Source organism: Rhipicephalus microplus, unplaced genomic scaffold (assembly GCF_043290135.1).
Source record: "Rhipicephalus microplus isolate Deutch F79 unplaced genomic scaffold, USDA_Rmic scaffold_13, whole genome shotgun sequence".
NCBI lineage: Eukaryota > Metazoa > Arthropoda > Arachnida > Ixodida > Ixodidae > Rhipicephalus > Rhipicephalus microplus.
This window is the reverse complement of record NW_027464586.1, coordinates 11,079,110-11,223,288: the sequence shown is the minus strand read 5'-3', so window position 1 is coordinate 11,223,288 and position 144,179 is coordinate 11,079,110. Positions and strand designations below refer to the sequence as shown.

General features: G+C 45.5%; 1 protein-coding gene, 1 long non-coding RNA gene and 1 pseudogene across 5 annotated transcripts; 2 read left to right on the top strand and 1 right to left on the bottom strand.

Annotated features, from left to right (window-relative positions):
• Positions 1-18,555: 18,555 nt before the first annotated feature.
• Positions 18,556-24,710, top strand: LOC142784005 (uncharacterized). Of its 4 annotated transcripts, none has more exons than XR_012888553.1 (3): positions 18,556-18,638; positions 19,550-20,966; positions 21,264-24,710. It is a non-coding gene; the product is annotated as an uncharacterized LOC142784005 (long non-coding RNA). The 4 variants fall into 4 exon arrangements; XR_012888555.1 differs by lacking the exon at positions 18,556-18,638 and having other exon boundaries at positions 19,442-19,679; positions 19,809-20,966; XR_012888554.1 differs by lacking the exon at positions 18,556-18,638 and having other exon boundaries at positions 19,444-20,797; positions 20,853-20,966.
• A 2,855-nt stretch (positions 24,711-27,565) lies between these two features.
• mRpL32 (mitochondrial ribosomal protein L32) lies at positions 27,566-102,404 on the top strand. Its single transcript, XM_037414890.2, has 3 exons — positions 27,566-27,770; positions 70,823-71,014; positions 102,021-102,404. Exons 1-3 carry the CDS (start codon positions 27,677-27,679, stop codon positions 102,209-102,211), a joined length of 477 nt encoding a protein of 158 aa, XP_037270787.2. The 5' UTR covers positions 27,566-27,676; the 3' UTR covers positions 102,212-102,404.
• Positions 102,405-140,303: 37,899 nt separating this feature from the next.
• The window catches only part of LOC142783989 (uncharacterized), an 11,365-nt pseudogene continuing 7,489 nt past the window's right edge, over positions 140,304-144,179 (bottom strand).

Genomic DNA, 144,179 nt, shown 5'->3' with positions numbered 1-144,179 from the left:
GCGGCCTGCGCGACGCTAGTGTTCGTCGGCAGCTGTTGGCACAAGCGGAACTCACGCTGAGGGAGGCGGAAGAGGCAGCGCGTCCAGCAGAGATGACAGCGGCAAACGTGGACCACATGGCCAGCGCGCAAAACACGGACAATGTGCACGCTATGACGATGAAGCGCAGAGGCCAACCAACTAGGCATCCGTCACTACGGGAGTCGGCGAGCAGGGAAGACTGGCGGCACGAAGGGACGTGCCCATGCTGCGGCAAAAGTAGTCATACAGCGGAAAAATGCAAGTTCCGTTCTGTTAAATGCTTCACATATAAGAGGCAAGGACACCTAGCCCGTGTGTGCCAGCAGCACCAGTCCCGGCAAAACAAAGTATTCCACTGTGAAAGGCAGTGGTCTGATAATGACGACTACGAACAATTTCTGCTCAACTTGCAAGCGGCATCGGTGAACATGGTCCCGCCAATTTATCGCACCATGGAATGGGATGGCGTGGCTCTCCGAATGCAAGTAGACACCGTTTCCCCCGTGACAATCATCACATGGCCTACCTACACCAAATACCGTCACCTTTGGCCTCGGCTCCAGAAGACTACCTTGCAACTGACTTGTTTCCTCGGTCAACTTCCCGTCAAGGGTCAACTCAATATCTCGGTGACGTACGGCGGGACCACACTGGACGCTACCTTGGTGGTGCTGGGGTGCTGTGGACCGGATCTGTGTGGGCGGGACGTCATCAAAGCCCTCGAACAGCACGGAAAGCAGGTTCTCGCCGTCGGAATGAAGGCTGCCCCCGGTAAGCCATCCTCTACTAAGGACGATTTACAAGTGCAGCAGTTGTTAGACGAGTTTCAGGACTTGTTCTCGAAAGAGCTAGGTTTAATCAAAGGGCCACCCGTTGAGTTACGGTTGCGCGAAGGTGTCGTACCTCGTTTCTTTAAGGCACGTGCGGTGCCTTACGGGATGAGAGAAGCCGTTAGCCAAGAGATAGATCGTCTCGTTCAGACAGGAATCTTGACACCAGTTGCTTGCGCTGACTGGGCAACGCCTCTTGTTCCGGTAGTAAAAAAAAATGGGTCTATACGACTTTGCGGTGACTTCAAAGTAACAGTCAATGCTGCTTGCCACACGGAAAAATATCCGTTGCCCAAAATTCAAGACATCTTTGCTAGCTTAAGTGGAGGCGAAGTGTTCTCTACAATCGATCTAAAGGACGCTTACAGTCAGCTACCTCTAGATGAGAACGCAAAGCAGCTTCTAGTCGTTAACACGCAAAAAGGACTATTCTGCTTCAACCGGCTCCCTTTCGGTGTAGCGTCCGCCCCAGCAATTTTCCAGAGACGCATGGAAGCCATCCTTCAAGGAATACCGGGTGTTCAAGTTTACTTGGATGACGTGGTTGTGGCAGAGAAGCAAGACAACTGCGAAAAATTGCGCGAAGTCTTCCAGAGGTTACAAGACTACGGTGTGAAGCTTCACCCAAGCAAATGCAAAATACGGAAGAAAGAAGTTGAGTATCTTGGGCACCGCATATGCGCAGATGGCCTTTTGCCGAAAGCGGAGAACATTGAAGCAGTATCAGGAATGCCTAGGCCCACATGTGTGGCAGAGCTGCGGTCATTCATCGGCTTTGTGACGTATTACCATGCATTCCTTGGCAACTTGTCCACTGTTCTTGCACCGTTGTATGAACTGTTAATGAAAAACGCCCGTTGGCAGTGGGGAGCAAGACAAGAGGCCGCTTTCGAAGCAACGAAACGCCTCGTCAAAGGCGCCAAGTTCCTCACGCACTACGATCCGCAAAAGCCCCTCGTGTTAGAAACGGACGCGTCGTCTTACGGCATCGGGGCTGTTTTATACCACCGGGTCAACGGAGAAGCGAAGCCAGTTGGATTTCGGTCGCGCACTCTGACTGCCGCAGAGCGGAATTACGCACAAATTGAGCGTGAAGCGCTGGCAGTTGTCTTTGGGGTGACCAAATTTCGTGAGTACCTACTGGGTAATACTTTCACGCTAATTACAGATCACAAGCCACTTCTGCGACTGCTCAGCCCGGACAAGCCCGTACCTGCTCTGGCAGCGGCACGGATCCAACATTGGTCTTTATTACTCAGCGGCTACACGTACACGATCGAGTACAAGGCAGAAAAAACCCTTCCGGTAGCTGATGCCCTGAGCCGCCTACCAGGCAAGCTACCAGCACGATGCCAGTACCATGGAGTCCATCAATAACGACGCCCGTGAGTACGTACTTTTTGCTGAGCAACTAGACACCACCCTGATGTCGTCTAGTGATTTGGCCCGGGCGACAAAAGCAGATAGCACCCTCAAGCAAGTCGCTGTCTATATTCGCGACGGCTGGCCTAGGAAACTACCGAGATCAAAACCAGCCTTACGTCCATTCTTTTTCAAAAAACACGAACTTGTGTGCAGTAATAACATTGTCTACTGGGGCCACCGAGCGATAATTCCGGTCGCCGCCCGGAATTCCGTACTACGCATGCTGCACGAGACTCGTCAAGGGATGACGTCGATGAAGAAGTTGGCGCGCTCCATATTTTGGTATCCTGGGCTGGATCGGGACATTGAACGTGTGGTAAACACTTGCCCTGTATGTGTGCAGTGTAGCAGCATGCCACATGCCAAGGAGCCTGTGCCATGGCCGGAAACCAAGGAAAAGTTGTCAAGGGTGCACGTAGACTATGCCGGCCCGGTTGACGGACATATGTTGCTCATCGCGGTTGATTCGCACACAAAGTGGATAGAGGTGAGCCCAGTGAAGATAGCCAGCGCGGGACGGACTATCGAAGCCTTACAATCAATGTTTAGTAGGTTTGGCCTGCCCCGAACCGTGGTTTCCGATAACGGGCCACAGTTCACTAGCGCGCAGTTTCAGTCATTCATGAATGAAAAGGGAATTCGCCACTTTCGCACCGCGCCTTATCATCCGCAGTCCAACGGTTTAGCAGAGAGGGAAGTGCGAACGATTAAACTGGGACTGCGCAAGAACGCTAGAGGCACACTGCAAGGCCGATTAGACCAAATTCTGTTGCAGTATCGCCGCACCCCTCTGCCCAGCGGGAAAACGCCAGCGTTCATGCTGCTGTGTTTTGAGCCTCGATGCAAGTTGGATAACATCGTGTCATGTCGGCCATTTTCTCACGCAGATACGGAGCACCCCGGAACCACTCGCCAAGTTGGAGACTCTGTTTGGTACAGGAACCACGGGACAGGAGCCAGGTGGAAGGCTGGCGTCGTACAGACCCCCGAAGGCCACCGCATGGTTACCATCAAAACCGCAGACGGCGAACATCATCGCCGGCATTATGACCAGTTGAGAGGAAGAGAAACCGACAGCACGGGACTCGCTGCCGGTGAAGCAGAAGTCAAGCAAGGGCCCGGGGTTGAGGCACCGCAGACAGAAGCTGGCGAAACCGGTGCACCACTGACCTCAAGAGAACCCCAGAGCCCAGGTGCGCCAGACACAGACAGCCGACCAAATACGCACGACAACCAGGTTGGAAATGACGCCAGCGGCGCGCAATCTGATGGCAATAAAGAGTTCGATCCTGGCGAAACCATGTTACGCAGGTCCACCAGAAACCGACGCCCGCCGGATCGCTACCAGCCTTAAGGGGAAAGAAGGCTGATGCATCGTCATTTGCACATGTCACTGCCACTGCGCACGTTGTGTGCGCATACCCTTCAGAGGCTATAAAAAGCCTCGCTCCCAATAAACGTTGTTCACTGTTGTACATTCGTGTCTGTACGCTTCAGTGACCAAATAATATTACCGTATTCAAGTAATGATCGTACAAGGGAAGTGTATGCAAGCAGTTTTAGAGAAGGCGGGGCCTGGCGAAGCCGGTATCTGAGTGCAAACAAGCGGCGTAGTGCAGCTGAAGTAACGTAACTTATGTGTGAGTCCCATCTTAGATCTTCAGTTATAATAATTCCAAGATATTTATGCTGATTTACTCTAGTTATGGGAATGTCATTGATAGTGTAAAAATATTTGACCTAGTTTTTTTCGACTTACTGATAAAATTGTACACTTGTTTGCATTAAGTGACATCTGCCATTTACGGCACCAGCAGGAAACATCTTGTAAAGCACTATTTAAAGCTACATGGTCCTCCGTTGAGTTTATTTCTCGATATAGTACGCAGTCATCCGCGAATAATTTGATTTTTAGGGGCGAAGCTCCTTAGGGCGTGGGCTGTGCGTCCCCTGCAGCCTGTATGTAGCCACCTCTAGTTTAGTTCTTGCAGTGTTCACTAGATGGCGGTACCGTCTCCTGTATGTAGCCACCTCTCGTTTAGTGTTTACTAGATGGTGGTACTTGTAGCTGATGATGAAAAGATGCAAGATGTTATAAACTAGAAAGCGGTACTTGTAGTTGATGAAAGACGCGAGATCTTGTAAAATAGGAATGATGTCACATATGGCGCGTGTCATTGGTTGAAGGCAATCGTTCGATTTAGTGCGGCGACGTACGCTAGAGGGAGCGATGTAATAAAATCGAGTGGGCAAAATGTACAGAGGATTCATGGTTCACCAGGTTTACCTCCGGAGCTTCGCCCACTCATCATCATTCACTTCGTGGATATGGCGGAATTTTTTTCCTTAATATTTGTAGGCAAATCTATAATAAAGAGAAGAAACAAAATTGGCGCCAGCACACAGCCCTGCGGAACTCAAGATGTGACGGAGGTGGTAGCAGAGGTTTCATCGTTAAATTCCACATACTGTGTACGATCAGTAAGATAATTTTTGATCCAGTTAAGAACAGTAGAATTTCCTGAGGTGGCCTCAAGTTTTTGAAGTAGTTTCTTGTGTGATACCTTGTCGAATGCTTTGGCAAAGTCGAGGAAGATTGGATCAGTTTGTTTTTGGTTGTCAATACTCTGGGATACCTCATGTGTTAATTCCACTAATTGGGTTATGGTTGAAAGACCTCGGCGAAAGCCATGCTGATAGGGAGATAATATACGTTTTTTTCTAGGAAAACAGTTATTTGTTTAAGAATTATGTGCTCCAAGATTTTACAGATTGTACATGACAGGGATATAGGTCTAAAGTTAGATATATCATTTCCGCTTCCTCCTTTATGCACAGGAACAACTTTGGCCTTTTTCCACTCCACAGGTAAAGAGCACGTTGATAGTGATTTGTTAAACATTACGCACAGATATTTAGCTAGCAACTCTGCATATCTTACAAGAAAGATGTTAGGAATGTTGTCGGGCCCTGCTCCTTTTTTTGCGTCCAAGTTTAACAAGAGATTTATGACACCGGCCTCATTGATAATAATCGATTCCAGGGTACCTTCCGCACTAGAGTCGATGTCTGGAATGTTTCCGTCATCGACAGTGAATACAGACTTGAAATAGCTGTTCATTTTGTCTGCAGGGATCGGGTTATCTTTTTCCGGGGGTGTGTTGCTTTTGTTGTTTTTTGCAGGCTTTAGGTAGCTCCAAAACTTGCTGGGGGAATTTTTTAGAAAGTTTGGCAACGTTTTAGTGAAGTAGTTGCTCTTCGCTGTTTTGATTTTTGTTTTTAGGTCACTCACAGCAGCAGTCAAATTATTTACTGTTACTGCTCCGGGTATTTGTTTCATTCTCTTTCGTATTCGCTTTACTTTGCGTTTCGCATGTATTACCTCACGTGTTATCCACGGGTTGTGTTTCTTAATTTATTTCACTCTAATAGGTACAAAGGTATTAATACAGTGGTGCATAATTTCTTCTAACTGAGACCATATTATTTCGATGGTCGTGGAACTATCTTTCGACAATTCTTCGAAGGACGGAAACTTTATAATTAGATAATTTAGTATGCTAGTGTCGTCAGCATATTTAAAATCCGGGTAAGTAATTTTTATGTTCGTTGGTTCTATTTTATCACGAAAGGGGACAGTGCACAAAGTGAGCTTGTGATCAGATATGCCATCCATAACTTCAATCTTCGTTTCATTGGCTGGGAAGTGGTTACTCAAGAATATAAGGTCAAGAATATTTGAGGTTTCTCCCTGGACACGTGTTGGTTGGTTGACTACTTGGTGAAGATTAAATCGCAGAATTGTGTCGATAACGACATCTGAGCATGCGGAATGAAATTTCATGGATTGCCAGTCGATATCAGGAAGGTTAAAATCACCCAACAAGATGAATCTTGCGCTTTGTATGTTTTGTTCAATGTAGTTGTAGAGCGATTGCATGCTATCTTCGCCAGAAGTAGGACTGCAATAGCAGCAGCCCACAATTGTTGTGTGAAGGCTAAATTTTAGTTTCAAAAAGACAGCTTCTACGCCTTCAACCTCTGGCAGCACAGTGTATTGAATTTCGCGTTTTATTTTTCGCCTCGTGTCAGTCTGTCCTTCCGTATTATATTGTAGTTTGGGGGCGTTACTTCACTATCTAAAATGTCATTATTTAACAAGGTTTCGGTTAAAGCAACAAAGTCTGGCTCAAGGTCGAGAAGTAGGCATTCAAGGGATTCTAATTTGTTTAAGACGCTTCGGCAATTCACATTTATAAACCTCAACTGGGGCGGTTTCGAGTGCGAGACGCCGGCCCGTCGCTTGGCAGGTATTTTTTTTTCCAGTTGAGGGACTTTTTGCCTCGCCAATCATCACTTTATCGTTTACGGTGTCATCCCAGCGATAAAGAATACGGTCTATACTAATTTTGTCGTAGACAAGATGTACCTTTTGTCCGGATTCCTTATTTGGTTTCGCCGAGTCCCACAATTTTTTCCTTATATTACGCACACGCTGGGAAAAGTCTTCACTAATTGATATGTCGGTATCCTTTAGTTTATGACAGTTTTTCAAAATCTTTGTTTTGTCTTGATCATCAAGGAGTTTGAAAATTATTGGTCTAGTTTTGTTCGCGCTTGGTTTACTGAGCCGACGTATCCCTTCGATTGAAACAGGTTCAATTTTCAGAACACCTTTCGCAACTGTGTTGTTTATTACTTGCTCTAGTGATTCCTCATCTTCTTTTTCATCCTCAGGGATGCCATACACTATCAAGTTACTTCTTCTTGACCGGTTTTCTAAATCATCCAGCTTTATTTCTAGACCTGATACTACTTTTTCTAAGGCGGAAACTTTTGTGGTGTAGTCCAGTATTTTCTCATCTAAGACAGCCAGTTTTTCTAATTTGGACTCAATAGCGGTTAGTCGTTCTTCTTTAATTTCTTTAATATCACCAGCAATTTGCGTTAGTTGTTGAGAAATTTGTTTTAGGTCGGGCCCGGGGTTTGTCTCGACGTCACCTGCTAGTAATAACAGGTCCCTCAAATAGCAGGACAAGTTACACAAGGGATCACAAAGCAACCTTGGGCACGGCAGGACAATCAAGAAGAGGCAGTCAGAACGCATGCATTCGCCGTAGCGTTTTCTCACCTGTACGACATACAAGAATAGATTAGCGCTCTGCATGCTTCGGGTGCCGCCGTGCCCATTAATCGCCGTCGCTTGGGGGGCCGTATTTATGTCCAGGGTTGTCGACGTTGAGTGAGGTACCGAGGGGGCGCTGAAGATGGCGTCGGCGCAGTACGTCGCTGAACGCAACGGGTCCAATTTGTGGGGCCGACCATCCAGTCCAACCGGCGCGTGTTGCACGTGGCGGGCTTTATCGCGGCCTGGATTTGCTGTCCACGCTGTCGTCGGTTTGCCCGCTTCTTCATGCCCCGCCGGTATCAGCAGCAGGAAAGTGCCGATCTGTACGACATACAAGAAGGGATTAGCGCTCTGCATGCTTCGGGTGCCGCCGTGCCCATTGATTGCCGTCGCTTGGGGGGCCGTATTTATGTCCAGGGTTGTCGACGTTGAGTGAGGTACCGAGGGGGCGCTGAAGATGGCGTCGGCGCAGTACGTCGCTGAACCCAACGGGTCCAATTTGTGGGGCCGACCATCCAGTCCAACCGGCGCGTGTTGCACGTGGCGGGCTTTATCACGGCCTGGATTTGCTGTCCACGCTGTCGTCGGTTTGCGCGCTTGTTCATGCCTCGCCGGTATCAGCAGCAGGAAAGTGCCGATCTGTACGACATACAAGAAGGGATTAGCGCTCTGCATGCTTCGGGTGCCGCCGTGCCCATATGATGACCTCAGAAGTAACCATATGTGTGAAACAAAGTTCAGGCCATTTGGAATGGTAGTCAATGAGAGAAACAATGAACCGGGCATTTTGCGGAGCATTATGCAAAGGACCGATGATGTCCATGCTGAGTTTCTGCCAAGGCCGATCAGGCTACTGGATTGGCTGCAACGAAGAAAATGCAGGTTTGGCAGACTTGTCAGCTGCCTGACATATATGGCAGTTGTAAACTGCGTGCTCGACCTGCTTGTCTAAGGCTGGCCACCAGTGCCTGTCTAGGAGATTCTGTTTGGTGCGGACAATGCCTGGATGGGCCTCATGGGCAAGATGTATTAGCTTGTTACGGAAAGAAGCAGGGGGAATCACGCGTTCATCGCGGAAAAGCAAGTCCTCGACACAAGACAATTCCTGTCGGACTGCGAAGTAAGGCGAGAATTCAGAAGCAAGAGCACATTTGGAAGGCCATCCTTCACGTAAATATGTGAGAACTTGAGACAAAGTGGAATCTGCAGCTGTAGCTGCCTGAAGATCAGCTTTAGTAATGCAGGAAGTAACTAATGAAACATCTTCCTCATCCCACTCTTCAGTAACCGGTATCTGAAGAGGAAGGCGCGACAGTGCATCAGCAACCACGTTATTCATCATCATCATCAGCCTGACTACGACCACTGCAGGACAAAGGCCTCTCCCATGTTCCGCCAGTTAACCCGGTCCTGTGCTTGCTGCTGCCAATTTATACCCGCAAACTTCTTAATCTCATCTGCCCACCTAACCTTCTGTCTCCCCCTAACCCGCTTCCCTTCTCTGGGAATCCAGTCAGTTACCCTTAATGACCAGCGGTTATCCTGTCTACGCGCTACATGCCCTGCCCATGTCCATTTCTTCTTCTTGATTTCAGCTATGATATCCTTAACCCCCGTTTGTTCCCTAATCCACTCTGCTCTCTTCTTGTCTCTTAAGGTTACACCTGCCATTTTTCTTTCCATTGCTCGCTGCGTCGTCCTCAATTTAAGCTGAACCCTCTTTGTAAGTCTCCAGGTTTCTGCTCCGTAGCTAAGTACCGGCAAGATACAGCTGTTATATACCTTCCTCTTGAGGGATAGTGGCAATCTACCTGTCATAATTTGAGAGTGCTTGCCGAATATGCTCCACCCCATTCTTATTCTTCTAGTTACTTCAATCTCGTGGTTCGGCTCTGCGGTTATTACCTGCCCTAAGTACACATAGTCTTTTACAACTTCAAGTGCACTATTACCTATCTCGAAGCGCTGCTCCTTGCCGAGGTTGTTGTACATTACTTTCGTTTTCTGCAGATTAATTTTAAGACCCACCTTTCTGCTCTCCTTGTCTAACTCCGTAATCATGAGTTGCAATTCGTCCCCGAGTTACTCAGCAATGCAATGTCATCGGCGAAGCGCAGGTTACTAAGGTATTCTCCATTGACTCTTATCCCTAACTGTTCCCATTCTAGGCTTCTGAAAACCTCCTGTAAGCACGCGGTAAATAGCATTGGGGAAATTGTGTCCCCCTGTCTTACACCCTTCTTGATTGGTATTCTGTTGCTTTCTTTATGAAGCACTATGGTAGCAGTTGATCCCCTGTAGATTTCTTCCAGAATGTTGATATATACTTCATCTACGCCCTGATTCCGCAGTGTTTGCATGACGGCTGATATTTCTACTGAATCAAACGCCTTCTCGTAATCTATGAAGGCTATGTATAGGGGTTGGTTATACTCTGAGCATTTCTCTATTACCTGATTGATAGTATGAATGTGGTCAATTGTTGAGTGGCCTGTTCGAAATCCTGCTTGTTCCTTTGGTTGATTGAATTCTAATGTTTTCTTTACTCTGTTAGCAATTACCTTTGTAAATAGCTTGTATACTACAGAGAGCAAGCTGATTGGCCTGTAATTCTTCAAGTCCTTGTCATCTCCTTTCTTCTGTATTAAGACGATGTTAGCGTTCTTCCAAGATTCTGGTACTCTTCCCGTCAGGAGACACCTCGTAAACAGGGTGGCTAGTTTTTCTAACACAATCTGTCCTCCATCTTTCTGCACATGTGATGTTACCTGATCCTCACCAGCAACTTTGCCCCTTTGCATGCTCTCCAAAGCTTTTCTGACTTCTTCTATCATTACTGGTGGGGTGTAATCTGGGTTACTGCTAGTTCTTATAGTATTAGGGTCGTGGTTGTCTCGGCTACTGTACAGATCTCTGTAAAACTCTTCCGCTATTTTAACTATCCTATCCATATTGGTAGTTATTTTGCCTTCTTTGTCCCTTAGTGCATACATCCGACTTTTGCCTATCCCAAGTTTCCTCTTCAATGCTTTGACACTTCCTCCATTTTTCAGAGCGTGTTCAATTCTCTCCATGTTATACCTTCTTACATCGCATACCTTACGTCTATTAATCAACTTCGAAAGCTCTGCCAGTTCTATTTTGTCTGTTGTACTTGAGACTTTTATGATTTGACGCTTCTTAATTAGGTTCTTCGTTTCCTGGGAAAGCTTGCCAGTGTCCTGTCTAACTACCCTGCCTCCAACTTCCACTGCACACTCCGTAATGATACTCGTCAGATTATCATTCATTGTATCTACGCTAAGGTTGGTTTCCTCAGCGTAGATACAATGAATGATAATCTGACGAGTATCATTACGGAGTGTGCAGTGGAAGTTGGAGGCAGGGTAGTTAGACAGGACACTGGCAAGCTTTCCCAGGAAACGAAGAACCTAGTTAAGAAGCGTCAAATCATAAAAGTCTCAAGTACAACAGACAAAATAGAACCACGTTATTAGAACCTTTACAATATTGAACACTGAAATTATAATACATGAGTTTGGCACACCAACGGGAAATGCGAATGGGGCGGCGGCCTTCGGATCCTGCAGAAAGAAGAGCAACTTGTGCTTGGTGATCTGTACGTAATGTGAAGTGCCGGCCCCACAAGTAAACATGCCATTTTTCACAGGCAAAAATACACGCGAAAGCTTCATGCTCTCCTACTGAATATCTGCGTTCAGCAGGGGTCAATGTACGAGATGCAAAAGCGATAGTGATCAGCTGATCACCTCTGAGTTGTTGAAACACTGCTCCCAGTCCAACATCGGACGCATCCGTCGTGATGACAGTGGGAAGCTTCTCATTGAAAATACTAACAGCTGGCTTTGAGGCCAGTATTGACTTAACTCGAATGAAGCTCTGCTCAGCTTCAGCTGACCAGTTAAAAGGCTGTGCTTGGCGAAGTAGAGTACGAAGGGGTTCAACAATATCGGCATAGTGAGGAACAAACTTGGCATAATAACCAACAAGACCTAAAAAAGATTGCAAGGTTTTGGCATCAGTAGGCCGTGGGGCACTGACAATGGCCTGAACTTTAGACTCAACAGGTGTCATGCCACGGGAACTGACATTATGTCCTAGAAATTGTAACTCATTCACAGAAAAAATGCACTTGTTATTAAGTTTCATACCACATCTACTAATGCGGTTGAGAACAGTATGCAAGTTAGCATCGTGCTCTTCGCGGGTACGTCCCCACACCAAAATGTCATCCAAGTAACAAAGGGCACCATTACAACCCTTAAGAATAATTGACATCATTTTCTGAAACACTGCAGGGGCAGATGCAAGCCCACAACACACGCGGCGAAACCGAAACAAGCCTCCGTTCGATACAAATGTGGTAAAGTCTCTACTGCACTCAGAAAGTTCAACTTGGTGATAAGCGGACGCGAGGTCCAGCTTGGAGAAACATACCGCTCCGGAGAGCTGATGAAGCAGTTCTTCAATGTGAGGAAGTGGAAAACCATCTACGACGATCGCCTTGTTCGGTTCTCGTAAGTCGACGCATTGTCGAAGGGATCCATCTTTTTTCTTGACGACGACCAGTGGAGAAACCCAGTCGGAAGCAGAGACAGGCTCTATGATTCCGCTGGCTTGAAGGCGAGACAGTTACGCAGAGACTTGCTCACGGAGAAGAAGAGGAATGCGGCGCAGCTTGGCACGCACAGGGCACACACCTGGTCGACGCATCACTTTATGCACAAAACCGCGCACACAACCCAGTTCACGGGTGAACAGGTGGTGGAATTCAGAAGGCGCGTTGGCCGGAAGATCATCTTGGACGTCGACTTGAGCACACGTCATAGACGCACCGAGGGTGTTGATGGACAAAGCCCTGATGGTATCACGTCCCAAAAGCGAGCTGCCACTGGCAGTTACACAAAAAGCAATGGAAGCAGTGCGACTGCGATAGGAGACCTGAGCTGTAAAATGACCTAAATTATCAATTGTTTCCTTGAAAGATGTTTGTAGAACGACGGGTGAAGGCAAAAGACGAATGTGGGAAAAATGACTATGAAAGTCAGCGACACTGATTAAAAAGACTGAGGCACCAGTGTCCACGAGAAATGACAAGGGCACATGGCCCACTGAAGCTACGATGCTGGGCTCGGACGTAGTGCGGATGCCATCGACATTTAAAACAGTGCCCGCATTGGTTTGTGCAGTGCTCGAAGGAGCGGACGAAGAAACTGGTTCGGGAAGATTTGCTGGACGCGAATTGCATATGGACTGAAAATGTCCGATTTTTCCGCACGCAAGACAAGTGCGGTTTCTCGCGGGACACTGCGCAAAATTAGCTAAATGCCGAGCCGATCCGCAACGAAAGCAATGCGTGGTTGCGCTTGGAGAAGAAAATTGCGAACGTGAGTTAGGAGCTCAGTGCTGTTCCTGAAAACCAGAATTTGGCGGAATGGGGTCGCCATATTGCCGGCTTCCTCGCCCCCACAACGCAGAGAGGCCGCCATGTTGACCACCACGGAAGGACTGTGCAGGCGGGCGTCCATGTAGGCCGCCGGACCGAGACGAAGATGAAAGGCCGCCATGTTGACGCGTACCGTGAAACAAAGAGCCGCCGCCTTGGCCCCCCGCAGCAGAAAGTTGCTGCACCATAGAGAAAGAAGAAGACAAGAGCGGACACTCCGCGATGAAGAATCGGATGAAGAATCGGAATTTCGGATGAAGAATCCGAAAGTGATCCAGGCGGAGCTTAGAGCTGTGACGTCTCACTTTCACAGCATCACAGAGGTCCGCCAGTTCGGCAGAGGTGGTGTTCTATGTTTTTCATCTGATCAGCTCTGTATCCAAGACCTATTGAAGTGCTCGAGTTTCGCGACCAATCCGGTGAGCGCCTTTATTCCCCCGCATCTGGCATGTGTGAAAGGTATTGTTCGCGGTGTCGATGTTAACTTGACCCCGTCTGAGGTATTAGAGATGTTTGCCATGACTGGTGCTATTTCCGTTTATAGGTGTGCACGACTAGTAGAGAAGCAGAAGACGCCGACTGAGTCGGTAATTGTAACTTTTGCTGGAGTGAATCTCCCAAGCGAAATCAAGGCATGGCCACTAATATACAGAGTGGAACCGCTATCACCGCGACCACTCCAGTGTACGAAGTGCTGGCGATACGGTCACACTATTAAAGGATGCAGGTCAGAACTCAGATGCCGAGTGTGTGGTGACAACCACGAAACAAATTACTGCAAAGCTAAAGAAGAGAAATGTTGTCTCTGCAACGAACAACACTGTGCAGATAATCCTGATTGTTCTGCAAAGGCTCGAGAAATGCAAATTCTTGAAATTATAGGGCGTAGGCGCTGTTCTCGACGAGAGGCCCTAGCGGAAATACAGACTAGAACTCAGGGGTATGCCAGTGTTGCAGCACGACATCTCTCGGAAATAAATGGGCCGATTTCCCTGAATATAGCGGAGGCCATAGAAAAGGCTCTAGAAAAAGCCATGGAACGACTGACTTCTAACCTTTGCGATTCTCTAACTCAAGTTTTGGCTAACCAGATGACTCGCATATTTGGTACAGCGGGAGAGTCAGGCCTAGTATCCCAACATGTTGAGAGTTCACGACCAATAGCTGACGGTGAATCTGAAACTGCGCCATCGTCTTATCAGCCCGCAGGAGCCTCTGCAATAGGCGTTCACAGCCAAAATGAAGAATTTGAAACCGCACCATCATATTCTCCGTCTACAGCACCCTCTGCAGTAGATATACAGAGTGTAAGTGAAGACAAAGCTGCATATACAATAGATTCCGATGACATGGATTTGGACCCTAGGTCCCTGAAGAGATCTAGATCCCCTGTGTCAAGGAAAACTAACTCACCGAAACAAACAAAGAACAAAAAGTATCTGAAAGAAAAGGACAGCCTTTCAAAGAGGGATTTCTTGAAAGAAAGCATTCTAGAGAAAGCTATAGCGGAAGCAGCTCTTTCGAAACCATAGGGTCGCTTAAGATTCTCCATTGGAATTGCCGATCAATCCTTTCTGCATCTACGGATTTGATATACTTGACTTCTAAATTCGCTCCTGATATTATAGCATTACAAGAGACATGGCTATCTGTACATAATTTGTTCCATTTAAATAACTTCCAATCTTTTCGATTAGACCGTCCATCGAGAGGTGGGGGTCTAGCTCTCTTTATTAGTAATAGAATTAGTATGAAAGTCAAATGCTCATACAAACATATGTCGCCAGAATGCGAAATTTTGGCAGTAGACATTACACTGCCCAACTGCTCTCCTTTCACTTTAGTTAATATGTATTTTCCGGATGGAGTTCAAGACACACGAAGTTTGGATCTAGCTACAAAATCGTGGTGCAAAGACAAAGTTTTAGTTGGAGACTTTAATTCCCAACATACGAGTTGGGGTTTTAGAACTGATCTTAGTGGGAAACGCTTGTGGGAGTGGACAATGGACAATGACCTGACGTGCCTCAACGTCAGAACCCCCACATTCATTCGTAATCACTCCAGGTCGGCCTTAGATTTAAGTTTTGTCAGTTCAGCCATTAGTACTTCTTCTTGGAAAGCGCTGGACTGTGGCACCAACAGTGACCACTTACCGATAAGTTTTGAAATTTCTTGTCCGATAATTCCATCTTGTTCAAATGTAAGAGTATTTGTAAATTACACTAAATTTAGGAATGACCTGAAGTCAGCACTGGCTTTTCACTCGGAAGAGAGCGATGATAAAAAAGCACTGAAAATAAACGCAGTCATTAAACGATCCTACAAAAGAGCCGAATTTACTGTTGAATCCACAAAAAGAGTATATAGCCGTTGGTGGAATGATGAATGTACAAGAGAGCACCGAAGACGTCAGGCAGCTTGGAAGCAGCTCTTACATAATCAATCCCCACAAAACTGGGCCGATTATAAATTCATTGCTGCGGGCTTTAAAAGAACGGTAGCTCAGGCTAAACAAGATTATGACAGAAGACATTATGAATACCTGTCGAAGCCTAAACATATGAAAGCACTGTTCCGATATATGAGAGCTCGGAAAATCTTGCCATCACCAGTTAATGTAGCTTTTGATAATCTGTCGGCACAAGAAATGACCACTACCTTAGAGGCTATCGGTAAAGGTCTGGAAAGCAGATTCACTTCAGTAGTGCCAAACAACTTGCACAAGTCTACGACAAAGTCTGACTTTGAAGAAGTGACACAGACTGAGGTATCCAACGTGATTAAACATTTACCCTGTGCATCTCCTGGCCCAGATGGAATCACAGTACCCATGATTAAAATTCTGTTCAATTTATCGCCTCGAGACGTCGCCAATGTTATTAACTACTCCTTAAAAAACTCATGGGTGCCGCAGGATTGGAGGATAGCAAAGGTGATTCCTATACTAAAAAAGCCGGGTGGAGGATTAACAGTCGATAATATCAGGCCAATCTCTTTAACATCTAACATGGTCAAACTAGTAGAGAGGGTCCTACATAGCCGAGTAAGTATCTGGATGGCAGACAATTTAGTAATAAAACCGAACCAAATCGGCTTTCGTAGTGATTTCTCAATTTGGTGTGCCCATGCTGATTTAGAGAGCCGAATACAGCTCGCGCGTAAAAGAAGGCAATACGCTGCTTTAGTAACGCTTGACATAGCCAAGGCGTATGACAGTGTGGAGCACTTCATATTGTTAAATACGCTAGAGAGATTGAACTTCCCACAATATTTTATTGAGTGGGTGGCAGAATTCTTAAAATCAAGAGAATTCTACTGCGTCAAGGATGGATGTTCCTCATCTAGATTTAAACAAACGCGCGGAGTTCCCCAAGGAGCAGTCTTATCTCCAGTATTATTTAATGCTTTAATGAGCACAATTCCAACAGATCAAGAAGTTACTGTCTACATTTATGCTGATGACATCGCACTCTTTGCTGCTGACTGTGGTATTTACTCATTACAACTTAAATTACAAAGATATATTAACATGTTGGAAATTTGGTTGCAGTCGATTTCGTTATCGTTAAATGTCAACAAAAGCGCGCTCATGGCGTTTCCGCTTGCAGAACCAATTTCAATTTCAATTCTATATAAACAGGAACCCATCCAGCAAGTAGACTCTATAAAATATTTGGGAATCATTTATAATGACAAACTTAACTGGAGTCCACACATAGAGTATATAACTACCAAAGCACAGCGGGCTTCAGGCTTACTACACAAGCTAAGTAACCGGAAATATGGGTTACGGAGGCACACCTTGATAACGTTGTACAAGATGTACATGCGCCCCATCATGGAATTCGGCTGCATATTATTCTCGGGTGGCCCTGCCTATAAAACGAAACCTCTAGTTGTCTTGGAGCGAGAAGCACTGCGAATGTGTCTGGGACTCCCTAGATTTGTGGCTATCAACGTACTGTACCAGGAAGCGCGCCTGCCTACACTGCTTTGTCGATTTCGAATTTTGACCGTACAAGCATTTTTAAAATTTTATAGCTTACCGGCAAGAAGATCTCAATATGCTTTTATCGCAAACCCAGACGCCTTCTTCCTTGCTCATTGGCCACGGTTTCACACACCTCAGATAATGTTTGTACAAAAAAATCTACAAAGTATAAATGTGAACATTAGAAATGTAATTGAGACTAATGACTCGAATTGTCATGTTATTATTGAGTATGATGATATATTCCCGCAAAACGCCAAATTACAATCCCTCAAATTTTTAAATAGCATATTATTAGATTACTTAGAGCATGCAAAAACTAAAAATATAATAGCCACAGATGCTTCCGTAAATAATCAAAAGGCAGGTGTAGGCATTGCCTCTGATTTGCTTGACTGGTCCTTTTCAGTGAGACTGCCTGATTTTACTCCAGTTTTTGAAGCGGAGCTCTTGGCGATTATTTTAGCTCTTCGAAAACTTCCATCAAATCAAAACAATGCAGTAATAATGACGGATTCTCTTTCAGTTTGTGCAGCTCTGACAGCTTCAGAGAACTCTCGAATTCTAAGCACATTCAAAACATTAGTACCGCCGCAGTTGAGACTCCTTAGATTACTATGGGTTCCGGGTCACTGTGGATTAAGATTAAATGAATTGGCCGATTCCTTAGCTCGAGCCGCACTTGATGGGCCAGTTTTGTCCTTACTGCCAGATGTAGAATATATCACGGCTATAAGATATCGAAAATCGGCAATCTCCACTGATACGATAGAAAAAGTAATTACATGGACAGACTATAACCACCTCATGTTTCCATGGCAACCCCACTGGAGTCAGTCCAGAAAGATCGAAGTCTTAATCACTAAATTTCGATGTCGTGTCCCCCCCCTAAACCTATATCTACACAGAGCTGGTCAGACAACATCACCCCTCTGCGCATTCTGCGGAGAAATGGAATCACTAGATCATTATTTTTTGTATTGTCGCCGTTACGAAATACTTAGAAAAAGGTTACTAGTTATGCCATTTCGGAAAATAGGTCTTACATTGACGGCGGAAACGGCGCTAAGCTTTGGCGCCTCAGCTTTGGGACATTGCCACAGGGATGCTTTCAATGCCGTTTGCGATTATATTCAGGCAACCAAGCGTATACCTTTGTGATCTTCAATCAAAAACAAAAAAAAATTATTTATTACTCCCAAGGGCAGAGTGAAGTAAACGCAGCTAAGTGGTAAACATAACACCTCAAATCTCAAAATTGCTCAACTTGATTTTTTTTTTCGTTTGCTCTTTTTATGTTGTTTTTATTTTTACATTAGTCTTATTATAATACCAATTCATTACACATAGTTAAAATGATTATAGATAAACTGCACTACACTTTCTTGGCCAATCCCCCTAAGTGGGTATGAGCCAACCTCCCAGGGAAACAAAACAAAACAAAACACTCCGCGAAACCTGGCCTCAGGAAGTGCGTCACGACTACGTAACGAACTTGTGCTCTCACCAAATGTCAGAGGGCGCAAGCGCAAAAAAAAACAGTCATAATCAATGCAACAAAATCGTTTTTACAAAATAATAATTACACGCCCAAATTTGGTATGTTGTTTTTTATGCATAAAAACAATTTATTCAACACTCCTTACGCGATTATTTTTCTTCAGCCGTACTGTCATAAACACCATCTACCCAGCGACAAGCCCATGCATGACTGACAGCGAGAAGCTTTCGTCAACGTCGGCTGCGTCGGCGTTTTCGTGCGTGAGATAACAGGTGAGGCACGCTTTCAAGCGAAGCTTGTTGAATGACATGTTGTTGGTCTTGTTGGGTCATTTTTTCAGAAAACGGTTACACTTGCGCGAATAAGACACCATGCAACAAACATAGAAAGATGCACACACACGCGTTGCGCTTGGAGTGTGCGAGTTTGTTTCTTACGTGGCGTCTCATTCACGCAGTTGTAACCTTTTTCTGAAGCTTGTAAGGACTGGGAGGTTCGCTAAAAAGAAAGTTTGTGGCTCTATGCGGCGGCTAGACGGGAACATTGTGCAACGTATGCAGTGTAGCAAAGGCGGCACGGCGTCAAGCCGAGGCGACGCGTGCTGCGTCTGCCACGGACGCGAGCGTCTGTGCGCTGAGCGTATCTGGGCAGCTAGGTCATAGGCTCGGTGCAAAATATTGAGAAGCATTCGCTGGGCCTCGCATGCTTCACGACGCGTTTCCCGAAGGCTCGGAACACGAATAATTCTTGGTGTGCCGGAGGCAAATCTGGACCAGCCAAGTGGCCATCATCTTCGTTTCTTCGCTAGCCTTGTGTCACCAGTGCAAGCTGCTCACAAATTTTTTTGACGTTTCCAATATAATTTTACCGCACAAATTTCAACTACGATTTTTCTTCCCAATGTACTGCTGATACTGCGTACGTACGAAGGTGTTCTAAAGTTCCCAGGCCGCGATACCATTGCATTACAAGGGATAGCGGCTTGGAAACTTCTGAAGATCTTTGTACTTATTCTTGACGTATATCTTTGCAAGTCAGAGTTTTATGGGTCAGAGATGTATATCTGGTTTTGTATTGTGCATCGATTAGCTAATCATTCAAAGGGGTTTGTTGGTACACTTATGACGTGCACATATCTTTTTCGTAATTTGACAGCGAAGCATCCACTTACTAACATTTTCAGACCGCGCTGATGCCATGCCGTCCGGCGGTCCAAGCTACGGCAGCTACTGCTGTGTATCGTGGTGCTTCAACAATGGCAGAACCCACAAGAAGCCTGGGACGAGTTTCTTCCGCATACCACGGGATGGCAGGTGTGTTAAAGCTTTTGTATGGTTTGCATGTCTTTAGGCTTACTGTTCGTACTTGCTCAGTGAGGGTAACAATAAAAAATCACTATTCAAGCACTTCCCCTTTCAGCTGATAGTTCATTGCCAATGCAGGATGAAAGCATGGATGCAGTATGCTGGACGCGATAATCTCCTTAGTAAGCCGGCCAGCCTATTGTACGCAACGTACAGGGTTTGTAGCGACCATTTTACTGCTCAAAGTTTCATGGACCCTGGGACACAAGGCTTACAAGAATGGCTGTTCCCAGTGTGCAACCAGCTGCACCATGTGAGTGATTGACTGAAACTCAAATATGTGCTATAGCAGCCACTTGTATTGAATCAGTGGCGACAGTTAACCGTGAAGATCTTTGTAGCCGATGGAGAAGCCTCACTATAGAAGTAACACTTGGAAAGTCTTAAATTTTGTGAATTGTGGGCTATTACCTTCCTAACAGCAGCTTTACATTTCTGTCGTTTTTTGATGCTCTTGACCTGCGCAACTTGTTTTAAAAGACTTTAAAGGGCTATTTCACGTTATCTTCAAGCCTGAGTGCACATGTACGTATACCTTTCATCAGTGAAAGCTGCCACTGTTGATAATTCCAAAAATCACAAATTACTTGTTTCCTAGTTGGTGGCTTCTCTTTTCTTCCACGTTCGACCAATTTATGCGTTTGAAAGAGCTGTTTAAGTTTCCCCATGCTACAAGCTTTGTAACTTGTACCAACTGCACATATATGCAGGTTCTCTGAGCGTCGCTTGAAGTAGTGACTGTGACATGGCTGCAGAAGCTGCACTGCAAGGTGCGGATGAGTTTCAGTTTGTGTTATTTTGAGCCTCTTACTGATACATTGTCGTAATTTCATTTCTTCAGGACCTGCGGTAGAGGCTTCAAAAAGCGGCTCCCACACATTGAGGTGCCCCGATGAACAGGGTGCGTTCAGTGTCGCGATTTCTTTTTTTACCGAAATTGACTGTTGACCAAACCTCTGCAGGTGGCAGCTCCCTTGTAGCTGGTGAAAGAATTTCCGCTGACTTCGTCTTGCCCGAGAAAACTTTAACCAGTCATTCAGCTGTCACAAAAGGAACTTGTGTGACCGGTAAGTTGTATGTTCACTTCAACACCAGAGTGGATTGATATAGAGACTTCCGCAGGCCGCTCGCAAGATTGTTCCGACAGCACTGTCCGAGGCACTGAACAAGCTTCACAAAACCCTCCAGAAGACGTCTCCGCCAACAGCTCCACGCCTGAGTGCCCTAGAGAAAATGGTGATGATGCTTTTATTGCAGCTGTTTTTAATGTGCTATTTTATGTTTAGGAGATTCTGAGGAAACTATCCTCAAAAGGACACTACGTGTGCACTTACAAAATGTAAGGGTGGGCTCTCAGTGATTTTTATTTTTTTTTGTGCATTGTCAACATTGTGAATGGTTTGTTTTTAGGTAGTGGAATCGAAAACTTCGCACCACAGAAAGTTGTGCACCTTGGGTCTGAAAGAGCGAGGAAAGTGCTCGTATGGGATTAGTTGTTCTTCGCTTTTACATCCATTTTTTTGTTTATTGCAGTGCGTTCCTGTGTGCCAGTGACAATGTCTCCATCAATGAAGTACAAGCAAACCATTAAACATCTGCAAGCCAAAGTAGCAGCACAGCGGAAAACTATCAAAAGACTGCGGAGACAGCCTCGCCAAGCACCGTCATCGACTTCAAAGGCCCTTGAAGTTATCCGACCGCACATCACCGAGGAGGTTTTTAAACTTCTTTCTGCACATGTTCACTTGAGGCCCAAACGCAAGGGAAGCGGTTTCCCGTGTGGTTCAAGAAATTTGCTCTTCACTTAAACTTCCGAGGTCCGCGAGCATACCGATTTCTGGCTCCATATTTTTCTTTGCCCTCCCGGCGTTCATTAAGGAGGTGGCTAGCTAATGTAAAGATGACTCCAGGCATAATTCCAGGAATCCTTTCTTCCATTGCAACAAATACTCAAGCTTGGAATGAACGGGACCGAGTGTGCGCTTTAGTTTTTGACGAAATAGCACTCAAAAAGAATTTGTACTATGATGCTGCAAAAGACGTTGTCCAGGGTTTTACAGATGATGGCACTCATCGCACTTCAACCATCACTGATCGAGCACTGGTTTTTCTTCTTGTTGGCGTTTCGAGAAAGTAGGTTCAACCGGTTGCTTTTACTATAGGGCACACATCAACACCATCATCTGTTATCCATAACTTGCTGGTGTCACTCATATTGGAGCTTAGGAGCATTAATATTGCAGTGAAAGCAGTCATTTGTGACCAGGGCAGTTCAAATGTAAGTCTCGCTAACCAACTAAGAGTGACTGTAGCAAAGCCTTTTTTTGAAGTTAATGGTGAGCGGGTATATTACATTTTTGATGTTCCGCATTTAATTAAAACAACGCGCAATAATGTCCAAGCACACAAGTTATACATCGTTAACTGGTCGCACATTGTATGCCTTTACCAATCCTCACATGAGTTGCGGTTGCGATTGGCTCCAAAGTTGAGTGAACGGCAAGTTCATCAGAAACCTTTTTCTAATATGAAGGTCAGCAGAGCAACTCAGGTCCTCAGTGCATCAGTTTCGATTGCTATCACGGCAATGGTGTATGCGAAGGTGCTGCCTGCCTCGGCCATCACTACAGCTCAATTTTGTGATCGTATGGACAGGATTTTCGATGCCTTGAACAGCTCGAGTAAAAAAAGAACTTCGCAAAAGCTGCGGCATGCAATCATGAAAAATGATTCAGAGCTGATTGACTTCCTCCGAGGCCAGCTTCCCTGGATTGCATCATGGCAGTTTGTTGGTAGACGTCAACCACAAATCATCGTAGGTTGGCAAATTACAATTCAGGCAATTTGTCAACTATGGGACGACCTCTCCAAAGATTACAATTTTGAATACCTGTTAACACGCAGGCTTCAACAGGATCCTCTGGAGAACATATTTGGCCACATTAGGCAAAAACAGGGTTGCAACACCAACCCCAATGTAGCACAATTTATTTGTGGCCCGAAGCACATCTGTATAAGAAAACTCTTCAAGCTGTCAGAATACGAAAATGTCGAGGATGATGAATGTGACCTCCTCCAGGAGCAGCTCTCGCCATTCTCCTTCACCAGTGCGTCTCTTGTGGATAATGAGGAGTGTGCACAGCCACAGCCTGACGACTTTCCCGCTCTAGACGATCTCTCTGAACTTGCGACAAACGTTCACTCCCATATTATCGATGACTCCGCTGCATATTATGTAGCTGGTTTTCTCATCGAACACTTCCTTCGGAATGCACGTGACGGTTGCAGTTGCCCACAGTTACTGAAAGACGACAGTGAGACGCTTAAGGGTACCCACCAGTATTTCACAATGCTCAAAGCATACCACGTCCCCAGCAAACTTTTTGGGAATCTCACTGTGCCATCAGAAGCAGCTTTTGCATACGTACAACAACTTGAATCTCACTTTCTTGCCATAATTGAGGCCACTGCACATCACCTGAAAGTGTGCGATGTTTTGTATCACCATCTATCAAGTGTTGGCGATTTTCATTTCTGCTCTGCTGGGTGTCGCGCGAAGTTTCTAAAAATGTTTTGCCGGGTTCATTTATGTTGGCATGTGCATTTTGTGAACCGAAACTTAGATAGGGTTAGGTTCCAGTCTTCAATCTCAGGCATACAGCTTGACAAGTTCAAAGGTTAGCAATTAGCGGCGGGTTTACACTAAAGTATTCGAGTTGAGCCGAATCCTGCTATAGCTTTGTTATGTTATTACTTCGTTACAGCAGACTTCATTATGGTCTTATATGCTTATATTCAGCTCAACTGGACTAGCCACTCCTTCGTTGCATACATTGTTTGGGTTACCCGCTATGAGGAGTAAGGACACTGTGTATTCGCTCGAAGTGATTTGCATAACCTTAAAAAGAATGTTGGGTATCCTGTCTGTATTTTTGTAGCAAATGCGGGCGAACTGTACACTTTATTGTGGCTCGCTTGGTCACTGTGTATGCTTTATCTCTTCAGCTCAAGTAATATATCGATAACAAAACCGCTTGTTGAAATGTCTTCGAGCGGGTAAGAAACACAGTATGAAGTGGGCACGGTTCACATTATCACGCTTTTCGTATTTTAGCTTCTCATCAACCTCCTCATCTCGCCCATCAAAATTTTCAAAAGAATACTCAAACTTGTAGCGTTTGATGGGGCTGCGGACGCTGCCATTTTATTTTTATATAGCTTTTGAGTGATAACGTACGATGTAGAGCCTTTGTCAAAAATAATGAGCCAAAGTGGTTTCCTTCTGCTATTTATTAGCCCTGTAATACCGCTCTCGTAGCACCAATTAAGGTCCACAATTCTGGATAAGTGATGACTACAATCTATCTTAGCTCGCAAGCGTCACAGCAACACCCAGACGCAAATCACTTGGGATCTCAAGTTTTTGATGAAGGCGACGCATAACAAAAGCCACAAAACCTGCCAGTGTTGTAGCATAAAGTTTGTCTTTCACGTAGTGAGCAAGCTGCAAAGCCCTACCTATCTGAGGACAAGCAGGCATCAAGTCTTCTTTTTTTCATTTTGGACTAGCTGTTCTTAAGCACAGCCAGCACACTGCATCTTTGCCTTTCTGCTATATTGTATCGTGTGGTTTCTGTGCGCTTTTTTCTATACATTATTTCGGTTAACCCCAGGCGTGATTCGCGACTTCATTACTGTGTATATGTCACCTCTTCCTTCTTCATCAGCATTGTGCGCCGTGTTTTTGCCATAGATCCTTACTTACCCTCTGGCCCGGTGTGTCATACTTCACCAGCTTCTCGGCTTCTGCCAACTCTAGCAATGTGTGCGTTGTCTGTGTTCTCGCTGTATTTGTTACAATTTATTTGTAAGGCGAGATGCGTTTGTTGTCTACCTTTGTCATATTGTGCTTTTTATATTCAGAGACTCTACCTTGCCTTTGAATAAAACGTTGCGGATACTCTGTCTCTTTGACTGATATATACATTGATCACTTGTTCCGAAAGAAAAACACAAGCGCGATGAATAAAACCGTAGTGAATTATCATTACCTGCATCTCTTTTTATTATAACTTAATCGAAATAAAAATCACGTCACGACCAATTCGCACGAACCACTGAACAAAACAAAACAGGGAATCGCTAAATCAAAACAACCTACAAAAACTATCCATTTGGGCGATGAAAAGTGGTCTGAAATCATGAACTTTCGTCATAGCCAAACGTCGGTTTTGCAAAGTAATTCAAAATTTGCGCCAGTGAAACCGAAACCGGAAGCGCACGCCACTTGCTCTCACCAACCACTAGGTGTGCTAGGGTCGATTGGGCCGCTGGGCTCTACGGGAGTGTCCACTCTTAACCTTTATTTCTCTATGGCTACCCGCAGGTCGCGGGTTCAAATCCCGGCTGCGGCGGCTGCATTTCCGATGGAGGCGGAAATGTCGAGGCCCGTGTGCTCAGATTTGGGTGCACGTTAAAGAACCCCAGGTGGTCAAAATTTCCGGAGCCCTCCACTACGGCGTCTCTCATAATCATATGGTGGTTTTGGGACGTTAAACCCCACAAATCAATCAATCATTTCTCTATGGCTGCACTGAATGCGGAGCGAATTGCTCCAACTGGGAGCGAATGAGCTCATCCTCTCGCGCAATCGAGAGGGCTTCGGATAATGAAATCGAGGAGCCTTTTTGAAGCATGCGGCAGCGGAAGTTTTGCGAGGCTACTCCGGTGAAAAGCTGATGGCGGATCATATCGTTCTCGAGCGCGCCGAAGCCGCACGACGCGGCGAGCGTTCGAAGAGAAGTAATGAACTCGGCGACTGGCTCGCCAGGCAATTGTCGCCATTCTTGGAATTTTACGCGTGCGAGATAATCGCACGAGACATCTTTAGAATGCTCATCGAAAAGAGCAACAGCATTCTTGAAGGCATCGCCCGACGCTTGCGTCGGCGACGCGTTGGTGGCATCCAAAGTATAGAAGAGCTTTAACCCGGCAGGGCCCAACGCGTTGAGCAGCAGGGCCTTGCGACGCTCGGGCTTGCTGGCGTCCTCCCCGGTTGCGTCTGCGTAGGCCTGAAACACCAATTTCCGTCAGTCCGCCCATGGAAGTGGCGGGTCTCCGGGCGAATGAAGAAATAGGGGAGGTTACTGAAGAGTGGGATGAGGAAGTTGTTTCACTAGTTACTTCCTGCATTACTAAAGCTGAGCTTCAGGCAGCTACAGCTGCAGATCCCATCTTCGTCGCCATTGCTGTGTTGGGGGCTGGCTGGTCCCGACGAAGCAGAAGAAGACGGCCGGCGGAGACGTACGCGGCCGGCGGGGACGCCGACCAGCCCGAACACGCGGATTGGCGCGAAGCGCCAAAGGAAAGAACAACAACCGCACTCTACGGTTACCCAACACACACTGCTTTTATTTTACAGTCGCCTTTAAATCCTAGATGCCAGAGTGGCGCCTCCTGGCATCCTCACATATCTTCCTGAAACCGAAACCGAAAACCCAGAACACAACACTCTCTTCAGTCAAACAAGGAAAACTCTATGATCAGGCACTACCAGCATTATTGTACGAAGATGATATACTGCTAATGGCTGACAACAAGGAAGATTTGCAGAAATTGATGGACATCTGCGGTAATGAGGGAGATAGGTCAGATTTTTGATTCAGTAAGGAAAAATCAGCAGTCATTTTTTTTATGGATAACGAAGGTAGTGAGCTTAGAATACAGGAAGTCACGCTAGAGATAACAGATAAATACAAATATCTGGGCGTATGGATAAGCAATGGGACCGAGTACCTAAGGGAAGACGAAACATACGTGACGACTAAAGGTAACAGGAATGCAGCGGTAATGAAAAACAGGGCACTGTGGAATTACAATAGGTATGATTTTTTGTGAGGAATATGGAAAGGGGTCATGGTTCCTGGGCTGACGTTCGGCAATGCGGTCTTGTGGATGAGATCAGAAGTTCAAGCAAGATTAGAAATTAAGCAACGTATAATAAGTAGGCTTGCTTTAGGTGCTCACGAGAAAACTCCAAATCAGGGAGTACAAGCTTGTGGATATGGGATGGACATCATTTGAGGGCAGGGAAGCTAGCAGCAAGATAAAATTTGAGAAGTGATTGAAGGAAATGGGGGAGGAGGGTTGGGCTAGGAAGGTTTTCAGCTATTTGTACATGAAGAATGTCGATACTATATGGAGGAAGCAAACCAGGAAATTTACTGGTAAATACTTGGAAAATAGCAGGTGGCCAAAGCAAGCAGAACTATCGGTTAACAAGAAAGTGAAGGAAACGGAGACTGACATGTGGAGAATCGGCATGATTAAGAAGTCTGCACTAGAGATCTATCGAACTTTTAAGCAGGAAATTGCCAAAGAAAGTATCTAGGATAATACTCGGGGTAGTTCTCTACTGTTTGAGGCCAGGATGGGAGTATTGCGAATAAGACATATCGCGCCAAATACGAAGGGGTAGATACAGTATTCAGTGCGTGTGAAGAGGAAGAAGAAGCTGCCGAACACTTGATAATGTTCTGTAAAGGGCTTCACCCTATAGTTCAGGATGATGGCGCAGAGTTTTTCAAAGCGCTGGGGTTTAGGGACAAGGAGGGCAAGATAGACTTTAAGTGGGTAGACTTAACTAGAAGGAGGTTATCTGATTGGTGGCTAAAGGCAAGGCACGAGTGAAAATTAAACCCCTTACTGCAAAGTACGAATTCTCAACCTCACTACCTAAAAAAAAAAAAAAGATAAAACTAATGGTTAGTTCACTAAGTATTACGGCTAGGTGGCGTTAGCCGCCGGCCGATCTAAAGGGTACAGCCAGCCACATCCATCCAACCATCCATCCATCCTGTGACCAGTCAAAGATACCTTAAGCTCTTAAGCTTCAACGTTTATCAGGACTTTAAATATTGTTCGCAGTGTCCACCCACCGATTCAGCATGACATTTCGCTCTGTCGTAGAGGAAATTATCAAGTTGTCCAACGTTCTACGCAGTGGGGCCGCCCATTTTGTGTGTTTGAGCCAACCGCAACGTGAGTATTTGCGTACACGTGCTATCGGTTTGCGAGAGCGGTTGTGAAAAATGGCGTTGTTCTCTGCATTTCATTGTGGGGGCACGGCGCAGTACCCTGTTCATCTGTTGCATGTGTTTGGGACACGAACTCCTCTATAAGTTTATAGAGGAGGTCGTGGTTTGGGATCGCGTGTCTCTCTGCTACCTTTTCTCGCCAGTTGATGTTTAAATGAACTGAATTTCGTTTTTCTTTTTCAAAACTCAACAACCATTCCTGTATTTGAGCAGTCTTATAAGTTTCTTCCGCGAGTATGGAACGATGGCTAAGTGCAAGTTCGTCAACATGATTGAGGTTGTTCGGTAAACACGGTTGAGTAAATTTGGGGGTGTGTCTATTCTCCCGACAACCGGGATAATTGTTCAAAAAATTTTTGCCGGCAGTCGCCTGCCATTGGCTCTCATATGTCACGTGACTATTTGCCTGGAGAATTTTTTTTGTATTATTCTCCCGGCAACCGGGAGAATTATTGAAATTTTTCCTGGCAGTTAGTCACCTGACAGACAAGAGCCAATGGGAGGCGACTGCCGGGTGAAATTTTTCGAACAATTATTCCGGTTGCCGAGGGAATTACTCAAGGAAATTTCTCCCGCAGTCGCTTCCCGTTGGCTCTCATATGTCAGGTGAGTAACTGTCGGGACAAATCTTTTTGTATTATTCTCAACCGGGAGAACTTCTGAAAGTCCTCCCGGCATCGTAAAATCTGTCAGCATTCTAACAGCAGCCGAACATAAACTCCCCATACACTCTTAAAAAAAGTTAGTAAAAAGGTAGAGACTGCAAGCTAATAAGGAGTAACTACAAAGTTTACTACTTTTCTTGAAGCATTACTAACCTTTTGCAACCTGTTTACTACCTATGCTAGTAAAGTTACTAGCTGCAACCCTTACTTTTTACTACTTGTTTACTACCTGCATTAGTACCCAGTAATTGGAATGAAATAGGTAGTGATTGAAGCTGTTTCTAAATTTTTGCGACCCGGCCATTAACTATGCAAATTAAGATAAGTAACACATATTGTATTATATTTAAGACAAATCGTCTCAACGTTTCATCTTTAAATGGATTAATATGTGGGGTTTTACGTCCCAAAACCATCATATGATTATGAGAGATGCCGTAGTGAAAGGCTTCGGAAGTTTCGACCACCTGGGGTTCTTTACCGTGCACCCAAATCGGAGTACACGGGCCTGCAACATTTCCGCCCACATCGGAAATGCAGTCGCCGCAGCCGGGATTTGAGCCCGCGACCTGCAGGTCAGCAGCAGAGTACCTTAGCCACTAGACCACCACGGCGGGGCTCATCTTTAAACGAAAAAATGATTCATTAGATATCCCTGGATAAAAAAAAAAAGTTGTGCAACAGAGATATCTAAGCATCATTCAGCTATTATCACAATGAAGAGGTTCAAGTTAAGGAAACATAAGCAAGTGCTGCATGCATTGTTATACACAATTATAATAAACTAACATGACAGGCAAATAGAAATTAACCAGGTGGTCAAAATTAATGCAGACTTTCTCATTACGGTATGTCTTATAATAATATTCTGATTTTGACACATAAAATCCCAGAAATCATTACTTTCTAACAGAGAATATATTGGCACAGTCAACCATTAAATTGCACTGAGACTGTGTTAATGAGTCGGTACCTAGTTTCGGCTGCTGTAGATATAACCTTCTTGTGGCACATTTATATGAAATAGATACGACATAATTTTTTATAAGCACGGCTGACCCAAACACGCAGGAACAGTTAGTATGGTATAGTCTACTAGGCTGGCATTTTTTATAATTCATCCTGAAACACCTGCAACCTGACACAAGTGCTGACATGCATCCTAATGTAGGGGCTATATAAACCGCACGACTCGTTTACTTAGTATTGTAGCATTAGTGTACTTTTTACGGCCGTGCAATCTTCGCGTTCATGATGACACTACGCAAAATTACCCGAAGTTGCATAGTAATGAGACATAAATTGGCCAGTGTTATCAATGGTGAAATGATGTGGCAAAATGAACAGGGTAGTATCCGTTACTACTTTTCTTTTTCTTAAAACCTCTAAAAGATGCTAACTATGGTAGTAATTAGTAATGGCTAGGGTAGGAACAGTTGCTAAATGCCGTTAATTAAAGCAAAGGTGGCAAGAGTTACCACTCCTAACATAGCTAACTGCACTTACTACCTGGGTTGCAACATATGTGGCAAACCATTACTACCCCAAAGTTAGCAAGTACTACTACCTTTTTTTCAAAAGTTTAGAGCACTGTTAATTTAATTTCTACAAGAGCACATAAGCCAACTTATATGTAATTCCAACTTTGCCCGTAACGGCCAGCCAATACTGTAGGTGAGATTAGAAAATGGAGCCCCGCCACGGTGGTCTAGTGGCTAAGGTCCTCGGCTGCTGACCCGCAGGTCGCGGGTTCGAATCCCGGCTGCGGTGGCTGCATTTCCGATGGAGGCGGAAATTTTGTAGGCATGTGTGCTCAGATTTGGGTGCACGTTTGGGTGCAAAGAACCCCAGGTGGTCGAAATTTCCGGAGCCCTCTCACTACAGCGTCCCTCATAATCATATGGTGGTTTTGAGACGTTAAACCCCATATATCAATCAGATTAGAAAACAGAAAAAGTGTAGAAAAATATTTTATTGCACAATCCCAAAATATTATTAAGATATACAGGGTGTCCCACATAACTTGAGCCAAGAATTTGAAAATGAAAGACACTTCAGTGGCGAATTGAACCAAACGCGTACTACTCACACTAGCCTGTACGTACTCGGGCTAGCTTTTTTCTCCCCATACTAATTAATAATTATTTATTTTAATTTTTATTGGCTGGAAACCCAAAATATGAACACTTACATGTAAAGCACTTTCAGAAACCACCGACTGAATTGTTTCCTGTACGATACGTCTAGCGTTGTTATTCTTTCGTGTTGTAAAGAAAGCCTATAGCTGCACTATAGCAGTGCGCTTGCAGTCCGTCACACGGCTCCTTTTCACATTTTACGGGCTTTCTTTACGACGTGAAAACAATAACAGCGCAAAACGTAACCTACATGAAACAATTTAGTCGGTTGTTTCTGAAAGTGCTCTACATCTCAATGTTCATGTTTTGGGTTTCCAGCCCATAATTAAAAATATGTAATTAAGAATTATTTATTAATTTGTATAGGAAGAAATAAAAATTAGCCTCAGTACCTACAGACTAGTGCGAGTAGTATGCGTTAGGTTCAATTCGCCTCTGAATTATTTATTAATTTGTATGGGGAGAAATAAAAAATAGCCTCAGTACCTACGGGCTAGTGCGAGTAGTATGCGTTAGGTTCAATTTGCCTCCGAAGTGCCTTTCACTTTCAAATTCTTGGCTCAAGTTATGTAGGACACCCTGTATATGGAGGTGCTGTTTTTTTTCACAAAGGCAACGTGCTACTGCACTGTAGCAGTGGCTGTAAACGAGCCATATTTTCAGTTTTGTCTTGGGCTTCTGTTTTACACCAACACATGGAAGGTGGTACTATAACAAGCACCAGTCACAGGATACTGCATCATGGTCATCTAGTTTTGTTTTGCATTTCGTGCACTTCCACTTCTCGTCCTTTTTTACGCTAATGACCATTAGCACAGCTTTCCAAGCATCATCAGTGAAAAAAAACGCCGTACTAGATTAATGTTGACCATTTCATCTCGAATGCCATCGTGTATGTCTTCAGGCCTTGCTTCCACAGATTCTTCGTCAAGTAGTTTGCCTTTGATAGCATCTGATGCTTGCTGCTTCCCCACCAGCCAACTGAGCACGGCTAGCTTTTTGTCTCTCATGGTAAGCTCAGAGAATGATCCCAGACTTGCTGTTCTCTTGCGTTTTTTTGGAAGACCAATAACTGTTAGCACATGACCTTTAGGACGACCACATTTTCTCATAGCAACTGGCACTTGGATATGTTGAAGGTCAGAGGGCTGCGACAAAGAATTCTCATCTGTGCTGGCTTCATCTTGTCTATTGCAGTGTTGGCTGCTTGAATGCTCACTGACTTTAGTGCTTGCCTCCGAGAGCTCCTGGTGATGTTTCGCCTCTTCCTAGGCTCTGCACAGTAAATTCTGATCAGCATTGCTCTGTACATCCACAACAGACCCCGGAAAACCTTCAGAGTTTGCACTTTCAGCTGCAACTGCAGCTGTCAAGTGATGTGCAGGCTTATGTGCAGCAACATGAACTTTAGAGCCATTTCTCCAATGGTCAAGAATTGTCTCTAGGAGGGACAGCCTCTCCTTGAACATTTCAGTGGAGCAGTTCGATGCCATACTTGCAAGCTTTGATTCAATGCCAGCTGCTTTTCTGAACTTTTGATGTGCTGACAATTTTTTTTTTCATTGCTGCGAGTGCTTTACTTGCACATGCTCTACATCACTGCACATATCACTCTTTCTTAGCTGGATATTGGCTACGTATTTAGAAACCATTCTCAGCACATAGTCCTTTATCGTACTTGGGCACGTTGGATGCCGTTCGTACAACGAAAATGTGTCGGCAGGTCAACAGCATTGATTTCCTGAAGGCACACGAACAATCTTCAGTTGTACAAATCTTGCCAACAGTAATAGCAGAATTGATTTTTCTGTGGCAGTCATGGAAGCTTGTAGCTCTTCATTTAAATGACGAAATGCATAGGGAGTCAGCAGGGTGGCATACAAATTGGTTGCTTCATTGCCATTTGGTATTACCATCTTTTTTTGCAGCATAACAGCTGCTTTGTGAGCTTTCTCATTTTGTTGAGTGTTGATCAAGGTAAAGAATCGCTCAACAAACAATTCGAGATAACTAAAGCGCTCTACAATCTGCTTTAGCTTAGAGTTTAAGCACTCTGCTCGGTTGTTAGTGGAGTTGAAGAAGTTTCTGCACAACCACTTTGATCCCATTGTCCATTCTGTATAAATGACATGCCAGTTTGTGGTGAAATATTCCACTACTCCCTTTGCTGCTGTTTGCTGCAGCAAGGCAAAAAGCTCATCGTATTGGTCTTCATTTTTTGCATGACCATTTGCTGCAATAGGTCCAGAGCAGTCTCTTGTTCACCTTTTGTAATTCCCAAATTTCTGCACACTTACTTCTCTGCGAAATGCTTGCAGAACATGAAAAGCACATATATGGAGTGCCGAGGATGGAAATAGTTATTACAGGTCATTCCTTCACATCTTTGTCCGCCATGGTTCCAGAGTTCCAACTGGGATTCAAATCTTTAAACTCTTCGAAAAACCAGAGAAGGGTGTCGGTGTCTTCAGTCCTAAACAACCCAACATCGACAATTTAACTCTCTCCATTACCATTTTCAATGATGACAAGAAAACAAGACGTTCTTGTCTCTAACAACTTGTATGTGGCATCGATGAAGATGACTTCAGGCCAGCACTGAAATGATTTCTTCATCACATTATCCTGAAAGTGGACAGCCTGGAGCTCATTGTTTTCATCTGTAAGCAAACGAACTGTTGCGTTGTGCTTCTCTTGAAGCATGCGTACAACTTCGGTCAAATCATTCCTTGGTTGCAACAGTTTGTCTTTGGCTGCAATATTCGACAAGTCCTTGAGAAGAACAGCACTGCCACACTCCTTATCCATTTTTTCTCTTACCATCATCTTGTTGGCCTTTATTTTCATCCGCTCACGAGCCTTTCTTTGAAGCTCTGGTGCCAACCTTCTCTGTTGTGATAAATGCCGAAAGAGTTCCTGGTCAATGGGATGATTGTGTGTCAAGTCGAGTGACCTCACTTCCAGAAATTTTTCTTCCTTCTCCGCAGCAATGTAGATATTGAAGCTGCAGTCTCGTTTGAATGTCCTAAAAAGAATGGGGGAAAGAAAATAGAAATAGCATATGCATTACAGGGGGAAATTCCGATAGCAGCTCATTAATGGGCAAGTTTAACAGTTTAACGACGCGCCACTTTTGTTACGGGAAGACGCTCTCATGCCAGCAACAGTGATGACTCGCCGGGTTTGCGATTTGCGCATGCAAGCGAGTGCTTGCGCAAAGGTGATCTACGTCGCCTCGCGTGCATTTTTGCGTATATGAAGTTTGGCCTTCAAGGCTATTTTTTTAAGTGGTAGACGGTTCGCAAACACTAGAGGTTTGTTCGAATCACCTGCAGTGATCGGAACCGCTTCACGGCTGTGCACAAGAAGTTCAGAAAATGTGCAACGCAAGTTCAGTGGTGCAGGTACAATGCGTCACCCCAAGCGAATGACAAGGTGCCGAGACGGTGCAGGGCTTATTTTTGTTTGCTTAATTACACCATTCAACTAACACCCACCGATGGCAAACCGTACATGTGCACAGATTATGAGGTGCAACTATCTGGGCAAAACACACCGCGTAAGTAGAGGCGGTTAAGGCGCTTTCGCCTAAGTGCTATCTTGTCTGCTCAGCGGCACGCGCGGCTGCACTATGCCGGCACCATCGGCGTAGAAGGTGCAGGAAAAGGTGAGCCACCTACTAGTGCAGCACAGTTGAGTAACTCGACCCAAAATGCAAATGAAGAGCTCACGCATAGCTGCATAAAAGTGCTTGATGAATTCCGTGCGCCTTTGTTGGTGCTGATAAACTTCGCGCCGCCCTGGATACAGCAGTATCGAAGCTGGTAATACTTCAGTGACTGCGACATCTTGCTGGCCAGTTTCCCCCCACAGTATTTCGCTGCCGCAATGGTCTTTGCGTCCCGTTCCATAACTGCACGCAGTTTTATGCACTGAAGCGGGAAATACATGCTTCGAGGTCTTCAAAAGTGACGAAGCGATCATTGACCGCAAGCTGCACTTTGCCATCCTCAGCCTCTTGCATTAGTAAAACACTCAATGGTCTGATGTCTCGTAATGAATAACACATACCTCGAGCAAAATAAATACGGCAACGAAGTAGCTACACACATTGCACGTGTTGCGAGCGGAGACAGGTGAATGAATGGGCTCGTCACGCATGCAAGGCTTCGTCTGTCCGGTCTCGGGTGGTCACAGAACGGGTGGTGGGATGTTCTCCCCGGCAGTTAGTCACGTGACATATGAGAGCCAATGGAAGGCGGCTGCCGGGAGAAATTTTTTGAACAATTATACCGGTTGCCGGGAGAATAGACCCTATCTAAATTTGGCTTCCCGGTGCGCATGCTCTGTGTGTAGTGCCGCGCATGCGAAGTTCGACTATCACCATGTTTTTTTTTTTTATTGTATCACAGCCAAATGCCCGACATCACTCATTAGGGAGTTTTCGAATAACATTTGCAGTTGTTGCCAGCGTTGCTTTAAGTTTCGGGCACCATATGAGTTTAAGAATAGCGTTTGCACCCCGATGGCAAACCCAAATGCACGGAAGCTACATGCAGCACTGTGCGGGCCGCACACGCCGCCCGCTATTTCAGATTTTCTGCGGGCGGGCCGCGAACGGCGACTCGCGTTACGACGCATGCGCAGTTGCAGTGAGTTTTGGAATAGGGAGTTTTAGAATAGCCCACCGTGAGCCCATGCGGTGCGGTCGCTGCCACTGCACATGCGTCCTAACGTGAGTCGGCGTTCACGGCTCGCACGCAGAAAATCCGAAATTGCGTGCGGTGATCGGGGTCCGCATGTAGCCCGCAAACGCCGATTTCCAGGCTACGGTGTTGCAGTGATCGTGCGTTGTGGTTTGCAGCAAGGCAAACGCTATTCTAAAACTTATATGGCACCCGCAACACCCGGAGCGCTTGCAAACGGTATTCTAAAACTCCCCAATAGCGCACCGCGAGCCCCTGCGGTGTGGTCACTGGAACTTCGCACGCGTCGGAACGCGAATCTCTATTCGCGTTCGCGACCCATCCGCAGAAAATTTGAAAATAGGGGACGGCGTATGCAGCCCGCATGCAGCTCGCAAATGTTGGCCACGAGGCTACGGTGTCGCTGCGATCGTGTGTGTTATGGTTTGCAGGAGGCCAAACGCTCTTCTAACACTTATATGGCACCCGCTGTGCCCGCAGTGTCTGCACACGTTATTAAAAAAGTTCCCGATTAGGAAGTTTTCGAATAGCGCGCCGCGAGCCCTTGCGGTGTGGTCGTTGCCACTGCGCATGCGTCGTTACGCGAGTAACCGTCCGCTTTCGCGTCCCGCGAGGCCCGCGAAGTGCTGTGTGTAGCTTCCTTGCATTTGGGTTTGTGGTCGGGGCGAAATTCCCTAGACTTTTCTCTAGAAAGAGCACACGCTATTCTTAAGCTTTTATGGCGCCCGCTATGCCCGCAGCGCCTGCAAACATTATTCTAAAGCTCCCTAGCGCACCGTGAGCCCTTGCAGTGCGGTTGCTGCCACTGCGCATGTGTCGTAATGCCAGTCACGGCCCGCACGCAGAAAATCCGAAATAGCGTGTGGCGATCGCAGCCGGCGAAGTGCTGTGTGTAGCTTCTGGGCATTTAGGTTTGCGGTCGGAGCGAAGGTCTCTAGACTTTTTACTAGGGAGAGTGAACGCTATTTTAAAGCTCGTATGGTGCCAGCTATGCCCGCAGTGCCTGCAAACGTTATTAGGGATCCTTAGAATACCGTGTGCAAGCGCTGCGGGCGTAGCGGGTGCCCTATAAGATTTAGAATAGCGTTTGCCCTGCTGCAAACCGCAGCGCACGATCGCAGCCAATGTTTGTAGCACAAGGTAAGTTGCAAAACTGAGTGATGTTGTGCAGTGCAGCTGTTGCCAGCGACAAATGTGGTGCTGCGGTCGCATCTGGATTCATTCACTGCATGCTCGCTCGTGTCACTCCCGTAACCTCTGTCTGCTGTGCATGTTGCAGTGTGTCGCTAGCTGTGGAGGCTTCTTTCTGCGTGAACAGTTTTGTGCTTCAGCGTGCCTGGTTCTGCTTTTATGTGTTGCTGTTTTCATCATTCCTGCATGTTGCGTTCCTGGCTGTACGAGTGGCTACAGGAAATGAGAGACTCCACTATATTTCTTTTGTGCCCCGCGTGTACCTGAGCAGCGAGGGGCATGGGACCACGCGATTCCTTGTGCGGATAAGAAAATGCCCAGTACATCACGTGCGTGTGTGATAGAACTTTCATGAGGAGGACATCCTGAAGACTTTTACTCACGTCATCAATAGTAAGGAGGTACAAATCGCGAGATGAAAGTGGGACCTTGTCAAAGGATGCGTTCCACGGATATTCTCAAATTTGCCTGCTTACCTTTCAAAACCCGCGACGAAGTGAAAGCTGCCCGATAGGAGTGGGTTACTTTCCAGAATATCATCGGCGAGAAAGAATAGACTATTTCCGAGCACTGAGCTCGAAGGCGGTGAAATAAGTTCCGACATGCCGTCAACGAATGGCGTCATAATTTCGCTTCAAGACCTAGAAAACGTTTGTCTGCATGCTGGAGAAAAAGTTGTTGAGAATAGCGAGGCAAGACGTCTTGTGGAGTTTCTAGTGCTCAAAGAAGAAAAAAGAGTGCTGTTTGTGGAGAAATGCGTAGTCGCAGAAGACATGACAGTTGCCATTAGCAGCGGTCACCATCGCTTAGCCAAGTCGCCTGGAAATGCAGGTACCATCACACGAGTGGCCGAACATCTGGAGGACATAGAAAAGCTGAAAGTGTGTTGTCCCAATGCGTCAGTAGGCAGCCTCGTGAGTAATGACTATGAAGTGCTCACCGATACCCTAAAGTGTGGTCTCTGCTCGAAGCTTTGGCTTCAGCTGTGTTAACAGGTTTCATTAGAGGAACTCGATAAGAAGCAGAGGGAAGACATACTTAAGAAAAACGTCGCACATGCAAATTTTCGACGGCTTAAGTTTCTAAACAATGTGACTGACATGTAAAAAAAAAAAAAACAAACTGACAAAATCAGACAAAAGCCACGGGATTGCACCATATAGTTGTAATTTATCTTAAGGCATGAAAAACAGTCACAAGAGAGGATACAAGACATTGTATTTGGGTTTTTCGTGCCTAAACATTATTTGCGAACATATGCCAACTAGCAACTCACGGACAGACACATATATTATGCTATCAAGCATTTCAGAAAGCCATAATTATACTGTATTTGCCTTACACCGCTAAATATTACGCAGTATTAAGTTTCTGCGGCAGCACAACAAGAAATCCCGATAATGTACTGTTGGCAAAGTTCTTTTGGAACGGCCGCCACGGCGTCTTGCCACGTCGACTGCGTGTTTTCGTCTGCTAGCGGAAGCTTGTTGCGCCGCAGGTGCCACCAAACCAGAAGTTGTCTTGGCGCTGTGTGATAGATTGTCTGACGCAGGGAGTTTCGCAACTTACCTAGCTCTAAAAACATTGATCGCAGCGACACCGTAGCCTCGAAAACAGCGTTTGCGGGCCACATGCGGGCCACGACTGCCACAGGCTATTTCGGATTTTCTGCGCGCAAGCCGCGAACGCTGACTCGCGTTACGACGCATGCGCAGTAGCAGCGACTGCACTGCAAGGGCTCGCGGTGGGCTATTCTAAAGCTCTTTATTCTAAAACTCCCTGTTAATATTGTTACTGTATGGGACCAGGAATCGGCGTGACAGCATGTGCGTGCGTCAGGCAGCTAGTGCTGCTCCGTTTATTCAGTTCGTCACAATTATAATACACTCTGGGCAACGCCCCTTTGATCAACACGCGATAGCATCAAGATCGGGCGAAGCCCCTTTAGCTTATCGTGCGTAGCGCACGAGTGAGGCGCGATACAGTACAGTTACTATTATTATTATTATTACTATTATTATTTCATAATATATTCTCGTATCAGCTGTGAGGACACAGACACGCTCCTCAAAGCTATACTTGTACGGAACAGCTGCAGACATAATGCCTAAATTAAGGTTGCTGTTAAAATTTATTTTATGGAAGGGTGGAACTATATGCTAGGTACATTGAATGACAGCTGAAAATTCAAGACATTCGACATTTGTCGTTGGGGCATAAATTCGGAATCATAGCGGGGTTTTGGGACGTTAAACCCCACAAATCAACGACAGACAGTTCCTGTTGGCACCCACAGCTACGACAGAGCTATTCAATCATACAAGTTGCGAAACTCCCCATAGGCTCCATGCGTCGAAATCTGGACGCTTCACTGACTCGGTTTTTGGGAGTGAGCAGATTGTCGCACCACTTGTTGATCAGCACATTCACTATTAAGCGCATTATTTGTGTATTGCGTTGCTGCTCCCAGATGGCGCGAGAGTCTGCTCTAAATAAATCAAACTTCAGAAAAATCGAGCCAACATCGTATATTGGGGTTTGGAATGCAGTTTTGCTGCAAATCGTTGTCGGTGGCAAATCAAGCGACTAAGCTACGCAAAAGCATTGGCACCAGGTAAACAGCAAACAACCAGGCATCGCAGCAAGTGGAAGTGCGTTGCGACTGATCGAGTTCGCCTATGACGTCCATCGCCGACGTCTTGTCACATTACCGAAGTGGGCAGTGTCATGACGAGGGGCCACGCCTTAAGCTCTTTCTCAAGGAGAAGGGTGGTGAGGTCGCGCGAAAATTTGAAACCAGCTCATCGCAATGTTTTAGACCGCGTAACTTCTTTAATGTAGCACATATTCGCAAAATTCTTGCGGCGACATGTTCACGAAGTAAAAGTGCACATATTGCTCTTTACAACAATTTTTGGACGTTGGGGTTGTTTAGTGGCCCTTTAATAAATCTGACCAAGCATAATTGATCATGGCATCATCAAACTCGTCTCAGAGAATTCAAGCCGAGAAAGATACTAATTACTTCTGATTGAGTTGTCTCATTATTTTAAAGTTAATGTAATTAGCCTTATAACTACTTATAATTATTACCTAATAATTTCCTTGACATTGAAGCTCCCCAGAAGTACACGAGTCTGATGTTGCAGAATTACGCAAATTGAGGAAAGGACGCTTTGAGGAGTAAAGGTGTTGAATGGAAATCACACAAACTTAACGGCACAAGCAGCCTATGAAATTCTAGTTTTAATTTGTCTGAAGACATGCAACAAAATGCCTAGATTGTGGGATTGGAAAACGTAAAAATAATGCGCCTTCAACAAACGGCAATGATACTCGAGGATTCTTCTTCACTTGTAGCGCCATGCAGCTTGCATCAAGATTCGACAATAGCAAGCTGAGCTGAAAAAAATTTATTTTGTGTGCTGAGCTTCATCAGGTTTTGTGATGCTAGCTACATTTAGTTGTGCTAATCAACCGATATAAATAATGTGAGCCTAGCGTGGGAACCGGCTGCATCGGACCAGCTAAATTAAAAAAAATAAAAATGGCACAAATTCAATGGAGCAAAGAAAACAACATTCATTTGTCGTTTTGGCTATCAGCGCCGTAACCGCGTTGGTTAAATCGACAGAAGGGGCCAATCAATACGACAGGACGTGCATGTGCACCGCAGCAGGCGTCTCATCGCTAGATAGCACATTGATTGCCTTCGGCCATGCGTTTTCATGGTCTGCACACTTTTGCTCATGCTTGTACATGGATACATCAAATACATCAAATTTTTGGTATAACTACTGGTATGCATGATTTCTCGAGAGGGTTTAATCATGTCACGATGAACCAACTTTATTTTAAATAAAATATTGTAAACTCTGGTCTGCGCCTCGAGTAGAGATCGGGGTGATATGCCCAGAACTTATGACTGTGGAAACGCTAAATTGTTCCTGTTTTTATTTGAGCAGTGTACGTATCACATCGTTCACTTGATGCTGTGTCATCAGAAGGGACTTGGCAGTGCTATTCAGAGGGGTAAAGGATTGTTAGATATGCTGAACACTGCAACAATACTGCTTTTATGCCTGGTGAAATGCCTGCTACAGATTAGTGTTTGTCCCTGGCTCTCACTGCAGGCTGTCTTCGCTATTGAAGAAGACAAGCACTTGGCAAAGCAGCTGCCGGGCTAAATGGCAAAAGCTTAGCAATCCCCCGACGGCTTGTATCTGATGCAGCCTTCGCTCTTGTTTGTGGGGTTTAGAAGGATTGTGTCGTTTCTATATAATTATGGCTCATGTAGAATTACCATCGGCTTCTTTTTTTCTTTTGATGGGCTGCCTCTATTAGTCATCACTTCTGTTTAGGGGTGCCCCAAGGTGTGCGTGCTGTGACTGCCAGGGTGGGGCTGCATGCGTTGTGAAAACTCCAGTGTTGGGTTCCTTATATCTCATTGTATCTCTGTGTATGTGCGAAAACTTCTATCTAAAAGCTACAATGAGCCTGCCTGCACTATTAGCCAGCCCTTTGGATTTGTGGAGATGCAGGAAGTATGCTAGATGCTTGCGTAACAGGAATTCTGCTAGAAATGGCAAACAGAATTGAAAAATTTGTGTAGGTGGCATCACTGAATTGAACATTCTTACCATATAAGTTATTTAGGTCATTCCTTTGTGTATTGATTCTTCTATGCATGCACTAAAAGAGAAAGTTGGGCTAGTTGGTGGTTCATACCTGGATTGTAAAAATGGCACGAAAAAGACATGTAATAAGTAAAGGATGACGCACTTGCAGCTAAAAATTTATTGCAAGGCACACCCACATATATCAACCAGCCAACCTAGTCACCTGGCACACTGGGGCATCTGCTCAGCAGAGCAAACAGGGTACGAAAATTGCCTAATTATGACATGCTGCTACACATGGGTATACACCCTAGGATAAAGAAGAAACCTTCGAATGGTAAACACATGCATAACAGTCCACACGAAAAATAATTGCCGAACCCTTGTATCGAACCTCCTTTTCATCAAGGGCCACAGAGGGTTTACTCATTAACCTTTTCTTTTTCTTTTCAATGTAGAATGCTTCCATCGCCTTCTTAGTGCATTGTCCCGATGGCCAAACAAACCAGTGGTTTCCTCTGCCATCAGCGTGCAGCCACACTCACTAAATGTGGCTGGCAAGTGCAAACCGTCAAAAGTCGTTAATGAGGATAGGTATTCCCTCAGTCTCACTCTGATGGGCTGCCTGATTTGTCCTATATACACCCCCACCCGCATGATAATAGCACCTTATATGAAGTCTTCAGTAGGTTGATTTTTCTTCACAAGTGTCTCACTGGAAATACAAATGTAATGATTCCTGATTGTGTACGTCCCCACGCAACTAGGAAAACTAGACACACCCACAGTAGATCACTAGCCCCAATTTTCGCAAGAACAAAATTGTATCAATACAGCTTTTTTCCTAGAACTGTGTCCAAATCGAATGCCTTACCCTCCACTGTTGTTGATGCCAATGACTTTGTATGCGAACTGGAAAACTTGTATTGTGAGCCGTCATTGTAATCGATGTTTCTTTTGTGTTTCCTTTTTCTCATTGCCCTTATTTTTGCTTGTTCGCTTTGTTTGCGATGTTTTTTAAAATTATTTTGTAATCACTGTATAGCCCCTCCTGCATGGACCACACATTATTGCATGGACAGTCTGCATTATTGCTAAATAAATAAAATAAATAAATTCTGGAGATGTGAACCACATCCGAGAAGCGTGGTCTACGAGAACGGCGTGACGTGTCTGCTGGGACAACTTCGTAGTTTACTTCCTCGAGGCGATGAAGAACGGTAGGGTCCGAAGTATCAACATAACAATTTTTCTGAGCATCCACGTTGACATATAGGAGTCCAAACTCAGATGTGGCGACATCTAACGAACTAGATGTGACCCCACAAGTTCTTGAAAAGTTGCAGAGAGAAGATCGCATCTTGGAGAGCTGTTTTTTGGCGATCGGAAAGACGATGGCGAAGCGATCAGCAAACATAGGGTATGTTTTGCTTAAGGGAATACTTCATCGACACTACAGATCGCTAATGGAGAAGGAAGTTGACCAACTGGTTGTTCCGCAAAGCCTCCGCCAGTTTGTTCTTAGGATGGCGCATGAGGGAGTTATGGCAGGCCACCAAGGTATTGAACGAACAACTGATAGGATTCTAGAAGATTTCTATTGGCCGGACGTGCAGGCTGAGGTGACACGATTTGTGCGCTCTTGTGACATCTGCCAGTGCACTGTGCCAAAGCATTTAGTCGGACGTGTCCGCCTCGGAAAAATGCCGGTGATTGACGTGCCCTTTCAACGTGTGGGGATTGACATAATCGGTCCACTATCACCGACATCGGCCAAAGGAAACCGTTTCATTTTAACAATGGTCGACTGCACATTTTAACAATGGTCGGCTGCAGAACGTGATATCCTGACGCTGTTGCATTACCAAGCATAGAAATAGAGACGATAGCAGAAGCGTTGGTGGAAATGTTCTCACGTGTTGGAATACCACGAGAAATCGTGAGCAACCGCGGAAGGTCATTCACATCACGCTTAATGCAGGAAGTGAGCAGATTACTGTCTTTCTGACAGTTGCCAACTACCCCATACCACCCTATGGCAAATGGTCTTGTGGAGCGCTTCAATGGTACATTAAAGCAAATGATACGGCGCGTGTGCCACGAAAGTCCAAAGTACTGGGACAGATACTTGGCACCATTATTATTTGCATACAGAGAGGTGCCTCAGTCAAGCATCGGCTTTTCGTCGTTCGACCTCCTGTATGGTCGATACATCAGAGGCCCAATGTCCATACTGAAGGAATTATGGACGCGAAAAACCTTGGATCCCCAAACGAAGACTACGTACGGCTACGTCATGGAGCTTCGCGATCGTTTGTATGAGATGTGTCAAATTGCGCACGAAGAGCTGCAGAAAGTCAAGCTGACAAAAAGGAAATACTACGATCGCAAAGCGAAGCCTCGTCAGCTCTGCGTCGGAGACAAGGTATTACTACTATTACCTTTCGACACCAACAAACTGATTCTCACTTGGAAAGGCCCCTTCACTGTACTAGAGAACGGAGCGAGATCGACTATGTCGTTGATCTAGGAACCTGAACCAGTTTGTTCCACTACAACCTCCTTAAGAAGTACGAGGAGAGACCACCTTTGACAGACACGGTGGACCGCGTGGCTGTCATGGTACAAACGGAACAACTGGAAGAAGAACCGGAACTATCGTTGCTCGCGCTTCACCAGAACGAGACCTATCATGACGTCAAGGTCTTTGACAACTTGGACGTGAACCAGAAGGCACAGATAGAGAAGATTCTGTCAAACTACCAAGATATTTTCTCAGACGTTCTGGGAAAGACTAACTTGGTAGAGTGCAAGATCACGACAACATCTACTGTGCCGGTGAACGTACGCCAATACCCGATACCCTTTGCTGTTTAACAGACGGTAGAGGAAGAAGTACGGCAGATGCTGGCGCAGGGAATCATCGAACCGTCAGACTCGCCTTACCAGCTGCCAATCGTCGTAGTAAAATAGAAAGATGTCAGCATGCGCTTATGCATTGATTTCCGACAGTTGAACAGAGTCGTAGAAATGGATAATGAGCCTATTCCACGAGTGGACATGATGTTTGCAAACTTAGGAAAGGCTCGTTATTTCTCTGAATTTAATTTTATAAAGGGGTACTGGCAGGTCCCAATGCACAAAGACTAGAAACGCATGACAGCCTTCATGTCAATGTTGGGCCTTTACCAGTTCCGCTTTATGCCTTTTGGCATCAAAAAAGTGCCAGCAGTGTTCACTAGACTCATGAGAAAAGTTGTGGCTGGCATTTCACACGTACATCATTACTTCAATGATGTTCTTATAGCCACAGACACATGGGAGACGCACCTTGCCACGCTCGAAAGTTTTTTCCGACAAGTACGGCGTGGACATCTCACAATCAAGCCATCAAAGAGTGAAGTTGGTTCAACGATGATGAAGTTCTTGGGCCACATCGTGGGACATGGGGTCTTACGGCCGCAACTTGAAACGCTTGAAAAGATACAAGCTGCAAAAAGACCTAATACAAAGAAAGAAGTCCGTTCCTTTCTCTGTCTCACGGGGTACTACCGAGACTTCGTACCCAACTATTCCCACGTGTCTCATCCCTTAACTTGGAAGCGTGCTCCGAACAAGGTAATATGGAAACAATGTCACCAGGAGGCATTTGACGAGCTTCAACGATTGCTGTCCACTGGTCCAATCTTGAGGTCTCCTGACTTGGAGAAGACATTTTTTCTGTGCACAGACGCATCTTCTAACAGTGTGGAAGCTGTGCTCGCGCTGTGCTATGACGATGTTCTCCATCCCGTCGCCTACGCAAGCAGGAAGCTCCTTCCATGGGAGGCACGGTACTCAACCGTAGAGCGAAAAAAAACTTGCGTTCGTGTGGGCTGTCCAAAAATTCCACATTTATCTCTTCGGCAAGCAGTTTGTACTACAGAGCGATCACCAGCCGCTGGCCTACATGAACTCGGCCAAGCACACAAATAGCCGAATTCTGCGTTGTAGTCTGACACTTATGCAATACGACTTCACTGTGGAATATATCAAAGGAAGTGACAACGTTGGAGCTGACTACATGAGCCGAGTGTAGACTTGAAGCGTTATGCACATATAGGCTTTTCTTTCTGAACACTTTGTGAACTCCATGTAAACTCCGTGAACTGCGTGTAAACCAACCTGTGAATGCGTGTGAAAAAAACAAAAAACTGTTAACATGCACACACTTTTCGCCTTTCAGGCTGTGAACATTCTCTATTCTCATGCTTAGAAAAGTTGTTGAAAAGAAACAACTTTCTAAACTGGGGGGTAAAATGTCACATGTAAATATCGCAAAAACGTCGACGCGGACCACCGAGCACAGAGGGACAAAAAAGAAGAGCGCGGAGGCACGGTGGCACGAGACGCGCTAGCAGTGTTTGGGCCAGGGGCGTGCAATTCTGAGCTCGGGCGAGCGAGACGTTCTGCCGGGCGAGACGCGGGCGTGTGCACGGAGGACCACGGAGCCGGGCGAGGTCCAGGGTGGCTGAGAATCCAGGTGCCAGGGGAGTTGCTGGCTGAATCGAGGATCGCCGAGCGGTGCCGAGCCGTACCGAGCGACGCGCCAGACTCGGATGCGGGCCGTGAGCTCACGAGCTGTGCACCCGAGGGTACCTGGCTGTGCCCTGGCCAAGGCAAGGAACGCCTGTGACTGAGCTGCTGCACCGCAGCTGTAGCGAGCATCATTTCAGCACGGCACAGACGGTGCTGTGCTGGCCAGAACCCGCATGTGGAACCGCTACACCCGGGAGGTGATCAAGAGCTCGGAAACGAGGTCCAAAGTCGGGCTGGTCCAGGCATCTCCTAGAAGACACCACCGCTGCTCGAGAGTCGCGAGTCCACGGGATTCTTCTTCCTCATGTGCCGTGGTGATCGTTTTTTTTATATCCTTTTTATATCCTTTCTTTTGTATATAAACGCTTGAAGACGTCTCCCTGTTTGTTTTCTGCGCCGCTGCACATTAGTGGAAGTGCTCGAAGCGTCCTAAACATCACACCAGACTAGGTCACCGGGTTCGTGTATTACTGCTCTGTAGTGGGTGTTGTATCGGCAAGCATCTTGATTTTGCCACAATAAAATGTGAAAGCGTGCCTGCTACTGGGCGTCTTTGGCACGCTGAACCAATACATCTGCGTCCGGGGTAATCATGTCTGGCAGATTTGGTTGCAGCATGGTGTCGAGCATTGTAGTGGCGTCGCGGCCGTAAACCAGACGAAAAGGAGCAAAGCCGGTGGTTTCCTGCTGAGCCATATTGTAGGTTAATGTTATATATGGGACGATTTTGTCCCGATTCTTATCCTTGGCGACATACATCAAAAGCATATCTGCAATCGTTTTGTTAAGGCGTTCGGCTAACTTGTTAGTCTGCAGGTGGTACGCAGTTGCTGTTCGGTGCGTCATGCCACTCAGCAACAGCATCTCTCGGAGCAACTGGGCCGTAAAAGCAGTACGCTGGGCGGCTTGTGTTTTGCAGTATCTGGTCAAGTAGTTGGTGGCAACCACAATCCAACAGTTACCAACCGTAGACTTCGAAAATGGGCCGAGTAAATCCATCCCGACCTTTTCAAAAGGTGCGTGAGGGGGTCGTAAAGGCTGAAGCAGACCGGCTGGTTTCGTTGTTGGATTTTTGCGGTGCTGGCAAGCTGTGCATGTCTTGACGTACTGCCGGACGGTTCTCGTAAGTTTCCGCCAGTAGTATTTGTCCTTGATCCGCGCGAGAGTACGCGCGAAGCCAGGATGCCCTCACGATGGCTCGTCGTGACAAGCACGCAAAATATCATCGCGGAGAGCAGCAGGAACAAGGAGGTAAACAGTTTTCGTTGGATGAAAGTTGCGCTTGTAGAGGATGTCTTGGCGTAGACAGAAAGATGACAAATCACGCGCAAACTGACGTTGGGGTTGTGGGCGACGTCCCTCAAAGTATTCGAGCAGTGATTGTAGTTCTAAGTCTTCACGTTGCTGCTCAGCCACGTTTAATGATGCGAGAAGAGCAAGGCAGCTGAAGTCTTCATCCTTGTCTTCTGCAGCAATCTCGACGGGTGCGCGGGAAAGACAGTCAGCGTCAATGTGTTTCTGGCCAGACTTGTAAACCATCGTTATATGGAATTCCTGTAAACGAAGGCTCCATCTTGCGAGACGGCTCGAAAGATCTTTCAGATTCGCTAGCCAGCAGAGAGAGTGGTAGTCACTGACGATTCGGAAAGGGCGTTCGTATAAGTAAGGCCTGAATTTCGTTATGGCCCATACAACCGCCAGACATTCTTTTTCAGTCATCGAGTAGTTCTCCGCAGATGATAACGTGTGGCTAGCATAGGCGATGACGCGTCCCACGCCATCTTGATATTGCACGAGAATAGCTCTGAGGCCAAGGTTACTCGCGTCAGTCGGACTTCTGTGTCTGCTTCGGTGTCAAAGTGACCGGTGGCGTTTGTAGGCATTGTTGAAGGTCGCAGAAAGCGTCGGATTGTTTGGGGCCCCAGACGAAGGCGACGTCATCCTTGACGAGCTGTTGTAGAGGGTCGGCAATTTTCGAAAAGTTCGGCACGAAGCAGCGGTAGTAAGCACAAAGGTCCAGAAATCGGCGTACATCATGCTTTGTTCTCGGTATCGGGAACAAAGCAACTGCCATAGCCTTCTCAGGATCGGGGTGAACACCACTGCTGCTGACAATGTAGCCAAGGAATTTGAGTTCCTCATATCCAAAATAACACTTTTCCGGTTTCAGAGATAGGCCGGCAGTGTGAATAGCCGAAAGAACCGCCTCAAGCTGCTCAATGTGCTGTTCAAAAGTCGTAGAAAGAGCGACTACATCGTCTAAATACACAAGAGTGCCACTTCAGGTCACATAAAATTGTGTCGATCATTCGTTGGAATGAAGCTGGAGCAGAGCACAGGCCAAAAGGGAGAACTTTAAATTCATAGAGACTGTCAGGCGTAATAAACACTGTTTTTTCTCGGTCCCGTTCATCTATTTCAATCTGCCAATATCCGCTAAGGAGATCTATGGAAGAGAAAGAACAGGTGTGCCGCAGGCGATCCCAGGAGTCATCGATGCTGGGAAGAGGATATACGTCTTTTTTCGTTATCTTGTTCAGTTTGTGTTAGTCGACGCAGAATCGTAGTGAGCCATCTTTCACTTTAACCAGAACAACCTGTGACGCCCCAGGACTAGTTGATGGTTGAATTACGTCGTCGTCGAGCATTTGTTTCACTTGATGACGGATGGCATTCTGCTCCTTCTGCGACACTCGGTAAGCGTATTGGTGCACGGGTTGGACGTTGGGCTCGGTGATAATTCTGTGCTTCATTAGACGGATCTGCCGGACTTCCGACGTAATGGCAAAACAGTCTCTAAAGGATGAGGGGGGACTGAGGAGCCTTGCCCTCTTAGGTTGTTCTAATCGGCGATTGACATTGAGGGGATTAGTCACGTCAGCATCGCAGCTGTTCTCAGTCGAGATAGTCGTAATCAAAGGGAAAGTGCTCAAATAATCAAATGCCTCCATGTAAGCTATGGTTGTGCGTTTCGCACAATGCCTGTATTCGCCACTGAAGTTCGTAACGAAAAGCTTAGTCTGGCCATTTTGGAGTCGAACAAGACTTTGAGCAATGACGACTTCCCGATCAAGATATAACGTCAGGTTACTTTCGGCGATGCCCGTAATTGACGTCTCCCATGGACACTCAAGAAGCACGAAGATACTACTGCGAGGTGGCAACGGGACGCAATCATCTACGCGTAAGGCGTACCACGATGTTCGTTCTCGATGTCGGAATCTTGAAAAACAGTTAGCCAATTGGACGAACAAATCACGCAGATTAATTATGCCTCCATACTCTTGCACAAAATTCATGCCCAAAATGACCGGCCGAGAACGATTGGGCAGTACAAGGAATGACTCTACAAAAGCCGACGCACAAATTTCAAGCTTGCCGGTGCACCTTCCTATAGGGGATACGAGGTGTCCTCCAGCAGTAATTAGTTTAGGGCCATTCCTTGTCAGCACCTTGTGTAGACGGGTGGCCAATGAAGCACTCGTAACCGAGTAATCGGCTCCCGTGTCGACAAGCGCAGTCACCGGATAACAGTCAACAAAAACGGTAATGGCAGCGGACGTTCTGTTGCCGGTTTCAGAAACGGGCTTTAACAGTACGTCGTAAGGCAGTGGCGGAGGGTATTTGTCGGTTTGCGTGACATCGGTCTCACCTCCTGAGGTCGCCGTTTTCAGTTTCCCGGCGTGGGCTTGCCCCACTGACACCAGGGGACACAAAGGCAGGTCGGGCGCGGTGCGTTGATGCAGACAGACGAGGTGATCGTGACCGCGACTGTTGTCATGGTGGGACAGGAGCGTGATGGCTACCTTCCAAGTAATCCGCAATTTCTTGCGGGCGCTCACCACAGCGTGGACAACGGGCATCTGGGTGGAATCTGCGTAGGCCTATTCGTCGATAGTAACAGTCGCGGTACATGTGTCCAACTTTGCCACAATAGCACAAAGGACGATTGTCGTGTGCACGCCAGACGGTGGACTTCCGCGGGCCAGGACGAAAATCTGCCTGAGAAGGCGGGCGATGGGGTGGATTCGGAAAGGGTCTAGGGGTCCCAGCAGGTGGATGAGCAAAATGTGCTGTTGACGGCATAGAGACACGTTGGGCATCCGCGTAGGAAAGCGTGGGAAGTTCGACTTGCGATGGTGGTGAGGAATGAACGAACTGTCTCATTTCATTCCGAACGACGTCCGTAAGAGCAGCGATACTCGGAGGGGACGCTGCGTGAGATTTCCAGAGTTCTTTTGCACAACCTGCCGTATGAGTTCTGAGAGGACCTCCCTGTTATCACCTCCTGGTACAAGGGAGCACGCAGTGAACATGGCCGTCTGACGCTCATACTGCGACAACCGCTGCCGAAGCATGCGCTCCATAATTGTGGCCTCACGTATGAACTCCGACACAGTCGTGGGAGGGTTGCGCACAAGGCCCGCGAAAAGTTGCTCCTTTACGCCTCGCATTAGCTGGCGCACCTTTTTGTCTTCTGGCATGTAGGGGTCAGCTCGTCGAAACAATCGTGACATCTCTTCGACAAACATGGTGACGTTCTCGTTCGGCATTTAAAACCGTGAAGAAAGTGCCTCCTTCGCGCTCTCTTTCCGTTCGGGGTTACTAAGTGCCTCGCGAAGCTGCCGATGGAATTCCTGCCAACTCGAGAATTAAGCTTCGTGGTTCCTGTACCACACTCATGCCACGTCGAAGAGGGAGATTTAGACGTTCAACTTACGGCGATTGTCCCAGTCGTTGATGGCAGTGACCCGGTCGAAATGGTCAAGCAAGTCTTCGACATCCTCACCAGCATCGCTGTGGAATGGGTTGGGTGTGCGAGGCCTGTTGATGACACAGGGTACGCTAGCGAATAGGTCATGCTCGGTTTGGGTTGCGAATGTGGCAAACATTGTCCTCGGGAAACTTGCCAAGGGGCCGTACTGTGGTGGTAGTTTTTGAAGGCGGTGGCTGCTTCGATGGATATCAGCAGACCCTGGTGCATTGGCGGTGGTTGCTTCTGGTTCAGGACCAGCAGGCATAAGACGTTGCAGTACAGTGCCCAGCATGTCCACCAGTCTGTCACGAGAGGTAACGATAGACAGGAAATCGAAGCGAACGACTGTTTACTCAGCCACAGCAATCATTCACTTCTTCACTCTCCTCTTCTGCCATCAAGACAGCATGGCAATATTATAGAAAATAGAACAGGCTGACGTGTGCAGTACTAATAACACGTAGTTGTGTGTGTCGAGAGGCGTTGTCACCTAGTACCATCCACTTATCACTTAGTGCCATACGCACACGCTTTACGAGATATTTGGTGCAGTGAGGTTTTTCGGCGTCCGCGCCGCACTTTTGAAAGTGATTCCTCACGAGGTGGCCGCGAACGGCGGTGCATCGCACTTTTGTTGTTGATTAAAAGCTTGCAGTAGACTTTACCCCAACATGTCACTTTTCTTAAGCGAAGGTCCACTGTTACCTAACTACGATTCTTGTGTAATCGCAATTTTTGAAATTCTTTATGAGTGTGATGTGTTTATCTTTTCAAATGTTTCCGGTAAACATAGTTTTCAAAACCTTTTTCAAAATACTCTTTCACATTTGTTAGAAGAGCCAGATAGGTTGCGTGGTATGTAAAAAGGTAGAGCAATTCGTACCTGGCGATAATGTGTTCAAAAACTTTCTTTAAAGTCTGTTTCAATGTAATGTGTATTATTCGTAAACTAAAATATGCACTTGTGCCCCCACGTTGATAAAAATGTTTTTTCAAGCTCCCAGGATGTCATATTAAGTGCTGCTGACTGCTACAAAGCAAGGGTTGTCTGCTCCGAAATTGAACTTTTGTTACTTCAAAAATTGCTTCCAATTCAGTCTCAGCTGTCTTACACCAGTTGTATGCAAGTGGGAGCAAATAAAGAACATCTTATTGGGAGATGATATTACAGCACATATTCCATACCTACTGGCTGCATTCCTTTAGCAGTGGGAAAACTAATGCATTTAGGGGACAACTGGTCTCTTCCTTATTGTGCACACGCACTGTTTTTCTACCAGTCTCATTTAAAGGTACTCTAAAGTCAAATAACAATTTACGTCAGAGTGAAAGCTCAATGTATGACAACGTCTAAAATGACAATATTATCAACAACAGTGCCCTACTTACCGAGAAGTTAAGGTAAATGCACTTTCAAAATGAACCCAATGACATCAGACGGACCGCCTACAATTAATCACTAGTAATAGATCTAACTGCAGTAAATAAAGAACCTTCGAAGCATCAAGAGACGCTATAAAATGGTGCTTGTTTGTTTGTGTTTGATTCATAAAAAGAAGAACCGCCGCACGTTACTATGAGGAATGGTGCGAGTGGCTCAAAAATTTAATTTTCACGTAGTTACACTGGACAGGTGGTGCCATCTAGCGGGCGCAATTGAAAAAAAAGCATCTGCAATCTCGAAGCCAATGGCGAGAAAATTGATCAATGACCGTTGTTGCTGCTGTGGCTCCTGCTGCTTTCGGTCTGCTGCTACTAGCGCAGTAAAGCCGGGCAACGTTGTGCACGGCAAAAGTGACGTGAAACTGCCTGGTCGGTCCGCTTCTTAAGGCGGGTAATTTGAAGTGCTCTAACCCGATGCGGAGCACTAAAACATGATTTTGTTTCAAAATAGGCTCTTCCTTGGCATAAAATCAACACTACAAGGTTTCTGGACCGCCATTTCAACAACCAACGCAGACTTAATAGTTTACTTTAGTATCCCTTTAAGCATTTGACCCACTAGATTAGCTTTCGACAGCTCCTCAAGATTTCCGCATCAGGGTAGGTCATTGACTTCAGCCTTTCAACTTGGCTCAGGAAACTTTCTTTTATCGCGAGCTGCTCTCCAGGTAATATGCACACATGCATAAAAGAAAGTTTCCTCGGCTAACCCATTAATGCAGAGATGTTACTTGACTCGTACTTAACTCGTTCTCGACTCAAGACAGCCTTGTTGATCACCATAAATTGTTCTTGAACTTGCAGACGACTTGAAGGCGACTTGGCTCGTCTGAAGTCAGGACAAGTTTTCAGTCAGCTGCGAGGTTAGCTTGAAAGCGACTTCGTGCATTATTCCAACCTCTCGAATGGACGTTGCACGGAGGTTGGCCACTTTTGAGTTTGCTTTCCATGCCATAAGCGTAGCATTTTCTGAGGCACACTGTCTGCTGAAGATTCCTGGACCCGCTTTCCGTGACTGAAGAAATCAGATGGAGTTGTACAAAAAAAGAACAATTCCACGCTCGATACAGATTCACGAAGAACGCCGTGCGGCAGCTGCTGGCTATTTCGACGCTCCGTGAAAGTGGGGACAACTGAGGACAGCCTGTGCCTTCCTTGTTATAGTTAGTGATGGCGCTCGGGCTTTATGGCACTGGCACATTCCAAACAGTCACCGGGAATCTCGTCCGCATTCCGTAGTCAACAGTGTGCCGTGCAGTCAGAAAATTCACGCTACTCATCGCAAAGCACCTGTACGAGATGCTGGAGCGTTTTGCGCAGCTGGCGGCACTTCCTAAAGTTATGCGAGACCTTTATGAAGTGGCTGAGTTCTCTGGCGTTACAGGATGTCTCGACTGCACACACGCGTGCGTATTAATAGTGACGTCGCCGAAGTGTTCTGTAACCGCAAAGGCTATTTCTGTTTTTTGGAAACACGACATTTCCCATCGTTTTAGTCTCTTTTGGTACGAAATTGACTCAGCGCTATGTCTGTGTGCCTCGTCTAGATTTTCGTCTCATCTAGGGCATTGTTTCTTGCTCAGACAGACATCGTTTGAAGCACAACGCTATGAAAAATTTCACAAAAAAGAGGTGCCCCTATCACGAGTTTTCTAACCGTGTAACCCCTTCACCATCATGCAGCAAGACATTGCTGCACCTCGCGAGACAAAATTTCTGCGAGGGCAATGTCCTGACCCCTGCTTTTTGTCTTGTTTACCAAGATGAACAAAAGGATACGAATTGCTTTTGTTTCCAGAACTTGTTGCTTTTTATTTTTTCATAAAACTGCGACCTAGCCCACTACAAGCATGTGCACAGGTGAATAGAAAAGCAAATATAATGAAAATTGCGTTACCTCGCGAGCCAGGTCAGCACAAATACGCGCCGTGTCGTTCCATTAAAAAAAAAAAAAAAGGTGGCGAAAGTATCCAATGCGATGCTTGTTCCGCCTCCAAACAAGCAAGCATGGAAAAATGCGCCGAGGTTGGGTGGCCTCTAAAACCAGCGGGCAACGGACGCTTTATAGAAGCAACATTGCATCGGTGCGGCGGCGGGCACCACGTTCTGCTCGATAGCCATAAAATGGCAAATATATGCTTGTGACACTTTGTTCGTATAGTTACTTTGGATTGTGTGATCTTTTTTTGCTGTGACACATGCCTTGCACAAACAACTCGATACCAGGCGAGCAACATGTTTCTGCATTGAAGCTCATTCTTAATTTGACCAAGCAAGACAGCCTGAGCATCTACGAAACACGAAGACCGACTTGGGTGTTTTCAAGTCCGCTGCTTGCTTCGTGCCGACTTATTCAAGTCAAGTCGAAGGTGCGAGTCAAGTAACATCTCTGCATTCGGGGGTAAGCTGAAAGAATGAAGTCAGCAGGTTTAAGGACATTGATATTGTATAATGAATACTAGCTGGTGGGTTTTCACATGCAAAAATCATGATATAGTTATGAGAGACACCAAAGTGACAAGGACAAGCAGTTTGATGCTGTTGTTGCTATACATTGAAATGGGACAAAAACTTTTACCAAGCCCTAATAGTTTTTTGATCTTGCAACACCACTGTTGCGGCTAGTATTGTAATATCTCCTTTGACATCGGAACGAAATGAGCGTTGTAATAAAATGCATTCAAAACAACATTGTTGTAAGAACCAACACAAGAAGACATTTGGCCAGCTTGTGGCCAGCATTAGTGAAAGTAAGCTAGTGTACTTGAACTTGGTCAGAAATGATTGTGTCATTGCAGCTGGTTTAAAAAAAAATTTGGCAGATCTCGCATACCTTGGGAATTTATTTATTCAGAAATACCCTGCTTTGCCCAAAGGCGTGTAAGGGGGGGGGGGGGGGTTACAGCTTTGAAAAAAAAAAAAAACAAGTCTTCGTTATGACAGCACACTTGGTCACAAGACAATTGATTCCACTCTTGTACAGTATGAACAAAAAAAGAATTGGCATAAAGGTTCGTTTCAGTCCGGTATTCTTGAATCTTAAGGTCATGATCAGACCTTCTAGACAGATAATGTGGTGGTTTAAGGTAAGTGTCTTTATTGATGCCAGTCTTCTTATGGTATATCTGAAATAACAATTTCAAATGCAATTTTCTTCTGCGAGAGGAGGGCGCTTCCCATCCCAGCTCGTTTTTCATTTCAGTACAGCTGTCACCTCGCTTATACAGACTGAGAACGAACCTTGCCGCTCTGTTCTGTATTTTCGCGATCAGATCAATCAAGGACTTTTGGCGCGGATCTCACACACAACATGCATATTCCAAAATCGGGCGGACAAATGAAATATACACAGTACTTTTTAGGACAGCAGGGGAGGATCTCAGATTTCGTTCAATGAAATTTAGGGCTCTGGCAGCTTTTGCAACTACAGCATGCACATGCGCATTCCATGAACAATAGCTCGTAAGTGTTACACCCAAGTATTTATACATTGATTAATGATCAATGACGTCACCGTTCAAAAAGTAACGCGCTTCATCCTTTTTCTTTTTTTTTAGTAAAAGACACGTGCACACATTTTTTCACATTAACTTGCATTTTCTACTTATCACACCGTTGCACAATTCGGGTAAGGTCAGCCTGCAATTCAATGCGATTCTGTTCATTTTTTATTTTTCTGTACACAACTGAGTCGTCAGCGAATAAACGTGTTCGAGAAGTAATGCCATCAGGGATATCAATAATGTAAACTGAAAACAGTAGCGGCCCTAAAACGGACCCTGAAGGGACACCCGATGTTACTTCCACCGTAGAAGTAATACCATTGAGAATGACACATTCGACGCTGTGATAGATAACAAGCTATCCAATTCAGTACTTTCTTATCAATATTTGCCTTTTCGAGTTTGCGAAGAAGCAAGGGATGACACACAGTGTCAAACGCCTATCTGAAATATAAGAAAACAGTCTGTTTGACCGTTGTCATCAACCTCGGACGCTAAATCATGGTAAAACTCAATCAGCTGTGTTGTGCAAGACAGACCCCATCGTTATGCGAAGCATGTGGAGGGAAGGTGACCGTGTTATTTTTTGCTAATTGACACGGTATGAAATCACACTAGATATCTCCTTTGATGTGGAAACAGAGTGATAGTTAAAATAAAATGCATAGAAAACAACATTGTTGCAAGAACCAACACCAGAAGACATTATTTGGCCAGCTTGCTTTGCTGCCTGTGGCGAGCATTAGTGAAAATAAGCCTGTGTTCTTGAAATTGGTCAGAAATGATTGTCTCTGGTTGCAGTTCGTTTCAAAAGAGAAAAAAATGACAGCATATCCACGGGATAAATGATGTAGAGTGGAGCGAATGTGGGTCCGCAAGCCGCTGCCACGCTGCTTCGGCCTCCCATTCTTATACATCGGGATCTTGTCGGCGCCGCTTCGCGACATGCTCCTGTTTCGCACACTTGCACATCGGGGTTCAGTCTTCGAGCGAGAGTCGCTGCCGCCTTGCGCGCACGCCTCTCTGCAGCCTTGTTCATCCGCCGACCTTCTGAATGTGTGTGTGCGTCAAAACGGCGTTTATTTTACTACACCCCGCCAGTTATGTTTGGAGCATGGGAAAGATGGCTAGTTGGTAGACGGCGCCCGAGGAAAAAGGAAGTTAATGAAAAGAAGCTGCCCAGACGCGGACTAAGCCGTTCTTTTTGGAACGCATCTTTGTCGTCGAACCCCATGAGCCTTTGTTCACCGCACCTTGTGCTGGGGAGTCACCCGCACGGCGGTAGCGCTCTCACGGTGAGCCAGACTGAGAAATAAGTGGTCGCTGTCGCGACATGGCTCCCGACAAGATAATGTAGTGCCATGCTGTAACAATACGTGTGGATATACAGCATAATCGTGTCTACTAACGCCAGACAGCCGACCGGCCGTCTAGACAGGCTTGTTGTCGCGTGAAAGTATCATTTAAGCTGTATGTCCAGGAAATGACGGAGTTCTTCTTAGCCGATGCTACGAGGATAGCAAAGTGTGGGAACGCAGAGGCGGTTCCCCTTCTCGAAGGAAAGGACAGTTGTTTCTTCATTGGTGGAGCATCGAGTAGGGGTTCGTCCCTCGAGGCTGTCTCAGGTAAGACGAGAGGTATTTAATGAAGAGAAATAGAGAGAAGAGGCGCTTGGTGCTCGAGAACAAGATCAGGAAGCAAGGACAGAGGTCGTGCTTAGCGCAGACTCTGATCCAAGGTTGATACTACATCGAGAAGTTGGTGTTGATGTGTGGAGTACACGAAGGGCTCTGCAAGTAATGCCAATGTTGATTTTAATACATGCCAGTGCTTACTGTGCGGTTGGTTCAGTGGCCATCCCGGCCTTTGTAAACAAGTGTCAATGTGTAAATAAACCAGTTCGCCAGGAAGTGAGCCAGCAGTCCAGTCTTTCAACGTGTCGTCGTGGTCATTTGAACCATCTGGATTACATCCATCATCCCAATCTTAACGCCGACGAACACGCGATCATCAATGTCTTCGTGCGACGTCATTCCTATTTTCTCACGCATTCGCACATTGGGGTTCCGTCTTCGAACACGAGCCGCCGTCGCTCTGCGCGTATCATGCGTTTTATCGGCAAACTGTGAATTATCCGCTGGTCGTGTTTGTCTGTCCGTCGTCTGACGCTTGGACGAATGGACGAACTCGGGGATGGACGGACGCATGGACGAATGCAGGGACAGACGCAGGCACAGACGGATGCATGGATAAACGCAAGGATAAATGAATGCATGAATGAACACATGGATGAACGCATGATTGAACGCAAGGACAGATGCACGAGAGGATGGATGCACGAACGGACAGATGCGTGGATGTATGGATGGACACACGGATGAACAGATGGACGCACAAACGGATGCACAGATGGACGAAAGCAAGAACGAGAGGACGGCGGGAAGCACGGACGGAATGATGGACGCTTTGCGCCACTCATTATCATTCACTCTATGGATGTGCTGTGATTTTTATTATTTATCATACAGCAAGTCCTCTAGTATTGTCCCATTTGCATTTTTCAGTGTATGTGCATTTCGTCATATGTACAAGTACCGTCTTCTACGGCCAGCTCAAGAACTAACGGGAGGGTGCTACATACCATTACGACGGGATGCTGAGCCCATGCCTTAAAAAAAATTTGGCAGATCCCATGTACCTTTGCAGTCAACCTTATGCAAAGCATGAGGAGAAAAGGTGGCTGCGTTGTAATTTTTTTGCTGTGCGACACAATAAAATGATGCTAAATATCTCTTTTGATGTACTATCTCCTTTAATGTTGAAACAAAATGAGAGTTTAATGTTGAAACAAATGAGGCCAGCTTGGTGTGCTGCCTGTGGCCAGCGTTGGTCAGAAATAATTACGTCAATGCAGGTGGTTTAAAAAGAAAGCTTTGCAGATTCCACATACGTTCGAAATCCACGTTATAGTAGGGTGGCTAGAATGGGGAGGTGTGCGGAGCGCGGCGGGTTTCTTTGCCAGAGAGGATCCCTCTGCGCGCCTATGCTGCAAGGGGTGCTGCTGCATGGGGCACTGTATGGGACAGCCGCCGCCTTCGCAAATTACCTGAAGGAAGCCTAGCATTCGACAACACGGCATCAATACCCCCCCCCCCCCCTTTTTTTAGGCGTTCACTTGGTTTTTATTGCATGTGCATTATCTATTTTTAGGAGTGAGGAAGAAAAATAACCTGTAAAATGACGAAGATAGCTTAACGTTTTTACTTCACTCCTGACTACAACTTTGGGTGATAGTAGGGGTCTTCAAAGTTCTTAAAGCTGTAATAACGAATCGAATGGTATTCTCTTCAATTCATTTCTCGTGAATTGAATGACACATATTTGAAATGCCGAGTATTTTTAAAAAATATTGAGCACTGAAAACCCCCGAGGAGGAACGCTTATTACCAGACAACAATTTCATTTCAAATGGTAGAATATTAAGATGCATGCTTGCAGAGCAATCTTTAAATAAACTATTGATTCCGCACTGCTCATAAATGAAGGTGCTTATATTTAAAACTTAATGGAGTTGCCATGCGATAATGTCAATCTGCTATGCTTGAAATTCATTATGCTGATTCAGCAAACATATTGTTGATTTTTATGCCTCACTTTAAAAGGTTGCGACAAAACACCCCCATGAGTTCTATATTAACCACTGTATTCAGCAAACAATTAAAAAATTTTTATTGGCTGTCACTGCCTATACGAGTTGACTCCAGTTAAGCTAATAATGGCAATGTTAATGGTTAAAATTACTCGTAACAATCCTTTTGTTAATGTTTCCAACTGTTAATACCATATTAAATATTGTTGAAGCAACTGTTCTGAAAATTGTTCTCTTACTATATGAATAATACGCAATTCATATTCGATTTGATGTAAATGTGCTATTTCACTCGTATTCGATCTGGTTCTAAAACTTCCTATTCGCAAAGCCCTGCAGGTACGAGTCGTCGACAGAAAAAGCACCTGTTCTGAGCAGTGGCGTGCAAAGAGCTGTTTGAGATGTGAGCTCATATAATACAAAGTTGACGCTGAATAAGTGGCGCCCACTGTGTTACGTTGCGAGCTATAAGTGACAGAGGAGCATTTTCTTTGCAACTATGCAAAGTAGCTTGCTACAGCATCAAAGAAAATGACACTCCCATTCTGTTGGTGGGGGCACAGTGGGCGGTCTCCTCTACCTCTCAGGTGGGGTGTACGTACCACTTATTTTGTTACTTGAGAACAAGTTGACCATTTTTAAATGCGGAACATTTTTTCTTCGCATGATGTCGCGGATCCGGCATCCGCGGCGCCGTCCACAGCCCCACTGTCCATGCTCACGTATCGTGCCATCCCAGGAAGACACCCACAAGACTGTCGCTTTCCTACTCCACAACCGCTCACTGGCCACCCCGTATATGTAGGCACTGGATCGGGCTTACGGAATTCAGTCAAAGGCGTCTTTACTTGGCTTTCGCTTGACTTGATGCTTTGCTTGACTCAAGTAGGTGCAATGGAAGCAACAGTACCTTCAAGCAGTAGTGGGGCACAATCCAACATCAGCATCCCACAACTCGTTGAAGCCAATGCTTCTCCTTCATTCTATATATAAGAATAATAAAGACAAGATAACGATTAAGCATTTCCTACAATTATGTAACATTCATGTGACAACCGCACCACTCTGTCATGCATTTACTCGAGTCCCCCCTTCCTGGGAAGATGGAGGCGAGTTTCTTCTTTTTTAAATGGCTTGCATACGCACAGCCTGTTGAACCCATGTATAAATATTGAGAAAATGTTACAGGTTGATTTCTTTGAGCGCGTCAGTATGTTAACGCAATCACTTAGATGCTTGTATTGCTTTACTCGCTGCATTCATTTATAAATGAGGCAAACCAAAAGGAGCAAGAAAAGCCACGTGAGCTAAGCCTTGTGTTTGGAGACTGCTTTTTGTTGCACAGATCAAAGTAACTTGCTTCACAAACAATTGTTTTCTTTTCAACTATTGTTTTTTTTTTCTGTTGACAAAACATGCACAGGACGCTTTCACCGCACACAACGCTTTCACCAGCAGCCAGGGGATAGCAAACAAGTCCAAAAGAGCAGACAAGTTTATAACAATGCGCATACGCATTGAATATGACTTCAATAATTTTCAGTGATACATAATGAGCAAAATGGCAGGACAGAAGCAAGAAAGTAATAAACACAGTGCTTAAATTAATTGAAACGTCTGACATGCATCGAACCATATTACTAGCATGCAAAGCCACACCCCCCTGCGTACAGTGTATTTTGTGGCATCGGTGCTCTTTGGGGACCAGTTTTTGCGGGCGCTTTTCACACCTTCTTAGTCTAGACAACCTAGTCATGTGAAGCTTGTTGAGGGAAGGTGACTATGTTGTAATTTTTATTGAGCCACATGTTATGAAATGACACTGAATATACATACAAATGTGGCACGCACAGACATATACTGAACAGTTGTACATGTTTATATAACCAGCTGTTCACACTTCTACAACGATGCCAACGGAACATGAATATTAGGAACACTAGATGCGATAAGCTGATATGAAGCGCTGATGCTGGCGAACATTGTAACTCTGGACACTGCTACATAAATCAACTTCAGCACCTTGTGTCAATTGTGACACCACAATTGACATTAATCCGACGTGACCGCTGTATCGTAGTAGTACATATGTAATGTTTATAAAATGGAATAGCGAGCACTGTAACCACAATTGACGCTTCACGAACGTTAAAGTCTATTTGAAAAGTAGTTTAGAGATCTGGTGTGGCTGTGTGGTAGAATACTTAATTGCCATAGTCTTTGTGGTTCGATTCCTGCTGGGACTCTGACACTTATTTTTTGGATTCGTCAGGTCAACGGTGCCGATTTCAGCTCTTTCTTAGCACTGACGCGTTCAAATCACCCATGTGTGTCCTCCCCATTATACTGAGTGTCGGTCACCTGTGGCACTTACCCGGATACCAGTGGCGGATACCTGCCCGCATGTATGTGACACTGTCCGGGAAAGTGCTTGATGGCGTATGCGACAGGATTGTGACATTATTCACATCTAGACCAGTGCGTCATATTCAACCATCTAACCCTTCCATATCAATTTTGTTTCACGGCAAGTCAAGGGGGTGATCACGAGAGCACCCAGACGTAAGCATCTAGATAGGTAGATAGATAATATGCCAAAAATGCTTGCAGTATGCAAAGAAATGCTTAGCATTCAATATTGACAGGCAGGATCCTGTCAGCGGCTCACAGGGGTGTGAAGGCGACAGTGCTTCCAACTGGGATACAATAATACGGAAAGACGGGCTAGTTGGTACTGCTGCATAATTGAAGTTTTTGCGCACACACACAAGGACACAGAAGAAGGGAACACAAGGACCAGCGCAGTCCTTGTGTTCCCTTCTTCTGTGTCCTTGTGTGTGTGCGCAAAAACTTCAATTATGCAACTGGGATAGTTGGAGGCATACCCTCAAACTAGCAAGTGAAGCAAGCGTCGTCACAATATGCACAATGTGTTTTTTTTTTTTGTGTGTGTATATGCATGTTCGTTTGTTGTGTGTTCGTCTTCAGTACACTTTTACCGTTCATTAATGTGCTTTGTGTGTGTGTTCCTTCTTTGTGTGTTTGTCATCAGTGCACTTTCTTAGTTTATAAACACATTTACTTTGTATACGTAAAAAAAAATCTTTGACTGCTAAGAATAGGTATATAACCGCGGTATTCATGGACTGACCTCAACTTATCGCGGTAAGGCTATTTACGGAAGGACAAAAAAAGTATAAGTATAATGCGCTATCAGTCGCTGAGTCCTCGTCCATCAGCAGATCTCCCGAGACATTGTTCACCTAGCCTGTGCCGGGAAAACTGGAGCCAGCAACCTATGGAGGCAAGGCCACTGATACTTGGAAGACGAAAGACCCTCCATTGCTAAACGGACCAGACGACGGCAGTTATGCAACGACGGATAAGTGCCGTAATGGTGACGTTACCTCCGAAATGTTAGTCACCATCGACGACCTCGAGGCTGTTGTTGCGCTGACACACTGGTGCAGACTATTTCGTGGTCAGTAGTCTCCCAACAAAGAAGTTGAAAAAGGTGCTGACAGAATCTACCGGACCTCACGTACGCACCGCCGGGAGGCACTCTGTCTGCCGCGTGGGATTGTGTACAGCAAGAATAGGGATAAAAATTTTTGTACACGGGCAGTTTTATTGTCGTCCTGGAGTGTTCCCGTGAATTGATTGTAGGTATGGACTTCTTGCAAGAAAACAACGCAATAATTGACTTGCAAGAATCTTAAGTTTTGTTTTCTATAGAAAACGCAGTCGCAACGTGCCATGTGGAACAACCAGTCGTTTCACCTCTTCGTATTGTTGACGAAGGTGTGACCGTACCGACACGTTGCAGTGTGACAGTCCTTGTGAAAAGTGACGTTTTCCGTGATTATGATGGGTTAGTAGATGGAAACATTGGACTGCTGATCGAAAAGGAAATATGCGTGGCACGAGGACTGGTGAGTCTTCGTGTTGGATGTGCAAATGTCCTATTGACGAACTTTGGCAGTGAAGTACAACTCATGGCAAAGGGGACAGCCATAGCGTCCCTGCATGAATATGTGCAAATAGCCGGTGTTTATGCTCTTGATGAAGTTCCGCCAGCCTCTGCAACAGTTATCATTCTTCAATCAATAGACATTGAAGGAGAACTTTTAACACCACGAGAGAAGCTTGAGAACCTGATCGAAGAATGCGCGCAGGGCTTTCCCTTTCATCGACAGTTGGACGCACCCCCGTCGCGAAGCATAGTTTTGTAGTTAACGTTAGAACCGTGCATCAGCGTCCATACCGAGTAGCCCCAAAGGAATGAGAAATGTTGAAGGACGATATAATAGAGCCAGAATGTGTGCTTGAATTTTGAACTTTAAAGACTGTCAGCATCAGCTTTCGTGTACCAATTTTCATAATTTCTTTCGCGTTTGCCTCGGAGTTTATTACTATATTACCACATGCGTTCTGGTGCTCTGGTGCCAAAAGGTGCTTTTGTCTGTGGGGCTGGCCTCTGGAGGAATGTTGTGGAGGAGTAATAGAAGATGAGACGGTGTGCCTGTTGCGGCCCTAGCTCAGCTGGATGCTGCCAGGCACAGCTGGGTCTGTTAGATGCAGCTCGCCTACACAGACTGCTGAGGTTTCTGCAATATGCGGCAGTCTCCCGTATGTCGTGTACAGTGAGAAGAAGTGTGTAAGGGGTGTTCATAAAGGTAAGCAGAGCACTGAATTGACGAGGACGAGACAGGGAGAACACACCCAAATGCTCTGTCTCGTCCTCGTCAATTCAATGCCTTTATGAACATGCTACACCAACAAGGCCAACTAACCACTCTTGCTCTGTGAGTAGTAATGGTGCATTCAAAACATGCCTGGCAACTGCTGGATGCGTGCAAAGCCTTCACGGTGCTGTAAAGGAAAGTGATGCTACTCCCACATCAAAAGCCCCCACAGAAAGGTCGTGACTTGACAGGTTTGGTGTTACTGGCAGAATCGAAAATTACTTTGCACCGGCTTCATGATGATAAACTAGTGAGAGCTTCAGACGATGTTAACCTTGATGGTTTATTATTTACTCTAAGTGTTTTTTAGGACAACTTTAAAAAGCAGCAGTGATGCAACAATGTCAACGCTTGGCATGGGTCGGACTGCGTGGTGACTTAGGCAGGGGGCAGTATCGGCGATACACCTTTATTGCCATCATGAACTGACCCAACTCAACTGGTAACACATGTACATTTGACTCTTGCAGACAGCGCTCTTCAAGTAAGAAGGAAAAGTGAGAGAGTTGGTGCAGATTCATCGCGACTAACAGCACAAGAAACGCAGATGAAAACAAGAAGTGGACACGGCACAGTGCTCTTTAATATCAGGGTTGATTGGCTAGGCTCAGTAATGCATTGGCTTCAGCAGCCGGCATCAATACACAACATTTTCCGTGACTACATTTCTGGCTGTTAAAATTAATTTTATTATGTAAATCTGCCATTCACTTGATTTTGCATGATGTGTTGTTTATCTTAGTCCGTCGATGTTCCCAAAGAGGAACTTGCTTTTGTTCATCTTAACTTTTAAGTCTTTTAGAGGTGTAAGTACCGAGTGACACTCTGCCGTCTTTTTTACTTTTCTGTCCATTGCCAGTGCTTGTCGTTCGTACGGAAATATTGATGAAATTGCTTTTCATCCACTATAAAATCCTGAGCAAGTGCCCTCTCAATGGTGAAGAATAATCAAACCAAATTTGGAGGACCTTGCTCGGTCATAGATCGAAATTCAACATCGTGTTTTAGAAGAACTTGTTGCTGGGTGAGTTGGTGCGTATTAACACAAAGGGCATAACTGTGCTACACACGTATGAATCGCACACACACACAAGTCGGGGTGGAAGTGCCGCGCCAATTGCGCTTTGCTGCGCCAGTCTGACCTGCAGCGCCAAGCTGTGCCTAAACGGCCACGTATTAACACAAAGGGCATAACTGTGCTACACACGTATGAATCACACACACACACAAGTCGGGGTGGAAGTGACGCGCCAATTGCGCTTTGCTGCGCCAGTCTGACCTGCAGCGCCAAGCTGTGCCTAAACGGCCACTTTGCACATGCAACACCAAATTTCATCGAGTTAAATCATAGACCGAGCAAAACACATGGGCTTTACAAAGGATACAACCGTATTCAAAATTCTGCGTGCATATCAAATATCATATTTCGGTTCATGCATGAATCTTGCGCCACATGAACGCAGTGCATAATTTTTGTTAAGGTAGCATTTGTGTGCATACTTCATTCTGCAACTCTACATATCTTCTAACAGCAAAGCTGTTAGGCAAACTATAAAGATGGCAGCGGTGTTGCAAAAAAATCGCCGATGGTTGCCAAGCACGACACCCGCTCGGCGGTTGCTCGGCAATGTTGCAACGAGTTTTTTGCCATCAAAGCAATGTTGCAACGAGTTTTTTGCCATATAATCGAAAAAAAAAATCGGTGTCACCGACAAAGCAATGACTGTAATTGGTATGTTGTAATGGTAATAGCGCATGTGCTTTTCTCTATTTTTGTTACCGCACCGATACGCGTGTAACGCTGCCTTTGCGCAAACTGTGTCCGAATGACTGCGGACCATCTAGATATTTTTAGTACCTTCCGATGAGATTACACGTACAATAATTAGTTTTTTCTGGAATTTACGCAGCCACTAGCGATAACGCTTGAATCTTCGGTGGCAAATGTGTCAATGCAGACGCTTTTAGCTGCTTGGAATATTATCAATGGCCGACGCTCTATGTTCGCTGCTGTCAGTCTACGATGTGTATTTCTGTAGCGACATTTCTTTTTCCAGATACAGGTCCGCTCAAATAAATAGTTCATTCGTGAAAACTGAGGCTGCCGCATTGTTAACATCACGACTCCCGTGACAGTATGAGGGCTGACAGCTGAATGTTTGAGATCCAACACCGTGACACACTACAAAACACTGTTGTAAGAAAGTAAGTGCGGCTGCACCAGGGAGAAATGCTCTTATCACACAATTTCTTTTTTATGAGAGTGCACCACATTGAACGGTTTACGAGCTGTAGAAGTACTTTACCTACGAGCTGTGCTTGCCGATAGCGGGCACGCCATCTATCACAACTGCGCTCTTAAATACGAAGTTCACAGCTGCTGCTCGAACAACCCACCTTTCTCCCGCGCCTTTTCATGCTTGTTCAAGACAAGTGTCACGTTTCTTTTCTGCTTGAGCATTCAGCGGCAGTTCCAACACGCAGCGTGATGCTAACGCATGCGCCCTCCAAGCTACGAAGATCGGCTGTCTCATTTAATCTCTGCTTAAGCAACCCTGATCACCCCAGCTTGCTCAATTTTATGCGCAGGTAGAATGTGCGATGCAGGGGGATGTTACCAACTTGTAGTTTAGGCGGAACAGGGTGACGATGGCGAGAACTCAAGGAATTTATGTAATTGCTATCGTAATAAAGAGCTCAGACCATCACCTCAAAGAAAATCCTCCTCGAAGGGAACCCGCAAAGCAGCATTACGCACGGGTGGCGTCACGGGTTAAACGGCGCAAACGTGGGTGCTGCGGTGAGCGCTGGAAAATTTGTTCGAAGCGATGGCTGGCATAGGTCTTGTAGGTGACACGTAAGACATGTGTTCAACACATACATTAGGCGTGTGTCAGGTTTATTGTACGTGAACCGACGAGTTGGTGGCGTAGTGAGTGGCGGTCGCGGCAGCTGCGGGTGCAATGGCGAGTGCTGGGCAGGCAAGAGAGATAGTGACGTCAGCGCACACTACGAGGGGAGCGCGACCTCCACATGCAGCATTGGTGTGACCTACTGGCACCGCCCCAACATTTGCAGCACGCGGTGCGTTCGTACAGGGGGACAGCGTTATACAGGCTAGTCAGAGAGCTGAAAAAAATTTCACTTAATTACCTAGCACTGGCGTGGCAAGCTCATCTAATTTTCTTTGTGGTTCTCATGTCTGCTGTGGCGCTACAATGACTGGAACATAAGTTTTTCACATTTATTGTTACAAAACTCTATTGGTTTAGTATGAAGATAACATTTATTATATTAGCCCATTTCTATTGTTGAGTTGCTGTTCATGTTGGATGCGGTATTGTAAACACATTTTGAAGATTGTAACATTCTAACGTTAAAGGGTCACTAAATAGCAAAACGCTTTTTTCGTGTATTAGAAAAGTACAATTTCACAATCTTGAAAACGCCACTCTTATCGCAACACGACACTTGGTAAGCGAGAAAACGCATGAAAACGCTGTGGGTGGAGACGCCACTCTAAAATTCTCGCACCAAACATTGTGACGTCATAGAATTTTGAAGACAACTACTGGGTCCTACGTAGCCTGATTTTCTCCGCTATCAATGAACCTATGTCACTGAAACTTATCGCGTTAGAGTTCTAAGAGTGTAATTTGTGAATCTAAAACAACTCGCTGTTTCTCTTTAGTGTCCTTTAAGTTGTCTCATTCATATGAGGTCTAGTAGCTGTCCAGAGCGCCACTTATGTTATTTCTGTGAGTTGCTGCGCTTTCAGCTTGGATGTTGCCAGGTCAAATATATATGAATTTCTGGTAATTTTGGTTGCTTGATCAGCATTGCAAACTACAGAATTTTTTGTTTACCAGAGAGCAGAAATTATAATTAAGTGATGTGTGGCCCGAGAAGTCTGCTCTGAAACTAAAATTTGATACTCTAAAACACACCTTTTCCTGCTTCAGAGCTGCTCCAAAACTCCCTTTTTACTGCTCCAGAGTTGCTCCGAAACCGCATTATGTCTGCTCATAAAACTGCTCTAAGAGACTGCAGCCCGCTTCCGCCCTGACAAGTGCAGGACTGCTAAAAGGAAGGTGTGCTAAAAAAAATAAAAACGTACAGTCGTTCTTCCGATGCAATGCTTTATTCAATATGTGGGCATTCACTGTTCTTATTTGTATTCACAGGGCTAATAAAAACTGAACGAAACAGTAAAAACGATGGGAGGAGAAAAGGGGGTGCATATTTCAAGCATCCCAAAGAAGGGAGGGGGCTGCTCCATATGTCATGGTATAAGAGACATGGAACGGTCTGACCCTTTCAGATGCCACCTACAAAGAACTGCTTGTGAATGCATAAGATCTATACAAAGTTATTTTAAGGCACTCAATATCCCATTGCAACAAAAATTTAATATGTTAATCAAGTGTGTCACAGGAACTAATCTTAATTAAGTTGCAATAAATATCTTGATTTGGAAGTCATTGATGCCCCTTTTCAGCATAAATAGAATAAAATCTTGACCGAAAATGCACTTTCACTATATTTCCAGCTTATGTTCATTTCCGGCAGTGGTAAAATAACACTTTTCACATGGCTCGCAGGAAGCAACATGCTGAACGACACGTCGAATGTGGCAGTGTCTTGAGCAAATTGATCATATGCACACTGCTGCAAAATGAAGTAAATTGAATACATAATTATAATAAAGTAGGTTTCTCTCTCATAGCCCCTAGTTGATACATAGCATCTCAAAGGTCAGGGTTGCATGTGATAGAATGACTAATGAGGGATGTCACAAATTAAAATTGGTGTTACTTGCATGGATAGAGATGCTGTTCTAAAGTGCTATTTTCGTTTGTAACTACTCCGAAATAGCAAAGGGAAAATGAAGATATAGGGAGTTTTACTGTGTGACCAGCTCTTAATCATTAAAACAACCGATAACATATTAAAGACTATCATCCTAGTATGCTGCTCTTTTATGCAACAAAAACAGACATATGAAGCGTTTAGCTCATTTAGCTTTTTTTTTTCTAGTTTGATATGCAGGCTACTTTTGGTGAAATAAAAATGACAGTGATCGCTTTGGTTTTATGCCGATTATTACTGCTGTTCTGGCAACAAAAAATGGCAGAAAGTGAAGATGGAAGCTTACACCCTGTTTGGGGGGTATTGCATAAGGGAACGAATGTGGGGCGCTGGTAGTGAAGAGGTTAAAATATGCTACAAGACTGCAAACATCTCGTGTGTTGACATCTGCCCCCTCTTCGTCATGTATACTCTATCAATCATCCCTCTTGTCGCAGCAGCTGTGTCCTGGGTTACACAATGTTCACCTCGTGTGCATCACAGGACAGGGCTCCCTCCCTCATACTAGAGCGGGCTTCTCGGTGTGTACTGAAGAGGGCCTCACTGATGTAAGGAAGGCTGCCAAGGAATATACCAAGCCACATATTACCAGGCACCTAATTCAAGAACTAGGGTTTTTGTAGGTTTTTGTTGGTATTAACAACTATCTGCATAATGTTACACCAGTTTAGTACCACTTGACAAGTCTGCAGCCTCCCATGTCGAAGGTAGAGAATTTCAAGCCGGCACCCATGAGTACACACCACCAATGACTGACATGACGAGGTACACGGAGAACATAAGCAACACTATTTCATTAGTCCTAGAGGCAAATCAGCTGCCACACTTGGGGTCATTTGGATGGAGCCTTACTTGCCTTCTCAACTTGTATTTAACTCTAGCGTGCTCCACCAAAATGAAATTGATTTTTTAAAGACGCTATTTTGACCTGACTTGCCGTATATGCTCACGACTCCTTAGGAATTTGCATCATTTAACAGCTCTGCGCATGCCAAAGAAGTGCTTGTGATTGCCTGTTCCTTGGTCAAATTATTTGCGCTTTTTAGAGAACACCAGTCTGCACTGGACCATGAGGCAGGTGATGCATGATAAACACCGGTGTATTTGAGTTGACGCAATTAAGGTATAGAAGGCAACATTATGACCCATCATATCTAGTGTTATGAAGGTTTAACTTTTGTAAGCAGCATCATATGTGCGATGGAATTGTGTGCAAGCGTTTCCATGGTGCGGCGCTGTCAAGATTGGCACTCAAACTTGAAAAGCATTTTACAGCAAAAGCTTGCCAAGCTTTTGCTGTAAAAACGAAAATCAGTTCTGCAGCGTTCTCATGAGCAGTCTCTATTGGCTGTGTTATCAGTCAAGTCGCTTCCAAGCAGGTGCGCCATTGGCTGCATTGTGGGTGACGTCGTTGCAGCCATGGCGTCGAGCCCGCGTGCAACAGTTTCTTTTAAGACCTCCCCGCCGAGTTGGCTCGTGATGCCAAACGCTTACAACAATGCGGCGTCTCTGTGATTGCGGGAGTGTGTTCGCCTGGGCGAACTGCGCTTTTGGTAGGAGTTTCTCCAGCGGCACGTTGGCTTCGGCTGAAATGTCTGTGATTGTCTGTGGTTCAAGAAAAGCCACTGTGATTAACGCATTGTGAAATGCATTTAACTGCTCATTACATTCGTAATGGCTGAAATGGCCTTCCCCGTGACATTGCAGCCATCACGTGTTCATCAACGTTTGCGCAAAACATACATATTGTTTGTCAGAAGATCACTCTCTGTAACCTCCATTTGTTAACCCACCCCTTATGTAATACCCCCTCACCGGGGTCTTTAAAGTAATAAAGTGAAGTGAAGAAGTGAAGTCCATGACAATGATCGTGCGAGACACACTGTGCAGCATGTAAATAGACACTGTGGTAAAGCAGAGCGAAAGGTGTGTCTAATCTCATTAAGAAGCATGGACATGTGACCAGTAGTTGCGAATGCTTCAGTGCCACGTCGGGTAGAATTCATTGCTAAACACTAGGGCCACACGTTTCAGCTTTCGCTGATTAACCATAATATGTTACGGAGTGTTTTGGTGCATAATTTTTTTTTTCTTGTTTAGCTGTGTTCAACTGCTGGCATCACTTTGGATGCAGGTTGGAGCCCAACCCTTGTTGGCGACCAGTTCCAAGACAAGGGAGTTGTTTGGGCAGTGCCTACCTTTCGGGTCAGTGTGGAACGTCGCCTGATGCGGCGCATTTCACATCCGTTCTTCCGCATCAAGCCCAAGGACTACATCAAGAGCTGTCATGTGTGTGGCCACTTCCACTTGGCCCACACTACATGCGGTAGGTAGCAGCCAAAAAGGCGGTGGCCAGAAGAAACAGGTGCCAGTGCGAGTGGGTTTAATTTTAAGCATCAGGGACCGATAATTGGTGAGAAGGTGTGGTTAGATTTTTGTGGATGCGAAAAGATGTGAACTAAGTGACCAATTTAAGCATCTCTTTCGTGAGTAGAGTAGAACTAACAGCGGAGCTTTCTTTTAGTTGAGGCTTTCATGTCAGATTGGAAACGGGTAAGTGCCACTACTCATGACCAGCACCACTAATCCCAGTATTACTCCTCACATTTCATTCAACACCACTTTGTTGAAATCCCACTTTGTTGATATCCTGTTTATTCAATCAGCTAAAATAATTGGCAAAAGCGAAGGCTCCTTGTAAGCCAACAGCCTTGCCGTGACCAGCACACTTAATCACGGTGTGACTAAATGCGTGTTGCTGACTGTTGTCTGTAATAAGTTGGACTATTTTTCGCTCCTGATTAACCTTCTGAAGCCCGCTGTTGCTCTGGGCCAACAAGCCTAAAATTATTTTACTTTCCGCATACACACTTTGATACATGATACTTCTGGCACTATCTGTGGTAAGATGCAAAGATTACCAAGAGTATTGAGCTACAAACGATTACTTAGAAATAGATGCATTGCCATTTTGTAGTGTTTTGTTTCGGTGTCTTTATAGGAGGCACGTCAAGCTCTGCACAAGGAGGTAAATTTATTTGACGGCAGCGAAATGGGCTGTTACTGCGACATTTGCTAGCTTTAGGATATTCATGAGCACGCTGGATGGCGTGGCCACGAAGTGCAAGACAGAAATCCTTCCGCCAAAAGGGTTGTTGCTCACAAGCAACAGTGTGTACATGCGGAGGTGCAAGCAGATATAGAAAGTGTTTCACTGAACGTTTTATGTGAAGGAGAGCCATCATCATTATGAACCTGCACACACTATTCTCTTTTTCTACTTCGGTCCCAGAACACGTGTGCAGATTTGTCTGTCGTGGGAAGAGTGAGTTTAAACTTTAATTTTACAAAAAAAAGTTTGCTGGGCTCAACCTTGGGTTGTGCTCCTCAGTAGGGCCCCACTGCTTGCCGCGCTTCGTCATGACTAAAGAATCTATGGACTTTAGCCGAAAGTGGTCTCGAAATTGGTCCCTGCAATAATTCTCATGAGCTAGAGAACGAATATCGAAAGAGATGAAAAGAGATAGCGAGAAACGGAGACAAACAAAAAAAAAAGGAAAAAGGTACAAGTAAAAAGGGATTATACACAGAGAGAGCCAAAAATAGAATCACCAGCCCCAGTACAGTGAAAAATAGAATCAATGCAAGTTCTGTAAGTTCAGATACACATTTCTGTAGTGCGCTTAATGCAACATGCGCCTCATACCAGGAACCAAGCCGCAGTGGTTTCAAGGCCTTCTATGTGAGGTAGTTTCACAAAGGTCCAATGTTGCGCAGGAGCGACTCATTACTCGCCTATAAATAATCATTTTCTTTCTGACAGCTTTGCATATTTTCTTCTTTCTTTGTACATGCCACAATTTTCTTGATGCTGTGCACTGAAACAAAATTGTGTGCATCAAAGGGTCAACTGTTTAAATAGGCCACTTTAATTAACCAACTTTTGAAGCAACGAAGCTGGGCTAATAAGTTTCAAAAAGGAAGGTGAAAGTCAGGATACAAAATGTTTTATTAAGCAGTTTACAACTTTCTATTCATTAAGTAATAAGTGTTTTTCTGTTTATAACAGATGTTCTCAAAATATATATGTATATGTGATGCAATGTTGACTGGGAGACGTGGTCCGGCTCATGCGCCATTTTTACTCCATTTCGCTTCTTCCTCACTAACCACCACTTTTTTCGTACGTCACATGATTCCCCCTCCCTCTGAAATAATTCGCGAGTTACGAGCCAGGAAAAGTAAACTAGGAGAGGTTTAGAAGTCACAAATCTCAAAATGCTCAATTAGTTGTATGGTCCAGTGAAGTTTCGTAAACTCGCAAAGACTTCAGGGCAGAGTGCAGCAGTCTGGTAAATGCTGGAGTTTTGGTGGGCGAGGCTGACTTGTGTTCTGACAGCATAAACATGTTTTGAGCATAGACAGTGGTGATAAAACAGCTTGCATTCTTGCGAAGAACGGACGATGTTGAAAGGTCTTGCAGGTTCGAAATTTCCGTCTTCATAGGCGTCACTGTTGGTTCTATGTGCGTGCTCGTTGTCGTAGCATGATAGGACGGTGCCTGAATCTTTGTGGGGTAGCAGTGGCGACTTGTTTTTTTTTTTGGTATTTGCTGAGGTATTGGTGCCATAATCGAAAGCACACTTCTGGCCTCTTGCGCAGGATGCGTTTTACAGCGAAAGCTGTTATCAGATCACAACTCGCGTCACGCGCAGTTGTCCGCCGCCGCCGCCCATGTCCGTAACCACATCGTGCAAAATTAGAAAAAAAAAAGCCTAGCAGCAAAAATACAGTGGGGCTCAGAATGTAGGTTTGCTGCGTGCCAGTTCAGTATTCTACCACTGAGCTACGCCGGTGCTTGTGACTTGTTAGCAAGCCTAGCACCAAAGACACAGGGGGGCTGTAACCCGAGTTCGCTGGGTGCGAGTGCAGTATTCTACCACTGAGCTACGCTGGTGCTTGTTACTTGTTAGCAAACTTGCCTGAGCCAGGCTTGATATCAGTGAAAGCAACAGCGTTAATACGATTTATGAAGTGTTTTAAAACAGCGAAAGAACAACCAGTCGTTGCACAGTGCAAAGAGCGGAACGTGTGGGCCATCCAATGCTCCAACCTATTACAAAAGCTTGTTCTTGTTCCCCCATTAACTGTGGTGCATACCCACTTCAACCATAATTCCTTTTTTTGTCGTCCGACACTGCATGAACAATTGGCACGAAATTCCTTGCAAGTGTTTAGCGGATACCACGCTTCTCAGAAGAATGACGAAAGATAGCATAGCGGATGCTGGCCTACTACCTAAAGTTTATTATTAATGCCGTAGTGGGCATCAAGCAAGTGTGCTTGCAGCAGTTACCAACGAGTTTTTAGAAAAGGCTCTGAAAGGCGCTCTTCTAGCTTTCTCTGTCACTGTGCTGCATTTTCTGCGCAGGCCTGGCATTCTGATGACGATCATTCATGCAAAAATGCCTTACGCCTTGTATTGCTTTACTAGATTTGCTTTGTGATGTCGTCCTTCTTTGTGTGTCCGTTGGAGTGTCTCGAACTCTTGGCCTTGCTGTGGCATTGCTGATGTTGCTGTGGAACGTGCTGAGGTGGGAGCCCTTCATGAACATTGGCTGGTTTTCTCGGAAACTTGATGTTGTGTCCAGTAGGCAGCTGGTAGTCTGTAGGCTGTTGTCATTCAGTTTGGGCAGTGAAGGTAATCTTCCAGAGTTGATGAGAAGCTCTCTAGAGGCTTCTTCTATGCCGCTCCTTATGATGGCTTCTTGCGCCTGGCTGCGTGCGAGGTTCAATGAATGACTTGAAGAAGGAGTGACAGAAACTGATACGCAAGAAGCCAATCAATGAGCGAGCACTGAGAGGGAAAGTACTAAAATTCTGAGACTCTCTTCAGAACTGCTACTCAGCTCTTAGTGAGGAAACCAACCTTAGCGTAAATACAATGAATGATAATCGGACGAGTATTATTATCGAGTGTGCAGTGGAAGTTGGAGGCAGGGTAGTTAGACAGGACACTGGCAAGCTTTCCCAGGAAACGAAGAATTTTATTAAGAAGCAACAAATCATGAAAGTCTCAAGTACAACAGACAAAATAGAACTGGCAGAACTTTTGAAGTTGATTAATAGCCGTAAGTTATGCAATGTAAGAAGGTATAACATGGAGAGAATTGAGCATGCTCTGAAAAACGGAGGAAGCATCAAAGCAGTGAAGAGGAAACTTGGGATAGGCAAAAATCGGATGTATGCACTAAGGGACAAAGAATGCAAAATAACTACCAATATGGATTGGATAGTTAAAATAGCGGAGGAGTTCTACAGAGATCTGTACAGTAGCCGGGACAGCCATGACCTTTATACTATAAGAACTAGCAGTAACCCAGATGACACCCCACCAGTAATGATAGAAGTAGTCAGAAGAAAAGGTTTGGAAAGCATGCAAAGAGGCAAAGCTGCTGGTGAGGATCAGGTAACATGAGATCTGCTGAAAGATGGAGGACAGATTGTGTTAGAAAAACTAGCCACCCTGTTTACAAGGTTGTCTCCTGACGGGAAGAGTACCAGATTTTTGGAAGAATGCTAACATCATCTTAATAGATAAGAAAGGAGATGACAAGGACTTGAAGGATTACAGGCCGATCAGTTTGCTCTCTGTAGTATACAAGCTATTTACAAAAGTAATTGCTAATGGAGTAAAGAAAACATTAGAATTCAATCAACCAAAGGAACAAGCAGGATTTCGAACAGGCTACTCAACCATCGACCACATTCACACTATCAATTGGGTAATAGAGAAATGCTCAGAATATAACCAACCACTATACATAGCCTTCATAGATTACGAGAAGGTGTTTGATGCAGTAGAAATATCAGCCGTCAGATTTCGAACAGGCTACTCAACCATCGACCACATTCACACTATCAGTTGGGTAATAGAGAAATTCTCAGAATATAACCAATCACTATACATAGCCTTCATAGATTACGAGAAGGTGTTTGATGCAGTAGAAATATCAGCCGTCGTGCAGACATTGCGGAATTAGGGCGTCGATGAAGTATATATAAACATCCTGGAAGAAATCTACAGGCGATCAACTGCTACCATAGTGCTTCATAAAGAAAGCAACAGAATACCAATCAAGAAGGGTGGAAGGCAGGGGGACACAATCTCCCCAATGCTATTTACCCCATGCTTACAGGAAATTTTCAGAAGCCTAGAATGGGAACGGTTAGGTATAGGAGTTAATGGAGAGTACCTTAGTAACCTGCGCTTCGCCGATGACATTCCATTGCTGAGTAACTCGGGAGACGAATTGCAACTCATGATTACGGAGTTAGACAAGGAGAGCAGAAAGGTGGGCCTTAAAATTAATCTGCAGAAAACGAAAGTAATGTACAGCAACCTCGGAAGAGAGCAGCGCTTCGAGATAGGTAATTGTGCACTTCAGGTTGAAATGACTATGTCTATTTAGAGCAGGTAATAACTGCGGAGCCAAACCACGAGATTGAAATAACTAGAGGAATAAGAATCGGGTGGAGCACATTTGGCAAGCACTCTCAAATTATGACAGGCAGATTGCCACTATCCCTCAAGAGGAAGGTATATAACAGCTGTATCTTGCCGGTACTTAGCTATGGAGCAGATACCTGGAGACTAAGAGGGTTCAGCTTAAATTGAGGACGACGCAGTGAGCAATGGAAAGTAAAATGGTAGGTGTAACCTTAAGAGACAAGAAGTGAGCAGAGTGGATTATCAATCAATCAATCAATCAATCAATCAAAGAACTTTATTTTCACCAAAAACAAAAACATTTACGGTGAAACAAGGTGGCCGGAAAAACTGTCTAATGACTGCTTGACAAAGCCCCAGCCACCCGTAGGTGGCGAAACGACAGGGTACAGCACCTGATAAAAGTGGGGGAAAAAATGCATAATAGTCGCTAAACAGTTTCAAATTGATATCATAGTGCATTCATTATGGGTGCAGGTGCACTGCAAGGTCAAAAGTACCTAATTATACACTTGCTAAAGATAAATAACGAGAAAAAAAAACGATTAGGGAACAAACGGGGCTTAAGGATATCATGGTTGAAATGAAGAAGAAATGGATATGGGCCGAGCATGTAGTGCGTAGACCGGGTAACCGCTGGTCATTAAGGGTAACTTACTGGATTCCCAGAGAAGGCAAGCGAGTTAGGGGGAGACAGAAGGTTAGGTGGGCAGATGAGATTAAGAAGTTTGTGGGTATAAATTGACAGCAGCATTTACAGGACCGGGTTAACTGGCGGAACATCGGAGAGGCCTTTGTCCTACAGGGGACTTAGGCTGATGATGATGATGATGACGGCACTGGTGATTCTTGCACAATAATATACCATATATTTTCCTCTTCATCCTCCGATTGCATCACTGGAGGATAGATTATTCTATAACTGATCATTATCCCCTGTTTTTCAGTCTTGGCACCGCCAAATGTACGTAGCATCTCCAATTCACTAGCTTTTTCAATGAAGCATTATTTACATGAAAGGTGCACGGCACATGCTAAAATAGTGAATAGTGTTTTGTGCAAAAATTGTCCTGAGAATGCATATTCCATGTTTCTGTCAACAATGACGGACTACATTAATGACTGCACAACCCATGTATTCCGTAAGCACACATTCTCGTCTCCTAGGAATCTATGGATCCCAAATGCATTGCTGTGCTCAATAATTAAGATAAACAATCCTCCTAAAAAAAGTCAAACTAGAGCCTTTTAAGATATCTTTGCAAGCTAGATTTAAAAATTACAATAATTTTCTTTCAAGCATCCTTAAGTGGGTTAAACGAGAATATTATGAATGGCAGACAAATTGAAAACGGAAGAACCAGGTGCGATCTGGAGCTCATTAAAGAATTTCTTGATATTACAGAGTCAGGTTCAGGTATTAAAAAAATAATTTACAACGATAGCATACTAGCTAGGCTGATATACCTAACGTTTTTAGTGAACATTTTGCCACACGCCAAAACATGCCTTCTTCTAGTGTTCTACCCCATCTTCCATGTGTCCCTCGGTATTTCTTCCTTATCCTGTTTCTTCAAAAGAAGTTTTTAATTTAATTTCTTCCCTTAGAGTTATGGGAGCAGGGCTGGATTCTAGCCTTCGTGAATTAAACTGGTTACTGCAGACATATCAATGGTTGTGGCAGATACTGCGAACATATCTTCAAAACAGGTAAATTTCCCAAGTTGTTCAAACAGGCCGTAAGTAGTGTATATTAATGGCCAACTTTTATCAATAAAATTAACTGCAGCATTCCCTAAGGTTCTATATTAGGCTGTTTGTTATTTCTTCTATTTATAATGACTTACCCAATTCTTAATTGTTTTAAACTCTTCTAACGCTTAAATCTTCTAACTGTTTGCTGTATTGTAATGATAAAGACGAATCTCGATAATTTGAACTCGTAGGGACCCGAAAATTATTTTTAATTAAAAGATGTTCAAATTAATTAAAGCTAAATAAACGGAGGGCTCTCCATGCAGTGGCGCATGTGCATTGAGCTAACACACAGGGGGGGGGGGGGGGGGGGGAAGTTTCAGAAGACTTGCATTTATTCACAAATCACAGGACATCCATCAATAATTGAAATAATTGGTGGTGCACGTCTGCACACGTTTGCCTTACAGCGAATCAATCAATTTCGCACGCAGCTTGCAAAGCATTTCTACTTCAGCTTCAGCATTCTCCTGGCAACAGAGGTTGCGCGCGGAAATGTCCAGCTCCGACACTTTCTAAAGACGACAACGTCTGCGTAGCGGAGCCTCCCGCTCTCCAGTACGCAGCCGCAGCATGGCGGCTGCTTACGAGAAAGGAGGGCTCTCTGATACGCAGCCACCATGCTGCGGCTGCGTATGAGAAAGGAGGAGCATATTTGCGCAGAGAAAAGCAGATCGGCGATTGAGAGAAAACCAACACTCAACGGCAGCTTTATTTTTCTGCTCTCTTCGTTTAAAAAAGGGTCACGTGGCAGGGAAGAGAAAGGGAGAAGCGTGACATCGGCGTCTGAGACACTACCCCTTCAGGGCGCAGAGCCATGCTTCAGCAAGGGGCAAGGGCTGTAGAAGATAGTGCCTTTTTTCTTTCCTTCAGCCACACAGTCATTCAACCCAGCGACAGCTTTCTTTTTTTTTTTTTCCTCTCTGTTTTAGCCTGCGGCGTTGGAGAAGGGTCTTTACATGGCAGGGATGGAAAAGGGAGAAGCGTGACACGGGTGCGTCGCAAATCGGCATTTGAGAGAGAGCAAACGTTCTACCGCAGCCTTTTCTTTCCTTTTCATTTCCTTCGTGGGCAGCATTGAAGTGTCGCAGGTGCCGCGGCGAGAATGGGTGGGGTGCTGAGCGCAGTATGTTCGTATTAACCGTCGGAAGTGCTTGGGCGTTCGAATTAACGGGCGTTTTTCGCCCATTGGAATACATATAGCTTTGACGGGACCTCATCGTGAGTTCGAATTAACTGGAAGTTCTAATTAAGCGTGTATGATAAATGAGATTCGACTGTACAACCTCTCATTCACCACATAAATCGGTCATCGCACTTGAGGACATACTACAGATCTAGAAAGTATTCACTCATGTTGTATAATTAACGAACCTGAAATTAATCCTTCTAAAACAACTTTTGTGCTTTTTTATAGCCTTGAAACGGTGATTACTTTTTTCATATTTGTCTACCGGTATACCGGCATGGTATACCATGCCGGTATACCATGCCGGTATACCGGCATGGTATACCGGCATCAGCTAATGTTAAATTTCTGGGTATTAGTCTCGATAAACACCTTCAATATAATATTGTTACGCACAATCCATATGGTGTTAGAATAACTATTTATTGGGGCTAACCTGTGCCCGAAACGTAAAGGAAAAATGTAGCAGCCTTTCTAACAGGCGATCTGCAAAAGAAATTGATCTCCGAGAAGCCCTCGTGCGGTGCCCCAATTCTTTCTCGTCAAAATCCTGTGTTGATGAGGCGCGCGCGGTCACGGCCTTTTCTTGTCTCATCATTGGGACGCTGATCTCTTGGGGGCGCACGAACTAGCGCGCGCAGTTTGAATACTATGTCTGTCTTGCGTCATTATCCCTCCTCCAAGAATGCATCATCCCGATGCGTAGAAGCAGTGTTGTTGACATGGTCTGAATGCGTGGTCTTCATTGGAGAAATAGGTATTCCTTATGATCGGGTGTGTATAGTTCAATGTTCATTGCCTGTCATAGTAAGGCTTCATTCTGACCACATGCACAATTTCTGTGCTCCTTCAGCATCTTGATGAGCTCACTTGTCCTTCCGGTGACACCTCGTAGTTCAAGGAGCTGACGCGACGTAGGACTCGGTAAAGGCCGACATAGCGGTGCAAAAGCTTTTTGAAGAGGCCAGGCATCCGCACGGGAGTCCAAATCCAAACTCTGTCGCCTGGTGCGTAGTCGACTCCTCTCCTCCAAGGTTGTAACGGTTTGCATCAATACATTGCTGTTGTTTTATGTTATGTCGCGACAACTGCCGTGCTTCTTCAGCTCACTGAATGAACTTGCTGATGTCAGGCTTGTGGTTTGTATTGTCGTTTACAGGCAGCAATGCATCTAATGGTGTGGTAACTATTTACCATAGGCTAACTGGAATGACGTCACTTTAGTAGTCTCCTGCACAGCAGTATTATAAGCGAAAGTGGCGTACGGCAGTATCTTGTCCCACATACGGTGCTCCAAGTCAACATAAATGGACATGATACTGGTTAGAGTTCTGCTGAGTCGCTCAGTTAGCCCATTCGTTTGGGGGTGGTAAGCCGTTTTTTTATTGCATGTGCTCGTAAGTTTTATAATAGACTGCATCAGATCGACTGTGAATGCAGTTCCTCAATCCGTGGTAACCACTTTTGGTGCACCATGCCGTAGCACAATGTTAGTGACGAAAAATTCAGCGATTTTTATAGCCGTACCCCTAATGAGAGAGGCTGTCTCAGCATACCGGGTTAAGTAGTCTGTTGCCACTACTATCCATTGGTTGCCCATAGATGACGTAGGAAATGGACCAAGTAGATCCATTCCTACTTGTTCATACGTAGATGTAGGGGGTTCTATTGGTCGGAGAAACCCTGCAGGTTTCAATGGAGGCGTTTTGCATCTCTGGCAATCTCTACATGTCCTCACATAATGCTGTACAGCATGCAGTAACTTTGGCCAGTAGTACTTGGTGTGGCAGATTGGTGTGGAGAAGATGGAGGGCAGATTGTGTTAGAAAACTAGCCACCCTGTTTACGAGGTGTCTCCTGACGGGAAGAGTACCAGAGTCTTGGAAGAACGCTAACATCATCTTAATACATAACAAAGGAGATGACAAGGACTTGAAGAATTACAGGCCGATCAGCTTGCTCTCTGTAGTATACAAGCTATTTACAAAAGTAATTGCTAACAGAGTAAACAAAACATTAGAATTCAATCAACCAAAGGAACAAGCAGGATTTCGAACAGGCTACTCAACAATTGACCACATTCATACTATCAATCAGGTAATAGAGAAATGCTCAGAGTATAACCAACCACTATACATAGCCTTCATAGATTACGAGAAGGCGTTTGATTCAGTAGAAATATCAGCCGTCATGCAAACACTGCGGAATCAGGGCGTAGATGAAGTATATATAAACATTCTGGAAGAAATCTACAGGGGATCAACTGCTACCATAGTGCTTCATAAAGAAAGCAACAGAATACCAATCAAGAAGGGTGTAAGGCAGGGGGACACAATTTCCCCAATGCTATTTACCGCGTGCTTACAGGAGGTTTTCAGAAGCCTAGAATGGGAACAGTTAGGGATAAGAGTCAATGGAGAATACCTTAGTAACCTGCGCTTCGCCGATGACATTGCATTGCTGAGTAACTCGGGGGATGAATTGCAACTCATGATTACGGAGTTAGACAAGGAGAGCAGAAAGGTGGGTCTTAAAATTAATCTGCAGAAAACGAAAGTAATGTACAACAACCTCGGCAAGAAGCAGCGCTTCGAGATAGGTAACAGTGCACTTGAAGTTGTAAAAGACTATGTCTACTTAGGGCAGGTAATAACCGCAGAGCCGAACCACGAGATTGAAGTAACTAGAAGAATAAGGATGGGGTGGAGCACATTCGGCAAGCACTCTCAAATTATGACAGGTAGATTGCCACTATCCCTCAAGAGGAAGGTATATAACAGCTGTATCTTGCCGGTACTTAGCTACGGAGCAGAAACCTGGAGACTTACAAAGAGGGTTCAGCTTAAATTGAGGACGACGCAGCGAGCAATGGAAAGAAAAATGGTAGGTGTAACCTTAAGAGACAAGAAGAGAGCAGAGTGGATTAGGGAACAAACGAGGGTTAAGGATATCATAGCTGAAATCAAGAAGAAGAAATGGACATGGGCAGGGCATGTAGCGCGTAGACAGGATAACCGCTGGTCATTAAGGGTAACTGACTGGATTCCCAGAGAAGGGAAGCGGGTTAGGGGGAGACAGAAGGTTAGGTGGGCAGATGAGATTAAGAAGTTTGCGGGTATAAATTGGCAGCAGCAAGCACAGGACCGGGTTAACTGGCGGAACATGGGAGAGGCCTTTGTCCTGCAGTGGACGTAGTCAGGCTGATGATGATGATGATGACTTGGTGTGGATGCGAGCCAGTGTTCTACTCACTCCGAGATGTCCTGCTGTTGGCTCACCATGGCAGGCTTCCAGGATTTCATATCGCGAGACTGAAGGAACGACGAGTAGGAATTTCTCCCTGCTGTGCTCGAAGTTTCTCTTGTATAAAACGTTGTTTCTCATCAGGTACGACGACAATCCCCGGACGAAAACTTGAGGAACACACACGAGTTGCCCTTCCAGATGCTTGATCAGCTGAAGCAACGCCGCATCAGAACGTTGATATTCAGTCATGTCTGCGGTGGTGACGGCTCCAAGAAACGGAAAGTCGTCTCCATCTTCCACAGGTGCAGATTCCACTGGTGCGCATGACAGGCAATCAGCATCGCTGCGCTTGCGACCCGACTTGTATACGACTGTTATGTCGTATTCTTGCAACCTGAGGCTCCATCTAGCAAGTCGCCCAAAAGGCTCCTTTAGGCCTGCGAGCCAGCACAGTGAGTGATTGTCGCTCACTGCTCGAAATAGTCTATCATATAAGCACGGTCGGAATTTTCGTATGACCCGTATTACCGCCAGACATTCTTCTTTCGTCACCGAATAATTCATTTCGGCCCTCGAAAGAGTGCGACTAGCATATGTGACCACTCGTTCCTCTCCGTTTTGCTGCTGCACGAGGACGGAACCTGGTCCCAAGTTTCTTACGTCCGTGTCAATCTGTTTCGGCTTTTTCGGGGAAATGTACAAGGACGGGGTGGTTTAGGAGTCACTGTAGTAGCTCATTGAACGTGTCTTCGTGCTCGCTTGTCCAGGTGAAAGGCGTGTCTTTCTTCGTCAGTCGGATTAGTGGTTCCGCAATCTTCGAAAAATCTGATGAATCTTCTGTAATAGGCGCAAAGTCCTAAGAATCGTCTCACAGCCCTTTTATCCGTCGGTCTAGGAAACTTTTCTACAGCTGCTGTCTTTTCGGGATCAGGCCGAATGCCTTCAGAGTTAACCACAAGACTGAGGAAAAGCTGTTCATGAAAACTAAAATGGCACTTTTGGGGTTTTATCGTCAGCCCTGCTAAACTAATCCCTGTGAGCACAGTCCATAGTCGTTCCACATGCTGATCGAAGGTGGCCGAAAAGATCATGGGCTCATCGAGATAAACAAGGCAGGACTGTCATTTTAACCCGGACAGCACAGTGTCCATCTGCTGAAATGTGGCAGGTGTGGAACACAGCCAAATGGGAGTACCTTGAACTCGTCGAACCCATCTGGGGTGACGAAAACAGTTTTCTCGCTAACTCGTTCGTCCACCTCTATCTGCCAGTATCCGCTCTTGAGGTCTAGAAAGGAAAATAGTTTCGCGTCTCGTAGACTGTCAAGGGTGTCATCGATACTTGGAAGTGGATAGACATCCCGCTTTGTGATGACGCTTAATTTTCAGTAGTCAACGCAGAAGCGCAAAGTCTGGTCCTTTTTCTTTACCAGCACTGTAGAGGAGGCCCTTGGGCTGGCTGATGGTTGAATTACGTCGTCTCTAAGCATTTCTTCAACTTGGCCTCTGATGACTTCCCTCTCTTTTTGTGACACTCGGTACGGATGCTGGCAAATAGATCTAATAGATTGATCAATTATGATGCGGTGTTTGGTGATGAATGTTCTTTGCACTTTCGATGACGTGGAAAAACACGAGGTGTACTGCCATATAAGGCTCTCGATTTTCTGTTTCTGGTTCGGTGATAGGGCTGCTTTGATATGTATAGATGCGAGTATGGAATCTATTAATTTTATTTATTTAAATACCTTACAGGCTCTATTACGGAGCATAGAGTAAGGGGTTACATAGGAAGAATGCTAGTGGATGATACTTCTGCCACAATACAAAGCAACTACAAAAAGCAACTACAGAGCAACTAATAACAATACAAGGCTTCAAGAAAAAACAAGAATTTCCCATCCGCAAAGAAGCACAAAGAACAAAAACAGAATTCGAGGAGGTTATACAAAGCTATTGAGATAGATGTATCCTTAATTGCGCGTGAAAATTTTCATGGTTAGTTAAATTGACAATGTTGCCGGGTAGGTCATTCCAGAGTGCTATGGCACGAGGCAAAGCTGATGAATTGAATGACTTTGTTTTTCCAACGATGCGTGTGATGCTTCGCTGATTGTGAAGTTGTTTATACATCCGCAATGGTGCCGTTAGTGGGAAGGGTGGTGGCCTGGACACGTGAATATATTTATAAAGCAAAGACAGGAGGGAAACTGTGCGCTGTATATCTAGATGCTGTAATGAAAGGTCATGTTTTATTTGTGTGACGCTCGAGGGGCGACTATAAATACGTTAAATGAACCGTGACACCCTGTTTTACACGGCTTCTAGCTGGTTAATGAGATAAGCTTGGAAGGGGGACCATATGGGTGATGCAAAGTCCAGCTGTGGGTGAACAAAGGTTAAGTAAGCTTGTTTGCGGAGGTTATTCAGCGCGTTTCATAGATTTCGATGCAAGTATCCCAGTGTTCTTGATGCATTTGTAGATATGTAGGTCACATGTGCTGTCCAAGTAAGAATTAAAGTGAAATGGACGTGGAGGTACTTATACGAAGGCGACTTTGATACGTTGGAATTATTTATGGAGTAATCAAATTCAATGGTTAATTTTTTTCGACTAAAGGTGCCCGCCGCGGAGGCCCAGTGGCTAAGGTACTCGGCTGCTGACCCGCAGCTCGGGGTTCAAATCTCGGCTGCAGCGGCTGCATTCCGATGGAGGCGGAAATGTTGCAGGCCCGTGTGCTGAAATTTAGGTGCACGTTAAGGAACCCCAGGTGGTCGAAATTTCCGGAGCCCTCCACTACGACGTCTCTCATAATCATATGGTGGTTTAGGGACGTTAAACTGAAGAAATCAATCATTCATTTTTCGACTAAAGGATATTCCATTACATTTTGATAAATTTAATGTCATTTGCCATGCACCACATCAGTTGTTAATGAGATTAAGGTCTTTTTGGAGAGCAAAGTGGTCGTCAGTACTAGTTATAGAACGGTATAAAATGCAATCGTCAGCAAAAAGCTGTATTGACGAAGAAATATTAGTTGGAAGATCATTAATGTAGATTAGAAAAAGTAGTGGCCCCAAGACGCTAACCCGAGGAAGTCATCCCAAGACTAAATGGCACCTTCATGGTTTTCAAGCCATGTTCATGCACTGTCCTGCAACGCGAAATAAACGCGGCGAAGCTTCTTTTCTTCGGTCTATCCGTTGCAGTTGGCGAAGCGCTCAAAACCCTCCAGCCAATCCTCGGCGTCTTCATGAGGATCGCCATAAAAAGGGTCGGGCGTTCGTGGCTCGACAACGGCGTGCCTTGCAGCGACTGGAGATGAAACGACGTGCGCGCCAGTGGTTGGAGATGACATTTCGGTACTCTTGCCAGAGACAGCTGGAGGCACTCTAGGCTCTGGTGGCACGGGAAATTCTGGCGGCTCACCACGTAGACGATGGCTGGCACGCTGATGAACTGGCGTGAGCTCGGTTGGTTCGACTGGTCGTGGTTCCGGGCTGCTCCCTCGAAGTCCAACTGGGTATGGGATCATTACCCAGCTCCTCCACCAGAATTCTTACGCACAATTCGGATGGTGTAATAACTATTTATTGGGGCTAATCTGTGCCCGAAAAGTAAAAGAAAAATGTAGCAGCGTTTCTAACAGGCGATCCGCAAAAGGAGTCATTCTCCGAGAAGCCCTCGAGCGGTGCCCCACTTCTTTCTCGTCGAAATCTCGTGCTGAGGAGGCGCACATTCTCACGGCCTTTTCTTGTCTGATCATTGGCCCGCTGGTGTCAACAGCACGAACCAGCGCGCTGTTGCGACCGAGGGTTTGCAGGCACCGGAGGCTCGGGATGAAGTTGTGGAGGCAGGAGGAAGAGAGACTTGATGAGGGTTTATTTACATTACATACAAGGTGAGCTCTCGTACATGACAAGCTCTTTCTTACATGGCAAGCTCTCGAATCTGGCGTTCCTCTACATGGGGCTCCTTCGAATGAGCCGGGTGGCTCATTATAAAGGGCATGTGCTCCCCAGATCCCTAGATCAGGGAACACGTGCACACGTCCAATCACAGATCACACAACTGGTGAGGGAGACGAGCATACACTGCCTAGGTGAACGTCCCATATTGAGGTGCGATCACTGTTTTCCAAGGTGGCCCCAGCGGGGCTCTTCCTCGTCCTGTGTGTGCCGCTGGTCGAGGGGTCTCAAGCTCAAGACAGCACACTTCAAAGGGTCCGCCGAACTGCTCGATTAATTAGCGGGGCGATTTCCGGTGGCCGCCGCGGTTTCTTCCAAGGAAGATCCTGTATTTGTTGTCCCCTCTGGAACGGCTTACGGCGTCGTGGCGACACGACGTCTCACCCTCCGGCTAGGAGGGACAATGCCTGGTGGTCATAGTCAGCCGGCTGGTCGGCTACTTGTTGAAGATCCAAAGATCGCCGCTCCCTCGTCAGCTCGGGCGCCAGTCACAACAACTCGTCCGCCGGCGGGAGATTCGACCTTAGGGTGACCAGCTGCACAGGTTATCCGAAGTGTCCTAGTGTGGTGCCATCTTCCAGGCCACTGCCGATGACGCCCAGCCAAAGACTCTTTCCCGCTCGTTCCTTGTGGCTATCTTCTGGGAAAAGCATTCATACACTTCACCACAGGCACGGGAGAGCGCCCCGCCCGCACTGAGACACATCGAGTCCAAAAAAATTTCCAAAACAACCTTCTGTAATTATTATCACCAAAGCAGCAACTGGAACGTCTCTCTGAGCTTTCACCAAAGCTCCCGATCCCGATTCCAGAATATCTTCCCATTAGACTGCTTTCAAGAAAATTAACTGCTAAATGAGGCGTTCCTCGTGGTATACCTGTGTGCTAGCGTGAGTAAACAGCTGTAACCTACCAGACCTCATACTCGTAAAATAAAGTTTTTGCTTCACGCTATCTTTTAGTTACCAAAGTTTTGTGCCGCCAAAGCTAGTCGTCAGTTCCCTCAGAGCTGACGAAGAGATAACTGTCATGCTGCACCTGCATCAGGAACATCCACATCCGCAACTGCACGTCATCATGCTTCTGCATGGATAAACTACAAATGTTCTTTTTGCGGTTACTACTCAGAAAGCATATGCATAAACTCATGAATTAGCTTTTTTTTACTTCCACACTGGACACATGCGAGCAAAACATTGAATGAACAAAAGAAACTTTCGCATGATCCCTGAAAACACTCGCAAGAAATATCTTTGCGTCGCTGCGCTCAGTCGTACTTAGTTCATAACGTCGCCCCTGCTCATTTACGGGCATCTACCATGACGCAGGCTCCTATACGTGTCCATTATGCAATCGCACAACGGTTACTTTAGAAAAACGTACGCCTAAGAAATGAACAAAACCGAAAATGGGTAAACGAAACATTATGTAGTAGCCGACATACTTAAAGAACACGTTCTAAAACCCAAAACAAACTTGAATCGTCAGAAGCAAACTTCAAAACAAAACAAATTCACTAGTGAGCATTGTCAAAAGTCTACTCTTTTTTTTTTTTTTCAGTCGAGAACAAAACCGAAAATGGGTAAACGAAACATTATGTAGTAGCCGACATACTTAAAGAACACGTTCTAAAACCCAAAACAAACTTAAATCGTCAGAACCAAACTTCAAAACAAAACAAATTCACTAGTGAACATTGTCAAAAGTCTACTCTTTTTTTTTTTTTTTTTCAGTCGAACGCGTCGTGTCGCGTCCTGTGGGTCTGTCTTGACGAACAGGAAATGGAACAATGGCAAAACTCATTCGCTTTGCCTCCGACCCTCGCAAAGCTCCTCGCTGGCAATCAGAGTTCTTACTCTTGCTCAGTTAGTATTAGCGAACCACGGACCTCGCACTCCCACGGCCCATCAAACATGCTGTTGATAGAGCGACGAAAGGCTGACCGTCCCCTTCCTTTCGTTTGCCTTTTCATCCAACGTGCTTTTTCTTTTTCGTTTTGTTCGGCGGCTCGGACGCATACAAAGCAACCAATAACAAATACCTAATTCTGTAAACTGCCCTATGAACGTTTACCAAGTTTCTTCAAGCCGGCTGTGCTTTTTGTTGTACTCTTTGCTTTACAACGCTGCTTCTGACTACGCTTCTTCATGAGGGGCATCTCTTAAACCCTGCGACTCGCTCTAATGCCTATTACTATCCTTTCGATATATATATATATATATATATATATATATATATATATATATATATATATATATATATACACACACACATTGCATATAGGCTACCAAAACGATAGAGTGCTAAAGAAAACAAAGTTCACTTATTTACAAAGTCACTTAAGTAAACAAAGAAAACATTCGTTTCAACAGTCCCGAGTCAAGATCTTTGAGAAGCTAGCAACTGTTCTCTACAACTTTAAGTCGAACTCGTGGTGGTCGCGCCCGGAACAATTTTCTCGACAAGCAGGGCGTACAACACATGTAAAAGCCAATCGCCTTGCTACCAAACCCCGCGATGTTCCTCGAAGCAGATTTGTCGTCGTCCCTTCTTGTCAGTTCACGAAAACCACCGACCTCTGTGTTGCGCGCCCTGTCCAGTGCACCGCGAGAACAACAGAAGGGTCCCCTGCCCTCCGACCGCTTACGCGCACAATGCGTTTCTCTTTTTTTGCTTTCGGGCTGTTCGGATGCTTGTGGTACGGCAACTTTCTTGCAATTTCGCTCTGCCATTTGAATACATTCCTCAAACGCGTCGCGAATTTCTCTTGCCTGTTTTTAGGACGCTTTCTTTGTTTTGCACGTATCTTGGTGCCGTCTACGGAGCCTTTCGCCCACCTCTAATGCTCATCAGCACCCACATGCTTGTTAGCTCTTTCGCGTGCACTGTCCTGATGATTGCCTAGCAATTTATTATTCGAACACTGCCGCGTATGATGCGCTTTTCATTTCCAGCGGCTTGGACGCATACGGTACAGACCCGTCAGAGATTACAACGGCACTTTTCTCGCGATTTCACTCTGCTATTTGAAACCCTTACTCAAACGCGTTATGCTCATCGCGAGCTTTGCCTTACCTTTGCCCTTCGGATGCTTTCTCCCCTGTGCACGCTTCTTTGCGTGCTCCTGGGAGCCTTTCGTCCCACTCCGACGTTCATCATCGATATGCTTCTCCGCAGTATCGCGTGCACGGTCCTGATGATTGCCTATCAGTTCATCGTTAGACTGCGGCCGCGTAGATTGCACTTTTCTTTTCTGTACTCTCCAGCCGCTCAGACGCATGCGATTCAAGCCAGTCAGGGAAGACAATGGGACTTTTCTCGCGAATACGCCGCGCCGTTCGAAGCTCTTCGTCGAACGCGCCGCGCTGATCGCGAGCTTTGCCTCGCTTCGGTTTTTCGGACGCTTTCTTCGTTTAGCACACTCCTGGTTGCCAATTTCAGAGCCTTTCATCCGCCTCTGACGCTTATCAACATTGTCTATAGGGCTGCAATGTTCAATTCTCGTGAAATGCTCTGCTAATCTCAACTCAGTTTCCATCACTACGGAACCCTCACACCCTGCTTTGACCGGGAGATTTTTTTTCTTGGAACGCGTTCGAACCTCAACCTTGTCTTTACAGGTACTAGCCTTCTCTTTGGCCTCAAAATGGCACCGCCACTACATCGCACCGTTTGTGCGCCACATCTGCAAGTGTGCGCTACATCTGCAAATGTCCGGCCTGTAGCCTTCCCTTCGGCCTTAAATGGCAACGCCGCTACATCGCACCCTTCATGCGCTACATCTCCGGATGTCTGGCCTCTTTGCTGCAATGCCACCCCCTTGCAATGCATCTTTTCTAACTACTCATCTAATTCCTGCATCTTCTTCCTATGTTTTTCCTTTTTGCACTCAATTTCCTCTTTGTCCCGATTGCGCTTCTCTTTCTCTTCCTGATCCAATAAATATATATTCACGAAGTGCTCGATTTCCACCTTTTCACTTTTGCTTTTAAGAATCACTTCATGGAGTTTAGCTGCTGGCATATCGTCGTCAAAATTTAGATTGAGATCCCAACACAGGTTTAGCAAGTTCGATTCGTTAATCTCATGAGGTCCATGACTACTGCCTTGCTTCGGCTCAGCTGTGACAAAACACAACCCCACCAGCGTTTCAATTCTAGGTCTGAAGAAATTGAAGCCTGGCAAATCCCACAGCAGAGACCACAAGCTTAAGCACACAAGTAGCGCTACGTGGCCAACCTCCCACTCTAACCTTTTTCCTGTTTCTCACTCCACTGATTTTTGCATCTCAAATTTTCTCCGAAACGTACCCTTAGAACTCCCGCAAAATTTTTGTTCGTATCGAATTCTTTAAGCCTTCCTGCTTAACTTGCTCAGATAATTATCCAGTGCTGCTCTGTGCCGAGATAACAACCACAGTGGCCAGGCAGTTGGTTATATCTATCTTTTAACAGATCTAGGCTAAAAGACTCGATATATCTCAAGCACAAAGCCAGGCACTCACCCCGTTACGTGCAGTCGCGGTACGCTGCTTCGATCCCGCCGAATTCCAGGACTTTCGGCTGACCTCTGGTCCATGTCGTTCTTCGTCGCTGAGTCGTATCCCACCGCTGCAACCAGTTGTTGCGACCGGGGTTTGCAGGCACCGGAGGTTCCGGATGAAGTTGTCGAGGCAGGAGGAAGAAAGACTTAATGAGGGTTTATTTACATTATATACAAGGTGAGCTCTCGTACATGACGACCTCTTTCTTACATGGCGAGCTCTCGAATCTGTCATTCCTCTACATGGCGCTCCTTTGAACGAGCCGGGTGGCTCATTATAAAGGGTATGTTTGAACTTTGAACTTCGAACTTTTTATTTTCCAACATACCATCATTTGGGATGCTGAGGGCCGGGGTCAAAAAGCCTCTTCACGGGCTTGACTAGGACCACGACCCCGTACAAAGTGGCAGGGATAGGCGACTGTACATTATAGTATAAAATAAATCAGACAACAACTATGTCGCTGAATTAGATCTGTAAAGGAATGCATAATAGTACTGTGAAGGAATGTGTAAATATTTACATATGAACATATATAGACATAAAATTCAAGTGACACAGATCGAAAAATAAACCTTTAAAACAATGTACCAACTTCAATTTTGATAATCACATAAAAGATCACTGAGAGTGTACAAATGAAAAAAGAAATACAATGGCATTACACAGGTAGGACAAAAACGAATCTTTAGCAATATTTTTTACAGTGTTAGTTGATTCAGATGGAACGGCAATAGAAAGCGCAGCATCTCCTTGCCGTAGTTCGTGCGCGTGTGTGGAAGAAACCACGTGTGAACATGACGAGTGTTATAAAAAAGGATCTGCCGGTTTATACGAGCAAGTGTGCCCAAAAAGTTATCACTTTTCAGTCCTGCGTAGTAGCAGACTTGTTGGATAGTTGTTGGATAGTAATCTGGTAGGGTTAATAAGTTCATTTTTTCAAAAAGCGGTGACGTGTGACTTCCATACGGAACATCTGCAATGGCGCGAACTGCCCTTTTCTGTATGACATGTAATTTGTGAATGTTCGTTGATGTTGTTGTGCCCCAAACCAGATGACAATAATTTATGTGTGATAAGAACGATTTGTAGATCAGAAATTTAACTTTTTTAGGAAGCAGGAAACGCACCCTAGACAAGATTCCAGTTATTCTGGATAAACTTGAAGACACCCTTTCAATGTGGGAATTCCATGACATATGTTCATCAGATTACACCTAGACATTTAACACTTGGTACTATCTGAAGTTCCGAGGTGCCAAGCATTAACGGGGCATGCAAAGGTGTTGGTTTATTTCTAGGCCTAAAGTGAACAACTCTCGTTTTTGAAGAGTTTAATTTTAAAGAATTATTGCATGTCCAGGACGCTAGCTTTAATAATACCTGGTTTGCATCATTGATTAAATCTTTATAGTGTTAAGCAGTGAGAAGTAAGGTTGTGTTATCTGTGTATATAACATACTTTACAGATTGGTCAATGTTTACGATATCATTAATATATACGCAGAATAAAAGGGGTCCCAGGATACTGCCTTGGGGGACACCTGCTGAAATTGCTTGTAAATTGGAGGTGTGATCATTGATGACCACCATCTGCTGACGATACTTTAAGTAAGATTCAATTATTTCAGAAAGACACCTCAGAAGCCATAGTGATTGCATTTCTGTAAAAGTGTGACATGATTTATAGTATCGAATGCCTTTGAGTAATCTATAAAGATACCTAGTGTGTGTAGTTGACGCTCAAAAGCATCTAATATGAATTCCTTCTGTGCTAGGAGAGCATGCTCAGTTGTGCGGTCTTTCATGAATCCAAATTGTGATAAAGTGATGATATGGTGTTTATCTAAAAAGGAAATCATACGTTTGTGAATCGGTTTTTCTAAACCTTTTGATATTACTGGCAGTATAGATATAGGCCGGTAGTTGTTAAACGAGTTCTTATCCCCTGTCTTGTACAACACGATTACTTTTGCCACTTGTACTTTTTGTGCAAAGATTCCAGTTGAAAGTACCAGGTTGAAGGTATGTTCTAATAATTCAGGTATGAGGTCCAGCACGTGTTTAATGGGTCTTTTCTGAATATCATATGCGTCACAACATGTGCGGCTCTTTACAGACGAGAAAGCGTGGGCAATTTCTCTGGCTACTGTTGGCGCCAAAAACGCGCTCTCAGGAGTACTGTCTGATAAATATGTAGTACAATCTGGCTTGTGCGCTTTTTCTGTTAAGGACACAAAATAGTCATTGAACACGTTAGCTAAATCAGCATTGCGTGCTCCCCAGATCCCTAGATCAGGGAACACATGCATAGGTTACTGTCCAATCGCAGATCACACACAACTGTTTAGGGGGACAAGCATGCACGGCCCATGTGAATGTCCAATATTGAGGCGTGATCACTGTTTTCCAAGGTGGCCCCAGCGGGGCTCTTCCTCGACGTGTGTGTGCCGCTGGTCGAAGGGTCCCAAGCTCAAGACAGCATACTTCAAAGGGTCCGCCGAACTGCTCGCTTAATTAGCGGGGCGATTTGCGGCGGCCGCCGCGGTTTCTTCCAAGGAAGATGCTGTATTTGTTGTCTTCTCTGGAATGGCTTACGGCATCGTGACGACGCGACGTTTCACCCTCCGGCTAGGAGTGACAGTGGCTGGTGGTCATAGGCAGCCGGCTGGTCGGCTACTTGCTGAAGATCCAAAGAGTTCCGCTCCCTCGTCAGCTCGGGCACCAGTCACAACAGCGCGGAGTTTGAATACTACGTCTGTCTTGCGTCAATATTCGCGCCAACTCACTCATCAAAAAGGTTTTTTTGGTATCCGCATCATCATCAAAACACGTGTATTCTCTCAACCTCATATTCTTTTCTCACTTTATAATGCTATATTAATAGCCATTTATCATACTGCCTATCATCATGAGGTAACACATAGGTCATTCTTCTAAAACCGCTTCAGCGCTTTCAAAACAAGGCGATAAAATTCATTTCTATACCCACTTATCAACAGCTGTACATTCTACTTATTCAAGAGCTGTTTTATCACAGATTATTCCTTGTCACATTTCATCTTATTGATCATGACATATCATTAGATAATGCTCCTCACTATGTCCTTGTCAGCAACACTAATACGAGGTTCTTAGAGCAAAATAACTCTTACCCAAAATAAGATCGAACTATGGGAGATTTACAGCTCGCTTCTATGGTATTCATCTTTGGAATTGCATACCTCTTCATACTAAATCATCTCGATCACTGCAATATTTTAAACATAACATGAAAAGCATATTGTTAAAGGAACCTTTTGTTCATCTGTAATTCATTTTCATCATCACTTCACAGTTCTGTATTGGTATTTCTAAGCTTTGTATAATACTGCTATGGTATATTTTTCTTATCTGGTTTTGAATACTGAGGCGCAAAAAACATAACGTGAAGCAGGAAGAGCAGGAGAGAGGACAGAACAGCGCCAACTACCAACTGCTTAATGACCGTCTAGGAAACGCACTGGAACGAAGACAAAACCGCGCATGCGTGCACAGCCAACAAACATCGCACAGCGTCATGAGCAAGGCACTAAGTTATCCAAAAAATGCATTTCTGTTGTGTACAACACAATACATGTATCACTCATACAATCGGGCCCTTTCTTTTTGATAAAATAGGCTTCCAAGAGCTGTCTAGCTGTTTGTTTTCTGCTCCTACCAAGAATCACCGTTTTTTCACCGTTTTTTCAAACAATGGCACACATCCGCAGGCTTTACGGTGTGCTGGAAGATGCGCATGCTCACTTTTGCCTAAGCTATTGGCATGCTCCCTCAGTCTGTCATTAATGCAACGCCCCATTTCACCGATATAGAACTTGCCACAGCCTAGGGGAGTCCCATATACCACGCCTTGTGCGCAGCACCTAAAAAGTCTTGTGTGCTGCTTCTGGCAGCCCCTTTGCTCATCGCATGTGATACGTGGGCACAATTAAGCAAGTTTGTTGGGAGCTGAAAAAACAACCAGAATACCATAACGAGAAGCCACCTTCTTGAGGTTATGGCTCACATGGTGTATATACGGGACCACCTCGGGCTTAACCCGCTCTCTCTCCTTTGGGCGCGCATTTGCATTAGACACTCTGCCTTTCACCCTCTGCACTTTAGTATAGATCGTTCTGTTTTGATTGTATTTTTTATTTGTTCGCTCTTTTTGCCGCTGTGAGCTTTTATGTACGCCACTAATTATAGGAGGTCCCCCTGACGACGTCGTACTTTGGGACCTTCTGATTCTGTGTGTATTTAAAAAAAGAAATTATACCTTCCAAAGAGTGTGGTCTCTAGTTGTACTACACCATATGTTTCAAGTGCTACAGTGAGTGCGACATGCTCCTCAAGTTTTGCTCCTCAAGTAGGTCCAACCTTTGGGGGAAATCATGGTGGTAGAACAGAAGGGTGAAAGTGAAATCCGCTGGGGCTCGTCTCGACGCATGTCGAAAGTCGGTCTATGCATATTCGCACGCACTTTGTTAACTCAAAAGTGCGGCTCAAGCACTAGTCTGTGCAAGAATTGCCAGAGTTGTGTTTCTAGCATGGCGACATCAAGTGACCGCTGTGTTCTGCTCTAACATTGAAAGGGTCAATTGCGAACTGGAACTCATTCATTTCTCGACAACTGCACGCCGATGTAAATATTTATTGTCACTGTTTACAGTGGCATCTCTAGTCTTCTAAACATCACAACAAAGAAACACATTGTGGATGTCAAACTGATGTAGGTAAATGCATGAAATGTAAACATATTCACGGCCGCTTATTCTACGCTCCACAAAAATTGAAGCGTTGTGGACACCACAGGAGTAAAGAAAAAAAAACTTGCTAGAAAGCGTAATGAGCAGCGTTGGTTTCTTTTGACCGTAAACATATATCTCTGCGCATTCAAGAATAAAACACTACGAAATAAGTGATTTCACATACTGTCATGTGCTTTTTCATCATACCACCATCATCCACCAAGCTTTCATCACGCCATTGCCATCCACCTCGCTCACCAAGCCTTTCACCATACTTGTTTTGCCTCGCCACCATTTGCCACCATTTTTTCCACTCTAGCCGTCATTTTCCACCACCAATACCATTAGCTTGCCACCACCATTGCCATCTTACATCATTTTTCCCACTCTCGCCATCATCAGCAATTATGCCCACTACAGTTTCCACCAAGTCCACTAATATTTCCACCATATCCACTATTTTTTCCACCATATTCACCAACGATTCCAGCATCCACCAACCCGGGATTTTCAATAGGGTAGCACTTCCTCTGCTGTCTCTAAATGCTCCGTGCGTACCATGACGCTAGTCTTGCAAACATCCTGGTGATCTATTACAGCAATGCGAAGCCGGGCCTGCGCGCGTACCTGGCCGCGTCCACAAACACTGCCTCTTTACATTTTCCATACTTCTTCTGTATGTCCTGTGCTCTCTTTCCTCGTGTACCCCTGTGGTATTCAGGGTGCATGTTCTTCGGGAAAGGAAGGATAACCAGGCTGTTTCTTACGTTGCTTGGTACGTCGAGTTGGATGCGGTTCTGAGCGTGAGATCCAATTCCTAAACTCTCTAGTATGTGTCTGCCCGTTGTGCTTTTGGAAAGGCGCTCGTACTGGGCTATGGTCTGTGCCTCAATCAATTCCTCCAGCGTGTTATGGAGACCCAGATGGTGTAATTTACTCATGCTCGTGTTCATCGATCGCCTGTTTGTACACTTTTCTGATTAAGCCCTCTATCTTTGTCTTTGCCGCTACCTGCCACTTGAGGTAGGATGCTACGTACGTTGTTCGGCTCATTATGAAGGCTTGAACTAGCCTTATCATACTGCCCTCTTTTATTCCGCTGTGTTGGTTTTCTCTGCGTTTTAGTACTCGGATGTTCTGAGCAGCTGCTCCTTCTAGTCTCCTGATGGTCTCCCCATTGTGGCCATTCGCCTCAATGTGTAAGCCAAAGACACGCAGAATATCTAGCTTAGACACGGGTCGTCCACGGATGTCGTTATGCATGTCTATACCGGGATCGTCATTTACCTCACTGTTCGGCTTGCGGCTCTTCGCGTGGTTTTGTGTACTAAAAGTTTTGACTTTTCTACAGAGGAGCTCAAGCCAGTGTTCTGTAAGTATCGCTCAACAGTCTCGATCACACGTTGCAACGTCTGTTCTATGTGCCCGTCGCAGCCCTCCGTAACCCTCAACGTAATGTTTTCGGCGTAAAAGCTGTGATGGAGCCCTTCGATTTCTTGTAGCTTGGCTGGCAACCCCACGAGAGCTATGTTGAAAAGCATGGGTGATATCACCGATCCCTGCAGTGTACTGGCGCTACCCAATTCTACTTCCTCATAACTAAGCTGCCCAAAAGTAAGCTTGGCTTTTCTATTCGTGAGAAAATCTCGAACATAGTTGTACGTTTGTTCGCAGAGATTTAGTTCCTGCATTTTGACCAGTACGATTGCGTGCGATACGTTATCAAAGACCTGTTTCAGGTCCAGGCCAAGTGTGGCCTTAGTGGACCTCTTAGGGCTATCTATTACCTGATGTTCTATCTGTAGCATTGCGTCCTGCGTGGAGAGGTTTTGTCTGAACCCCAACATTGTGTGGGGAAGCAGGTCGCGATTCTTGAGGTAGTTGGTCAGCCTGGTGAGAACCACGTGCTCCATTACCTTTCCCAAGCATGAAGTAAGCAAGATCGGTCTGAAGTTCTGTAACTGCAGTCGCTTACCCGGCTTCGGTATCAGCACGATGTGAGCATTCTTCCATTGTTGGGGCACTTTTCCTTTTTCCCAGCACACGTTGACAAACACCGTAAGTTCTTTATCGATTTATCATCTAGATTCCTGAGCATTTTGTTTGTAATTAATTGGGCCCAGGCGCCGATGTGGTGCTAAGTTTTTGTAATACTGCCCTGATCTCTGATTTGCAGATCAGTCTGTCTAGGACTTCGTTCACTGCACCTCTGTAATCGGGATACACTTGCAATTGGGTAGAACTGATGTACTATTGGGTAGAACTGATGTACTGTTTCATACTCCTGTAATATGTCCTGCTCAGAGCCTTCATACGCATGTATGATTCTGTTGATGTTCTGTCTGTGAGTGGTTTTTGTCTCATCCGGATCTAGCAGGTGCCTAAGTAAGCTTCAAGTGTTTGCGAATCCTAGTTGGTTCTTTATGCTACTGCAGGTATTTTCCCACTGTTGCTTGCAAAGCTGCTGCGTGTAACTCTCAATGCCCCTTTTGAGCTTTACGATTGCTTTCTTAAGTGGTCTGTTGTGCCTCTGTCTTTTCCATCTTGCCTGCAATTGGAGGGAGCAGCCTTGACCTTCGCGCGTCTGCCAAGGACGGCATCTGCCCAGCTCACCTCAAGCGGTCCAGGGTGTCCGCTGCCGGTTTCTCCTCCCTCTTTTTGCGTTGGTGTTGTTCCAGACCAAGGGGTTCATGTGCTCTGGGCTTTGGAACTGGCCCTCTGCTGATCTTTGTCCCCCTTCTTGCAGCTTCTTGATCGAGAGCGGGTGCAGGAGGGGGAACGCGAGCTCGACCAATTCTCGCGTCTGTCCAACGCAGCGATGTCGTGGACGCACTCTTCGTTCTCCGCGTGCCCGCATTCACTTCAGGCGTTTTCTTGTAGCTTTCTTTGCTACTGTCGCTTCTTGACTAAGTACAGGGTCTTAAATTTGGCCTTGTATTTCCAGTCACCAGTCGGATGGTCCTTGCCGCAGAGAAGGCACCTAGGCTCGCACCGATGATTGGCTTTGGGCTGAGCGCTGCCATATCCACGACACGTTTTTGCTTGCGGCTGTGGGCAAACATCCGATCGGTGGCCTAGTTCTCCGCAAGCATAACACGCTTCACATTGCTTCTTGTATAGTACACAGCGGTACTCACAACTCTTGTAGTACATGTAACATAGTACATACGTGCCCTGGAATACAATGATCGCGTGATTGGTGCGACCCATCCTCTTTGCGTGTAATATGCTGGGGTTCCTCTTGTTCACTAGGCTTTTCTGAATACCTTTGCAGGTATCGTAGTCGGGTATCCTTCGGATGATTCCCTTCGACGTATCTTTTGGCGCAGTCATATATGCGGTGACTTCGTACGTTCTGTCTCCTATGCGGAAGGCTTTGTCGCAGTGTATTTTTCTGCTCTTGCGAGCACCGGTGTACTCACTACAATAATGTTCTCCCACTCGTTAATGCGAATTGAGTCCTTTACCACTTCTTCAGGCGTCAGCCCAGTTGCTCTCGGCATGCAGTCACCTATCCGGGCAACGCTGTATCCAACTGTGTGAAAGCCATCCTTCCGTCGGATAATGACCTTGATGTCTTTTTTTTTTTTAAAGGTGAGGCTTCTTTGGGGCCGCGTTCATCATATTTATGTTCCTTGACGCTCATATGGTCCTCCGCGTCTGTTGACGCGGCGTCCTCTTGCCTGCCTGCGGTAACGTCCGTGTCCAATGCATTCTTCTTACGTGCGTGGATCGTGATCCAACCTTGTTCTTCTGAAGTTTCCTTTCCAGAGATGTCATCTCCATCCTTTTGATCGACGTCCATCGCGTTAGGCTGTGAGGTGAGTCAGGGAGCCCGCACTCGCCTCGATGAAGCCTGAGCGGAGGCCATGGTTGCGGTTGAAGTAATGGCATCGCCTAGTTGTTGTTAGGGTTTCCACACTAATAGTGTCCTCATGACCGTTTCGTTAGCTCCACATATACTAAATGTGGTATCGCGTGACGTGAATAGAGGATGAAGGTAAAGGATACAACCAAACATGATAATCATGGCACGAAAGTCATGTACAGCATCATTTACCTCCACCTCATGACGTTGTGCTGATTTCAAAGTGATATAAACCCTTCTTATTCGTGCTTCGCATATCTCCGATTCCCACTGTACGAGGGATCTGCCAATTTTTTTCCGATAAATTTTTCAACACAAGATTCTCACGTTTGCTCCAGTGTAGAGAAGATGGCAAGCCCAAATGTGTTCACATCTTCTATGAGACATAAAACACATTTTGATGACGGGCGTAGGTAACAGAACAATACGCACTTGCTTTTTATTTTCATCAATGAAAACTAGTGGTGCTTACTGCCCTGAAGCCTGCTCTTTTCAGCTGTAAAAAAGGTTGACTGGCTTTGCCTCAAGAATAGCATCTGTTTCAGAAAAAGAGATAAATCCTTGTCGTGTGTCTGCAGATAAGACTTTTATGGAAGATCTCCTTCTGCTCTTGAAAGGCTTTCGAGTGGCTGTGTGGCAGGGGTATAACTCATCAATGTAGTATTAAGCAGAGCTAACTTTTCAAACAGCAGAACTGAAAAGGAGGGCAGAGGGTTAAGGCTCGTTGTCTGTCCTCTTTTTTTTTTCCTTTCGTTGTTAGTTCCATTGCTCAAACCAGCGTTCAACTTGAAGGTAATGGTCATATTGAAGCCAATAATATGTCTGATATCCATACCTGCTAAGTATCCCATATTTCAACCGTTTCTTCGGTTTGTATGGTTGTCATGAAAATCTCCTGGAAATCGAAGTTCCTGTGCGTGATCTGGCCGCATTGACAATAAAGCAGCTCAATCCACTGCAGGCTTTTTGTGGACCTACCCCATTTTATTATAGATGAATTTAAGAGGCATTCATATAAACATACAGTTGAATCTTAGTGATACAAAACCATGGCAGATACGAATTCGTGAAATTCCCCAGCCAAGTTCCACTATGTCCATTGGGCCTAAATTCGAATGTTCCAAACATATTTGCTCATAGCGGCAGGTGATGTGAACTTTAGTGCAGAAACCGTCGATTGAAGGCAGAGAGCAGCCTACTCGAAGCTTCAGGAGTACGCGTGCGACCAGTTCACGCATTGTGTTTTACAGTGTGTGTGCTCATCCACAGTGGTCGTTGCCACAACCGCTGTGGACGAAACCGTGGTCGTTCTTGATATTATCGTGTATGGTGACGACGTAACTGACAGAACCCCGAAAGTGTGCAGGCGTCCAACACTTGACCAGTCAAAGTATCGCTGGTTCCCGCAAACTCTGCGGACAAAACCATAGCAGATGTGATCGTAGATGGCATAAAACGATTTGGTTTTGAAGGCACGTGCACAGCCAAACGCACGGGGAACTATCATTTGCCGTAAACGCCGTGCACTAAACCGTGGTCGTGGCAACGCGATAGCGATGTATGAGCACCGAGGGCACGCGGCCAAAGCAGCGGTAAAATAAAGGCAATAAAGACATAAAAAAGAAGCCAGATGCATTTTGGCGTTCCTTTCAAAAGAATGTAGTAGCGAGTAACGCTGTGACATGTGCTTTTGCGGCAGACAGCTGCGCCGTCCCATATGTTATCCGTTCACGTGTACTAGGAAGACGTATACGCGAGTTGTTTTGTTGGAAAGAGATTCTGCTATTTGTGTTGATTCTTTGAGACTCTCACGTTAGCGGAAAACCCTACTCTCGTGTGTTCGGCCACTCCAAGTCACAATAGGACCGCAACACCTATGTTTGGGCTTGCAATTGAGATCGCTCACCCCCTTTTATTTTTCGCGATGTTTTTTTGTTCCCGTTTTTTTCTTTTTGGTGCCGCAAGAAAAATAGAGGCAAATAATGCAGCGCTACCGCCCCCCCCCCCCCCCCCCTCCGCCCTCTTCTTGTGATAATCTCCCGGATTCAGAATTCTTGGACTTGGCAGGTATGGATATCCATTTTCGGTGGTCTTTGTTGTGCTATCTCGGGGTGTCTTTGTTGTGGTGCCCGAATCAACTATCGGCGTTAAATGAAACCCGAACAGTGAAAAGCATTTTCAGTTTCATAGTGCACACCATCCAGTTGTCAGCCTGAACAGGGGCCGTGCACAGTTTCACCGAAACGGGAGCATGGCCAAGGGTGAGAACTGGAGGGCGAGCACTATACCACTGCGAGTGCCAGCGCTGTTCGGGTTTTATTTGACGCCGGTAGTACTATCTGCTCAACGCACATAGTACTATCGTAATGCACATCATGCACATAGTACATGTGCATGATGTGCATTACAGTATTGCTTTTGTTTTACAATGAATATTCAGAAAATGTGGTGGGCCTAAATCACTTTGCATCATTGCAGGTCATTGCTATGGAAAGTTGAAGCAAGAGACTGAGCAGCTGCGTGACATCATTGCACAACGGTTCAAGCTGGAGCCAGTGGAAACTGAAGTGGTTGTGGCATATCAGGGCGAAAAGAAGCAGGGGCACTGTATAGTGGCGGAAGTAGACCGACCACGACCAGCATGGTTTACCAAGAACTTGACAAAATAATCTTTATTGTGGTCCCTCTTAGTCGCATGAATAGTCACTTTTTCTTTGCTGCAGATGGTCGTCATATCTAATATAGGTATTAAAAGCTCCATTTAGATAAGTATGCAGCATTATCAGACAATTACATGTGCTTCCTAAACCAGAGGCTGTGCTATGTACACCTGTGAATAAAAAATGATGCAGATGTGATCAATATTTGTGTAATCAATAAATAGTGGTAGAGTATATGTAATAGTGAAGAGGGCTGTGCAGGAGGAAGGAGAGCATGGCTGCACAAGGCCCAGGGGTGCACCACCCTCCCAAGAAATGATGACAAAACTGTCTGCACGTTATGACAACATTGCAAAGCAAGGGTTTCAACATAGGTGGTGAAGTTTGCGCTGTGGCATACTCTATCGCTACCATGCGGCAAATATTTTTGTTAAAAAGTCACAGTTTTGGCACAAGGCCAAAGGAATACATTTGACAAACACGAAGTAAGGCTAGGAATCTAAGAACCATACAGAAGGTAGTGAACACGATGGATTGTGCTTGAATCGACAGTAATGCAGTGACCACAATATTTAAAGAAGCATTGTTGGGAATAGTTGACTACGTGTTGTCCGACAGGAGCCGAGGTCCAAGTTCGGCATCAAGAGACTCGACAAGCCACTGGTTTTCAAGTCAAAGTATGTTGTGAAGTCTCCACAGTGATCATTGTTGGGAAACGCGTGTCTCAGCTCGCGGCTGCATCTGTGCAGAGCTGATAGATGGAGCGGACAAAGTGGCGGCGAGTTAAGGCAACATACAGTTTAAATAGAGGCGTTACATATTCATCACTGGGGCCGACAGCTTAATGAGCTGAGATTTCTTTGTACGATCTTAGACGCTGCTTCTCCTCCGGCCGCTTGGTTCTTTTATAGGCCCTGGGAATCCCTTGCGTCAGCTAGTACTTCAAAGTCTCAAATCAGGAACTGCCGCTGGTCGCTGGCTGGAATTGCACCTGTGGGTGAGGGGGCTTGCCCTGCGTTGAGTAATATGTGCGCAAGAGTTGCCAGTGATTGCGTAAGCTGGTTGGAATCGGACTCGTGGGTGAGGGGGCTTGCCACGTGTTGCGTAAGAGGTGCGCAAGAGTTGCTGGTAATTGCATCAGCCTGGCGCGCTCGCTGGTTCTGATGTTGCTTGCATCAAATGAGACTTTACAGAAGCAATCACGTTCGGTTTGGACTGCCAGGCATAACAGCATCCCCGCCACCAGTCAATGCTCTGGAAAGACGAGCTGCTTCCACGGGACTCAAATGTCGGGCGCGCTCGTTCGCCAGGTCCTTTCAGGTTCGCCTCCAGTGCCATAGAGAAGATGTGGCTCTAGGCTCAGTTCCGTGAACAGATCCCATTCTTGAAGAAGGATCCCAGCTCCACTGGCTTGTTGCCAAAACTTGTCGTCGCTCGTCTCATCTGACGATTTTTGGCCTCAGCACTTGTTGATGGTTCTGCAACTTGTCAAGAACGGTTTGACAACAGACAACACATGATACAAGTAAGTGCCCTCTGCTATCCGACAGAACACCCGACACAATATAATACAATATACACCTAGCTACGTGTCTATCGGAATTTCGTTCCCTTTACATCAAGAGGCACATGTGAGACAAGAAACTCTAAAAATCAGAACTAAAAATTTTACACGTGCAACAATGCAATGAAGCAGAATACAACATACATTGGCCCCTTGAGATCACTCGCGACGGGAGCGCTCAGCTGGGTCCGTGATGAAGACAACATTATGCCCGGCTCACCAGTGAAAGACCAAAGAATCTGGAAGGTACTGACTAAAACGCACAGCTCAATGCGTCTGCGATAACGTTTAGCTTTTCTTGTAACAAACGTCGAAGGTGTGCTGTTGGAGTGTCATGCTCTACCTCGGTAACGGGCCATATTTCGTCAACATGTTATTCAACCAGGTTTGAGACAGTGGTCTGTTTTGACCTCAAACGTCAAACAAACCGGAGACATAACAGGCCAGCTTTTGAACGGCCCACACGAGGCAAGCGCATTCTTTTTCGGAAATGCCGTATGCCTCTTCCCTGCAGCTCAGTTTTCGGCTTAAATACAAAACTGGCCCTTTGTTACCAGCGCTGTCTTCCTGGCACAATATAGCGCCATGTCACTATCACATGCGTTGCGTTGAATGAAAAAGCCCTTGAAAAAAATCGGGTGCCATGAGAAACGTGCTTTCTGGTTAAAGGCCCCGTAAACCACCCAGAGATTGAAATTCACTTGTTGTGGGGAAATTGTGCATAAGTGCACAACGAACACAGAAACGTTGCAGTAATAGCGGATTTAGGCACATTTGATTATCATAACCATGACAACCGCACCTTTCACTCTCTCCTGGGCCCCCCCCCCCCCGCTAATATCCTCTCCCACGCCGCTTTGCCCCCTTGCCGAACGCCCATGCCAATCTTGGGTGGCATACGTTATTACTGACGCGCTACTTGAAACACCGTCTACTTCCGTTGCCGCCACTCCAACTGTCGACTCTGTCAGTTGCGTGCTTGTTGGCGAACTGTCGCTGCCGTAATTGTGCTTGTATGGACCTGCGTTGCGCACATGCCTTCAAAGGATTGCCAACGCGATGGACCCGTATGGAGACACGCCATGCTTTGCACGTGTTACACGCACGCAGGCAACACGGCGAACAACAACAACCAGCGCGAACAGCTGCTTGCAGACTGACCGGAAGTCGTAGGCATATTTGGCTTGGCACGCCAGAGATGTGGCACAGTACGTCTCCCGGAAGCCTGAAAGGCTCGGAAAGGAGGAGGGATTGTTCCTTGGAATTTGTGGCGCGCCTATGGCTTGTAGCGGTGCGACGTGAAGAATTGTTGATCGCGACGGCATTCCGCAACACAATGCGCGTGTTTACTTGGAATGCTTGTACATATATTGGACGTGGTGTAATGGTCCTATATACAACGCAGTCAACTGCAAAAAGATGAATAGAAGAAAAATTGTTGCAAGGCAAATCAATAATATAAATGAGAAAAAGTAGAGGGCCTAATACACTACCCTGGGGTACTCCTGATGAGGCAAATGAAGTAGATGAGCTGATGTTATTGACAAATGTGAACTGCTGTCGATTAGATAAAAAATTCCGGAGCCAAAATAATGTTCAGTCGAGTCTTAGCGCCGATAGTTTAGCTATTAGACGACAATGGGCAGCTCTGTCAAATACTTTCGTTAGGTCAAGAAAGATGCAATCAATGATTTTGTTATTATTCATACCGTTATGTATATCCGACGTAAATTGGAATAGTTGGGTATCACATGATCTTTTCCGAGGACCGTGTTGATTTACGAAGAAGTTATTAGACTCAAGATGACTGTAAATATGGGAGGTGATGATGGGTTCCAGTAGCTTGCAAGAGATGCATGTTAGCGATATGGGGCGATAGTTACCAGGTGAGTGTTTGTTCCAGTCTTTGAATATTGAAATGACCTTTGCAGACTTCTAGTCGGTGGGAAGGTGACCAGTGAATAAAGACTGTCGAAAAATGTGGCATAAAATTTGGCTGGACGAAGCGCATGTGTTTTTGAGTATCTTGGAATTAATATGGTCCACACCACACAATGTAGACAGCTTTGGACTGTTTATAAGTTCAGATATGCCTTCGACAGTAACACTGATATGGGACATGAATTAGTGCTCAAGATCAGAGACGTAGGGAACTGATGAAAAGTCTTCATTTGTAAAGATAGAGCAGAAAAACGAATTGAAGGATGAAGCATATTCAGATGCAGACACAGGAATATTATCAGTGTTGTGTAATGTAACCATCTCACTGCCACGATCAGGCGAAATGGTACGCCAGAATTTTCTGAGGTTAGTGTGCAGTAATAGCGGATTTAGGCGCGTTTGATTATCAGAACCATGAAAACCACACCTTTCGTTCGCTGCTGTGCTTCCCCCCCTACTAATATCCTCTCCCATGCCACTTTGCCCCCTTGCCGAACGCCCATCCCAATCGCATGCAAAAGTGTAGACAGATCAGTGTTAAAATATTTTTTTCGCTTCATTAACTGCAAGACAGTAAGATTTTAAGCAGTCTTTATATTTAGACCAGGATTCAGAAGACGATAACTTCTTTGCACAAGCATATAACCTTTTCTTTTTATTTCTCAGAGATCTAAGCGATCTATTGAACCCGGTTTGGATTTGTCGTTAGCGACATTGATTTGTGGTACATATGTGTTTATGAGGAGCACCATGATATTTTTAAAAGAAATCCAGTTATCTTGGACAGACTTGTTGGTGCATGAGAGAAGAAATGTATTCTGTAGGGAGACATCAAGTTCAGCATTCATTTGATCCTAATCTGCCTTGCCTGATTACCTTTTGCTGAATACGCGGAAAGGTTAGTAGGATATGGATTGAAAACTGTAGAAGCTTGTGATCACTAAAGCCGTCTAATTGCAAAACGGGACCTATGGTATGTGGCTGTGTTGTCAGAATGAGACCTAAGATATTATCACGAGTGGGCTCGGAAACAAGCGGGGTGAAATTGAAGTCAAGAAATAGCTCAATGAATTCACATGAAGCTTTACACGATGAAGACATTAATGACCAGTTAATGTCGAAAAAATTAAAATCACCAAATAGATGGATTATTTGGTGGGAAACAGGTCAAGAGCCCTAGAAATACTTTTGTGAAGCTCAGATACGAAGAGACGGTCAGAAGAAGGTGGGGGATAGCATACGCCCATCAGTATTTTTCCAGATAAGGTAGGAAAAGCGGCCCGAACTAAATCAAGAGGAGAGTCAGTGTGGACAAGAAAAAAAGGTATAGTTCGATTGATGGCAAACAGCACACCGCCATCCCTTTTGTGTGCCTGGTCATGGCGGTAAATGGAGTGGTGATTTGAAGTATAACTCGGAGTCTCAAAATTCATCGTGTAGCCAAGTCTCGGTTAGTAATAGAATGTCAGATTTAATATCGTCAAGATACGAATCAAGCAAGACACGTTTAGGTAACAAACTTTTTTAATATACATCAATGATCTTCCTAACCAAATCACAAGTTCCATCTGTTTATTTGCCGATGATTGTGTTTTATATCGCAAGATTGAAGGCCCTAATGATACCCTAACACTGCAGAATGATCTTAATAACATTTCGACATGGTGTAAGCTCTGGGTTATGGACCTTAACACGTCTAAATGCAAAACAATGAGAATTTCCCGTAGTATTTCAGCATGCCCTAATTATTTACTGAATAATACTTCACTTGATCAAGTAATATCCTATAAATATCTTGGTGTGCATATTACTAACAATCTCTCATGGAAAAGACACATAGAATACATTACATCGAAAGCTAACCGCATGCTTGGTTATTTAAAACGTAATTTTTCCTTAGCTCCCCCGAAGTTAAAGCAACAGCTGTACATTACTTATGTTAGGTCTAACCTTGAATACGCATGCTCCATATGGGATCCTGGTCATGCTAGTCTGACAAACATAATTGAAAATGTGCAAAATCGAGCGGTCCGTTTCATCCTTCACAACTACCATCGAACTGCCAGTGTCACTGACATGAAACGAACACTTGGCATTCCCCTTCTTTCTTCTCGTAGGAGGTTATCCCGTCTTTGCCTTTTTCATAAAATATATTATCATAACAATGAGTTGAAGTCCCGATACATCACATCCGCATCCTATATCTCCCCACGTGTCGACCACCCTTTCAAAGTTCACGTACCATCACAGCGCACAGTCACCTACTCATATTCATTCTTGCCAAAAACATCTTATGAATGGAATCACCTGCCTGCGTCACTAGTCGCAATCAGAGACCCTGACCGTTTCCGGAAAGCATTAACGAACACGCTATAAAGCTGCATCACGTTCACAAATGCATTTACAACACACTGAAACTGCAATTTACTTCTTTACCACCTATCTCTGTACAGGTCTTGATCTCAACAATTTTTTTTTTTTTTTTTTTTTTTTTTTCCTTGCACTGATGTTTTCTTTTTGTGTGTGTAACTCGATAAAATTTGCTTTTTCATGTATCATTTTTTTTTTTTTTTTTTTTTTTTTTTTTTTTTTTTGAACATGTGTATTGAAAAGGCATCAGTCGATTATTTTTTGTGCAACATGCACTGACATTCACTGTGATTGCGACGTCAAAGTGTATTTTTTCGTCCTATTTTCTTTTGTTAGTTCATGTATAAACTTATCTAGTTTGTTTCCTTTTGTGCTCTATCTCTTAGTGCCACTTTTTCTGTGTATTCCTTATAGTGTTTTCATTTACTTCAGCCCCTCCCCTCTACAATGCTTCTTGTAAGCCCTGAGGGTACCAATAAATAAATAAATAAATAAATAAATAAACTGCAAATGTTAGTAAATGATACTGAAAGAGAAAGAGCACATGAAGTAGATGGCTGCTGAATAATAGCGCTGCGTTTATCGGCAGCCAGCTATCTAGTAGGTATGACTGTGTCAGTACAATAGATGTATGTAATATTATCGATACGAAGTTTGGCTACATTTAGTTTGAAAGGACGATTCCATTCCCTGGAAAACTGAAGCAGTTGCTTGCGCGCTAGCCGTGTAACCTGGGAAAAATCTTCTTTGATGGAGGTGGCACTATTTCTCAGCCGATGTGCAACGACGAGGGATGCTTGCTTGTCCTTAAAAAACAGTAAGCTTAGCAATTATTTGCCTGCGTTTGTTTGGAGCAAATTTACCCAGCATACTGAGAACTAGTAGTGGTGATCACTAGCTTATCTGAGCATGCGGTGATAATTTTACTTTCAGAAGTTTCCCAGCTAGTGGCCTGAAGATATCATTCACTATACGCCGAAAAGGTTCTGTACTTATTAGCACAAGCTTCATGGGTGCACCTTCCACTTGTCCGTGGATCTCCCAACTCTCTGAGAAGTGTCGCAGGTGCGCACGAAGTCTTCGGCATGCTTCCAGCATTACGGCTGATAAAGCTCAAGGGAAATTCTAGCCCTTGTCTACTTTAAGCCGAGGTGCCCTGCCCACACATTTTCATGCGCCAGTTCCAATGGTTGGATGCATGGAAAAACATTTTCATTTTGTATCCAGCGTGGGCTGTGCTCCCGCCTAGGTGTCGGCTAGAAGGTCTTGCCTCCTAGTGACTTCCTCGGCCCGCTGGATTGCCCATAGCTGAACGTCCAAGACTGAACTAAGCTGCATGGCCAGCCAACAGGCTTGGGGGCTGTCGGTGCAGGTTGTGTTTTCATTACTGTGTCTTAATCCCTGGCATTCTCATAGTTTATGTTCTAAGAAAGCTCGTGCCTGACAATTTTTGCACTGAGCGGTCGCGTAGATCTCTGAATACCTAGCATGTAGTAGCGCTGGATTGCTATAGAATGTGGCTTGTAATTGTCTCCATTTCACAGACTGTGCCGTGTTGAGTTTATGGTGAGGGGGGGTAAACACGCCTCTGTAATTTATAGTGTTTGGTAATTTCATTCAATGTTGTCATTCAGTTCTCCCACTCCCACACATTAGGAAATTCTGATGAGAGATCAACTCACTTTCCGGTCGTAGCCCAGAAAGTGAGTCCTTGAGCTGCGTTGTGTGCCACCACGTTAGGGTTGCTATCTCCTGTAGTGTCGGGTATGTGATCTGGGAACCGGAGAATGCAGACGTATCCGTCATCTTGGTTGGTTTTGCCTGTTCTAAGAATACACAGCTTCAGGGGAGATTCTGCCATTTGCAAAGTTGCATACAGCCGCTTGAGAATTCCTGATTATACAACATGCGTCAGTTTCTGATATGGCCAAAGCTATAGCTATCTCTTCCGCTGTTTCAATCTGTCTCGTGTATTGTCAGACTGGTGTTGCATTGTTTCGTGTGGTTAACTACTGCCTCGACAAAGCATCTTCTGTGTTTGTAACGAGCGACATCTACGAAGACCGCTTCTTTGTTGTTTTCGAAGCCCTTTGTCATCGTCTTGGCTCTGCTCAGCCTTCTACCTGCATTGTGCACGGGGTGCATGATTTTAGGCAATGGAGGCACTGTGAGCTTAGCCCGTACGGCACGAGGAATGTCACATTTGGTGCCATATGGTGTGTGCTAAGTGATGCCTAATTTTTTCAGGATGCATCCTTAGTTTAGGAGAGGTGCTCATACTCTGCAATGCGTTGCGCCTCTATCAGTTCCTTGAGTGTATTATGTAAACTTAGCTCTAGCAGCCTCTCTGTACTTGCGCTTTGCATGAGCTTCAGCGCTTGTTTGTAGATTTTTCTTCTGATGCTATTGAATTAACATTTTTCTGCTGCGAAACATCTATGGGGATGCAAAAACATACATAATGTGGCTAATGACAAATGTGTGGATGAGCCTTATTACATTTGCCTCTTTCATGCTGCTAAGCTTATTTTTTACTCTTTTGATTTCGCACATTGTTTGAGAAACCTTCGCTTCGATATTACGTACAGTTTCTCCGTTGGTGCCTTTGACTTCTATATTAATCCCAGTATTCTTATCTTGTCGACAATGGTTATGGTGTGTCCATCTTGTGTTTTTAATTGTATGTCTGTGTAGGTATGTGTGTTATAATGCTTAGGAGGTCGGCCTTTTAATGTCGGTGTATATAGTAGCAGCTCAGATTTTTCGGCCGAGCTCGTGAGACCAGTTCCTTCTAGGTATTGCTCTACGGTGTTGATCGCTTCTTGTAAACGCTGTTCACTTGACCCATCGCTGCCACTGCTTACCCACAGAGTAATATCTACATATATTGTATGGTGCAAACCTTCTATCTTTTCTAATGTACTTGGGAGGCCAGTTAGGACTACGTTAAATAGCAAATATCAATCCTTGGAGTGTCCCTGCACTACCCACTGGTATTTGCTTGGATGTGAGGCCACCTACAACGATTTTGGCTTGCCTATTTGTTAGGAAGTTCCGGATGCAATTATACATCCGCTTACCCAAGCCTAAGTACACGATTGAGTATGGCTTGGTGGGTGACACTATCAAATGCCTTTTTGAGATCAAGCCCGAGGAGGGCTCTAGTTGATCTGCCAGGGTCATCTATGATCTGGTGTTTCAATTGTAGCATGGCATTTTGTGTACAGCGATTCTTCCCAAATCCTATCATTGTACATGGTAGTAAGTCATTGTCCTCTAAATAGTTAGTCGATTGAGTCAGTTAGGCGTGTTCCATTAGCTTACCCGGCAGAAAATTGGTGATATAGGTCTCGCGTTTTCAAGTTGTAAGCGTTTGCCAGGCTTGGGATAACCAGGACGTGCGCTGTTTTTTATTGCTGCGGTATGTGGCCTTGTCTGCAGCATTCAATAATAGTCTGTTACTTTTCCAATAGACGTATTGTCTAGGTTTCGCAGAGTTTTGTTTGTAGTGGTTTCAGAGCCCGTTGCCGTCGTAGTATTTAGTTTCTGTAGAACTGCTCGTATCTCGGCTTCGCTGAATTTCTTATCAAGGTCAGGATTCGGCACTCCTACGTAATCAGGGTGAGTACTATATGGTGGTGCCTGGGATATGTATTTAAGCATGAGTTTTTTTTTTAATTATTTTTCTGTGCCTTTATAGACATGCAGAATTTTGTTCATATTTTGTGTATGTACTGTTTTGTGTCTTCTGAATTCAGGTGTCAAAGCAAATTCGACATTTTGCCAAGGCTCAGATGGTTGTGCATGACGATACAAGTTTCTTCCCATTGTTGGCAACAAAGCTGTTGTGCATATTGCCACGTTCCATTTCCCAAGTTTTCGTAATCGTCCCAAAACACCACACGATTCTCAGCGCAAACCGCGCCTGCAGTTTTCGAGAAGGTTCCGGACTGTAGTAGATCATTTCGATAAGATCACGCCCACTGTGCGAACGGTACAGATTCTTCTGGAACCTACGCCACCGCCAGCGATAACGCTAGAACATTCGATGGCAAGAGTATAAATGCCGACGCGCTTCGCCACTTGTCAGTAGTTGTTGAACGAAGGCCGAAGCTCCGTTCGCCGCTATCAGTCCGAGACTGCTATCTGTGCAAGACTGCTGCTGTAATCGAACTTTCCGTTTACTGGGCACAGGTTCGCCCAAATAAACAGTTAAATCCGAACACGAAGTCTCCTGTCTTCGGCCACATCACGACCCCGTGACATCTGGTGGAGGTGCTGCTTCGTTCATGTACCGGACGCCCCCGTCAAGCCGTGAACCCAGCCCACGTCGCGGAGAAGATACCGACGCCAACCAGGAGCAGCGAACAAGCCGCCGACAGCAAGGGCTACCACCGGAGTACGGGCTTCTGCAAGACAAGGCGCGGAAGACCAAGGCCATGACCGCGACTGCAGCGACAATGACAACCGCAGCGTCCCAGCTCACGATGGTCATGCATCAACCCAGGGAACCACCAATTTTCCATGGGTCATCGTTCGAAGACCCGGAGTCCTGGCTGGAAACATACGACCGTGTGGCCGCCCTCAACCACTGGGACCATGACGAAAAGCTGCGTCGTGTGTTCTTCTATTTGGAAGACACCGCAAGGACCTGGCTCGAAAATCGGGAGTCCACGCTCCGAACGTGGGATGTTTTCTGCGGCGCATTCCTGCAAACGTTCGCGAGCGTCGCTCGCAAAGAGAGGGCCGCTGCTTTATTAGAGACCCGGGTCCAGCTACCAAATGAAAATGTCGCCATTTTCACAGAAGAAATGACCCGACTATTCCGTCACGCTGACCCAGACATGCCTGAAGAGAAAAAAGTTCGTTTCCTCATGCGAGGGGTCAAACAGGAGCTTTTTGCGGGACTGATGAGAAACCCACCGAAAACCGTCCAAGAATTTGTAGCCGAAGCGACCACCATCGAAAAAACCCTGGACATGCGCACCAGACAGTATAATCGTCGCCTGACTCCAGAATGCGCTGCTGCTCAAGCCAGTGACTCCAACAACCTGCGTGAAACGATCCGAGCGATCGTGCGGGAAGAGCTGCGAAAACTGTTGCCTTCGGCGCAACCTCAAGTGGATTCGATCGCCGACATTGTGCGAGAAGTTCGGCAATCGCTTCGAATTCCCCAAACACCACTGCCCGAGCCAGAAACTATGAGCTACGCCGCTGCAGTGCGCCACAACGCTCCTCCCCGTCCACGCCGAAACGCCGCCCCGTCGCACTTCCGTCGCCAGACACCACCGCCGCCACCACCCCCACCGACGACCTACCGTTCGCCAGCGGGCCAGCGCAGTGCGCCGAGGAAAACCGACGTCTGGCGCACCCCTGACCATCGCCCACTGTGCTACCACTGCGGCGAGGCCGGGCACACTTACCGCCGTTGCCAGTACCGACAGATGGGACTGCGTGGCTTCGCCGTCAATGCACCACGTCCGCAGCCAGGGGAACGGCCACGTGACATCGCCGACTACCTGACAGACACTCAATGGAGACCACGAAGTCCTTCCCGTTCGCCGTCGCCCAGCCGCCGCATGTCACCGCACCCCCGGCAGTACTCCGGCCCAACGCGGGGCCGGTCTCCTAGCCCGTATGGGAAACTAAGGGCAGCAACCGGTGGAGGTGCGGTTGCTGTGCGACGAACTACCGAAGATCCTTCGACGACGACGCGACGGAGCTTTCCGAACACAACGCCAACGAGGCAAAGCCCTGACGGCGAAAGCTCACTTACCGAAGGTGGCCTGACGACGCAACATGGAAGCAGCGGAACAAGCCGACGCAGCCGTGACCCGACGCCACGCCCTAACTGTAATGCGAGACGGCGAACTAGCGACCTCGACGTTCTTATCGACGGCCACAGTGTGACAGCTCTCGTCGATACTGGAGCTGACTATTCTGTCATCAGTGGGTCGTTCGCCGCGAAGTTAAAGAAAGTTAGGACAGCTTGGAAAGGCCCTGAAATCCGCACAGCTGGAGGTCATCTCGTAACGCCTGCAGGAATCTGCACAGCGAGAGTCACCATTAACGGCCGTATTTATCCTACAGACTTCGTAGTCCTACAGCGTTGCTCGAGAGATGTCATCCTTGGCATGGACTTCTTATGCCTCCATGGTGCTGTCATCAACCTAAAAACAAAGTCGATAACGTTATCCACAGAAGAAGTACTACCGCCGCGCACGCCGTCAGGACACCATGCCTTGAATATGCTGGAAGAACAAGTCACCATTCCGCCTCGCTCAAGCGTCATTATTTCAGTCGGCGCACCTAAATCACCTGACTTGGAAGGCGTCGTTGAAGGCAGTCAGCATCTGTTGGTCACCCGAAATATTTGCGTCGCAAGAGGAATTGCAGAGCTGCGGGGAGACAAAGCAACGTTTATGCTCACGAATTTCAGCAATGAGTACAAACATGTGAACAAAGGAACAACGGTCGCATACATCGAAGAAATTGTCGAAGCCACTAGTGCTTTCGCCCTCGCCGATTCTGCGGAACCTGCTCAGAGGAACCAAGCCCCTCCCATAGCTTTCGACGTCAATCCCAGACTTCCGAACGATAAGCAAGCACAGCTCAAGGCCCTGCTCCTGCAATACGAAGATTGCTTTTCTTCGTCATCGAAAATTCGGCAGACCCCAATCACGAAACATCGCATCTTAACCGAAGAAAATGCCAGACCACTCCGTCAGAGTCCGTACAGGGTTTCGACGCGAGAACGTGAGGCCATGAAGAGACAAGTTGATGAAATGCTGCGGGATGACATCCAGCCGTCCAAGAGCCCATGGGCGTCGCCCGTGGTGTTAGTGAAGAAAAAGGATGGTACCCTACGTTTCTGCGTCGATTATCGCCGCCTGAACAAAATCACAAGAAAGGACGTGTATCCTCTCCCACGAATAGACGACACACTTGATCGGCTCCATAACGCCAAGTACTTTTCGTCAATGGACCTCAAGACTGGCTATTGGCAAATCGAAGTCGACGAAAGAGACCGAGAGAAGACGGCGTTTATAACACCGGACGGCCTCTTCGAGTTTAAGGTGATGCCCTTCGGCCTTTGCTCAGCGCCTGCAACTTTTCAACGCGTTATGGATACAGTACTGGCAGGATTGAAGTGGCAGACTTGTCTTGTGTACTTGGACGACGTCATCGTGTTTTCCTCGAGTTTCGACGAGCATCTTCGGCGCCTTGAAGCTGTACTTCAAGCCATCAAGACGTCCTGACTCACACTGAAGCCAGAAAAGTTCAGATTTGCGTACGAAGAGCTCTTGTTTTTGGGGCACGTGATTACCAATTCTGGAGTTTGTCCTGATCCACGGAAAACAGCCGCCATCGCCGACTTCCCGCCGCCCACTGACAAGAAGGCGGTGCGCCGATTTCTGGGCCTGTGCGCCTATTATAGGCGGTTCGTGAAAAACTTCGCCCGCATCGCCGATCCTCTCACTAACCTTACCAAGGCTGACGTGGAGTTCAAGTGGGAAACGCCACAGGAACACGCTTTCCAGGATCTTAAACATCGCCTCCAGACGCGTCCGTTACTTGCCCATTTCGACGAATTCGCCGAGACAGAAATACATACTGACGCAAGCAGCGTAGGTCTTGGCGCCGTTCTTGTGCAGAGGGCTGACGGACTTGAAAGGGTTATTAGTTACGCCAGCCGATCGCTATCCAAAGCAGAAGCAAATTATTCCACAACAGAAAAGGAGTGCCTCGTCATCATCTGGGCTACGTCGAAATTTCGCCCTTACCTCTACGGCAGGCCCTTCAAAGTTGTGAGCGACCACCACGCCTTGTGTTGGCTAGCCACCTTGAAGGACCCTTCAGGTCGCCTCGCACGATGGAGCCTGAGACTTCAAGAGTATGACATTACTGTCATTTACCAGTCCGGCAAAAAACACTCTGCCGCCGACTGTCTCTTTCGTGCGCCTGTCGACCAACCGCTACCCGATGACCCGGATGACGAGTACTTCTTGGGAACGATAACTACTGACGACTTCGCTGAACGACAGCGGGCCGACCCGGAACTTAAAGCCCTAATAGAATACCTCGAAGGCAGGACCGCCGAAGTCCCGAAGGTATTCAAGCGCGCACTTGCGTCGTTCTTTCTACGAAACGGTCTTCTACAAAAGAAAAACTTTTCACCGCTTCGAGCTAAGTACCTCCTTGTGGTGCCTTCAGCTCTGCGACCAGAACTCCTGCAGGCCCTGCACGACGATCCGACGGCAGGGCACCTCGGTGTTTCTCGCACGCTCGCGAGGATACAAGAAAGGTACTACTGGCCACGTCTTACCACCGACGTCACTCGTTATGTGAGGACATGCCAGGACTGTCAGCGACGCAAGACACCGCCGACAAGGCCAGCGGGACTTCTGCAGCCAATTGATCCACCTTGCCGACCTTTCCAGCAGATTGGTATGGACCTACTGGGGCCGTTCCCGACGTCGGCTTTCGGAAACAAGTGGATCGTGGTAGCTACCGACTACCTCACCCGCTACGCCGAGACAAAAGCCCTGCCAAAAGGCAGTGCATCCGAGGTAGCTAAGTTCTTCGTCGAAAATATCGTCCTACGTCACGGCGCCCCGGAGGTCCTTATCACCGACAGAGGAACGGCATTCACTGCCGACTTAACTCAAGCGATCTTGGCATACTGCCAAACAAACCACCGCCGGACGACAGCGTACCACCCACAGACCAACGGCCTCACCGAGCGGCTTAACAAGACGATCGCCGACATGCTGTCAATGTACGTCGATGTCGAACACAAGACATGGGACGCCATTCTTCCGTATGTGACGTTCGCATACAACACGGCGGTGCAGGAGACGACTCAGGTATCTCCATACAAATTGGTCTACGGAAGGAGCCCGGCAACGACGCTCGATGCCATGTTACCCAACGTCACCGACGAAGAAAACCTCGATGTGAGCGAGTACCTTCAACGCGCCGAAGAAGCCCGACAACTGGCGCGTCTCCGTATCAAGAATCAACAGACGACCGACAGCCACCGTTACAACCTTCGACGACGCTTCGTGGAATACCAGCCCGGTGAACGTGTTTGGGTGTGGACGCCGATACGCCGACGTGGACTAAGTGAAAAGCTTCTGCGACGGTACTTCGGACCGTACATGGTGGTTCGACGTCTCGGCCCACTTGATTACGAGGTTGTCCCCGACGGCATCACGAACTCTCAACGACGCCGATCGCGACCTGAAGTCGTGCATGTTGCGCGCCTCAAGCCGTTTCATGCGCGTTAACAATCTGAAACAGTGTTTTTTTGTTTTACTGTTTCATCGTAGTTTATTCATTGTACTTTCTTGCATTATTATTGTACCTTCATCTTTAGTTAAAGCATCGGGACGATGCCTTTTTTCAGAGGGGGGCAATGCCACGTTCCATTTCCCAAGTTTTCGTAATCGTCCCAAAACACCACACGATTCTCAGCGCAAACCGCGCCTGCAGTTTTCGAGAAGGTTCCGGACTGTAGTAGATCATTTCGATAAGATCACGCCCACTGTGCGAAGGGTACAGATTGTTCTGGAACCTACGCCACCGCCAGCGATAACGCTAGAACATTCGATGGCAAAAGTATAAATGCCGACGCGCTTCGCCACTTGTCAGTAGTTGTTGAACGAAGGCCGACGCTCCGTTCGCCGCTATCAGTCCGAGACTGCTATCTGTGCAAGACTGCTGCTGTAATCGGACTTTCCGTTTACTGGGCACAGGTTCGCCCAAATAAACAGTTAAATCCGAACACGAAGTCTCCTGTCTTCGGCCACGTCACGACCCCGTGACAATATTGTTCGATTTCCTTGTTAATTGTGGCTATCTTTTTCTTAGTGTTCTGTTATGTTTCTGTGTTCTCCAGCGTTTTTGCAGCCCTTGTTTGGTTTCCCGTATACGTACTAGCCTACTGTTCAGAATTTTAAGCTTAGCTTCTGGTGGGAATATATCTTTCTTTAGATTAGCCGTGCATTGGTCAATGTTTGTAACGTTTTCTGTGATGCCCTCTCGTATACTTTTGAATTTAACCCAGTCAACTAGCTTAAAGGAGCACTGGCATCAGATTTACTCATGTCAAGATTTTGGCGTCAACGAGTGGCTATCGACCCCCTAATACTGATTCGTGATTTAAACACATCTATGTGACGAATAAATATCTGTAATACTGATCAATATATTTGCTATCGAACGCGGTTCATTAATGCGTGGAAAACCTGCCAAATTGTAGTGCTGGCAGCGCTACCTTGCAACCAGGTCGAGGCCGCTGTACAGCTGATGCCGCCTTTGCAAAAAATGGTGACGTCACACTGGCGGGAAGCACAGCTGGGAAGCACCACTCTCTTCTTTAGTCCCGGGCGGTGCCACACCCACAGAGCAAACTGTAGGTATGCAGTATACCTGTACCGCCTGAAAATTAAGTCGCCGAGTCGGACAGCTCTGCTTGAAAAACGTAAAGTTGGAACGGTCAGGTTTAAAAAAAAATCTTTTGAAAGATTTTGAAATGTCTACCAAAAACGAACTGCTTGACTGCGTACACCGGTCTTTTTTTTCTTAACCACATGGTGCGCGGTGAGATTAAGTCTTGTTGCACAAAATTCTATCAGAACAGGCGCATTAAAAATGCTTTGACAACGTACCTGTGTATTTCCGGGGCCTCGAGAAAATCCGGATGGTCGTTCATGAGGGCGTAATAAGCTACCTCAAGCGTGTGCACGTTCAGGCAGGCCTGCAAAAATATGGGATGAGCGGTGATGCAGCCCGCTTCTTCTGGAATAAGCGGCTGCATCACTGTAACTATTGTTACAGTATTGACGGACTCAAGTGCGACACCACAGTTTGAGTATAACTGAACTGCACAATCGCTTGAGACAACCATATCATGTAGAAGAGAATGTGGTCTCCAAAGATTATGCTAGCTACAATTTACACATTTCAGTTCAAATTACACTAGCATGACCCAAACTGGATATGATGTGCAGAAGGATGTGCACTTTCCAAGCTATCTGTTTGGGATGTGCATTTTTGCAAGCAGATAGCTTGGGGGCCCTTAACCCCTAATTGTCCCATTTCAATTTGTCACTACTGTACAATCACTGAATACTCAAAGTGTCGAAATACCAAATCATTATTGCAGTGACTACAAAGTCTCATGAAACTCTGACATTTAGAACAGTACTTTTTTTTTAACCTTCCCTTCGCAACGCTACTTCTGTATAAGGTAGTCATAACTTGTCGTCACAGATAACCGGTGCGACTATGGCCCGAATGATGTGGATTTGAGAATGGTATTGGCTCTGCAGGGGAACGTCAGACTTTTTGTCTTTCTGCAGAATTTGGGGAGGCGCTGCCAAAGATGATAACTGAAACTCGAGTTTCTCCCAGCAGCTTCAGTTGCATTTTTCCAGCTAGATTTTCTGTGATGTCGTGGCAGGAGGAGTGGGCTGAGTTTGGGTATGTTCCAATAAAGAGGAAATGGACGGTGGGCATCGCCTTGGGGACGGCCGCCATGGGCATACTGCACTGAAAACAGTATGCTCAACCTTTTAGAGTAACAGGGCAGCTTTTCTTAGCTCTTGGTGCATGATACTTGAGAGCCCCGCTATGTTGATGAAGTGTAATGGGGTTTCTTGATGAAAATAGCACTTCAGCATAGAAGGAGGCCAACACGTGGGCATCTGAAGGGGGTGCAAAAGAAGAATTTTCCTCCTCAAACCAGACCAGCACTTTTTCTCACGTAAGCCACACCAGTGCTCTCTCTCCTACCCCAGCTGGATGCAACAGGAACATGCACCTCCCCTCCAATACGAAATCCTGCCCCAGTGTCCATGGACCTATCAACACGGAAGGAAGGTGTTGAAAACAGACAGAAGAATTTCGTCCCTAGACCCAACTGCTCACGCTCGGCTCTTTCAGCTAAGGTCATGTCCCTCAACAGCATATTATTATTCTTCCTCCCTGCAACACCCCAGAAACAAAAAAAAACGTTCAAAGTGAATGAGCAGGCCAATTCATGACACTTTTTTGCATGCTCTACAATTTCAGTAATGGGACTGAGTTCATAGCCGTTCGGTCCGTACATCAAAATAATGTCGAGAGTGGTGCATGGTTCAAGGCCTAAGAAAATATGGTGAGGAGCCTGTTTGTATGGAGAAGTCACAAATATCAGAATGACATCCCAGTCCAATTGTTCAGAATTGACATGCTTTGCAAACATGCCTGCCACCATTTGGTTGAAGGGCTCTGTTAGATCATTGGTCTGCAGGTGGTTGGCTGTAGAGGTTCAGTAAACTGTGCAGCATGTGCAAAAAGTAGCCGGAAAACTTAGTATAAAAACACTCGCCCTTTATCGCTAGGCTTAGTACACCATGATGCAGGTAACACTAGGTTGTCTATGGCATGAGCACAAGCAGTAGGTAGTGCAGCTGTTTCTGTGTATCTTGTTCGATAGATTGCCAGTCGCATGGAATCGGTTCATATAGAGCAACGCCAACACCGTCAAAAGGGTGTGATGGTAGTAGCAGCATGCAGCCATAATTATTTCCTTGCATTGAATTGGTGTAGTGGTGTTGGCTTTGGGGACATTTTTTGAGAGACAATGTTGGACGTTGATCCAGGTGCTTTTGAATAGTCCAGCTGATGGGTGATTTTGTAGATACGCCTGATGAGCTCGAAAGAAGGCTGTTGGGCGCCATCGGCAGGGAAGAAGCAAAGTGACGGCAGTGAAGAGAACTTGACGCCGCGGTCTGTGATTTAAGCAAGCTGGCCCAGCGGCGGATTCGGCTGAAGTTGCAGGATGGCCTTTGCGTGCGAAGTTAAACACTGAAGCCAGATTACTCGGAGGAGGTCAACAAGCTCCTAGCGCTTAAGGAGGGTAGACACTATGTCTCGTACGTCTTCTGAGGGTGAAAGCCGTCGGATCAGTTGCATGTTCAGGTGCAGGCAGCAGTCGTCAGCCAGAGGACTTGCAAGTTTGTCATGAAGCTAGTTGCCAGTTGTGCAGAGAGAGTCCGTATGGGCGACAACGTAGCTATAGCGTTTTCAGCACTGGGTGATATGTGTCGCGGAAAACTTTCTCAACTTGAGTGAACCACACCTCACGTGACTGCCCAAAATGGTGTTAGCTTGCTGGCTATGTCACAGACGTCCTTGCCAGTAACAGCCACAAAAGTGGTAGTGCCTCCATTGGCAACGACCGCTGGAGCAGAGCTTAAGGGGGCGTGGCCAAAATGGGGCGGTGCAGAATCGTCAGGCAAGTGCAGTTCATTTTCGTTGTGTACCTGCTGTTCCTGGAGTTGGTGCTGTTGGCTCTTGATCACGTGTTGGGCCTGCAGTTGCTGTGTAAGCACACTAGACTTTTAATAAAAACAGAATGTGAAGGGACCAGCAAAATATTGTTGCGGACATATTTCCGAGATATATATAGGGGAAATAAAACAGGCGAAAATGGCGGTTGTTGATCACCAGCCAACATCGTCCTACCCTTCCTCCTTCACTTCAGTATGGTAATAACTGTGACATCGCAACAATATGTTCCATTTAACAGGAGTTCCAAATGAAACGTAAAACCACAAACCAAACCGGAAGTGATAGCAGGAGCACACACAATTTTCTGTCCTCCGTCGGGTGAAAATGTTCTTATTAGTGGCACTCATATTGAGAACCATTGGCGTGGCGTGTGCACAGAAGCAGTGCCGTACTGTTAAACCACAAAGGTGTCAGTGGCAGGGCTTGTGGGTGGCTTCCATTTGACTTAGTTGGAAAACTGCGACAAATGTGCGGCAACATCTGCTGATTTGTTCACAGTTCCATAGGAGCTTGTTAGAGGTGGGGGTGGTGAAGGAAGGCGGTACTCGCTGGAGGTCTGCCCTAAGAGCTGTTCAACAGCTTCAAGAAGACTGCGATGTAGTCTGCAAGATAAAGCACAGGTTATGATGAACATGAGAAAAAAAAGAGGGTAGTTAAGCAGAAAAACATCAGGGCTGCAGCCTGTACACTGTCTTACATTACTGTTTTAGTGCACACTAAGGCTAGATGTACAAGAAAAATTAATGCAATGTGCACATGAGCAAGCCCATGACTAGCATGATGACAGGTGTTTCCACATGTGAGAACTTAAGCGGTGTAATAACCAAAATAGAATTTTGGGCAACTTAAGCAGTGGTGGTTGCGGATGCGAACACTCGTCTAATTGCTGTTCCTGCCTTCTACAGGTGTTCGTCCTAGACAGGCCCGGGTCCCGATAGTGACTGCTGCAGCACCTGTCATTTCATCATCCACGTGTCAACGTGGAACGTTGTACTCTGGATAATCTGGCCGCATCATATCTACCGTTCCCAGCATTCCTGTCGTCGTCCTGCACCTGCGTGGATCTTCAGTCTAGGCATCGAAAGCAGTGACAGGAGGCACGCCCGCGTCAAAGCATTGGTGGTTGCGGATGCGAACACTCGTCTAATTGCTGTTCCTGCCTTCTACAGGTGTTCGTCCTAGACAGGCCAGGGTCCCGATAGTGACTGCTGCGGCACCTGTCATTTCATCATCCACGTGTCAACGTGGAACGTTGTATTCTGGATAATCTGGCCGCATCATATCTACCGTTCCCAGCATTCCTGTCGTCGTCCTGCGCCTGCGTGGATCTTCAGCCTAGGCATCAAAATCAATGACAGGAGGCACGCCTGCGTCAAAGCAGTGGTGGTTGCGGATGCGAACACTCGTCTAATTGCTGTTCCTGCCTTCTACAGGTCAGTTGGCTTTACGCAACCCTTAGTATTGACCTCTGTATTATACCGCAACCACTGCTGCTGCTGCTGCTGCTGATCTTTGTAGTATTCGCACGCTAGTGTGTTCACTTGTGTTCTTCAATAAGTTTCCTGCTTGTGGTATCACGATGCCTACGAATGCCGAATTAGCTAAGAGAATCGAGGACCTTGAAGCAAAATTTGACAGCCGATTGACAAAGCTCGTGCACAGAATTGTGGGTGACGTTACGACGAAGCTTCGAGAGACGGGATTTGATCTCGGTGCTCTAAATTCAGAGGTTAAAGGTATGGATGCTGGCCTGAAAATGCCTAACGACATTGTAGAGACTGTCCGTACTCAACAACAGGAGCTTTGTTCTACTAACAAAGCTTTGAAAAATGAGAACAAGGCTTTAAAGAAGAAGGTGGCGGACCTGGAGCAGTACACTCGGATGAACAACGTCGAGATCAAGGGCGTTCCTTCTTCCCAAGGGGAGGACTGTGTTGCCATAGTGCAGTCGATTGGTAACAAAATTGACTGTCCTGTATCAGGCACTGATCTTGACGTTGTTCACAGAGTGCCAGCTAAGTCTGGACAACAGAATATCGTGACCCGTTTCTGTTCACGAGAGCAAAAGAATGAGTTTGTTAGGAAGGCACGTAAAGCTCGTTTGAATACACGTGCTCTTGGTTTTTCTGGAGAGGGCACCCATGCTGTCTTTGTTAACGATCACCTCTCGCCGGATAACAAGAAGCTTTTTGCTAAAGCACTTGTTCTCAAAAAAGAGAAACAGTGGGCGTTTCTTTGGACTGATAACTGTCAGATAAAAGCAAGGAAATCTACTGACACCAGGGTATTTCACATAAAATCGGAGATCGACCTGTCCATTATCTCCTAGTTATATCATACATTAGCAATTGTAGCGTCTATCCAATTGCAAGGATGGCGTATATTTCGCCGTCTGAACTCTCATCACGGATGTCTCAACCATGTAGGGCATTAATTTATTTAATGCTCGAAGTATAAGAAAAAATTATGATAATATTATCTCGTTGCTGTATGCCATTGGTCACCAGTTCTCTATCATCTGCATCAGTGAAACGTGGCTATTTGAATATGGCAGGGGCCTGTTTAAGTTTCCTTCCTATTCTTCTGAATACTGTCACCGAATCGACGATGCACATGGTGGAGCAGCTATTTTTATATCTTCATGCCTTCACTATCATAGGCGACTGGACTTGGCACTAAGTATTCCTGGTTGCGAATCCGTGTGGATCGAACTTCATGAACCAAATTTTTCGCAGGATAGTAAGAATTTAGTTGTTCCCTGCATATATCGCTCTCCGTCGTCATCTGTCGTGGAGTTCTGCCTAGCTTTAGGAGAGGCGTTGAAAACTTCGTCATTATAAGGGAAACGGGTGATTATTTTAAGAGATATGAATATCAATCTTCTTGATGACACCAAGGCAAATGTTTCTGAATACATTTCCTGCTTCAGTGGGTATGGCTACGAGTGCCTCATAACTGCACCAACTCGTGTTCCACTTCATGACAATGGCACTATCATAGATCACATTTTGTCTAACCTCATTAGTTCTCCTGAAGCAGCTGTCATCGAGGTGCCTGTCACAGATCATTATCCTATTTATGCAAGTATAGGCATCTCCAATATTAATAAAATAAGTCGATGCTTCAAGAATATTTTAAATACTGCACTATTCATTAACATCATCGAGCAGTGTGATTGGTCGGCAGTTAAGAAATGCAATAATGCTGAAATAGCCTACCAACAATTTTCTTCTATCATTTAAAATGCAGTCACGGCCGCTTCAACATTAGTAGTAAGCAGAAAAAAGTACCTTGTCCCAATTAATCCATGGTTGACACCTAACCTGTTAAAATGTCTGCGGAAAAAGGATAACTTATACAAAAAGACAAAAAGTGCCCTTTCAATGTTCACCTTCAAAAGCGCTATAAAGAATATTCAAACAGATGAGGAAAGTTACTTAAAGCCGATAAATAATGTATTTCGAAAATAAAATAAAGCGAGCCGGAAATGACGTTAAGCAGCAGTGGAAAACTGTAAACAATTTTCTTGGCAGGACTACGGTACATTCAGATATAACCTTGATTCACTCAGAAAAACGTGTGATCGATAACTCATCTGATATCGCGAACTCTTTTAATGACTCATTCGGCATTAATATTCCTCAGTCGACAGCACCCCTCGAACACACTTGTTCACGATTACCACATTCATTCTTCCTTTATCCGACGTCACCCGAGGAAGTGTTCACCGTTGTCAATAGTATTAGGAATACAAGCGCTGGTCTCGATAAGTTCCTTGCTGCCGACATGAAACTGATAGCTCATTTATTCTGTGATGCATTATGTCATATTATAAATCTTGTATTTGGAACTGGGTTGTTCCCTACATCTCTGAAAAAAGCAAAAATTATTCCCGTTTTTAAAAAAGGCGACAAGCGTTTAATCTCCAATTACCGGCCTATAGCAATTATTTCATTCTTCAGTAAGGTCATAGAAAAGCTTTTTGCGGGACGTTTACGGTGTTATCTAGACAAGTTTCAAATTCTTTCTAACAAACAGTTCGGTTTCAGGCCCGGTTACTCAACTGAACTCGCCATGATATCGCTAACAGAGGAAATTAAATATGCTATTGACAGCGGTAGTGTTGTTGGAGGAGTTTTTCTTGACCTTTCAAAAGCATTTGATTCTATTTCGCACGACATTTTATTTCAGAAACTAGAATCAATTGGTGAATCTGGCGTCTCACTAGAACTGATACGTAACTATCTGCGTGATCGAGAACATGTGGTGTATGTGTCCAACCTTTTCCAACACTAAAACCATAAACATCGGTTTTCCGCAGGGTTCAATTTTGGGCCCGCTTTTATTTTTAATATATATAAACGATCTTCCTCAATGTCTAGCACATTCGTCCTGTATACTCTATGCGGACGATACCACTATATTAACTACAGATAAAGACGTTGACTCGATGTTGTTTAAACTAAATACCGACCTGATAAATATCGTTAAATGGTTCAATAAGAATAAATTAAACATAAATGCTAAAAAGTCAAACTTCGTTGTATTTTCGTCACCTAATCGAATTACACCTAGGAACCCCTCTGTCTTCGTATGCGATACTCAAATTCATTCTACCTCTAGTACAATGTTTCTCGGGGTCAAATTAGATGAACATTTAAAGTTTAATTCACATGTTTTAGAGCTTACGCGGAAAGCCGCATATGCCATTCGAATATTTCTAAAAGTTCGCCCGTTCTTTCGTTTTGAAATATTGTTGTCACTTTACTATGCTTTCTTTCACAGCAACATAATCTATTGCATTTCATCATGGGGAAATACGTATGCCACTCATTTATCAGCCATCCAACATCTTCAAAACCAAGCATTGAGAATAATAACGTTCAGTGGCTTCATGTCCAATTGTCACACCCGTCCCGTTTATTAGGGAGGTGATCGCCGGGCTAATTCCAAGAGCCGAAGTATCGGCCCCCCGAACCGCACCACGAAAGCGTGGACAATTTAGAAGTGGTCCTTCTTGGTGCGCCAGCGGACGCCGGCTGTGGACCAAAGAACAAGTCAGAGCCGAGCGTTGATAACCAAAACAAATATTATATTCTCAAAATTGGCAGATCGAAAACAATACACGAGAATGCACACTCCACAATAGTTACATACAATACGTCACCAATCAATCAACACACTACACAGTACAATTAGCCACACTCGAACAACGGACACCGACAACAATACGCACTACAATGCAGTCGCATGCACTGGACAACCAAGACACTCAAAGACTAAAGAGATAGAAAACCTATTCAGTCCAAAGTTCTTGGAACCAAAGTCTAGATGATACTCTTCCGAGAATCACTCACTCAAATTCCAGAGTTGTTGTCGTTCTGCAGCCCTCGAAGTTTCTCTTCCAGGAAACCTCCCGTCTTCAATTGGCCACTCTTCCAACTTCAACTTCTTCGCCGGAACACGTCGGCTTCACACACGCAGCTGTTGCCCCGCGTCTTCGCTCGATAGCGGTAAACACACACTCTTGCCGGTAGCTCGAGTCGTCACCCCTCAGGTGGAAATCCTCTTCATCTCCGGCCTCGTCCCTACGGACCAAAAACTTTCGCCGACTACACGGCGGAATCCCTACGCGCTCTGGCGCTCACTTCCGTCTCCTCCTGCTTTCTCGTTTCGGCTGCTCGATTAAATACCTTCCGCGCCACCTTCCAGAAAGTTCTCCTCATTTCGTCGGCGCGATGCGCAGCGAAGGCTGGGGAGGGGTGCGAGACGGTTCGACTGCCCTCCCCGGAGGATGATTCAACTCGGTATGACCCCGCCCCGTTCGTTCTAGAAAAATCGCGGGCTTGCTGGGCCGCCGATGTGGGGTGAGGAGGTTCGTCTGCGACGCCACGCTTCTGCGGGGAGAGCGCGCGCCCGGGGAGCCTTGAACATTTGCTTTCTTTTTTTTTTCTTTTTTGACCTCGCGGCGTTTCTCCCGCCCGTTGTCGCAAGATTTTGGCGGCGCGCTCATTTTTAGCGCTCGTTCTGTGACACTGCCCCCCACTTTAAGAACATTATCTCATAATATTCAAAACCACACAAACGAGCGCGAAAAGTCACCACACACTCTCACAGACTGTAACACCATCAGTCGCTCATGACACTTCACATTCACAATAGATCACTTAATACAATTGTACATTATAATTCGATTAAACAACACGTGAAAACACCATCACAAGCACATGAGTACAACACTGCACCACACATTCCCAATAATACAAATGTACAAAGTTCTCTCATTACAACAATGGTCCAATACTATACATCACATCACAGCACAACACTTCGACACTTGTGACACAGGATAACACAATATTAACACAACATATGGCACTCAGCACTGCCCAACACATTCTGATTCGACCTCAGCACTTATCCTGAGTACCTTGCGCGGCGCTTGCGCCCTTTCTTGCGGTGCTAGCTCGATCTCTTCTTGGGTTTCCTTGTTCTTTTTCGGCGAGCCCTTTCCAACGACGATATCTGAGGCGGCGTCTCAGCCGTCGTTGTCACTTCCGACACCGTTAACGCGTCATTACATTCGACGGGTCCTGTCTGTTTATTTACCCGCTTGATCATGCCTCTACATTTTGCCCGGCTGGCCAACTCCGTCTCCTTTACACTGTCGGTCGGTTGAGGTCGTGCCGCCGTAAGTCCGGTTGCTCGGCCCGTGAACTTATTCGACACGATCGTCTTCTCCTTCGCTGTCTCTTGCGCCGCAGCTTCACCTTGGGCTCTAGTGAGATCTGTCACGGGCTGCTCCTCCACTGTATCTCGCGGTCGTTGGGTTGGCGAGGGCTCTATCTTAAGGTCTTCTCCCAAACATTCCGGTTCATTCGGTCCTCGCGCCCCGTCGATGTTTCCGATGACAAGGTCGTAAAGGGGGGTCGTCATACATAGAGCCGTAACCTTCCCGCTGAAGTATGGGGTTTCAACCTCAATCTCTGCTTCGGGAAGCATCCGAACTGTACGGTCAATTAGGCAAACCGGTTTCGTTTTGCCGGTTAACTCACTTTCTCGTACCAAATTTCTCCGCACGATAACAGTGGAACTGCCGGTATCTCTTAACACCGTAATCTCTTTGCCCGCAACTTTTCCAGGCAGCGTTGGCATTCCTTTCGTAACACCGGTTGGCTGTTTTGACATTACAGCACCCACAATAGGAATTTTCTCCCCATTCTTCAACTCTACGAATCCATCAGTGACGGCATTATTATCAGATTTCGGTGCTGCTTGCACACAGGATACCTGGTGAGTGTGACTCACCCCGTTCCGACATGCATCTGCTTTGTGCCCAGTCTGACCACACTTGAAACATTTTACAACCGTAGGGCTCGTAAAGATCGTTCGACAGTTTTTCGCGCGATGACCCACTCGGTTGCACAGAAAACATCGCGGAATGCTCTCTGGTGCACGCTTCTTTTCTTCGGGAGCCAATTTCTTCGAATCGTCGGGACACTCCTTCTTTACCTTGGCCAAATTAGTGCCACCTTGCGCTTCCAAGAATTGATCAGCCAATTCAAGCATGTCTTCAAGTGAGTCAGCCTTCCTCTCTTATAAATACAGCGACAGGCTTGGGTGGCAACTAGTAAGAAATTGTTCTCTAATTAGGAGCTCTCTAAGTTCATCGTACTCCTGCGCTGTCCCTGAAAGTTCAATCCATCTGTCGAAATAATGGCAAAGTCTGGCGGCATACTGTGTAGCCGTCTCTCCATCAGCTGGCCTTCCTGTCCGAAATCTGTCCCGGAATCCTTCCACAGTGAATCTAAATCGCTTCAACAAAGCAGCTTTCACCCTTGCGTAGTTGGCTGCATCGGTCGGCGTCTGCCTACCGTACACACTGAGCGCTTCACCACTCAAGCAAGTACTCAAAGCAGTTGCCCATTGATGTTCCGGCCAATTCTGGCCCTTCGCAATCGTCTCAAATCGGTGAAGGTACGCGTCAAGGTCGTCCTTCCTTTCATCAAACGCCACGGGCAACCTGCTTGGGTTCAAGCGGAAGCCATGATCCTCCCGTTCGCTGCTTTCAACTCTAGGTTGGACGGGAGTTTCACTTCGCTGTTGCAAACGGAGCCGCTCGAGTTCAATTTCGTGCTGCCGCTGCCGTTCCCTTTCAGCCATCTCCGCTTCTCTTTCTTCTTTCGCCCTTTCGGCTGCCAACTTCTCTCTCTCCAGCTCCAATTTCAATTGCTGCTCTCTTTCTTCTTTCAGCTGTCGCTCCCTTGCCTCTCTTTCTTCTTTCAGCTGTCGCTCCTTTGCTTCTCTTTCTTCTTTCAGCTGTCGCTCCTTTGCCTCTCTTTCTTCTCTCGCTCTCTCAGCTGCCAACCTCTCTCGCTCCAACTCAGCTGCTTTTTCTTCCTTGGTCCTTTCAGCTGCCAACCTCTCTCGTTCCAACTCAGCCGCTTTTTCTTCCTTGGCTCTCTCTTTTTCTTCTTTTTCCTTCTGGGTGACCCACTTCCGTAGTTCGGCGCCAGAAAGCCCCATCTTCTCACCAAGAGCGACTAACTTTTCGAGATCCATTGTGTCTCGCAAATAAAACCTTGCCGTGTGCAAAAAATATCTGCCTAAATCGGTCTATCGGAACACTCCCCTGCACTCGTTAACGAGAACACTGAACAACACACAAAATCGTTCCGATAGCACTATCACAACTCGAGGTTCTTTCTCACTACTTTGGACACACTGTGCACCAAAAGGTCCTGTCGCGGACGCCAGATTAATTGTCACACCCGTCCCGTTTATTAGGGAGGCGATCGCCGGGCTAATTCCAAGAGCCGAAGTATCGGCCCCCCGAACCGCACCACGAAAGCGTGGACAATTTAGAAGTGGTCCTTCTTGGTGCGCCAGCGGACGCCGGCTGTGGACCAAAGAACAAGTCAGAGCCGAGCGTTGATAACCAAAACAAATATTATATTCTCAAAATTGGCAGATCGAAAACAATACACGAGAATGCACACTCCACAATAGTTACATACAATACGTCACCAATCAATCAACACACTACACAGTACAATTAGCCACACTCGAACAACGGACACCGACAACAATACGCACTACAATGCAGTCGCATGCACTGGACAACCAAGACACTCAAGGACTAAAGAGATAGAAAACCTATTCAGTCCAAAGTTCTTGGAACCAAAGTCTAGATGATACTCTTCCGAGAATCACTCACTCAAAGTCCAGAGTTGTTGTCGTTCCGCAGCCCTCGAAGTTTCTCTTCCAGGAAACCTCCCGTCTTCAATTGGCCACTCTTCCAACTTCAACTTCTTCGCCGGAACACGTCGGCTTCACACACGCAGCTGTTGCCCCGCGTCTTCGCTCGATAGCGGTAAACACACACTCTTGCCGGTAGCTCGAGTCGTCACCCCTCAGGTGGAAATCCTCTTCATCTCCGGCCTCGTCCCTACGGACCAAAAACTTTCGCCGACTACACGGCGGAATCCCTACGCGCTCTGGCGCTCACTTCCGTCTCCTCCTGCTTTCTCGTTTCGGCTGCTCGATTAAATACCTTCCGCGCCACCTTCCAGAAACTTCTCCTCATTTGGTCGGCGCGATGCGCAGCGAAGGCTGGGGAGAGGTGCGAGACGGTTCGACTGCCCTCCCCGGAGGATGATTCAACTCGGTATGACCCCGCCCCGTTCGTTCTAGAAAAATCGCGGGCTTGCTGGGCCGCCGATGTGGGGTGAGGAGGTTCGTCTGCGACGCCACGCTTCTGCGGGGAGAGCGCGCGCCCGGGGAGCCTTGAACATTTGCTTTCTTTTTTTTCTTTTTTGACCTCGCGGCGTTTCTCCCGCCCGTTGTCGCAAGAATTTGGTGGCGCGCTCATTTTTAGCACTCGTTCTGTGACACCAATGCATCATCCTTACTCTGTTCGCATGGAATTTTATCCGTTCAGAAGCTGGCTAAATATTTTCTCGGCATTTTTATTTTCAAATATGTTAATGGAAAACTTCCGATTCCTTTACTACATTCAAGTCAGTTTCCTCAGGCGTTATCGACTCGTTTTGCAAAGGCTAATAACTTCCTTTTACCCAAACCTAGGACTAATTATGGCAAGTTTACCACAAAATTTTCATCTGTTTCCCTGTGGAATTCTTTACCTTTGGAGATCAAAAATAGATCCCTCGAAATGTTTAAAAAAGGCTTGCGTTCGCACTTATTAAATTCTTAATGCATGATATTATATGAATTGAATGTTATTGCATTTTTCTGTTAGTTTTTTGTGCTCATCGGTACACCTTGTATAACTTATGTTCGCAATTTCGTGTTTATCTGTACATTTTGTATATCTTAGCGCTCTTTCTGTCTACCCTGTCCTTTTTTCCTTTGTTCGCGCGCTGAAACACCTTGCAAATATGAATACGCACCAACTAGCCCAAGCTTCCACTCTTAAGAGTACTGAACGCTGGGCGAGTTGGTAAATCATCACTACAAAACTGCGCGAAAAATCGACAAGAAACAGAGAAGGCACACGCTTGTGTGTGTGCCTTCTCTGTTTCTTGTCGATTTTTCGCGCAGTTTTGTAGTGACTTCCACTCTTGTATAGCTTAATTTTTCTATCCTTACCGTAATAATGCTTGTTATTGTACAGAGTGAATGTTATTGTATTTTCGTGTTAGTTTTTGCATGCTTTGCTGTACATTTTTTATAACATAGGTTCGCTATTTCGTGCTTATCTGTACATTTTGTGTACTTTGAAGTTTCCTTCTTTACCACTCTTTACTATTGCGTTGTATTTCTCATGTATGATTTTATAGGAGGTCTCACTCACAGTCTCGCGACTTTGAGACCTCCTTCTGTATTTGTACATAATCTTGTACTTGTATCTCAATTCTGAATAAACTTTTCAAACTTTCGGAGTAGCAAGAAGTTACTTTTGGAGCACAAAAATTCGAATTTTTGAATTTTGAGCAGGTTACAGGGGGGCTAAATTTTTTTATTATGAAAGACCGAATTCGGAGCAGTATAAAAAAGAAGGCTTACATTTACGTGTGTGCGTGTGTGTGTGTGTGTGTGTGTGTGTGTGTGTGTGTGTGTGTGTGTGTGTGTGTGTGTGTGTGTGTGTGTGTGTGTGTGTGTGTGTGTGTGTGTGTGTGTGTGCGCGCGTGCGTGCGCGTGTGTGCGTGCGCGCGCGAACCGTTTATACAACCTAAATCATGCAGAGTGAACATGAGCACTCCTATTAAAATTAAAGTAGTATTCTGAATCAGCCCACTGAGCAAACAATGAAGTCCACATTACCATTTGTCGTGCCTGTCGAATGTTTCGACAGCCTCTGCTGGCGCGACAGTGCAACGGACATGCGTCATCAAGGGCACCTAGCAACTCTGCCTAGCCGGTGTCATGTTGCTTCCATGAAGTTTTTAATCTCCTTTTTCACGGTCACCTTAAAATCTGTAAAGACAACTATATTCATCCGCCTGGCCGCCGTTCTAGTAGGACGAACCATGATAAATGTAGTCCCTTCAATGCCCACAGCAGTGTGTTTAAATATTCCTTTTTCCCTCGCGCTGTCAACGCTTGGAACGCGCTACCAGGTGAAGCTATTAATATTACAAATATTGATGAATTTTGTTCTTTTGTGGAGCAGTTAACAGAGCCAGTATAGTTACCTTTTGCTGTTCTTGTTGCGAAAACGAACGTGTTTTGCAGTGGTGCATTGTAATTGTTTGTACATATGTATTGTTTTTCATGCATAGTACGTGGTTTTTATTATTTTTTTCTCGTCTTCTCGTGTATGGGAAGAGCACCAATGTAGTATTGTTGTTGGATATAAATGTAAAGTCGTCAAAAGGGCCAGACCTAATTCCAAATGCTTTTTTGCGCCGTTATGTCGAGCCGATATCGCACATGTTGACCGCCGTCTTTCGTTTATGCTTGCGCCACTTAGTCTTGCCTGATGATTGGCACCTAGCTCGCGTTGTGGCTGTCTTTAAAAAAGGAAATAGCTTGAAAATGGAAAACTAACAAACCATCTCACTAACATCAACCTGCTGCAAAAGTTTGGAACACATAATCGCCTCTTTTATTAACAAATTTCTGGAAACAAACAGCGTCCTTTCCGAGTTCTAACATGGGTTCCGCAAAGGCCTTTCTACCACTACTCAACTTGATACAACCACTCATGAAATCGCACAAGCTTTAGATTCATCCAGCCAAATAGATTTAGTCTTTCTTGACTTCAGTAAAGTCTTTGATCACGTATCCCCTGATAAACTACTCACTAAGCTTTCTTCTCTGTGCCTTCTTGCGTTTATAAATAACTGGATCAAATCATCTTTAACAAACAGAACACAGTTTGTGGAAGTGGACGGGTGCGCATCTGAAAGACTTAGTGTGACATCTGGCGTTCCACAGGGCAGTGTTTTGGGACCGGTTCTTTTTTTAATTTACATCAATGACATAACATCTTTCATTCATTCATTTTATTACCTCAAAGGTCCCGGTTGGGATATTACATGAGGGAGTGGGTATTACAAAGGCTAACAATATAATGGTAGTTATGATGGGATAGTTTCGATGAGCCGTTTAAATGCTTGGGTGTCGATGATGGTGGCGACTTTGGTGGGTAGGTCATTCCAGTCTTGGGCTGTGCGCAGGAAAAATGATTGATGAAAGGTCACAGTATGGGCTTGTGGTGGATATACTGCGTTACAGTGACTGTTGCGGGAAATGCGGTGGGCTCTTCTGATGTATGGGTTATCTAAAGGCAAAGAATTGAAGAATTTATGATAAAGGTTAAGACGTGCGATTTTGCGGCGCTTAGCCAGATCGGATAAGTAAATCTCTGCTTTCAGTGCCGAGATGCTTGATGTGTATGAATAGTTAGACAGTATAAACCGTGCCGCACGGTTCTGGACAGATTCGAGGGCGTAAATGAGGTTATTGTGGTGAGGGTCAAAAATCGCGCTAGCATATTCTAGCTGTGGCCGGACAAAGGTTTCGAAGGCAACTTTTTTAATAGAAGGAGGAGCGAGTGAAAGGTTACGGCGTATATATACTCTAGAGTACGATAAGCAGAATTGATTATGTGGTTAATATGACAGGTCCAAGTTAGGTCACGCGAGATGTACACACCAAGATATTTAAATGAATCGACTGTAGTAATCTGGTTGTTATTGATGCTGTAGTTATAAACAACGTGATGTTGACGACGGTGAATAGACATTAACACAGTTTTAGTTACATTCAAAACATTCAAAAACATGAGCCAAGTGTTACACCAGTTCTGTATGCGGGTGAGGTCATATTGTAGTATGGAATGATCAGAGGGGTTATTAATTGCGCGGTAAACAACACAATCATGTGCGAATAGACGAATGTGAGAAGAAATATTACAGGGGAGGTCATTAATGTATATCAAGAAGAGAAGGGGACCAAGTACGGTACCTTGCGGTACGCCTGAAAGAACGGGTGTTAGAGATGAAGAGCGTGAGTTAGCATAAACAAATTGCTGATGGTTGGTTAAAAATCCTCATATCCAGTTTAAAACACAAGGGTGAATGTTAAGACGGGATAATTTTAATAAAAGACGACCATGGGGGACCTTGTCGAATGCCTTTTTGAAGTCTAAGAATATTGTGTCGGTCGGAATGTTACGGTCTAGGTTTACGTGTAAATCATGCAAAAAAAGAGCAAGTTGAGTGTCACAGGAGTAATGTTTGCGAAAACCATGCTGACTTGGGTGAAAGAAATTTACAGATGTTAAGAAGTTAGCAGTATGCGAGCATATGATATGCTCCATTACTTTACAAGTGACGCTTGTTATAGAAATCGGACGGTAGTTACTCGGCGATGCTCGGCTTCCTTTCTTGAAGACTGGGATGACCTTGCCCACCTGCCAGTCATGTGGAACTGAACCGCTGTCGAGTGATTTCTGAAATATGAGCGACAAAAACAGGCTACACACATGTTTAGTATTTTTTAGCACTTTAGCATTGATGTCGTCTACTGCTGTGGATGATGAGTTATTCAATGATTCAATGACTTTGACTATGCCGCATGAATCAAATGTGATGTTTTGCATCAGCGGATATGCGGAAAATGGAAGATCGGGTAAACTGTCGGGTGGCTCATTAGTAAAAACAGAACTAAATACTGTGTTAAGAGAATCGGCAATTTCATTCTCAGGAATAGGAAGGCGAAAGCTATTATTAAGTGAAATCTCACTACATTGAGAGGGATTAAATGTTTTCCAAAATCGCTGTTGGTTAATTTGCAGCGTAGCTGGTAGGGTGTTAGAATAGAACTTGTGCTTAGTTTATAATATTCTTTCTCCACTGCGTAATAATTCTTCCACGTGGAAGCACAGTTAGCTCGTTCGGCAGCTCGAAATAGGCATTTTTTCTTATTATTTAGTAGTTTGAGGGATACATTGAACCATGGGGAATTAATTTTCTCTGTTATTGTGATGGTAGGAATATAAATACGTATAAGACGATGCATCTCTGCTTTGAAAAGCAACCAGTTCGACTCGAGAGAATTTAGCGGAAAATTAGCGGAAAAAGTGTCAAAGTATTCTGTTAATTCTCGGTTGATGCTAACGTAGTCTCCTTTATCTTGGAGGGTAAGTGTTTTTCGATTTTTTTGTTTCTTTAGTACGTTGCAATAAAACGAGGCATGCACTGTTAGATGATCACTCAAGCCGCGCAAAAGGGTGATAGGCGTGAAGTTATCAGGATGCGTTGTTAACACAAGGTCCAAAACGTTGGACGAGTGATCGGTGATGCGCGTGGGATCAGTGACGAGCTGCGTTAAGCCGAAAGTTATGCATGTGTTTAAGAAATCGCTTGCCAAGCTGTTGTTAGATAGTGAACAAGCGGGATCAGACCAGTCAATGGAGGGAAAATTAAAATCGCCGAACAAAAGGACAGGGCTATTAGGGTACTTGTTTAATAATATGTTCAGACCTTCATGAAATAAAGGCGTGAATGAACTGTCGGAATTAGGGGGCCGATAGCAGACACCAATGAGGATGTGCGGGTGTGTGGCTGTGCATCGAAGCCAAACCATTTCCAATGGTGAAGGAAGGTTTACAAGTGAACAAAGCAGATTCCGCTTAGTGGCGATTAATACACCGCCACCGCGCGAGTAATCGGCTCTATCTTTCCGGAATATGTCAAAGTGTGAAAGGAAGGGGAGAATCTCGGAATTATCGACGGATGTGTTAAGCCACGTTTCTGTTAATAGTAAGACATCGCATGAAGATGAGCCTATTAAGCTGCACAGTGCATCGCGTTTGGGGATTACACTACGAGTGTTAGCCAGTAAAAATGAAAGTGGCCGATTCCGTGAAGAAGGCTTATTTCGCGATCTCAATGATGGCTATTGGCGTTCTTCAACTACCCTATTAGTAATGTGGTCGTAATAGTAGGTTTTATCATTCGTGATAAGCTTTTCATGACGTAACCTGTATCGCATGTTCTGGGCCCTTCCAAACTCGGAGAGGCGTTTATGGGCAAGGCGCGTGCTGGGGGAGAAGTCTTGCGCGACGGCATAGCCTGTATCTTTGAATTTGCGCCCCGAAGACAAAATGCGCTCTTTATAATTAAAGTGAGCGAATTTCACGATTATAGGCCTGCGTTTCCCAGTTTTGTAAGACCCGATGCGGTGTGCACGCTCGATATCGCGCGGTTCTACCTGTATGTCTAGGATTTGTTTACAATGCTCGATGACAATTTTTTCGGAATCGAGCCATGTTTCCCTAGGTTTATCTTCTATGCCATAAAAAACAAGGTTATTTCTTCTAGATCTATTTTCAGCCTCATTCATCCGGGTAGACAGTGCATTTATCTGTGCCGTATTTTCGGCACATGTCTCATTCACTTTAACTAATTCAGCCTGCATGTCGTCGATACTAGCACAAGAAGTCTCAATTTTGTCGAGCCGTGCTTTAATTTCACTGAAAGTTTTATCATGATCAGCCAATTTCTTTTCGATCGACTTTAGCTGCGCCAGTATCACCGTCTGCCCGGATTGCAGTTGATTCAAAACTTTCAGAATTTCTTTGTCGGGGCCGGGATTAGATTCAACATCACCAGCTAGCAAGACAAGGTTTAGTAACATATGAGAACAATCACTCACAATGGAACAAAACGCCGTGGGCCCGGCAGCACCAAGAGTGCTTGGTGACTAGTTGGTTTTGCGTAAAGGCAATAAGAGTTCATTACCTGCACCAGGAAGAAGCGAGGAACGTTAGCACGGGCCATCGTTACCATGCTGCCAGACCCACTGAAAGAAGTGTTGCTCTGAGCTTGCTTTTTAACCAAATCCCACGCATGCGTGGAATGTGCAGGAGAGGTTCCGGTGTTCAAGTGGCCGACTGAAAGCCACGGTGCTTGTTGATACGGTCGACGGCTGGGCACGAAGTGCGCAGACCAGGATGCTCCGAAGAAAGGTTGATTTGAGGACCAGAACAGTCCCACCGCATGATCCTCGGGCAGCAGAGGCGTCGCGTCCGGCCATGGCCTGACAGCAGATGGTGAGAACGGGGTACGGGGGCCGGAAGGCTCCAGTAGCTGCAAACTCCAGAGTCCGAGAAACTGCACCAGGAAGAAGCGAGGAACGTTAGCACGGGCCATCGTTAGCATGCTGCCGGACCCACTGAAAGGAGTCTTGCTCTGAGCTTGCTTCTTAACCAAATCCCACGCATGCGTGGAATGTGCAGGGGAGGTTCCGGTGTTAAAGTGGCCGACTGAAAGCCACGATGCTTGTTGATACGGTCGACGGCTGGGCACGAAGTGCGCAGACCGGGATGCTCCGAAGAAAGGTTGATTTGAGGACCAGAACAGTCCCACCGCATGATCCTCGGGCAGCAGAGGCGTCGCGTCCGGCCATGGCCTGACAGCAGATGGTGGGAACGGAATACAGGGGCCGGAAGGCTCCAGTAGCTGCAAACTCCAGAGTCCGAGAAACCGCACCAGGAAGAAGCGAGGAACGTTAGCACGGGCCATCGTTAGCATGCTGCCGGACCCACTCAACATCTGCTATTGACCCGAGAGTTTCAATAAAATTGTTTGCATACGACTGTCTTATTTTCAAGGAAATCACGGGCACCGATGACCAAGTCTTGTTAAACAGCAGTTTGACGGGAAATGGTCAGTTGTGCACTACCTGTGGTATGAGCTTGAACGCTGACAAAACAGTTCTACTTCGTGTAACAAAGAAAAAACAACCCTTTCAGTTTTTCTATTCATTAAATGGTCCACCAGTGATAGAAAAAAGCCAGTAAAATACCTCGGGATAATGTTCACCAATACTCTGTCGTGGTCAAAGCACATAGATAACATCTGCACATCTGCCACACGCAAGTTAGACCTTTTACGGCATAAACTCAAAGCGTCACCAACTCATTTCAAATTAATGGCCTTCAAGATGATAATACTTTCTAAACTGCAATACGCTTCGGTCGTATGGGACCCCTTCCTTAAAAAAGATAAGTACCGGCTTGAAATGGTGCAAAGACACGCTATACGCTTCATTTTCAACAAATATAGGATCACCGACTCGCCAACTTCTCTAATGCTGGCGAATAGCATTTCAACCTGGAAGATAGACGAAAAATCGATGGGCTGAAACTGCTGTTTGCTCTTTATACTGGTTCCACAAAGGTGAATGCATCGGTATACATTCAGCCATTTCAATCGCGCCCCACGAGACATCGGCACACGCACAATTTGCTTCCGTATCGAGCCCACACAAACATGTTCAAGAATTCGTTTTTCCCACGTACAGTATCGAAATGGAATTTGCTGCCTGAAGTGGTTTTCACATCTCAGTCTATTTGCCATTTTGAGCGTGCCATATTGTCTGTACTGTAGTCTGTACTCGTCTTGCTTCACTGTTTATCGCAATTGTGAATGTATAATAGTGAGATAGACCCATCACCGTTGTTCTGAAGGTCGTATTAACCAGTGTTTAAGCTCATCTATATATCTCTGTATAATGTACTTATCTTCTGTATTTTGTGCACATCATTCATATATCTCGCTTACGTGTGTTTTCCACTTAATTTTTGTGCCTCTCCTGCTTGGTCTTTTTCAAGACCGCAGTATGTTGTAAATAAAATAAATTACTAAAATAAATAACTGCTAATGTAAGTGTTTCGCTGTTGTGCGTATTGTTCCTCAAAACATTGTATTTCCTGAACTTTGTATCTAATTGGTTACCTGTGATGATGTATGCCCGCTTCCTGTATGGGACTTCAGAAGACCTACAGTATCGTTAAATAAATAAATAAAGATAATTTGAATGTTGATCTGCCCAGCTGGCGACTTCAAGAGATTTGTAAAACGGAGCAGTAGGGGTGGCGAAAAAAAACTATAACATTTTTTTTTTTATGGGAGCGGAATAGTCATTTGCTGGTCCAAATTATTGCTATACTCGGGGACAACTTTCTGTGGCAATGAAGGGAAAGCTACGTAGGCGGAGCTACTGCTGCTCTCCACGAAGTAGTCTGGTTCAGCTTGCATTCCAAATGACAGTCATGTTTAAGTAATCCCATTCATCCTAATAAACACTGGCCAAAATGGAAAGTCTATAAGATGTACACATCAAGAATAGCTCTCTGGAATATATCTGCAAATACTACATCTATGAATACCCCTCAGCAAGCACAGTGGGCTCAGCTATATTTGTTAGCACCAATACTTGCTAAAAGTAATGTTATTGGCATAAATCGACAAAATCAAGGATAAAAGGAGTTTTAAATATTTATACGCTACTGTGTTTTATGAAATTACAGAGAAAAATAAAGAAACTTTAATAATGTATAGATAAATAAAAAGACGATTTTATAGATTCAAATAATATTAGTTGTGCATTTAAGAACTTGCAAAACTGTTATTTCATTTTATTGTGAGTTTTGTTGTGAGTTTAAGAATACAAGCTTTTAACAAATATAGTGCAAATATTGTGGTTGTAAACCATTAGATGTTACGCACCTTAGCTAGGATCTACCTTTATTGAGGAGACTGTGGCTTCTCTATTCTCTGCCTTGGTATGCTTTACCCGCCACCGGAGCTCCCCACTCCGCATAGATGCTTGAAGATTGTCGGCATTCTCTTTATAGTGAAGTACAGAAATCGCACACCTGCAGTCCAAGATTTTTGAAGAGCAATGTAATTACTTAATGTAATATGTTTACAAAGGAAACAGTCATTCGAATGAATCTATACATAGATATTAATTTACGAGCTTACAGTTTCAGTCACTCTAGTATCATGGTGTTTAAATGCACAGACATGTTCAATGTAATAGCTAGTTATGTACAGTATGGTTTCTCACTTGGTTGTAATATCTGGCAAATTTCAAATATATTTTCACTGTTCATTTCATTCGTTTTGGCTATCAGCATAGGCATGAGCATGAAGAGCACCCCCCCCCCAGTCCTATAAAAGGGGGGGGGGGCAATGCCAGCTTCATACAAAATCATACAAAGGAGAGGGGGAGCCCTGTGCCAAACCTTGAGCCCCACAAAAGGGGAAGCCTGGGCACCCTCATGACTATCAGGAGTTTGGAATTACAAGAAGGGTATAGGAGCTCCTTCTGAACTATCTCCGCCACTATCTCGCAGTGTTAGTTTTTTGACGGTGTGCGTCTCGTACTTCATACACTCCTGGCTATTAAGCTGTTATAATTATAAAAAAAACTAAAAGTATTGAAATAAAGGCCACACTCTGCGGCTGAGTGAAATAATAAAACAACCTTGTGTCGCTAGTGTTCTCCGAAGAGCATTATGGCTGCGCTGTTTACTTGTTTAAAATGCAAATGTGATTTGTTTTTATAGTGGCGGCCCCAACACCTTCTTTCCGTAATGTCATCTTAAACGAGTGCAGTTTTATAGCGTTGCACCCGTCATGGTGCTTGTGGTCAAGTAATACGGCGTGAAGGCAACGTTAATGCGGTCGGTTTCATGGCGTCCTTCGAGGAAGATGTCTGCTTCTGGGAGTCTGTGGATGTCAAAAGTGACTTCCAAGCCGACACAACCCTCTTCAGAGATGCCAACTGCGATGAGTTGCTTGAATTCAATGACACTTTCAAGCCTCTGTGGCAAACTGATGCCCGAATCGCCGCAACCATTGATGGAACAGTTGAGATTGAGACTGGGTGCATAGAAGAGGCAAACACTTTTGAAATTAAAACTGAAAAGCAGTCACCAGCTGCTCCCACTGGAACTGATGGCGGATCAACGCCAAGGAAGAAATAGAATGCCGAAGAAGAAGCCCTTTTGTTGAAATGCATGAAACATTGGAATAAATGGAGCAAGATTTCTGCCCTGATCAAGACTAACAGCACCATCCAAGTCAAGACGCACACTCACTACCTGCTAAGAAAAAGTGCTCACCAAGGAAAAACCTCTGGTCAAGCCATCGACAACAATGTGCTTGTTGCCACACCGAAAGGACCAGTGTCCAGACCACCGAAGAAGCAGATGAAGACAAAACCGCAGGCGACCTCGCGCAACGAGAATGTCATCGTACTGAAAGAGGCTGAAGCCATTGAGACCTTGAAGAACAAGTTTCTGGAGATTGAAATTGTCAGCATCGACAAGTCTGCCGACGAGGAAGACGACATAGACATAGACTGCGACAGCACCGACGACGTCGTGTTCTCCCCGCCCGGTTTCCCGATCCGCAAGAGTGACGCGTTAGTCAGAGTAGCTACCCCTAAGCTGGCGACCGATTCATCTGCAGAAGACACTGAGAACGAAATAAGTTCAGACAAGCCAGGGGGTCTGGAGGAAAGCGCGTCCGGTGCCGTTACATTCGAGCCTCCTGTTGCAGAAGTCGTGCTGGACAAGTCTGAGATCAGCAAGGATGAGAAGATAATTCGTTCGGAGTTCTTTTCTGGAAGCTCTTCCAAAAAACCGGAAAGGTACCTTAGGATCAGGAACTTCATAACTTTACAAAGATTCACACAACGTAAAATTGATAAAATAAAAAAAGTTGAAACGAGACTTGGAAGCCAATCTGGGTTCTGAGTTTGACGCAGCACTTCTTTTTAGGAAAAAAGAAAAAGAAACATTATATACATATAGATGCATCAGCACATATTCATTTGTCATTACTATGGCTGCTATCTAGATATTGACAACAAAATGAACAGACCAGGGAAAACTCAAAGGGTTAGGACACAACTTTCTAAAGCACAGGTGATAAGACAACCTGCAGAATAAACAATAAAACAAGAGGGGACTGCCACTACCTGAAAAATTAACGCACTCCGCAAAGATATTACACGTTGCATCCATACCTTTTCTGCACTGGTGCAGAAAAACAAACCATCGCATAATAGTGGGATGGTTACAGCACTTCCATACCTATTCAGTTACAGGCTGCAAAGTAATGAGCAATCAAATATATGCTCAACATCTAGAAGTTTGATATCAGTAGCCTTGTAAGTTTTAAGTGCTAATGTTTTTTTGAATATTGTCACTTGTTGATCTGCTTGCTGGAATGGCTGAAAATCCTTGGATTGACAGGTTCATCTATCGCCAATGTCTTTTCGGCAGAGATAGAATAATTCTACGCCACCTGACTATGCAATAGCGCAGTATCAACACATGCTCATAAATATTCTTACTGAGAGAAAATTTCATGATAGGAGAAGGCATAAGACTTTGGCGCAAAGCGGTTGATTATGGCGTCGAACAACTCCACGGAGTACGTCTGCTTCTGAGGTGATGTTTGCCTGATGTCATTGAGTAGACGCTTTGCCGTCAGCAAAGAGTACAGTTTCTCAAAAGCTTCTGTGCCTGCAATGAGTTTTTGAAAAGGGCACTTGTGCAAAACTATTCAAAGCGTGAAACTCAGAAAATGTATGCAAAGTAACGGACGATGATGCCAAGGAAAATATAGGGGATGTTAAAAAAAGTAAATACAATGGAAAAGTGGAGGAAAAAAAGTGGAAAAAAAGATAACTTGTCGTCGGCAGGAACCAAATCTGCGACTTTCTAATAACTTTTCTGAGAGCATCAGACACGTTGTTCGAAGACCCAGGTTTGGTCCCTGCCGACGGCATCGGACATATCTAAGGTCCCTGGTTTGGTCCCTGCCAGTGGCAAGTTATCTCTTCATCAACTTTTCTTTCTTAGCATTTACATAGCAATTACTTCTAATAAAATCTCCTATACACTTCCTGTTATTATTGTCTGTTAGTTCTCATTAATACTGTGTCTAACAAAGAGAAACGTCTTCCTAAATTTGCACTTCTTTCCTTCAGAAGATTATGTAAATTCTATTGTACATTATTCCACACACATCATTTTCACACATTGCAACCACCCCAGCCAACACCATGAATCGCAGTAAATTTTGTATTTTGGTGTATTCACTTCCGATGCTCGACCACGCCATGCTGGCATTGAGAGTACAAGGGGCTGTGGCTCCGATGTTTTTTCTGTATGTGGTTAAGCAGTGACAGCCACAATGCTACCGCAAGGTCGCCATCACCTCCCCCACGATGCACCGAGAACTATAAGTGGTTCACAATCGACTTAGCCCAGAGTCGTATCACAAAGCAGCCCTTTGCTTTTGATGCTGTCAGCAGCTTTTTCTTCACTCCAGCAAAACAAATAAAGTACCAATTCATGTGGAAATAAGAAAACAGTAATGGAAGAGGCAAAAGCATTTTCTAAACACAGCAGTTATTTTCAAAAATACCAACCTTTGCCAACATGCCAAGCGTCAAAAAGATGTTCGATGCCTGGCTTTTCAG

Bases quoted from the DNA above. Each gene is read 5' to 3' on its own strand.
- mRpL32 (XM_037414890.2), top strand. From the start codon at position 27,677: ATGACATTTCGCTCTGTCGTAGAGGAAATTATCAAGTTGTCCAACGTT. The intron at 27,771-70,822 runs GTGAGTATTTGC...CTTTGGATGCAG, and splicing joins GTGTTTGAGCCAACCGCAAC to GTTGGAGCCCAACCCTTGTT. The intron at 71,015-102,020 runs GTAGGTAGCAGC...GCATCATTGCAG, and splicing joins CTTGGCCCACACTACATGCG to GTCATTGCTATGGAAAGTTG.